Source organism: Heteronotia binoei, chromosome 20, assembly GCF_032191835.1.
Source record: "Heteronotia binoei isolate CCM8104 ecotype False Entrance Well chromosome 20, APGP_CSIRO_Hbin_v1, whole genome shotgun sequence".
NCBI lineage: Eukaryota > Metazoa > Chordata > Lepidosauria > Squamata > Gekkonidae > Heteronotia > Heteronotia binoei.
The window spans coordinates 32,640,877-32,782,870 of record NC_083242.1 but is presented as its reverse complement, the minus strand read 5'-3'; the positions used below and the strand labels follow the sequence as shown (position 1 = coordinate 32,782,870).

Here is a 141,994-nt window from a genome sequence, read left to right as displayed (position 1 = left end):
GTCTCAAGGGCTGACACTGGAAACCAAATGCTGGACCAGGTGGAACTTTTCGGGCTAATTTTATTCACCTCATTTACACCCCGCATTTCTCTTCAGGGGGGAACCAAAGGGGCTGACAACGTAAAGAACGTAACAGCCCAGTTGGAACAGACCCATGGTCCATCCAGTCCAGCCTCCTGTCTCACTCAATGTTCAACCTGTTCCTCGAGAGGGTCAACAACAGGGCAGAGAGGCCGAGGCCTTCCCCTGAGAAGGACATCAGAAGAGCCCTGCTGGATCAGACCAATGAGGGTCCATCTAGTCCAGCCTCCTGCCTCACACAGTGGCCACCTAGTTCCTCTGGAGGGCCAACCACAGGGCACAGAGGCCGAGGTCTTCCCCTGAGAAGAACATCAGAAGAGCCCTGCTGGATCAGACCAGTGAGGGTCCATCTAGTCCAGCCTCCTGTCTCACACAGTGGCCAACCAGTTCCTCTGGAGGGCCAACAACAGGGCAGAGAGGCCGAGGTCTTCCCCTGAGAAGAACATCAGAAGAGCCCTGCTGGATCAGACCAATGAGGGTCCATCTAGTCCAGCCTCCTGTCTCACCCAGGGGCCAACCAGTTCCTCTGGACTGTAGGGTCAACAACAAGGTATAGAACAGAGGCCAAGGCCTTCCCCAGATGTTGCTCTGGGATTCAGAGGATTAGTGCCTCCGAATGTGAGGTTCCCCTCAATCACCACGGTGAGACTGAAGTGTGCAACTGGCCCAACATCACCCCACGAGCTTCTGTGGCAAAGTGAGGATTCGAACCTGGGTCTCTCTGGTCTTACTCTGACACTTTAACTGCTATACAAGCTGGACGGGAGAGCCAGTTTGGTGTAGTGGTTAAGTGTGCGGGCTCTTATCTGGGAGAACCCAGATTGATTCCCCACTCCTCCACTTGCACCTGCTGGGATGGCCTTGGGTCAGCCATAGCTCTGGCAGAGGTTGTCCTTGAAAGGGCAGCTGCTGTGAGAGTCCTCTCAGCCTCACCCACCTCACAGGGTGTCTGTTGTGGGGGGAGGAAGGTAAAGGAGATTGTGAGCCGCTCTGAGACTCTTCGGAGTGGAAGGCAGGATATAAATCCAATATCTTCATCTACCTCACAGGGTGTCTGTTGTGGGGGAGGAAGGTAAAGGAGATTGTGAGCCGCTCTGAGACTCTTTGGAGTGGAGGGCGGGATATAAATCCAACATCTTCTTCTTCTTCTACACCAACGGGTGCTCTGTTAAGTTCAGCCCTGAACAGGCAAAAGTTCTGTTTGTTCCCCTTTTTAATACAAAGATCCCAACTCTAAGTGAGACAAGCCTGTTCTGTACCATAGAATGCAACCCCCCCACACGGATTTTTTTTTTAAATGACCATCAACTGAAAGTCAGACTTCTAGAGCAGAGGTGGCCAGTAGTAGCTCTCCAGATGTTTTTTTGCCTACAACTCTCGTCAGCCCCAGCCATTGGCCATGATGGCCATGCGGCTGATGGGAGTTGTAGGCAAAAACATCTGGAGAGCTACAGCTGGCCACCCCCCCCCCCCCGCTCTAGAGCAGCGGTCCCCAACCCCCCGTTCATGGACCAATTCCAGTCCGTGGCCCGTTAGTAACTGGCCATGAGTTGTGTAATTACTTCATTATATATGACAACGTAGTAATAATAAGACGAAGACACTGGATTTATGTCCTGCCCTCCACTTTGAATCTCAGAGCGGCTCACAATCTCCTTTACCTTCCCCCCCCCCACAACAGACACCTTGTGAGGTGGGTGGGGGCTGAAAGAGCTCTCCCAAAAGCTGCCCTTTCAAGGACAACTCTGCGAGAGCTACGGCTAACCCAAGGCCATCCCAGCAGCTGCAAGTGGAGGAGCGGGGAATCAAATCCCAGATAAGAGTCTGCACACTATACCACTACACCAAAATAAAGTGCACAATTGTATCATCCCAAAACCATGCCCCCCCTCCCGGTCTGTGGAAAAATTGTCTCCCACAAAACCGGTCCCTGGTGTCAAAAAGATTGGGGACCGCTGCTCTAGAAGGAAGGCCAAGTTTCCAAGCTTTAGCCCTGACTTTCTACCTTTCTGTGTGCGTGGAATCAAAGGGGGCATGCAAAGAGGAGTTCCCCCCCCACACACACCCCCTTTCGTCCAAAGCGGTACTGCCCTGTCAGATTGGGGGACCCCATTTTTCTGCTTTGACTAGAATCCCGCAGTCCTGTACCCAGGAAACCCCCAATCTCCGAAGCAAGACGGAAAGAGGTCAGAGGGGGGAAAATGCCAGGCCTTTGGAGGGAGGAAAATAACTATTTTTAAAAGGGGGTGGGGGGGAATCAACTAAACAACTTGGCTTTCTCCAATCCCCCACTGCCCCAGAAGGAGTCCCACGGTGGCAGGGATCTGGATGGAAAAAGCAGGGTGTGTTTGCAAAAAAATAAATTCCAATACAAATGGGGGTGAGAAGAGTTCTCCTCTCACCAGACCCAGTGCGGTTTTTCCAGCTTATCTCCAATGTTGCATTCCCTCTCCGCCCACCCCCAACTCTCCACCCAGCTGTAAAATAGGGCCGATCTCATTCCCATAATAGGATTGTAACTATGGGTGTCAGAAGGAGGGCGGGGGGGGTTAAAGAAATAACGTCGCTGGAACCCAAAGCAGGACCCAGCCTCTCACAACACGCACACCAACGTACACACCCCAATTGTGTTTATCAACAATCGGGGACGCGCAAGCGATTTTTGCCTTTTTCCGAAGACACCCACGCCTAGAGAAAAGTTCAGGCGAAACCGTCCTAGCAAGCCACAGAAACAGTCATAAATAAAAGACCCCAGAGGCTGACCCCCAAACAGGAGATAAAAAGAGAATAGGAGAAACCTAAATTAAAAATAATATCTATAATTATAGGAATATCATCACAACCTAAGTGTAAATTAAGCCTCTGCCAAGGGCCGGGTATCCCTTCCCCCTGGCATATGGTGTTTGGGACATTCTGGAACTCAAGGTTCTAGCCCTCAAGGAGAGATGGAGGGGAGAGAGAGAGAGGAACTCAAAGGCCCCATTTCTAGAGCCAGGGCTTTGGAAAAACAAGAATGGGAGGTGTACTTTTGACCCCCCCACACACAGAAAAACCCAAAACAAATTCCATTTTTCACCCACCTGGCCTAAGGTCAAGGTTTTTGGAGGGGGGGTGTTCAAGTTCAAAGGGGGGGGGGGGAAATCCTTCCACAGAGTCAAGGACCCCGCTTGGCTCGACCCCCTTTCTCTCCCCTCCCAAGTATTTGTTGCAAGACAAATAACAAGAAAGAAAGAACCTGCCATACTTTTGACACCAAACCAAGAAAGGGGAAAGGAAAGGAAAGCAAAGCCGCCACCCTCCCTCCCCCCGCGACTCACCTGATTTAAATCTTCGTCATTCAGCAGATGCGATTCTCTGGGCTTAAAGCAGTTCTGGCATTTGCTTTTGTTAAAGATATTGGCCTGGAATTTCCTGCACGGGTTATCTTTCGCAGACATGGCGTTGGTGCGGTTTATGCCCAGGAAGAGGAGGGGGAAAGGGGAGGAAGGGAGCGGGGGAAAAAAAAAAACCCAATCCGAGTCGATTTGCTGTCCCCAACTCCGGATTCCCCCCCCCCAAAAAAAAAACGTTAAGAGGCAAAGCGGAGCGACGCCGGGCTGCCTCTCCGCCGGCTCCCAGGGCGCATTTAAGGAGAGCAGAGGCAGCTTCGGGCTCCGGCCTGCAAAAGGCGACGGGGGGATGGGGAAGGAAAGCGAAGCGAAGCAAAGCAGTCTCTGCACCAAAATCCTTTTAGACCCGGCGGCGAGTCTCCAAGCCGGAGTCAGTCCACATTCGGATCCGGAGTGGGGGGAAGCAATAATCCAGAAAACGATGGCCAGGCTGGAAAGCGCCAACTGTCAGCCGGAGAGAGAGACCCCCCCCCCTCCGAAACAAAGCAGCAGGGGGGAGAAGCCCACCCCCCCGCCCGAAGCTCCACTCAAGGCACCGGGGCGTGCAGACCGGCCCAGCCGCTGCGCCGGATCCTGAGCCCGCCAGGCCGGGCCCTGCGCAAGAGGAGACCCCCGCGGGCCATGGCGCTTCAAAGCCACGCTTGCATGGGGAGCCGAGGGGAGGGGGCGAGCCGGCCCCTTTCCTCCCCCCCCTCCGAGCCCGAGGCGAAGCAACGCGAGGACGTTCTGCTGCCTCCTCCGGAGTCGCCTTCTTGCCAAGGGCCCGGGCCAAAAGGGGAGGGCGGAGGAAACGCAAAAAAAAAGGAAACGCCTTTAGCGCGCCTCTCCTGCTCTCCCTCCCCGCCTCCCCTTCATAAAGAAGAATGATTGCAATGGAGCAATTTTTGCATGCAAAGCCTCCAAGGCCCGGGCTGGCTTCTAGCTCTCCCCCCCCCGCCCCTTCCCTGGCTGCAGCCCAAAAAAATGTTTGCAAAAAAGGGACGAGGCGGCGATCCTCACGCGCTCGGCTGTTGGGGGGGGGGGGGGGAGCCGCAAGGGGTGGTTTTTTTTTTCTTCCCCTTTCCTAATTGACACGGCCCGAGAGCCAATGGCAGGCCGGGATTGGCTGGGTTTAAACAAAAGAATCGGCGGCCCAATCCGGAAGGAAAGGAGCAGGAGGTGGGAAGGAGGGGCTGGCGCGCGCCCTGGAGGACCGTGCGCGCCCCCGAGAGCCAGGGGAGGGCAGAAGGGGGGGAGTGGGCGGAGGGGAAGATTGGCACCGGCTGGAATGCACGGGTTGGGGTTGCCATTTGCATTGCACGTGATCAGCCTCGCCGTTTATTTTTCTTTTCTTTTTGCAAACTGGCCATTCCCAAGCCGAGCCTGGACTTGCCTCTTTTGCAGAAAATTTTGCCATTTTTAGTATAAATCATAAATATGGCAACTGTATTGTATATATCACAGGGGTGGACAAACTATGGCTCTTTCACACACATTGTGTGGCTCTTGAAGCCCCCGCCGCCCCCATCAGCAACCAGCACGGAGAAGGCATTTGCCGCTTTAAATTCATTTGCCAAGCCAGCTAGCGGCCTGGAGAACGAATTGAAAGTTGCTTTCTTCCCACCCCCCTCTCTCCTCCCTCCCCTTATCTATTTGTCTGTCTTCCTTCCTTGCAACTGCAAACAATCTAACATTTATTTTATGCGGCTCTTACATTAAGCAAGTTTGGTCACCTCTGGTATGTTATAGAGGAGAAATATTGTCATTTTTGTTATGAAAATTGCAACCCTCGGGTTCGCCGTCCAAATAAACGCTTGGGACTCTTTAGCTTGGAGAAACGTCGACTGCGGGGTGACATGATAGAGGTTTACAAGATAATGCATGGGATGGAGAAAGTAGAGAAAGAAGGACTTTTCTCCCTTTCTCACAATACAAGAACTCGTGGGCATTCGATGAAATTGCTGAGCAGACAGGTTAAAACGGATAAAAGGAAGTACTTCTTCACCCAAAGGGTGATTAATATGTGGAATTCACTGCCACAGGAGGTGGTGGCGGCCACAAGCATAGCTACCTTCAAGAGGGGTTTAGATAAAAATATGGAGCAGAGGTCCATCAGTGGCTATTAGCCACAGTGTGTGTGTATATATATATATAAAAATTTGCCACTGTGTGACACAGAGTGTTGGACTGGATGGGCCATTGGCCTGATCCAACATGGCTTCTCTTATGTTCTTAATAATCCCAGGCAGACCCCGACAGCAAACCCTTTGGAGTATCAGCTAAGAACCTTAGAATGGTTATAAGAATACATCTGGCAGGAAATCTCGAAGAGGACCACACAGGGATCCGGTTGGGAAGACTGACCCTTCTGGTCGCCTGTTGACCTCAAGGAACCCGGCTATGAGATCCAGTTTGTGGACTTGGTTGTTGTTGTTAGGTTTCTCAGTGCTTGTTTTATACAGACTGGATGGCCTGGCTTGTTTTTAACGGCTTGTTATGGTTTCCATATCCATAATGTACAATCTGATATTTTTACTTGTAAACTGCAAGAGAGGAAACATATAAATTCCATAAACAAATAAAGTAACTGTAGAGAAACTGATTCAGTTGCCTGTAAGGATTCATTGCTCTGACTGGAAAAATCCCCGTGTTCTAATAAACTGCGGTTTTTTTTGCTGCGTTAACTTCTTCTTTATTTATATCCCGCCCTATCCCTTACGCTAAATGTCTGGAATAGTTCATCAAATCGTAGAGCTGGAAGGGACCTCCAGGGTCATCTAGTCTGTGCAATGTGCAATGCAGGAAACAAAATCTTTGCAGTTTGGTGTAGTGGTGAAGGGTGCAGACTCTTATCTGGGAGAACTGGGGTTGATTCCCCACTCCTCCACCTGCAGCTGCTGGAATGGCCTTGGGTTAGCCGTAGCTCTTACAAAGTTGTCCCTGAAATGGCAGCTTCTGGGAGAGCTCTCTCAGCCCCACCCACCTCACAGGGTGTCTGTTGTGGGGGAGGAAGGGAAAGGCGATTATGAGCCACTCTGAGATTCAGAGTGGAGGGTGGGGTATAAATCCAATATCATCATCATAATCACAACCTTTTATTTATTTCCTTATATTGATGTTATACTTCTCCAAATTTTTGGTAGGGTTCCAGGTGCAAGTATTTCCATTCCTGTTCAGAAACCAAACGTTAAAAGTCAAGATTCTTATTACCCATGCACATGTTGAGAAGAGTGTCAAAGGCTGGACATTCTCTACACCCCCCCTGCCCCATAAGCAGTCCATTTCCCCCCCTATAATCAATTAGTCGATAAATTAATACTGGTTTGAGCCCCCTAACCTATCTCATGGGGTTGTTGTGAGGATAAAATGAAAGAAGGGGAAATGCTGTCAGCCCCTTGGGAACCCTGAGTAGATTAAGCAGAATAAAAAGGAATTCATTTCAGAGGCCTTCTTAACAAGGCTATTTAGACCCAAGATAGCCGTGTTGATCTGAAGTAGAACGAGTAGATTTGAGCCCAATAGCACCTCTTGAGACCAACAAGATTTTGGGGGTTAGAATCTTCAGATCTGATAAAGGGAGCATTGATTTCCTAATGCTCCTACCTCCAAAAATCTTTATTTCTAGGTGCTGACTAGACTCTGTGTGATGTCATCACCTCTGCGTGACGTCATCGGGCCGTGCACATACAAAGTGCGCTCGCGAAAAGTCAACCGGGGGGGGGGGGCGCGCGTTGGGGTTCTGCCTCAGGTGGCAGAACCTCACACGCCGGGCCTGCAGACCACTGGTCTTATCCGGGAGGGCTTTTCTGATGTGCTTCTCCGGGGAAGGCCTCAACCTCCATGCCAAATTGTTGGCCATCCAGAAAAATTGTCTAGCCACTGTGTGAGACAGGATGCTGGGCTAGATGGACCCTCACTGGTCTGACCCAGCAGGGCTCTTCTGATGTTCTTCTCAGGGGAAGGCCTCGGTCTCTCTGCCCTGTTGTTGGCCCTCCAGAGGAACTGGCTGGCCCCTGTGTGAGACAGGAAGCTGGACTAGATGGACCATCTCTGGCCTGATCCAGCAGGGCTTTTCTGATGTTCTTCTCAGGGGAAGGCCTTGGCCTCTGTTCCCTGTTGCTGGTCCTCCAGAACTGGTTGGCCCCTGTGTGAGGCAGGAGGCTGGACTAGATCGACCCTCACTGGTCTGATCCAGCAGAGCTCTTCTGATGTTCTTCTCAGGGGAAGGCCTTGGCCTCTGTTCCCTGTTGCTGGTCCTCCAGAACTGGTTGGCCACTGTGTGAGGCAGGAGGCTGGACTAGATGAACCCTCACTGGTTTGATCCAGCAGGGCTCTTCTGACTACGAAGGCCTCGGCCTGTCTGCCCTGTTGTTGGTCCTCCAGAGGAACTGGTTGGCCGCTGTGTGAGACGGGAGGCTGGACTAGATGGACCCTCATTGGTCTGATCCAGCAGGGTTCTTTTGAGGTTCCTTCAGGTGAGGGCTTCAGCATCTATCCCCCCTTTGTTGGACCTCCAGAGGAACTGTCAGCCCTGATCCTCCTTGGAATACCAGCAGCTGGGAGGACATGGGAAGGCTCTATTCAGCCACTCTCCGAATATTCTTCAGGCCCCCAGGAGGGGTCATTCACCAGAAGATGCCATGACTTCCAGGTGCAAGACATATACACACACACACACACACATGCAACTCACTGGAAGAGGCCAACTGCTGCTGTGCTGCCAATCACGCACCATGGCTCCGCTCCTGTGCCTCCCTCTGGGTCTTCAGCCTCCGGCCTGGCCAGGGCTCCAGAGGGATGAGGCTGGCGGCTTCAGGGCCTCCGCTTTGGCTTCAGACTGCAGGACCGAGGATGCGGCGTGCCAACATCAGCCTGAGGCTCCCCCTCTGAGAGCCAGTTTGGTGTAGGGGTTAACTGCACAAGGGAGCCTCGCCAGACAAGGCAGGGACTCTCAGACACAGAGAAGAAGACTGCAGATTTATACCCCGCCCTTCTCTCTGAATCAAAGTCTCAGAGCGGCTCACAATCTCCTTCCCCCACAACAGACACCCTGTGAGGTGGGTGGGGCTGAGAGAGCTCTGACAGAAACAGCCCTTTCAAGGACAACTCCTGCAAGAGAGCTATGGCTGACCCAAGGCCATGCCAGCAGGTGCAAGTGGAGGAGTGGGGAATCAAACCCGGTTCTCCCAGATAAGAGTCTGCACACTTAACCACTAGAAGAAGAAGACTGCAGATTTATACCCCGCCCTTCTCTATGAATCAGAGTCTCAGAGCGGCTTACAATCTCCTATATCTTCTCCCCTCGCAAAAGACATCCTGTGAGGAGGGTGGAACTGAGAGGGTTCTCATAGCAGCTGCCCTTTCAAGGACAACCTCTGCCAGAGCTCTGGCTGACCCAAGGCCATTCCAGCAGGTGCAAGTGGAGGAGTGAAAGTGGAGGAGTGGGGAATCAAACCCGGTTCTCCCAGATAAGAGAGCTCTGGCTGACCCAAGGCCATTCCAGTAGCTGCAAGTGGAGGAGTGGGGAATCAAACCCGGTTCTCCCAGATAAGAGAGCTCTGGCTGACCCTAGGCCATTCCAGCAGGTGCAAGTGGAGGAGTGGGGAATCAAACCCGGTTCTCCCAGATAAGAGAGCTCTGGCTGACCCAAGGCCATTCCAGCAGCTGCAAGTGGAGGAGTGGGGAATCAAACCCGGTTCTCCCAGATAAGAGAGCTCTGGCTGACCCAAGGCCATTCCAGCAGGTGCAAGTGGAGGAGTGGGGAATCATACCCGGTTCTTCCAGATAAGAGAGCTCTGGCTGACCCAAGGCCATTCCAGTAGCTGCAAGTGGAGGAGTGGGGAATCAAACCCGGTTCTCCCAGATAAGAGAGCTCAGGCTGACCCAAGGCCATTCCAGCAGGTGCAAGCGGAGGAGTGGGGAATCAAACCCGGTTCTCACAGATAAGGGTCTGCACACTTAACCACTACACCAAACTGTCTCTTTGGTCTTCTAGAAAACCGCTGGTCTTAATATTAGCTGATGCAAACTCTTCCGCTCTGCTAGTTTGTAACGGAGACTGTCCTAACAGCGGTTAAATAAATATTTGGAGCACTTGTGGTTTGTTTGTAGTTGGAAATGAGGCCTGTTGCCTCCGAGGCAGCTTCGGTCACCTCCCCCCTCGGCCTGGAGACACAAGTTGAAGCCCCTGTGCGGAAAGACAAAAGAAGAGGCAAAATTCCCCACACCCAGGCCTAAGGATGCCAGCCTCCAGGTGGGACCCGGGGATCCCCCAGAATTACATCTCATCTCCAGATTTCAGCGATCCATTCCCCTGGGGAAACGGGAGATCCTAGAGCGGAGGTGGTCAAACTTGCTTAATGTGAGAGCTACATAGAACAGATGTCAGATGTTTGAGAGCTGCAGGAAGGAAGGAAGGAAGGAAAGAGGGAAAGAAGGAGAGAAGGAAGGAAGGAAGGAAGGAAGGAAGGAAGGAAGGAAGGAAGGAAGGAAGGAAGGAAGGAAGGAAGGAAGGAGGGAAGGGGGGAGGGAAGGAGGGAGGGAAGGAAGGAAGGAGGGAAGGAAGGAAGGAAGGAAGGAAGGAAGGAAGGAAGGAAGGAAGGAAGGAAAGAAGGAAGGAAGGAAGGAAGGAAGGAAAGAGGGAAGAAAGGAGGGAAGGAAAGAAGGAAGGAAGGAGGGAAGGAAGGAAGGAAGGAAGGAAGGAGGGAAGGAAGGAAGGAAGGAAGGAGGGAGGGAAGGAAGGAAGGAGGGAAGGAAGAAAAGAGGGAAGGAAAGAAGGAGGGAAGGAAGGAACTACTGGTATTAAAGTTGTGAGCTAATGCAGAAATTATCATGCTCTGGGGCCATCTTTCCTGAGCTAAGACAAAAATGTGTGAGCTGGAGACTAAAAATCTGTGAGCTAGCTCACGCTAACTCAGCTTAGAAGTAACACAGTTTAGGATGTGTGTATGAGAGAGAGAGGGAGGGAGAGGGAGACTGGGCCAAGATTACTCACCAACATCCCATTGCAGAGTAGGGATTCAAACCTAGGATTCCTGGCTCCTATATCAGGCTGGCTATATAACTCAGGTCTGGTTTCTTCTTCTTCCCGATTTCCTCCCTTATCCCTTGGTTCTCCTCTCCTCCACATGATCCTCCCGACGCCAACCCTGTGAAGTAGGCTCAGCTGAAAGGTCACCTGGCAAAATTCCCTGGCAGGGTAGAAATTCGAACCCAACAGATCTGAGCCCTGGCCTGACCTTCTGTTGGCTCTCTTCGGGTTCCTGTAGTCAGGGCAACCCCACGGAGTCTTCCAAGCAGGCTAATTTGGACTTGGGGGTTGGACCGGATGACCCTGGAGGTCCCTTCCAACTGTGATTCTGTTTGGCAGAAGCTGATTGAGTCCGGGGAGATCATCGAAGTATAGAATCACAGAGTTGGAAAGGACCTCTAGGGTCATCTAGTCCAACCCCCTGCACAATGCAGGAAACTCACAAGTAGAATGCTTGAGTTGCCGTCTCCTGCTTGGGAAATATTTGGAGCTTTGGGGATGGAGACTGGGGAAAGTGAGGTTTGGAGAGGGCAGGGACCCAGCAGAGTATAAGGCCAGAGAGTCCACCCTCCAAAGCATCCCATTTCCCCAGGGGAATGGATCTCTGTCATCTGGAGATCAGCTGTGTTCCTAGGAGATCTCCAGCTACCACTTGGAGGATACCACAGGAGAAGGGGTTTCAGTGTAAAGTCAAAGCAGATAGAATACCGCTGAAAAACAATGAGTATACTACAGTCCTTATATATGATTTATCCTATATACAACTTTAAGAGCCCCGTGGCACAGAGTGGTAAAGCTGCAGTACTGCAGTCAGAGCCCTCTGCTCGCGACCTGAGTTGGATCCTGGCGAAAGCTGGGTTCAGGTAGCCGGCTTGAGGTTGACTCAGCCTTCCATCCTTCTGAGGTCGGTAAAATGAGTCCCCAGCTTGCTGGGGGGAAAGTGTAGATGACTGGGGAAGGCAACGGCAAACCAACCTGTAAAAAGTCTGCTGTGAAAACGTTGTGAAAGCAACGTCACCCCAGAGTCAGAAACGACTGGTGCTTGTACAGGGGACTCTCTCTCTCTCTCTCTCTCTCTCGGCTTGGCTTCGCGAACGAAGATTTAAGAAGGGTGCAATAGTCCACGTCTGCTGCAGGCTCGCTGGTGGCTTTTTATATACAACTATAAACCAGTGTATACAAGTATCTGCATCAATTTTCAGTTTCTTCCCTTCACAAAAATGTACAAATTATTAACAAACAACAATTAGTTCCAATACTTTCCAGTAGAAAGATTTTCAGAAATCCTTCCCCCAATGGAAAATATTTATATAACGAATTTTGATTAGTCAGATGTATCTTTAGTATTGAATTAGAATCTATAACCTCGGGGAAGTCTATATTGGAGGGAGGGGGGATTGAAAAGTCATATGGGTTAGTATTGAAGCAACGAAGGGAAATTAAGTTCTGTAACCATATGCTATCAATAAATTGGTTAAAACAAGAAATCCTTCCCCCAATAAACAAAGTTTATAATGCAGTCCATAACTTCTTGTGAAATTCTTTCAAATGGAGGGACCAGGAAATCTTCCAATGGAGAACCCAATGATTCCGTTTTAGCTTTGAACTTTGAGTTTGTGTAAGAAATCGTTGCAATCGGGTTCCATTTTAACAGCCTGATTAACTGAAGAAGACCAGCATTGAAACGTCTTGGAATCTAGAGGAGACGTCTTATGAAGGCTGCAAGAATTTCCTGGCCCCTCCATTGGAAAGAATTCCACAAGAAGTTATGGTCTGCATGATGAACTTTTGCTTACTAGAGGAAGGATTTCTAGAGATTATCAATCCCTCTATTGGAAAGTATTGGAACTAATTGTTGTTTGTTAATAATTTGTAAATTTCTCTGGAGGGAAGAAATTGGAAATTGATGTAGATATTTGTCTAAAGGTAAAGGTAGTCCCCTGAGCAAGCACCAGTCGTTTCCGACTCTGGGGTGACGTTGCTTTCACAAGGTTTTCACGGCAGACTTTTTACAGGGTGGTTTGCCCTTGCCTTCCCCAGTCCTCTACGCTTTCCCCCCAGCAAGCTGGAGACTCATTTGACCGACCTAAGAAGGATGGAAGGCTGAGTCAACCTCGAGTCGGCTACCTGAAAACCCAGCTTCCACCAGGGATCGAACTCAGGTCGTGAGCTTAAGGCTCCGACTGCAGTACTGCAGCTTTACCACTCTGCACCACGGGGCTCTTAGATATTTGTATACACTGGTTTAAAGTTGCATATAAGATAAATCATATATAACCACCTGGAGGACGGCAACTCTATTAGAAGCCATACTGGGCATGCAGCATTTCAGCTTTTGGGGCTGCAAATGATTAATTCCGGGTGGGTTCAGGATGCCGTTTGGTTTCCCCTCTCCCAGCCCTCGTCCTTCGCTCTCTGGAAGGCCAATTTGCATTTTATTCCTCGCGCCCGACCAACTCACAGCTTGTTTCCATCAGCTTCTGTCTGCCCCAGTTATCCAACGGCAATAATTGTCTTCCGCGGAAAAGAGGCCTCGGCCTTGGTGGTTCCGTCTCTGCAAGCGCAGGAACTGGCAGAGCGACAGGGCCTCCACGGCGGGTTTTGCAGAACCTGCTACGTGGCGTGGGATTATTGCACCTCTCCTCACAAACCAGCCCGGATTTGGGGGGCTTAAATTCCCTACAGTCAGAGAGGGATGAATGCTAGCTTGTGAGAGAGCAGGCAATCGAACAATGGGAGAATTGTGGCATATTTCCTTGGGTCGCCCTGACATATCTGGTCCAACAGGTTTCAGAGCGAAGCAAAAACCTGCAAGACCTGTTTCCCCAGATGCAGATGGGGAAGAAGAACAAGCTGTGGTAATCGAACAATGGGAGAATTGTGGCATATTTCCTTGGGTCGCCCTGACATATCTGGTCCAACAGGTTTCAGAGCGAAGCAAAAACCTGCAAGACCTGTTTCCCCAGATGCAGATGGGGAAGAAGAACAAGCTGTGGTACCAAACTGCTGATGCCATCCTCTGCGCTCTGAAAAGTAGCAATTCACTATCCGCCTGCAGTCTGAAGGACAGAGGGGGCAGTTGTCGGTATATGGAAGACAGGTAGAGTTGCCAAGTCCAATTCAAGAAATATCTGAGGACTTTGGGGGGTGGAGCCAGGAGACTTTGGGGGTGGAGCCAGGAGTAAGGTTATGCCAAACATAATTGAGTTCTGGCCATCACATTGAAAGGGGCTGCACACCTTTTAAATGCCTTCCCTCCATTGAAAATAATAAAGGAGCCCCTTCTTTGGGGGCTCATAGCATTAGACCTCCCTGGTCCAATCTTGTTGAAACTTGGGGGGCGTCTTGAGGAGATGCACTGGATGCTATGCTGAAAACTTGGTGCCTCTAGCTCAAAAAACAGCCCCCCCCAAAGCCCCAGATACTCGTGGATCAATGCTCCATTATACCCTATGGGAATCGGTCCCCATAGGGAATAACGGAGTCCCTCCCCTTCCCTTCTTTCTGATGACCCTCCCTGAAGCGGGAGGAGAGTCTCCAAACCAGGGGATCCCCTGCCTTCAGCTGGGGATTGGCAACCCTAGACAAGAGAGGCAGCAGAAAGAGGAATTGCCAACTTTGGGTTGAGATATTCCTTGAGATTTTGGAGATAAAACATGGGGAGAGGAAGGATTTTAGAGCAGGGTCTAATGTTGCAGAATCCACTTCCCAAAGCAGGCGTTTCCTCTGGGTGGAACTGATTTCTCTCATCTGGAGATCTGTTGTAATTCTGAGAGGGCCTACAGGTCCCACCTGGAGGCTGGCAACCCTAATTTCCAGGCCGTTGCCTGTAGCGGAGATGCCAGCCAGAATGACATCTCATCTCCAGATTAGAGAGATCAGATTTGGAGAAAACGGATGCTTTCGAGGGTAGATTCTGTGGGATTGTCCCCTACTGAGGCCCCAGTCCTCCCCAAGCTCCACCCCCAAATCTCCAGGAGTTTCTCAACCCGGATCTGGCAACCCGTAGGCCAAGCTTGCCTTTTTACTGCGCTGAGTCCTTCCCAACCCCAACTATCACTGAGTAAATTTGGCGCCACCTAGTGGCACACACTCACAGAAGCACACACTATTAGGGACAGGATTTGAATCCAGCAGCACTTGAAAAGATCAAAAAGATTTCTAGGGCATAAGCTTCCAGGAGTCCAGCCTTCCTTCGTCAGGTACGCAGATTGGCTCGCTTCCTTTGAGCGAGTCGCCTGGGCAAAACCTATCGGTCTGATCCCGCTTCGACGTTTTCTCGTATTTATACTTTGCTTCGCCTTTATTGGTTGAAGACCATCGATTGGAATGGCATGCGGAAGGTTCCAGATTCAGTCCGGGTCATCTCCAGTTGAAAGGACCGGGCAGCAGGTGAGAGGAAAGGCCTTGAAGCCGGAGAGCTACTTCCAATCTGAGTAGGCAACCTGGGGGCAGGGGATCCCCTGGTTTGGAGGCCCTCCCCCCGCTTCAGGGACATCAGAAAGTGGGGGTGGGAAAGTCTGAATGTCTGCTGCACACTCCATTATCCCCTATGGAGACCAGTTCCCCATAGAGTGTAATAGAGAATCAGTCCATGGGTATCTGGGGCGGGGGTGGGTAGCTGTTTTTTGAGATAGAAACACCAAATTTTCAGCATAGCGTCTGGTGCCTCTCCTTAACCTCCCCACACACCAAGCTTTAAAAAGGATTGCACCGGGGGGGGGGGTCAATTTTATGAGCCCCAAAAGAAGGTGCTGCTATCCTCCATTATTTCCAACGAAGGGAAGAAGAAGAAGAGATTGGATTTATATCCTGCCCTGTACTCTGAATCTCAGAGCGGTCACAATCTCCTTTCTCTTCCTCCACCGCAACAGACACCCTGTGACGTATGTGGGGCTGAGAGAGCTCTCCCAGAAGCTGCCCTTTCAAGGACAGCTCCGCCAGAGCTATGGCTGACCCAAGGCCATCCCAGCAGCTGCAAGTGGAGGAGTGGGGAATCAAAGCCGGTTCTCCCAGATAAGAGTCCATGCATTTAACCACTACTGCAAACTGTCATTTAAAAGGAGTGCGGACCCTTTAAATGTGAAGGTCAGAACTCCTTTCAGAGTTCAATCGTGCTTGTCACACCCTTGCTCCTGGCTCCACCCCCAAAGTCTCCAGGCTCCACCACCAAAGTCCCCAGATATTTCCTAAGTCAGACCTGGCAGCCCTCGGCCATATTGACCTTGACGGACCAATGGTCTGATTCAGTATAAGGCAGATCACACACACACACACACATTAAAAAAATATGGCAGAGTTAGATGGATCTAGCCCAGAAGTGATCAGCCAGAGCTCCCTGCCTTGTGGAAAATCGCTTGTCAGGGGTTTTCCATGCCCCACAACAAACCATACATTGGGGGCGGTTCTGTGCTGTGCGCATGGACAGGCCCAGTTTGAGAGAGGCGGGTGGTCTGCCGTGTTGGTCTCAAGCGGCAGAGCAACGTTTGGGTCCAGGTGCACCTTTAAGACCCCCAGAGTCTCAGCCTCCGGAGAGCCAGTTTGGTGTAGTGGTTAAGTGTGCAGACTCTTATCTGGGAGAACCGGGTTTGATTCCCCACTTCTTCCCTTGCAGCTGTTGGAATGGTCTTGGGTCAGCCAGAGCTCTCTTATCTGGGAGAACTGGGTTTGATTCCCCACTCCTCCACTTGCAGCTGCTGGAATGGCCTCGGGTCAGCCATAGCTCTAGGTTGTCCTTGAAAGGGCAGCTGCTGTGAGAGCCCTCTCCAGCCCCACTCACCTCACAGGGTGTCTGTTGTGGGGGAGGAAGGGAAAGGAGATTGTGAGCCGCTCTGAGACTCTGTCCTTGAAAGGGCAGCTGCTGTGAGAGCCCTCTCCAGCCCCACCCACCTCACAGGGTGTCTGTTGTGGGAGAGGAAGGGAAAGGAGATTGTAGGCCGCTCTGAGACTCTGTCCTTGAAAGGGCAGCTGCTGTGAGAGCCCTCTTCAGCCCCACCCACCTCACAGGGTGTCTGTTGTGGGGGGTGGGGAAGGTAAAGGAGATTGTGAGCCGCTCTGAGACTCTTTGGAGTGGAGGGCAGGATATAAATCCAATATCTTCATCTAGCTCAAAGGGTGTCTGTTGTGGGGGAGGAAGGTAAAGGAGATTGTGAGCCGCTCTGAGACTCTTCGGAGTGGAGGGCGGGATATAAACCCAATATCTTCATCATCATCATCATCATCATCATCGTCATCATCATCTTCTTCTTCTTCTTCTTAAGCCCTTCCATGACATGTGAAAACAGAGCTCTGCTCCAAACGGATCAGAGAGGGAACACTGGGGAAGGGGTGGTTTCTCTGCCTCCCCCCCCCCACAAAAAAAATCATTTTCCCAGTCAGAAATCACTTTGCCCACCCTCGCTGTTGGCCAGCTTATAAAACTCTCCAGTTCCATTCCTCTATCACACTGGTTGCCTCCCACCTTTGAATTTCATCCTGGAACTGTATTCAGAATCCGTCCCGGCTGTGTTTCACGCTCACTCTCACCTCTAAATCCATCCTTCCTGTTCTTTTTTCCTTTCAACAACGAGTTTTCTTTTTAAAAAGATCATGTCCACAATGATAGCTGGTGCGATGGAATGTTTAAGAGTGTTGGGCAAGTATCCGTGAGAACTGCGTTCGAATCCCCATTCAGTCATGGAAGCTCGTTGGGTGACCTAGGGTCACTCACACACACTCTCAGCCTAACCTCCCTCACAAGGTTGAGGATAGAAAGGAGGTGAGAAGGATGGAAACTAATTTGGGTCCCCAATGAGGAGAAAGGAAGAAATCTTTAATCTTGACAATGTTGGCGATAGCTTGTATGACAACTGCTAAAAATCGGAAAAGAGTCCCGTGGCACAGAGTGGTAAAGCTGCAGTACTGCAGTTGGAGCCCTCTGCTCACGACCTGAGTTTGATCCCAGTGGAAGCTGGATTCAGGTAGCCGGCTCGAGGTTGACTCAGCCTTCCATCCTTCTGAGGTCGGTAAAACGAGGACCCAGCTTGCTGGGGGGAAAGTGTAGATGACTGGGGAAGGCATAAGAACACAAGAGAAGCCATGTTGGATCAGGCCAATGGCCCATCCAGTCCAACACTCTGTGTCACATAAGAACATAAGAGAAGCCACGTTGGATCAGGCCAATGGCCCATCCAGTCCAACACTCTGTGTCACATAAGAACATAAGAGAAGCCATGTTAGATCAGGCCAGTGGCCCCTCCAGTCCAACACTCTGTGTCACAGAAGAACATAAGAGAAGCCATGTTGGATCAGGCCAATGGCCCATCCAGTCCAACACTCTGTGTCACATAAGAACATAAGAGAAGCCACGTTGGATCAGGCCAATGGCCCATCCAGTCCAACACTCTGTGTCATAAGAACATAAGAGAAGCCATGTTTGATCAGGCCAGTGGCCCATCCAGTCCAACACTCTGTCACATAAGAACATAAGAGAAGCCATGTTGGATCAGGCCAATGGCCCCTCCAGTCCAACACTCTGTGTCACAGAAGAACATAAGAGAAGCCATGTTGGATCAGGCCAATGGCCCATCCAGTCCAACACTCTGTGTCATAAGAACATAAGAGAAGCCACGTTGGATCAGGCCAATGGCCCATCCAGTCCAACACTCTGTCACATAAGAACATAAGAGAAGCCATGTTGGATCAGGCCAATGGCCCATCCAGTCCAACACTCTGTGTCACATAAGAACATAAGAGAAGCCACGTTGGATCAGGCCAATGGCCCATCCAGTCCAACACTCTGTGTCATAAGAACATAAGAGAAGCCATGTTGGATCAGGCCAATGGCCTATCCAGTCCAACACTCTGTCACATAAGAACATAAGAGAAGCCATGTTGGATCAGGCCAATGGCCCAACCAGTCCAACACTCGGTGTCACATAAGAACATAAGAGAAGCCACGTTGGATCAGGCCAATGGCCCATCCAGTCCAACACTCTGTGTCATAAGAACATAAGAGAAGCCATGTTGGATCAGGCCAGTGGCCCATCCAGTCCAACACTCTGTGTCACATAAGGACATAAGAGAAGCCATGTTGGATCAGACCAATGGCCCATCCAGTCCAATACTCTGTGTCACATAAGGACATAAGAGAAGCCCTGTTGGATCAGGCCAGTGGCCCCTCCAGTCCAGCACTCTGTGTCACATAAGAACATAAGAGAAGCCATGTTAGATCAGGCCAATGGCCCATCCAGTCCAACACTCCGTGTCACACAGTGGCCAAAAAAATTATTATTATATACACACACACACATATATACACTGAGGCTAATAGCCACTGATGGACCTCTGCTCCATATTTTTATCTAACCCCCTCTTGAAGCTGGCTATGCTTGTAGCCGCCACCACCTCCTGTGGCAGTGAATTCCACATGTTAATCACCGTTTGGGTGAAGAAGGACCTCCTTTTATCTGTTCTAACCCGACTGCTCAGCAATTTCATCTAATGCCCACGAGTTCTTGTGTTGTGAGAAAGGGAGAAAAGTTGCAATGGCAAAGCACCCCGTAAAAACATCTGCTGTGAAAACGTTGTGAAAGCAACATCGCCCCATAGTCGAAAACGACTGGTGCTTTACCTTTAAAAAAAAAAATCGGACCCCCCCCCCACACACACACCCATGATTGAAATGTGGTATGATAAGTTATGGGACCAGTATGTAATGGGGAAGACAATGCAGACCCCTTTCTTCGAAAATAATACTGATTTGGCTATAGATTATTATTTGCGTTTGGCCCCGGTTTTGGAATTCTTTGGGAATATTTCCTTTTTGCCTAATAGAATGAATTGTAGGCCATTTCTTAATTCTTAATACCTAGCATATTAGGTATTGGTTTTGTAAATTGTTTGTTATATGCATCCAATGCTCTAAATTGGATTCTTGTATGTTAGATTTATATTTTTATTATTTATTTCCCCTATGCTCCCTTTGTATTGGATTAGATTCAATAAAATAACACCTATTTTAAAAAAAGAAAAGAAAGATGAGGTATAAATTAAAGAAGCAACATTGGATTGCCATGGGCGCAAACGCTGACCTCTTTACAGCTAGAGGAAGGGCCGTTGCCGTAAAGGAAACGTTACTCATTTGCGGATTGGACAACCAGGAATTGCACACTTCTGTGGGAGGCCAAACAGACTTTGTCCTGCTTTATGGTTCTGTCCTCATATCCTGGTGCCCTTTGGAATACATGGGCCAGCTGCCATCGTCGGATAAGGTTTGCCACGTGCTGGAGATATTCTTCTGCCAACACCTCTCATCTGACTTGATCAAACACACGCTTATCTGGGGTGCTGTGGGAAGATCTGCAGGAAGCCTGGCCTGCCCAAAGACCTCCACACCATGCTGTTTTTATCCCTGAGATCAGAGAGTTCAGTGCCAAACAGCTGGTGGGGAGGCTGAGGAGGCAGCTTGCATTCAGCCTTTCCCTTCCACGGCCCCAGACATGTCTCTGGGGGTTCTTTTTCTAGCAGGAGCTTCTCTGCATGTTAGGCCACGCCCCCCTGATGCAGCCAATCCTCCCGGAGCTTACAGTAGGCGCTGCACTAAGAGCCCTCTAAGCTCTTCGAGGATTGGCTACATCAGGGGACGTGGCTTAATATGCAGAGCAGCTCCTGCTAGAAAAAGAACCGGGTGTAATGGTGGCCCTAGGAATGCAGGGCCCTGACCCGGATGGCCCCATCTCATCGGATCTCAGAAGCTAAGCAGGATCGACCCTGGTTTGTGTATCTGGATGGGAGAACACCAAGGAAGACCACGGTTGTAAATTGCAGAGGCAAGCGATAGCAAACCACCTCTGTTAGCCTCTTGCCCTGGTCTCATCAGATCTCAGAAGCTAAGGAGAGTTGGTCCTGGTTAGTACTTGGAGGGGAGACCACCAAGGAAGTCTATGCAGAGGCAGGCAAGGGCAAACCATCTCCAGTGTTGGTGCAGTGGTTAACCGCGCGGACTCTTATCTGGGAGAACCGGGTTTGCTTCCCCACTCCTGCACTTGCAGCTGCTGGAATGGCCTTGCGTCAGCCATAGCTCTCTTATCTGGGAGAACCGGGTTTGATTCCCCACTCCTCCACTTGCAGCTGCTGGAATGGCCTTGGGTCAGCCAGAGCTCTCTTTATCTGGGAGAACCGGGTTTGATTCCCCACTCCTCCCCTTGCAGCTGCTGGAATGGCCATGGGTCAGCCATAGCTCTCTTATCTGAACATATGAACATATGAAGCTGCCTTATACTGAATCAGACCCTTGGTCCATCAAAGTCAGTATTGTCTTCTCAGACGGACAGTGGCTCTCCACGGTCTCAAGCTGAGGTTTTTCACACCTATTTGCCTGGATCCTTTTTTGGAGATGCCAGGGATTGAACCTGGGACCTTCTGCTTCCCAAGCAGATGCTCTACCACTGAGCCAGCGTCCCTCCCCAAAACCGGGTTTGATTCCCTCCTCCTCCACTTGCAGCTGCTGGAAGGGCTTGGGTCAGCCAGAGCTCTCTTATCTGAGAGAACCGGGTTTGATTCCCCGCTCCTCCACTTGCAGCTGCTGGAATGGCCTTGGGTCAGCCAGAGCTCTCTTATCTGGGAGAACCGGGTTTGATTCCCCACTCCTCCATTTGCACCTGCTGGAATGGCCTTGGGTCAGCCAGAGCTCTCTTATCTGGGAGAACCGGGTTTGATTCCCCACTCCTCCACTTGCAGCTGCTGGAAGGCCCTGGGTCAGCCATAGCTCTCTTATCTGGGAGAACCGGGTTTGATTCCCCACTCCTCCACTTGCAGCTGCTGGAATGGCCTTGGGTCAGCCAGAGCTCTCTTATCTGGGAGAACCGGGTTTGATTCCCCACTCCTCCATTTGCACCTGCTGAAATGGCCTTGGGTCAGCCAGAGCTCTCTTATCTGGGAGAACCAGGTTTGATTCCCCGCTCCTCCACTTGCAGCTGCTGGAATGGCCTTGGGTCAGCCAGAGCTCTCTTATCTGGGAGAACCGGGTTTGATTCCCCGCTCCTCCACTTGCAGCTGCTGCTGGAATGGCCTTGGGTCAGCCATAGCTCTCTTATCTGGGAGAACCGGGTTTGATTCCCCGCTCCTCCACTTGCAGCTGGAATGGCCTTGGGTCAGCCAGAGCTCTCTTATGTGGGAGAACCGGGTTTGATTCCCCACTCCTCCACTTACAGCTGCTGGAATGGCCTTGGGTCAGCCAGAGCTCTCTTATCTGGGAGAACCGGGTTTGATTCCCCACTCCTCCACTTGCAGCTGCTAGAATGGCCTTGGGTCAGCCACAGCTCTCTTATCTGGGAGAACCGGGTTTGATTCCCCACTCCTCCACTTGCACCTGCTGGAATGGCCTTGGGTCAGCCACAGCTCTCTTATCTGGGAGAACCGGGTTTGATTCCCCACTCCTCCACTTGCAGCTGCTGGAATGGCCTTGGGTCAGCCACAGCTCTCTTATCTGGGAGAACCGGGTTTGATTCCCCACTCCTCCACTTGCAGCTGCTAGAATGGCCTTGGGTCAGCCACAGCTCTCTTATCTGGGAGAACCGGGTTTGATTCCCCACTCCTCCACTTGCACCTGCTGGAATGGCCTTGGGTCAGCCAGAGCTCTTACAGAGTTGTCCTTGAAAGGGCAGCTTCTGGGAGTGCCCTCTCAGCCCCACCCTCCTCACAGAGTTTCTGTTTTGCGTGGGGGAAGATAAAGGAGATTGTGAGCCACTCTGAGATTTGGAGTGGAGGGTGGGATATAAATCCAATATCATCATCATCTTCTTCTTCTTCTTCAACTTGTCTTTTGACTTGAAAAACCCTAGGGAGTCCCGAAGATCAGCTGCCACTAGACGGAACTTCCCATCACCAGTTCAACAAGAACAGCAACTCCCATGTTTTTGGAGGTCTCGTTCAGCCTCTTCCCACGCCTACAGATCACGCCCGACAGAGTGACCTGGCAGTGAAGCAGAGCAAATAGCTTTTGCAGAAGGCAAAGGTGTGTCTCGGTTTTCACAGCCTGCCTCCGGTCTTTCTACAGAGGACACCCGTTTCAGAATTCCGAATGAAGCAGGGAGATGCCTGCAGGATAGAATCAAAATTGTGCAGAATGGGGGTGGGGTGGGGGTGGCAGCCAGGCAGGGCTCCTGTTCCGAGCTGGAGCTCATTAGCATAACTCATCTGCACATGGCCACATGTCCCTGACTTCCCCGAAAGGTGGACTAAATTATATCAGCTCAGCATCTACCTGAGAATGCTTCTTGAATTAGAATTGTCACAATAAAACTTTTCTCCCCTCGTATTTTTTAAAGTTACTTTCTCCTACGTGGCCACAGCGGCAACGAGGAAGGTTTCCATCTGTCTGCTTTAGATGTTTTTGGACAGGCCTCATTTTGGGCAAGAGCCTCGTGGCGCAGAGTGTTAAAGCTGCAGTACTGCAGTCCTAAGCTCTGCTCACGACCTGAGTTCGATCCCCGGCAGAAGCTGGGTTTTCAGGTAGCCGGCTCGAGGTTGACTCAGCCTTCCATCCATCGGTGAAATGAGTCCCCAGCTTGCTGTGGGGGGGAAGTGTAGATGACTGGGGAAGGCAGTGGCAACCCACCCTGTAAAGTCTGCCGTGAAAACGTGAGAGTAACGTCACCCCAGAGTTGGAAACGACTGGTGCTTGCACAGGGGACCTTTCATTTCCTTTCCATTTTGGGCAGGAGCTCACAGGAGCAGACCTCCGGAACCTCTCAATTTTATTGTGCTCTGTCTTTCTTACTCCTCCCCCCAAAAAATACTTGCTTCTGGGCTCCATTGTTCAAACCCCATGTGAGAATTTTCATGAACACTAAGATTTGACAAACTTTCTAATATTTCCACCCCCCCCCCACACACACACACGCAAAGGGGAAATAACCAAAACATATAGCGCAGAGAGATGGAAATTTTCACAATGCCACTGTGCCAACCTAGGAGAACGTAATTTTAAAAGTTTGATGGGGAGTAGGGTTTGATTATGACAATTCCAATTCAAGAAGCATTTTAAGATCGACGCTGAGCTGATGTAATTTAGTCCACCTTCCGGTGCTGTCAGGGGTGTGTGCGGCAGATGCAAAGGAGTTGTGCTAATGAGCTCCTGCACCTCTTTTTTCTATGAAATGACCCGTGGTTTTGGTTATTTTCCCATTTTTTGTGAGGGGGGAATGATGAGAAAGTTTGTCACATCTTAGAGTTCAGCAAAATTCTCACCGGTGGGGTTGAACAATGCAGCCCAGAAGCAAGTATTTTTGGGGGAGGGGTGAGAAAGAAAGAGCACAATAAAATCGAGAGGTTCCAGAGCTCCGCTCCTGTGAGCCCCTCACCCAAATGAGGCCTACCCTGAAAGGGCTGAAGGAACCAGACCAGCTACTGCGAGTGACCTTTCCCTGTCATTGGCAGTGAATCACTCCGGATCCGGCCTGGCCTGCCTGAACTCCTGAGTTAATATTTACCTCGCCTGCGCAGCACTTTTGACGTGGCTTCCAGCCAGATTATAATTCTGTCCTCTGCTTCCCCACAGCTAAGCGACAAACCCCGCCCTCCACGCGGGGAGACCTGTAGCAAGAGGGAGGACTGGACCGGCCTGTTATCTCCCCGTGTGGCACATTTCCATGTGTGGTTCCAGAAAGTCTCCTGGGCTTTTGGCAAATGGCATTTGTGTGGGTCAATGAGAGAACAAGCCAGGAGCTGTGCAAGCTGCACGTTCAAGGAAGCCCTAAAGTGAATTGCTCGCACGTTAACGTGGAAAGAATGTTGTAAGCCGCTCTGAGCCTGCTTCGGCGGGGAGGGCGGGATATAAATAAAATGTATTATTATTATTATTATGTGGGGAAGAACCTGTCAGCACCCATCAGGTCCCAGGCGGAAAGAGTCCAGGGAAACATGACCAAGTTAATCCTTCCTCCGGCACCTCACACAGAGAGCCAGTTTGGTGTAGTGGTTAAGTGTGCGGACTCTTATCTGGGAGAACCGGGTTGGATTCCCCACTCCTTCATTTGCACCTGCTGGAATGGCCATGGGTCAGCCATAGCTCTGGCAGAGGTTGTCTTTGAAAGGGCAGCTGCTGTGAGAGCCCTCTCAGCCCCCCCACCACCTCACAGGGTGTCTGTTGTGGGGGAGAAGATATAGGAGATTGTAAGCCGCTCTGAGTCTCTGATTCAGAGGGAAGGGCAGGGTATAAATCTGCAGTCTTCTTCCTCTTCTTCTCAGCCCCACCCACCTCTAGGGTTGCCAATCCCCAGGTGGGGGCAGGGGATCCCCTGGTTTGGAGGCCCTCCCCCTGCTTCAGGGTCGTCAGAAAGCGGGAGGGGAAGGAAATGTCTGCTGGGAACTCTGTTATTCCCTATGGAGATTTATTTCCATAGAAAATCATGGAGAATTGATCCACGGGTATCTGGGGCTCTGGGGGAGCTGTTTTTTTGGGTAGAGGCACCAAATTTTCAGTATAGCATCTAGTGCCTCTCCCCAAAATACCCTCCAAGTTTCAAAACGATTGGACCAGGGGGTCCAATTCTATGAGCCCCAAAAGAAGGTGCCCCTATCCTTCATGATTTCCTATGCAAGGAAGGCATTGAAAAGGTGTGCCGTCCCTTTAAATGTGATGGCCAGAACTCCCTTTGGAGTTCAATTATGCTTGTCACAGCCTTGATCTTGGCTCCACCCCAATGTCTCCTGGCTCCACCCCCAAAGTCTCTTGGCTCCACCCCCAAAGTCCCCAGATGTTTCTTGAATTGGACTTGGCAACCCTACCCACGTCACAGGGTGTCTGTGACAGGGTGTCTGTTGTGAGAAAAGAAGATATAGAGGATTGTGAGCCACTCTGAGTCTTTGATTCAGAGAGAAGGGTGGGATATAAATCTGCAGTCTTCTTGAACATATATGAACATATGAAGCTGCTTTATACTGAATCAGACCCTTGGTCCATCAAAGTCAGTATTGTCTTCTCAGACTGGCAGCGGCTCTCCAGGGTCTCAAGCTGAGGATTTTCATGCCTACTTGCCTGGACTCCTTTTTGGAGATGGCAGGGATTGAACCTGGGACCTTCTGCTTACCGTCCCTCACCGTCCCTTCTTCTTCTTCTTCTTCCAGTGTAGCTATATATCCACAGTATTCCTCTTTTAGAATAGTGTATCAGAATAACGTTTTTTGTTTGGACTTATCCAAATAAGTGATATTAGCTGTTTAGCTCATTACATATTCTTAACCCATCTTCCACTATATTTTAATTTTTTTTTAATGGCAAACTTGAATTATGTTTATATGTATGCTGCATGTTTAAACTAAACCTCTGAGAAACTAATGCCCTCATTTTAACCCAGGGCTAACATTACAACAGACTCTTAATTATTGCACTTCACACCCAGGATATCTAATGACATAGCCATCAATTTGCTATTCCAATTTATATTGCCTTTGTTGTTGTTTCAGCCCAGTCCATGCAAACTAACAATCACCGGCCCTCAACTTGTGATTCTTTTAATCTGTTACAAAACATTTCCATGACTTTACACACTAATTCACTGCCCACTTTCTCTATATTGAGGACGGCTTGCCATTCCATCCTATTGTCTGATGAAGTGTGCTTCTAGCACACAAAAGCTTGCATTCTGAATAAAACTAAGATGGTCTTAAAGGTGCAATTCGACTCCAGCTTTGTTCTACTACTTCAGGCCAACACGGCTGCCCGTTTGGATCTATCCTTTGGAGAGAGATCGGCTCATGTTGCGTGAACTACTGGCCAGCTGGTGAAAGGCCTGGGAAACTGGCTCCATGCAGATGGGGGCGGGGAGACAGAAATGACAGTGCAAAGAAGCCGATGGGGGAGGGGACCCCCCCTGCATTTAAGCTACTTTGACGCTAGATGGCCTCTGAGATTGGAGAAAATTAAGGTAGTTCTTTTGAGAAATGGAAGCCCAGAGCTTCTTTGGTGTTAGCATACATCTTTGTGCCCTCACTAATCTATTTTATTTGCTTTATCCCCACCCCGCCTCACCCCAATGAAGGCCCAAAGTGGCTTACGTCGTTCTCCTCCGTTTGACCCTCACAACAACCCAGTGAGGTAGGTTAGGCTGGAAGTCTGTGACTGGCCCAAGTTCACCCAACGAGCGTCCATGGAATGAGTGGGGATTCGAACCTGGATTTCCCAGCCCGCACTCCAACATTTTCACTGCTACTAGCGTATATACCTTATTCCCTTCATGTATCAGCTGCGATTTTCGAAACACACACAAACACACACACAAATGGATGTGTCAATAAAAACTTGAATCTATTAGACAAAAGCTCAGAATATGAAACTCTTGCAAACTGAAGGCAAAGCAAAACTGTGGCGGCAGCTGCTGCCAAAAGAACATTTTAAAAAAATCAGCCCTGCCAGTTGGAAGCCTTGCGGGAGAAAACGCCCATCTGGCCCTGGCCGCATTCTAAAAACGTTTGGCGAGTGCCAGGAAAGGTGCCTACGCTGGGGACCCCATTTTAGGGTCGCCGAGTCCCCTGTGGTACCTATTGTACTCCAGAGTTTTCCCTTCCAAATTGCTAGAGTGTCCGGGAAAACCGTAGAGTTTCCCCAGGAACACCTAGAGTGGCCAACACGCGACGTCGCCGGCGCAATGATGTCACTTGTAGGTGATGTCGTTGTGCTGGCGACGTCAGGGGAGGTGCCCCCCGCTGGCCCAGTGTGGGCCGATGGGTTGGGAACCTCCTGGGTGGCAGCCGTACCGATTTACAGTGCCATAAAGGAACAACATCGCGGCCTCTAAACAACCTGAAGGAGTGACGCAAAGGGGTGTGGTTTTTTTTGTGGTGGGACGCCCATCCCAGAATCCCCCTGTCCATACGAACAGTCCCTCTCTCTTGCCTCAGCAAAACACTGATTTGTGCAAACGCTGACCCTTTGATTGGCGGGTCTTATTCGTAAGGCACAGCGCAAGTCGTCTGTGCCCGGGGCCGCATGGTGAATCCCGGCACGGCGACCGTGTCCAAGTCAGACTCCGTGAATCCTGGAGGGGGCCGGAAGGAAAACCTCTGGAACAAGCCCACGAAGAAGAGGAAGAGCTCCATCTTGGCCAGACTCTCGCCCAGGCAGTTCCGCCGGCCTGCAACAATCCCCCAGCCCCAGCAGGGGGTTAGAAGAAGAAGAAGAAGACGGCAGATTTATACCCTGCCCCTCTCTCTGAATCAGAGACTCAGAGCAGCTTACTGTACAATCTCCTTTACCTTCCTCCCCCACAACAGACACCCTATGAGGAGGGTGGGGCTGAGAGAGCTCTCCCAGAAGCTGCCCTTTCAAGGACAGAGTCTCAGAGCGGCTCACGATCTCCTTTATCTTCCCCCCCCACAACAGACACCCTGTGAGGAGGGTGGGGCTGAGAGAGCTCTCCCAGAAGCTGCCCTCTCAAGGACAGAGTCTCCGAGCGGCTCACAATCTCCTTTATCTTCCTCCCCCACAACAGACACCCTGTGAGGAGGGTGGGGCTGAGAGAGCTCTCCCAGAAGCTGCCCTTTCAAGGACAGAGTCTCCGAGCGGCTCACAATCTCCTTTATCTTCCTCCCCCACAACAGACACCCTGTGAGGAGGGTGGGGCTGAGAGAGCTCTCCCGGAAGCTGCCCTCTCAAGGACAGAGTCTCAGAGCAGCTCACGATCTCCTTTATCTTCCTCCCCCACAACAGACACCCTGTGAGGAGGGTGGGGCTGAGAGAGCTCTCCTAGAAGCTGCCCTTTCAAGGACAGAGTCTCAGAGCGGCTCACAATCTCCTTTATCTTCCTCCCCCACAACCGACACCCTGTGAGGAGGGTGGGGCTGAGAGAGCTCTTACAGCAGCTGCCCTTTCAAGGACAACCTCTGTCAGAGCTATGGCTGACCCAAGGCCATTCCAGCAGCTGCAAGCGGAGGAGTGGGGAATCAAACCCGGTTCTCCCAGATAAGAGTCCGCGCACTTAACCACTACACCAAACTGGGGAAAAAAACAGTTTCATGGGCAACAAAAGCAAGAGCCAAAGAACCCGCTGGATTTATCCCTCGGTTTGTAATCTGCCTTGAACCTCAGTGGAAATCAATGCATCAGCGGTTGTCACAGAGGTGGTGTATCAGCTAAGACAAATCTGCTGTGATTCCTAGGCCTACCAACCTCCTGGTGGGTAGAAAATAAGCCGTGAAGCTCCATGCCACAAAACAGCTTTTCAGTCTGTTATAACTGGTGCAAAATTCTTTATAGCCAGGTTCCAAAATATGGACATAATCAGGGCTTTCTTTTTTTTGTAGCAGGAACTCCTTTGCATATTAGGCCATGCCCCCCCTGATGTAGCCAATTCTCCTGGAGCTTAGCGTAGGCCCTGTACGAAGAGCCCTGTAAGCTCCAGGGGGATTGGCTGCATCAGGAGTGTGTGGCTTAATATGCAAAGGAGTTTCTGCTACAAAAAAAGCCATAATGCTCGTAACAGTTTTCCGTACACAAATCCAATTTGCTCACGGGTATGAAGGACACTGAGATCCAGCGACTTGTATTAGAAAACACAGCCCGTAAAACTTCAAAATTAATGAATGTTGAGGTCCTGGTGTGATGGATTCCACAGATGTATTAAACATCCATTTCGACAGGTGAAACCGGGATGCAGGCCCTCTTTCGCTGGCCGCTTTCCCCAAGCTCACCTTCCAAGCAACTTCATCATTCACAATCATGCGTCCTCTATTGTCTTCTTGGTTCTTTGATATGTACGGTGTCCTCCATACCTGTGAGCAGGCCTTGAATTCAGCAGGAGCTCACAGGACCTTTCTGAGGGTTCCCCCTCCTCCTCCCCACCTACCTTGTCCATTGAATAGCAGGTGCAGCTGCATAACAATCCCTGGATTAGGAAAGCGGGCAGCCAGCCAGCCAGCCACCAGGGGCTTTGCCAGGCCCCAGCAGCCCTCATTAACCCCTGGAGAAGCCTACATCACCCTTTCTCCACTTCTTATGTGATCTTGGGCAGCGGGTGGCTTGCTGGCCTTTTGACTGTGGAGGGGGGCAGCCAAGGAGAGTCCCAGGTGAGCGAGGCCTGCTTGGGCTGGCTGGCTCTCTAGCCAGCCCAAGCAGGCCTCACTCACCTGGGGCCCTCCTTTCTTGCATCGGGGTTGCTTTTGGCTGGGGGTGGAGCGGCATATGCTAATGAGTTATGCTAATGAGCTCCACCACCTATTTTTCGGCAAAACGACCCCTGCCCGTGAACAAATTGGATTTGTGTATGAAAAACTGTTACAGGCATGATGTCCGTATTTTAAAACTTGAGCATAAAGAATTTTGCACCAGTTATAACAGACTGAAGGGGCGTATTGTGGCACGGAGCTTATTTTCTACGCTCCAATCGGTGTGACTCTTTTGGGATGGCTGAACCTCCAGGAGGGGGGGGGGAGGAGCTAGAAATCACCTTAAATTGTAACTGATCTCCAGACAACCGAGCTCAGTTCCCCTGGAGAAAACGGTTGCTTTAGAGCAGGGGTGGCCAAACTTTGGCTCTTTCACACATATTGTGCGGCTCCTGAAGCCCCCACCGCCCCATCGGCTGTCTTGGAGACTGCATTTAAAGTTAAAGTTGCTTTCTTTCCACCTCCCACCCTCCCCCATCTACTTGTTGCCTTCCTTCCTTCCTGTCTTGCAGCTCTCAAACATCTGATGTTCGCGTCTGGCAGCTCTCAAACATCTGACATTTATTCTATGTGCCTCTTGCGTTAAGCAAGCTCGGCCCCCTGCTTTAGAGGGTGGGTTCTGCGACATGATCTCTGCTGAGGTTTCCGCCCCCCCCCCCCGACCCCACGCTCTCAAAGCTCTCTAGGGACTTTCCAGCCCTGATCTGGCAACCGTAGTGCTTCAAGAGATTCTGGATTCAAATCTCACGGTTTTCTCAAACTCACTGGCTGGTCTTCAAGAAGCTTTTCTCTCTCTCTCTCTCTCTCTCTTCCCTGGCAGGACAGGGAGGTGAGGGTTGGCTTAGACCTTACGGGGCTGTCATTGGGTGCGTGAACAGGTAGCATGTGAGTTATTTCGAATGCAGAAAGTGTTACGTTTCCCAGCTATTTTAAAAATTCATTTTGTTAAATCAAAAAGCTTTCTACCCTGCCTGGGGGGGGAGGGTTCAAAGCAGCTTACAAGAATGCTACTACTGCACATTCCCAAAATCTGAGAATGGTTTAGGTCAGGGCTGGCCCAGGCAGACTCGCTGTCCGCTGCCCCATGCCCCTGGGGGCCCTAGGCACGCACGCACACCCCAAACCGGGCCTCCACCGCCCCCCCTTTCCTTCTGCGGTGCCGTGCTCCACTGCCGCTGTCCCCCCCCCCCCCCGCACACTCAGAGGTGCACCGCTAGAATCAGCCCTACCCACTTTGATGCAGCCTGGGGATATCAGCGTTCTCTCTTAAGAGAGCGATGAAAGAGGCTTCGCTCCCCTTCCTTTCCGGAACCGGAAGTGAGAGGGGAGCGAAGCCTCATTGAGCGCTTTCTTAAGAGAGAATGCTCGGATGCCCAGGCTGTGTTGAAGTCGGAAGGGCCAATTTTAGCAGTGCTCCTCTGAGCATGGGACGGGGTGAGGGAAGGGAGGAGATGGCAGGACGGCAATGACGGCGATGGCGTGAGGGGGGTGTAGGGAAATTAGGCATTTGTCTTGGGTATGGGGAGGTGGGGAGAGCCCAATTCTGCACCCCCCCTCCTGGCACCCTAGCCAAATGCCTAATTTGCCTAGTAGGCGAGCCGGCCCTGGTTTGGGCCTTACCCAGCTTTCCTTTCAGGATTTTGGTCCCACATCTCAGGCTTGCCAGAGCGCGAGCTGGGCCTGATTCTGTTGCATACAGTGTACCTTACTTCTGCAAAGGAGAGACTGTTAAGCGGGGCTCGAAACAAACAAACAAATAGCCCTTCTACTAAGCCCACGTTGTTTCTGTGCGTTTTAGGGTTCATGAGCCCTTAAGCGTAAAAAAATGGGTAAAGTGAATTATGTCTGGAACTTTCTATGCTCTTTGGACACCAAATAATAACCTCTCTGACTCACGGCTGCTTCCTTTGTAATAGCTGCAGGGAGATATTTTCAGGGTTTTCGGAGCACGAGAAGCGTGAGGTTGACCCGGAAAACCCACCAATGGGAATCTTCGGTGGGCGGAGCTGGGAGATCAGGTGGGCGGAGCTTGGATCTTTCTTTCTTTTTTTTTGTAGGACATAACAAGCTGTTTCTATTTTACTTTTGCGAATCTCTCGCACAAGCTCTCATTTTTAATAGGCGCTTTCATTTCACCAATTTAAAAGAAAATTTGTTTTTTAAAGAATTCTTGGCTAGGACGACCCAGCGACTCGGGTGGAATCTACTCGCCCTTCCCTAAGAGATGCCCCTCTCTCATGCCACAGGGAGAATTCTGGTTACCTGTCGAAAACGGAAGAAAAGCTTCTCTCTTCACAAAGTTGCCATCCGCGTCCAAAAAATGGTTGGGGTTAAACTGGTCGGGAGTCTCCCACTGAGTTTTGTCTAAGAGCACCGAGGTGAGCAAAGGGATCACCATCGTCCCCTTAAGATGCAAAAAGAGAGACGTCAGCGACAGACCGGGATGGGAAAACCCGATAAAGCTTGACTATGAAATGTCCCTGCCCAGGAATTAAGATCCGAAGGAGAGGCCCTCCAGGCTGCTCCACACAAGACAGGGCCTTTTCAGTGGCAGGCCCATGATACTGGAAAAACCTCCCCTGAAGGTATGCCTGCCTTTCCCTCCCACCGCGGGTCCCGCCTCATACCTTGGGGATAAAATAGCCACCGAAGTGCGTGTCCACGGCGGTGCGACGTGGAATATGCGGAAGGAGAGTGATAAACCGGAGCACCTCGTGGATCACAGCGTTGGAATAGGGCAGACGCTTCTTGTCGTCGAAGGTCGGCAGGCGCCCCGATCCCAGCACTGTCTTGATTTCCTCTTGGACTTTGCCTGCAACAGCAAAAAGAGATTTCCTCCCTCCTGTCCGACTGTACAATCTTTGCAAGGCCTGCTATTAGCACAGGAACTTCCTAAGGAAGCGGGGGCAAGTGTGCAAAAGTTGGCCAGAACCCCTCTTTCTTGTTCTCACTCATCCTCTTCTCTGCCACACTCACCCTCTCTTAGCCTTCAGGCAATGTTTCCCGGTATCTGGGGAAATGTAGTCCTCGAGGTATCTATCATAAAAGAAAATCCCAGTGGCTACCTTCAAGACTAACATCATTTATTTCAACTTGAGGTTTCATGAGTCACAGCTTGCCTCCTCCAGCAACATGGAAATCAAATCGACAGTCCCCCAACTCGGGAATCCAGAAGTCGGATCCTTAGTCCCAGGCCTTGAATTCAGCAGGAGCTCACAGGAGCACAGCTCCTGAACCTTTCTGAGGGCTCCCCCTCTTCCTCCCCACCTACTTTGTCCACTGAATAGCAGGTGCAGCTGCGTAACAATCCCTGGATTAGGAGATTGGGCAGACAGCCCGCCACCAGGGGCTTTGACAGGCCCCAGCAGCCCTCATTAACCCCTGGAGAAGCCCACGTCACCCTTTCTCCACTTCTTATGTGATTTTGGGCAGCGGGTGGCTTGCTGGCCTTTTGACTGTGGAGGGGGGCAGCCAAGGAGAGTCCCAGGTGAGTGAGGCCTGCTTGGGCTGGCTGGATCGCTAGCCAGCCCAAGCAGGCCTCACTCACCTGGGGCCCTCCTTTCTTGCATCGGGTTAGGTGCAGCTGCATAACAATCCCTGGATTAGGAGATCGGGCAGCCAGCCAGCCACCAGGGGCTTTACCACGCCTCCAGCAGCCCTCATTAACCCCTGGAGAAGCCCTCGCCACCCTTTTGCCACTTATGTGATATTCGGTAGCAAGTGGCTTGCTGGCCTGGATCTCTAGCCAGGCTTCGCTCACCTGAGGCTCTCCTCTCTTGCATCAGGTTGCTTTTGGCTGGTGGGGGGGGGGCAGCATACGACAAAGAGTTATGCTAATGAGCTCCAATGAGCTATTTTTCTACCAAACAAATACTGCAATAAATGTTGTGAGTCTTGAAGGTGCCCGCTGGACTTCTGTTTTCCTTTGTGACAATCAGGGAGGGATTAACAATTACCGTAAATCCAATATCATCCTCATTGTCATCATCATCATCATCATCTTCTCCTCCTCCTTCGCCTCACATTATTGTTTTTTTCCAGTGGCTCTTCTCTTTTCATAACTTGACCAAATTTGACATAATTTGACAGCCTTGTTTTAGTTGTTTAGCAAGAGCCTGGCCTTGATTTGATCCATAACTCACTAATAAGTCTTTTTAACAGATCATTGCCGCTCTGACCTGGATAGGCCAGGCTAATCCGATCCTGTCAGATCTTGGAAGGTAAGCAGGGTCGGCCTTGTCTAGCATTCGGAAGGGTGACCTCTGAGGCGGAAGCAGGCAGGGGCCAACCACCTCTGAAACGTCTCTTGCTTTAGAAACAACTCTAGCTTGCCACCTAGTGGTGCATAACGAAAAAGGAGCTAGAACTTCTGGCTGCCAGACAATCTTAGGCTAACCTGGCTATAGTACGCACAATGCCATACGATAATTATCTGCCCCTAAGCATTTCTCCCCTGCTCTAATGAAGCTGATTCTATTTTGTACCGTGCACCTCTGCAAAATGACCACGACCTTCAAAATAACCACGGACAGGCCTTGAATTCAGCAGGATCTCACAGGGGCGCAGCTCCTGAACCTTTCTGAGGCTCCCCCTCCTCCTCCCCACCTCCCTTGTCCATTGAATAGGAGGTGCAGCTGCATAACAATCCCTGGATTAGGAGAGCCGGCAGCTTTGCCACACCCCAGCAGCCCTCATTAACCCTTAGAGAAGCCCGCACCACCTTTTCTCTGCTTCTTATGTGATTCTGAGTGGCGGGTGGCTTGCTGGCCTTTTGACTGTGTGGGGGGGGAGGGGCGGTGTCCAAGGAGAGCCCCAGGTGAGCAAGGCCTGCTTGGGCTGGCTGGATCTCTAGCCAGCCCAAGCAGGGCTCGCTTGCCTGGGGCTCTCCATTCTTGTGTCAGGTTGCTTTTGGCTGGTGGAGGGGGGGGGCGGCATATGCTAATAAGTTATGCTCCACCACCTATTTTTCTGCAAAATGACCCCTAACTACGGATGGTTATAATCCAAAATACCACAGCATCAAATGTGATGAACTAACTTGGCCACTTACGTTGAATCTCGGGATGCTTCATCAGCAGCAACACGGCCCACTGCAGCGTGGTGGCTGTCGTCTCAGTCCCAGCCATGACGAGGTCGAGCACCGATGCCAGGATGTTTGCATCGTCGAACACACTCGTGGCTTTGTTCATCTCCTTTGGATGAGAAGTGTCTGCGTGAACCTTGGGGGCTTGCAAGCAGGCGGGACACTGACAGGTCCAGCCTCAAGGAGCAGCAGCCAGACCCTTTCCTGGAGCCAGCTTCCATTTTGCAACGGGAGGTGGGGGTGGAGAATCCAGAAGAATTATGCTCCGCTCGTCCCTCCAAGCACCCCTCCCACTATCCAGAATCCAGGAGAGGCCAAGCTCTTGAAGCCTCCACTGCCCTGCTGGCCAACTTGGAGAAGGCATTTGAAGTTAAAGTTTTCCTTCCACCTCTCCCTCCCTCCCACTTCTATTTGCTTTCCTTCCTTCCTTCCTTCCTTCCTTCCTTCCTTCCTTCCTTCCTTCCTTCCTTCCTTCCTTCCTTCCTTCCTTCCTTCCTTCCTTTTCTCAAACATCTGAAGTCCATGTCTTGTGGCTCTCAGACATCCTTCCTTCCTTCCTTCCTTCCTTCCTTTTCTCAAACATCTGAAGTCCATGTCTTGTGGCTCTCAGACATCCTTCCTTCCTTCCTTCCTTCCTTTTCTCAAACATCTGAAGTCCATGTCTTGTGGCTCTCAGACTTCCTTCCTTCCTTCCTTTTCTCAAACATCTGAAGTCCATGTCTTGTGGCTCTCAGACATCCTTCCTTCCTTCCTTCCTTCCTTCCTTCCTTCCTTCCTTCCTTCCTTCCTTCCTTCCTTTTCTCAAACATCTGCAGTCCATGTCTTGTGGCTCTCAGACTTCCTTCCTTCCTTCCTTCCTTCCTTCCTTCCTTCCTTCCTTCCTTCCTTCCTTCCTTCCTTCCTTCCTTCCTTCCTTCCCTTCCTTCCTTCCTTCCTTCCTTCCTTCCTTCTCTCAAACATCTGAAGTCCATGTCTTGTGGCTCTCAGACTTCTGACGTTTCCTCCAGGTGGCTCTTACATTAAGCAAGTTTGGCTACCCCTGGTTCAGATGCCCTGGATATATTACAGTAGCCTTTTCAATCAATCAGTTACCTTTACTGGCTTGATAACCAACATAACAAGGAACCAATCCATCCATCTACAGTAACCTTTTCTCACTCCTTTTAGGCCTGTTCCAGTTCTGCTAATATAACTGCTGTTGGATGGACAGGATCGGGGAGAAGCAAAAAAAAGGTCAAGGTAGTCCCCTGTGCAAGCACCAGTTGTTTCTGACTCTTGGGTGACGTCACATCTTGACATTTTCACGGCAGACATTCTATGGGGTGGTTTGCCATTGCCTTCCCCAGTCATCTACAGTTTCCCCCCAGCAAGCGGGGGACTCATTTGACCGACCTTGGGAGGGTGGAAGGCTGAGCCAACCTTGAGCTGGCTACCTGAACCCAGCTTCTGCCAGGATCGAACTCAGGTTGTGAGAAGACTTGGACTTGGAGAGAGGGCTTGGACGGGGCTGCGACAGGGAGTCTCATGGACATCAGCAGAACCTACAGGCGCTCCCATACAAAATTAAAACAGGAGAATTCCGTTTCGGAATTGGGATCGCCATCAAAGCTCGTTGTGTTGAACTGCTTTCCCCCCTTTAAGAGCAGCAGTTACACAATTCCTTTCAAAAAGGAAGATGGCCCTGCTGGTTTGCAGTAGAAGAGCTAGATTCAAATCCAGCAGCGCCGTAAGAGATCAACAAGGTTTCCGGCTGTGAGTCAAAGCTCCCTTCGTCAGATAAGAGTAGGAATGGGGATCCCAGAGTCCTTCTATCCTGACTCCCTTCCTTGCAGCCCTCCCCCTCCCACCTGATTGGGATATATGAGGGCACAGGGATCTCCATTCCGATCTGATGAAGAGAGCTTTGAAAACTCCTCCTCTGAAAATCTTGGTCTCTGAGGGGCTGCTGGAGTCGAATCGCGCTGGTCTGCTATGGCGATTGCTACCAGTTTTTGATTTCTTCTAGAAAGAGCACGAGATGAAGCATTATTCTCTCCCAGAGCCCAGGCGAAAGAAGGCTTTCTTGCTAGTGAATCGAGACTTTTTTTCACCCCACCTTTCCACTCTGTACGGCCCACGGGGCTGTTTACGGAATCCATCAAAAACATGACACATTAGGCACGCTCAACCACAGCTGGTGGGCAGATGTTTCCAATCTCCTCTCCGCTGGCCTCATGGCCTTCCCACCACTAACAGCTGCACTGCTGCTTTCTCCACGGGGCGGGGTCCCCATGGATAAAAATACCTCCTTCCAGAAATGAGTTTCAATTGCCACATTTGGCAACCAGATACGATCAGGGTTTATTCTGGGGAGGGAGCTTTTTCCACTGTCCAGGAGGTAAAGAAAGACCCTGACAACTTCCTCTCCTCCTTCTTACAGACAGTTCTTAGAATCAACTACTGATCTTTTTTTTAAATCTACTTAGCAAACCCCATAAGGATAATTTGAGGGCGGTGTAGCATTTGGGGAACTGTTTTGCTTTGGTGTTATCAGAAGAGCCCCGTGGCACAGAGTGTTAAAGCTGCAGTACTGCAGTCTTAAGCTCTGCTCACGACCTGAGTTCGATCACTGGCGGAAGCTGGGTTTTCAGGTAGCCGGCTCGAGGTTGACTCAGCCTTCCATTATTTATTTATTTATTTATTTGTAATTTATATCCCGCCCTTCCCACTAGGTGGCTCAGGGCAACTTACAACATATAAAAACTAACATAAAATATAAAATTAAGCATAAAAAGTTAACATTTCATAATTTATGTAGTTAAAATCTAGACATTTGTTATATACGTAAACCTTAAAATCATACAGCGGTCTTACAGCTACACTCAGTTCAAGTTCAGTGCCGGTTAGTTGTGAGCCAGCTGGAAGAGGGCTGTCTTGCAGGCCCTGCGGAATTGGGCAAGGTCCCACAGGGCCCTTACCTCTTCCGGCAGCTGCTTCCACCAGGATGAAACCATTACGGAGAAGGCCCTGTCCCTTGTAGCTTTCAAACGGGCTTCCTTTGGCCCGGGGACAACCAGGAGGTTTTGAGTTCCCGATCTCAGTGCTCTCTGGGGAACGTGTGGGAAGAGACGGTCCCTCAAGTAGGCAGGTCCTAGGCCATATAGGGCTTTAAAGGTAATAACCAGCACCTTGTACCGAACTCGGTAAAGTATTGGCAGCCAGTGCAGAGCCCGAAGTCCCGGCTGAATGTGCTCCCATCTTGGGAGCCCCAATAACAACCGGGCGGTAGTGTTCTGCACCAGCTGCAACTTCCGGGTTTGGCACAGGGGCAGCCCCATGTAGAGGGCATTGCAGTAGTCCAACCTCGAGGTGACCGTTGCATGGATCACCGTTGCTAGATCGTCGCGCTCCAGGAAGGGAGCCAGCTGCCTTGCCTGCCTAAGATGGAAAAATGCGAGGTCGGTCAAATGAGAACTCAGCTTGCTGGGGGGAAAGTGTTGATGACTGGGGAAGGCAAACCACCCCATAAAAAGTCTGCCATGAAAACGTTGTGAAAGCAACGTCACCCCAGAGTCGGAAACGACTGGTGCTTGCACGGGGGACCTTTCCTTTCCCTATCAGGGGTAGAATTCTAGCAGGAGCTCCTTTGCATATTAGGCCACACACCTCTGATGTAGCCAATCCTCCGTAGAATTTTTTTTTGGAAGCTCTTGGAAGATTGGCTACATCGGGGGGGTGTGGCCTAATATGCAAAGGAGCTCCTGCTAGAATTCCACCCCTGGCCCTTATCAATTTATCCACCACCAGTCCTGCCAAGTAGGTTAAAAGAAAATAAAAATTACTTCTTGCTGCCTAAAGAGCAAAGCGTCGGTGTAGCTCCGTAAGTTGTTTGCGTTGATCGTTTCTTTGCTAGCCTCGATGTGCTTCCTTAGAATGACGCACACCTCTTCGACTTTCTCCAAGATCAGCTTGTGGGGCTTGAGGAAGAATCCCAGGAATGGGTAGAAGTTGAACAGCTGTGAAAGAAACACACGTCTCCACAATATAAAGAAAGTGGATCTTGTTTGTCTCTAAGGTGTTACTGGACTGGAATCTAGCTAATAGATAATAGAATCATAGAGCTGGAAGGGACCTCCAGGGTCATCTAGTCTGACCCCCTCCACAATGCAGGGAATTCACAAATACCTCCCCCCCCCCACAAGTCCAGTGATCCCTGATTTATGCTCTGAAGATGGCAAAAAAATCAATACAGATGGTTGCAGGGGGTAGCCGTGGTGATCTACCGTAGAAGAGCAGGAATCGAGTCCAGCAGCACTTCAGAGACCAAAATCTTTGAGGTGTGAGCTTTCGAGAGTCAAAGACCCTTCCTCAGACCAAGATTTTCAGTTTCAGTTTATATCCCGCCCTTCCCACCGAAGCGGCTCAGGGCGGCTCACAACATAAGATCTAACATTTTGGTTTTAAAAATACATCGACTTACAACAATTAAAACAGTAAAATAATAAAACAAATAAAAAAGCAATCTGTCAGAATACTACACTACAACCTTCTATAAAGTTTCCAATGCCGGTTAGTTATAGGCCAGCTGGAAGAGGACTGTCTTACAGGCCCTGCGGAACTGGCCAAGGTCCCGCAGGGCCCTCACCTCTTCCGGCAGCTGGTTCCACCAGTAAGGAGCCGTTACCGAAAAGGCCCTGTCCCTGGTGGATTTCAGACGGGCCTCCTTTGGCCCGGGGATAACAAGCAGATTTTGAGAGCCCGATCTCAGTACTCTCTGGGGAACATGTGGGGAGAGACGGTCCCTAAGGTAGGCAGGTCCTAGGCCATATAGGGCTTTAAAGATAATAACCAGCACCTTGTACCGGACTTGGTATATTACTGGCAGCCAGTGCAGATCCCGGAGCCCTGGCCAGACGTGCTCCCATCTTGGGAGCCCTAACAACAGCCGGGCAGCGGCGTTCTGCACTAACTGCAACTTCCGGGTTCGGCACAGGGGCAGCCCCATGTAGAGGGCATTACAGTAGTCCAACCTCGAGGTGACCGTTGCATGAATCACCGTTTTCAGGTTATAAGCTTTTGTATCTAATGAAGGAAGCTCTGACTCTCAAAAGTTTATACTCCAAAAATCTTGTTTGTCTCTAAGGTGCTACTGAACTGGAATCTAGCTAATCGATAATAGAATCATAGAGCTGGAAGGGACCTCCAGGGTCATCTAGTCTGACCCCCTCCACAATGCAGGAAAGTCACAAATACCTCCCCCCCCCCACACACACACATCCAGTGACCCCTGCTTTATGCCCAGAAGGTGGCAAGAAAACCTCCAGGATCCCTGGCCAAAGCGGCCTGGAGAAAACTACAGCCTGACCCCAAAGGGGCAATCAGCATTTCCCTGGGCGTGTAAGAAGGGGCCGCAAGAACTAAGCACTGAGGCCGCCTATCCTGTGCTCCTTCCTGTGATCTGCCTCAGCTCACAGAATCAGCATTGCTGTCAAATGGCTGTCTGGTTTCTGCTTGGAAACCTCCAAAGAAGGGGAGCCCATGACCAGCGTTCCCTCTCAGCTGAGTTAGCGTGAGATTAGGGTTGCCAATCCCCAGGTGGGGGCAGGGGATCCCCCGGTTTGGAGGCCCTCCCCCCGCTTCAGGGTCATCAGAAAGCGGGGGGAGGGGAGGGAAATGTCTGCTGGGAACTCTGTTATTCCTTATGGAGATTTATTCCCATAGAAAATCATGGAGAATTGATCTGCGGATATCCGGGGCTCTGGGGGGGCTGTTTTTTGGGGGTAGAGGCACCAAATTTTCAGTATAGCATCTAGTGCCTCTCCCCAAAATACCCCCCCAAGTTTCAAAAAGATTGGACCAGGGGGGTCCAATTCTATGAGCCCCCCAAAAAGGTGCCCCTATCCTTCATTATTTCCTATGGAAGGAAGGAATTGAAAAGATGTGCCGTCCCTTTAAATGTGATGGCCAGAACTCCCTTTGGAGTTCAATTATGCTTGTCACAGCCTTGATTTTGGCTCCACCCCTGGCTCCACCCCCAAAGTCTCCTGGCTCCACCCCCAAAGACCCCAGATATTTCTTAAATTGGACTTGGCAACCCTATGTGAGCTAGCTCATAGATTTTTAGCCTCCAGCTCACACGCTTTTGTCTTAGCTCAGGAAAAACGGCCCCAGAGCAAACTAATTTATGCAGCAGCTCACAACTTTAATGCCAGGAGCTCACAAAGTAGAATTTTTGCTCACAAGACCCTGCAGCTTAGAGGGAACATTGCCCATGACCTCCGGAGGAAGCCTTGAACCTGCCAGGAATTTCTTCCTAATGTTCAGTGGAAAATTCCTTCCATTTAATTTCAGATCTGACCTTCTGTGGCAGCAGAAAACAACTCCACACCTTCTTCTACATGACAGCCCTTCAAGCACTTGATGAAGATGTGCAAGTAATTACTTAAAGCCGAATGGCATGATCTGTCAGGAACAATACTCCCCCTAAGCTGTGGAGTCTTGTGAGCAAAAATTCTACCTTGTGAGCTACTGGCATTAAAGCTGTGAGCTACTGCATACATTAGCTTGCTCTGCGGCTATCTTGAGACAAAAATGTGTGAGCTGCAGGCTAAAAAACTGCGAGCTAGCTCACACTGACTCAGCTTAGAGGGAAGACTGGTCAGGAAGTTTCTGAGAGTTCGTCTCAGTGAAATGAATTTTCACACAGACATATATCCCAATAGATTGCGCCTTCCATCTTTATCAAAACTTCAGGGCCAATTCCACATTTGAGAAGAGCCCTGTACAGAGAGTCTCCAGCAACCCCCCCCGCCCCCTACTGTGCCCCCCTTCTTGCCTGCTGCCCACATACCACCACTTGCTCACACATCCTTCTCCTAAAGGTCAAGGGAGTCCCCTGTGCAAGCAAGAGTCAATTCCGACTCTGGGATGACATTGCTTTCACAACGTTTTCACGGCAGACGTTTTACGGGGTGGTTTGCCATTGCCATTCCCAGTCATCTACGCTTCCCCCCCCTCCCCCAAGCAAACTGGGGACTCATTTTACCGACCTCGGAAGGATGGAAGGCTGAGTCAACCTCGAGCCGGCTACCTGAACCCAGCTTCTGCCAGGATCGAACTCAGGTCATGAGCAGAGAGCTTGGTCTGCAGCACTGCAGCTTTACCACTCTGCGCCACGGGGCTCTTATATCTTCTCCCCCCACACGCAATCTATCCCACCACCTGCAGCCACAGCTGCCCACACTGCTTCCTCGCCCTGTTCCTGATGAAGCCAGAGGGTGAGTGCAGCTAGGATGGCCGATGCCATGACCCCCAAAAGCGCTGATGTCCCATGCACCACCCACATGCCCTTCTCCAACATGCACTTGGGAGCGCAGGTCACACAGCCATCTCAAGCAAGAAGAAGACTGCATATTTATACCCCACCCTTCTCTCTGAATCAGAGCCTCAGAGCGGCTTACAATCTCCTATATCTTCTCCCCCAACAACAGACACCCTATGAGGTGGGTGGGGCTGAGAAGGCTTTCAAGGACAACCTCTGCCAGAGCTATGGCTGCTGCAAGGCCATCCCAGCAGCAGCAAGTGGAGGAGGGGGGAATCAAACCCGGTTCTCCCAGATAAGAGAGCTCTGGCTGACCAAAGGCCATTCCAGCAGCTGCAAGTGGAGGAGTGGGGAATCAAACCCAGTTCTCCCAGATAAGAGAGCTCTGGCTGACACAAGGCCATTCCAGCAGCTGCAAGGGGAGGAGTGGGGAATCAAACCCGGTTCTCCCAGATAAGAGAGCTCTGGCTGACCCAAGGCCATTCCAGCAGCTGCAAGGGGAGGAGTGGGGAATCAAACCCGGTTCTCCCAGATAAGAGAGCTATGACTGACCCAAGGCCGTTCCAACAGTTGCAAGCGGAGGAGGGGGGAATCAAACACGGTTCTCCCAGATAAGAGAGCTCTGGCTGACCCAAGGCCATTCCAGCAGCTGCAAGTGGAGGAGTGGGGAATCAAACCCGGTTCTCCCAGATAAGAGAGCTATGGCTGTCCCAAGGCCATTCCAGCAGCTGCAAGTGGAGGAGTGGGGAATCAAACCCGGTTCTCCCAGATAAGAGAGCTCTGGCTGACCCAAGGCCATTCCAGCAGGTGCAAGTGGAGGAGGGGGGAATCAAATCCGGTTCTTCCAGATAAGAGAGCTCTGGCTGACCCAAGGCCATTCCAGCAGGTGCAAGTGGAGGAGGGGGGAATCAAACCTGGTTCTTCCAGATAAGAGAGCTCGGCTGACCGAAGGCCATTCCAGCAGGTGCAAGTGGAGGAGGGGGGAATCAAACCCGGTTCTTCCAGATAAGAGAGCTCTGGCTGACCCAAGGCCATTCCAGCAGCTGCAAGTGGAGGAGTGGGGAATCAAACCCAGTTCTCCCAGATAAGAGAGCTATGACTGACCCAAGGCCATTCCAACAGTTGCAAGCGGAGGAGGGGGGAATCAAACCCGGTTCTCCCAGATAAGAGAGCTCTGGCTGACCCAAGGCCATTCCAGCAGGTGCAAGTGGAGGAGGGGGGAATCAAACCCAGTTCTCCCAGATAAGAGAGCTCTGGCTGACCCAAGGCCATTCCAGCAGGTGCAAGCGGAGGAGTGGGGAATCAAACCCGGTTCTCCCAGATAAGAGAGCTCTGGCTGACCCAAGGCCATTCCAGCAGGTGCAAGTGGAGGAGTGGGGAATCAAACCCAGTTCTCCCAGAAAAGAGAGCTATGACTGACCCAAGGCCATTCCAACAGTTGCAAGCGGAGGAGGGGGGAATCAAACCCGGTTCTCCCAGATAAGAGAGCTCTGGCTGACCCAAGGCCATTCCAGCAGGTGCAAGTGGAGGAGGGGGGAATCAAACCCGGTTCTCCCAGATAAGAGAGCTCTGGCTGACCCAAGGCCATTCCAGCAGGTGCAAGTGGAGGAGTGGGGAATCAAACCCAGTTCTCCCAGATAAGAGAGCTATGACTGACCCAAGGCCATTCCAACAGTTGCAAGCGGAGGAGGGGGGAATCAAACCCGGTTCTCCCAGATAAGAGAGCTCTGGCTGACCCAAGGCCATTCCAGCAGGTGCAAGTGGAGGAGTGGGGAATCAAACCAGGTTCTCCCAGATAAGAGAGCTCTGGCTGACCCAAGGCCATTCCAGCAGGTGCAAGTGGAGGAGTGGGGAATCAAACCCGGTTCTCCCAGATAAGAGACCTCTGGCTGACCCAAGGCCATTCCAGCAGGTGCAGGTGGAAGAGTGGGGAATCAAACCCGGTTCTCCCAGAAAGAGAGCTCTGGCTGACCCAAGGCCATTCCAGCAGGTGCAGGTGGAAGAGTGGGGAATCAAACCCGGTTCTCCCAGAAAGAGAGCTCTGGCTGACCCAAGGCCATTCCAGCAGGTGCAGGTGGAGGAGTGGGGAATCAAACCCGGTTCTCCCAGATAAGAGAGCTCTGGCTGACCCAAGGCCATTCCAGCAGGTGCAAGTGGAGGAGGGGGGAATCAAACCCGGTTCTCCCAGATAAGAGAGCTCTGGCTGACCCAAGGCCATTCCAGCAGGTGCAAGTGGAGGAGTGGGGAATCAAACCCGGTTCTCCCAGATAAGAGAGCTCTGGCTGACCCAAGGCCATTCCAGCAGCTGCAAGGGGAGGAGGGGGGAATCAAACCCGGTTCTCCCAGATAAGAGAGCTCTGGCTGACCCAAGGCCATTCCAGCAGGTGCAAGTGGAGGAGTGGGGAATCAAACCCGGTTCTCCCAGATAAGAGAGCTCTGGCTGACCCAAGGCCATTCCAGCAGGTGCAAGTGGAGGAGGGGGGAATCAAACCTGGTTCTCCCAGATAAGAGAGCTCTGGCTGACCCAAGGCCATCCCAGCAGCTGCAAGTGGAGGAGTGGGGAATCAAACCCGGTTCTTCCAGATAAGAGAGCTATGGCTGACCCAAGGCCATCCCAGCAGCTGCAAGTGGAGGAGTGGGGAATCAAACCTGGTTCTCCCAGATAAGAGAGCTCTGGCTGACCCAAGGCCATCCCAGCAGCTGCAAATGGAGGAGTGGGGAATCCAACCCGGTTCTCCCAGATAAGAGAGCTATGGCTGACCTAAGGCCATTTCAGCAGCTGCAAGTGGAGGAGTGGGGAATCAAACCCGGTTCTCCCAGATAAGAGAGCTCTGGCTGACCCAAGGCCATTCCAGCAGCTGCAAGCGGAGGAGTGGGGAATCAAACCCGGTTCTCCCAGATAAGAGAGCTCTGGCTGACCCAAGGCCATTCCAGCAGGTGCAAGTGGAGGAGTGGGGAATCAAACCCAGTTCTCCCAGAAAAGAGAGCTATGACTGACCCAAGGCCATTCCAACAGTTGCAAGCGGAGGAGGGGGGAATCAAACCCGGTTCTCCCAGATAAGAGAGCTCTGGCTGACCCAAGGCCATTCCAGCAGGTGCAAGTGGAGGAGGGGGGAATCAAACCCGGTTCTCCCAGATAAGAGAGCTCTGGCTGACCCAAGGCCATTCCAGCAGGTGCAAGTGGAGGAGTGGGGAATCAAACCCAGTTCTCCCAGATAAGAGAGCTATGACTGACCCAAGGCCATTCCAACAGTTGCAAGCGGAGGAGGGGGGAATCAAACCCGGTTCTCCCAGATAAGAGAGCTCTGGCTGACCCAAGGCCATTCCAGCAGGTGCAAGTGGAGGAGTGGGGAATCAAACCCGGTTCTCCCAGATAAGAGACCTCTGGCTGACCCAAGGCCATTCCAGCAGGTGCAGGTGGAAGAGTGGGGAATCAAACCCGGTTCTCCCAGAAAGAGAGCTCTGGCTGATCCAAGGCCATTCCAGCAGGTGCAGGTGGAAGAGTGGGGAATCAAACCCGGTTCTCCCAGAAAGAGAGCTCTGGCTGACCCAAGGCCATTCCAGCAGGTGCAGGTGGAGGAGTGGGGAATCAAACCCGGTTCTCCCAGATAAGAGAGCTCTGGCTGACCCAAGGCCATTCCAGCAGGTGCAAGTGGAGGAGGGGGGAATCAAACCCGGTTCTCCCAGATAAGAGAGCTCTGGCTGACCCAAGGCCATTCCAGCAGGTGCAAGTGGAGGAGTGGGGAATCAAACCCAGTTCTCCCAGATAAGAGAGCTCTGGCTGACCCAAGGCCATTCCAGCAGCTGCAAGGGGAGGAGGGGGGAATCAAACCCGGTTCTCCCAGATAAGAGAGCTCTGGCTGACCCAAGGCCATTCCAGCAGGTGTAAGTGGAGGAGTGGGGAATCAAACCCGGTTCTCCCAGATAAGAGAGCTCTGGCTGACCCAAGGCCATTCCAGCAGGTGCAAGTGGAGGAGGGGGGAATCAAACCTGGTTCTCCCAGATAAGAGAGCTCTGGCTGACCCAAGGCCATCCCAGCAGCTGCAAGTGGAGGCGTGGGGAATCAAACCCGGTTCTTCCAGATAAGAGAGCTATGGCTGACCCAAGGCCATCCCAGCAGCTGCAAGTGGAGGAGTGGGGAATCAAACCTGGTTCTCCCAGATAAGTGAGCTCTGGCTGACCCAAGGCCATCCCAGCAGCTGCAAATGGAGGAGTGGGGAATCCAACCCGGTTCTCCCAGATAAGAGAGCTATGGCTGACCTAAGGCCATTTCAGCAGCTGCAAGTGGAGGAGTGGGGAATCAAACCCGGTTCTCCCAGATAAGAGAGCTCTGGCTGACCCAAGGCCATTCCAGCAGCTGCAAGCGGAGGAGTGGGGAATCAAACCCGGTTCTCCCAGATAAGAGAGCTATGGCTGACCTAAGGCCATTCCAGCAGCTGCAAGCGGAGGAGTGGGGAATCCAACCCGGTTCTCCCAGATAAGAGAGCTCTGGCTGACCCAAGGCCATTCCAGCAGGTGCAAGTGGAGGAGTGGGGAATCAAACCCGGTTCTCCCAGATAAGAGAGCTCTGGCTGACCCAAGGCCATTCCAGCAGCTGCAAGTGGAGGAGGGGGGAATCAAACCCGGTTCTCCCAGATAAGAGAGCTATGGCTGACCCAAGGCCATTCCAGCAGGTGCAAGTGGAGGAGTAGGGAATCAAACCCGGTTCTCCCAGATAAGAGAGCTATGGCTGACCCAAGGCCATTCCAGCAGGTGCAAGTGGAGGAGTGGGGAATCAAACCCGGTTCTCCCAGATAAGAGAGCTCTGGCTGACCCAAGGCCATTCCAGCAGGTGCAAGTGGAGGAGTGGGGAATCAAACTCGGTTCTCACGGATGAGAGAGCTCTGGCTGACCCAAGGCCATTCCAGCAGCTGCAAGTGGAGGAGTGGGGAATCAAACCTGGTTCTCCCAGATAAGAGAGCTCTGGCTGACCCAAGGCCATTCCAGCAGCTGCAAGTGGAGGAGTGGGGAATCAAACCCGGTTCTCCCAGATAAGAGAGCTCTGGCTGACCCAAGGCCATTCCCGCAGCTGCAAGTGGAGGAGTGGGGAATCAAGCCCGGTTCTCCCAGATAAGAGAGCTCTGGCTGACCCAAGGCCATTCCAGCAGCTGCAAGTGGAGGAGTGGGGAATCAAACCCAGTTCTCCCAGATAAGAGAGCTATGGCTGACCCAAGGCCATTCCCGCAGCTGCAAGTGTAGGAGTGGGGAATCAAACCCGGTTCTCCCAGGTAAGAGAGCTCTGGCTGACCCAAGGCCATTCCAGCAGCTGCAAGTGGAGGAGTGGGGAATCAAACCCGGTTCTCCCAGGTAAGAGAGCTATGGCTGACCCAAGGCCATTCCAGCAGCTGCAAGTGGAGGAGTGGGGAATCAAACCCGGTTCTCCCAGATAAGAGAGCTATGGCTGACCCAAGGCCATTCCAGCAGCTGCAAGTGGAGGAGTGGGGAATCAATCTGGTTCTCCCAGATAAGAGAGCTATGACTGACCCAAGGCCGTTCCAACAGTTGCAAGCGGAGGAGTGGAGAATCAAACCCGGTTCTCCCAGATAAGAGAGCTGTGGCTGACCCAAGGCCATTCCAGCAGCTGCAAGTGGAGGAGTGGGGAATCAAACCCGGTTCTCCCAGAAAGAGAGCTATGACTGACCCAAGGCCGTTCCAACAGTTGCAAGTGGAGGAGTGGGGAATCAAACCCGGTTCTCCCAGATAAGAGAGCTCTGGCTGACCCAAGGCCATTCCAGCAGCTGCAAGTGGAGGAGTGGGGAATCCAAGCTGGTTCTCCCAGATAAGAGAGCTCTGGCTGACCCAAGGCCATTCCAGCAGCTGCAAGTGGAGGAGTGGGGAATCAAACCCGGTTCTCCCAGATAAGAGAGCTCTGGCTGACCCAAGGCCATTCCAGCAGCTGCAAGTGGAGGAGTGGGGAATCAAACCCGGTTCTCCCAGATAAGAGAGCTCTGGCTGACCCAAGGCCATTCCAGCAGCTGCAAGTGGAGGAGTGGGGAATCCAAGCTGGTTCTCCCAGATAAGAGAGCTCTGGCTGACCCAAGGCCATTCCAGCAGCTGCAAGTGGAGGAGTGGGGAATCAAACCCGGTTCTCCCAGATAAGAGAGATATGGCTGACCCAAGGCCATTCCAGCAGCTGCAAGAGGAGGAGGGGGGAATCAAACCCGGTTCTCCCAGATAAGAGAGCTCTGGCTGACCCAAGGCAGGTTGTGACAAGCAGAATTAAACTCCAATGGGAGTTCCGGCCATCACATTTAACCCTAGCCGCTCCGAGCTGACTTCAGGTGTAGCAGGGTATCAATCAACAGAAATAAATAAATAAATAAATAAAACAAAGGGACCGACCGCACATCTTTTAAATGCCTTCCCTCCATTGGAAATAATATGGGATTGGGGCACCTTCTTTCGGGGCTCATAGAATTGGACCCCTTGGTCCAATCTTTCTGAAACTTGGGTATTAATTTGAGGAGAGGCACTGGAAGCTATGCTGCAAATCTGGCGCCTGTACTTTAAAAAACAGACCCCCCCCCTCCCGGGGCCTGGATACCTGCAGATCAATTCTCTATTACATCATATGGGAATTGGTCTGCATAGGGAATAATGGAGTGCCCAGCAGACATTTCTCTCCACCCCCCTACCACGCTTTCTGATGACCCTGAGGCAGGGGGAGGGCCTCCAAACCGGGGGATCCCCGGCCCCTACCTGGCGATTGGCAACCCTACAACTGCCCCATGTTCTGGTATAGTGATGCAGTTCATGGACACAGTCATTGTTCCCACAGGGCCCGCACAGGGGGACGTGTGTTTAGATTGAGAACTCCTTCCAGCTGTCTCAAAAGGACACAATTCGAAGGTGACGTTTTGGAAAGGAGGGCTCAAGAAATCCCCCCCACCTCCGGTGAGGAAGTGGCCTCTGTTTCTTCGAAGAATCTCCAGGGAAACGAAGGGAGACTTCCAGACTTGTCTAGACACAGACTATAAATGTGAATTAAACGTACAATTAAGGAGCATTAAGGGTGCAGGGGAAGCAACGAAATGGCCTTTTAAAGGGGCGGGGGAGGCGACATAACAAAAGGGAGGGAAATAGAGACAGTCCACCCTCCTAGCATATAAAGAAATGGAATTCAGTCTTCCGCATGTTAGACCATCATTTTTTAAGGGCTGCGCTCATTACAAATCAATTACAGCTGGCCGACCCGGAAGCCTAACGCTTCCCAGCATAATAAACTTTGTTGGTTCTGATATTCCAGTAATCTACGAGCTCTGCAGAGGCAGATGGTAATGAACTGCAAGCAAATAAATGCAGACTCACTGCTCATATAACAGTGTTACTCCGGGATTTATGTAGACCAGAAGAAGAAGAAGACCGTAGATTTATACCCCACCCTTCTCTCTGAATCAGAGTCTCAGAGCAGCTTACAATCTCCTTTATCTTCCTCCCCCACAAGAGACACCCTGTGAGGTGGGTGGGGCTGGAGAGGGCTCTCACAGCAGCTGCCCTTTCAAGGACAACTCCTGTGATAGCTACAGCTGACCCAAGGCCATTCCAGCAGCTGCAAGTGGAGGAGTGGGGAATCAAACCCGGTTCTCCCAGATAAGAGAGCTATGGCTGTCCCAAGGCCATTCCAGAAGCTGCAAGTGGAGGAAGGGGGAATCAAACCCAGTTCTCCCAGATAAGAGAGCTCTGGCTAACCCAAGGCCATTCCAGCAGGTGCAAGTGGAGGAGTGGGGAATCAAACCCGGTTCTCCCAGATAAGAGAGCTATGGCTGACCCAAGGCCATTCCAGCAGGTGCAAGCGGAGGAGTGGGGAATCAAACCCGGTTCTCCCAGATAAGAGAGCTATGGCTGACCCAAGGCCATTCCAGCAGGTGCAAGCGGAGGAGTGGGGAATCAAACCCGGTTCTCCCAGATAAGAGAGCTATGGCTAACCCAAGGCCATTCCAGCAGGTGCAAGTGGAGGAGTGGGGAATCAAACCCGGTTCTCCCAGGTGAGAGAGCTATGGCTGACCCAAGGCCATTCCAGAAGCTGCAAGTGGAGGAGGGGGGAATCAAACCCGGTTCTCCCAGATAAGAGAGCTCTGGCTGACCCAAGGCCATTCCCGCAGCTGCAAGTGTAGGAGTGGGGAATCAAACCCGGTTCTCCCAGGTAAGAGAGCTCTGGCTGACCCAAGGCCATTCCAGCAGCTGCAAGTGGAGGAGTGGGGAATCAAACCCGGTTCTCCCAGGTAAGAGAGCTATGGCTGACCCAAGGCCATTCCAGCAGCTGCAAGTGGAGGAGTGGGGAATCAAACCCGGTTCTCCCAGATAAGAGAGCTATGGCTGACCCAAGGCCATTCCAGCAGCTGCAAGTGGAGGAGTGGGGAATCAATCTGGTTCTCCCAGATAAGAGAGCTATGACTGACCCAAGGCCGTTCCAACAGTTGCAAGCGGAGGAGTGGAGAATCAAACCCGGTTCTCCCAGATAAGAGAGCTGTGGCTGACCCAAGGCCATTCCAGCAGCTGCAAGTGGAGGAGTGGGGAATCAAACCCGGTTCTCCCAGAAAGAGAGCTATGACTGACCCAAGGCCGTTCCAACAGTTGCAAGTGGAGGAGTGGGGAATCAAACCCGGTTCTCCCAGATAAGAGAGCTCTGGCTGACCCAAGGCCATTCCAGCAGCTGCAAGTGGAGGAGTGGGGAATCCAAGCTGGTTCTCCCAGATAAGAGAGCTCTGGCTGACCCAAGGCCATTCCAGCAGCTGCAAGTGGAGGAGTGGGGAATCAAACCCGGTTCTCCCAGATAAGAGAGCTCTGGCTGACCCAAGGCCATTCCAGCAGCTGCAAGTGGAGGAGTGGGGAATCAAACCCGGTTCTCCCAGATAAGAGAGCTCTGGCTGACCCAAGGCCATTCCAGCAGCTGCAAGTGGAGGAGTGGGGAATCCAAGCTGGTTCTCCCAGATAAGAGAGCTCTGGCTGACCCAAGGCCATTCCAGCAGCTGCAAGTGGAGGAGTGGGGAATCAAACCCGGTTCTCCCAGATAAGAGAGATATGGCTGACCCAAGGCCATTCCAGCAGCTGCAAGAGGAGGAGGGGGGAATCAAACCCGGTTCTCCCAGATAAGAGAGCTCTGGCTGACCCAAGGCAGGTTGTGACAAGCAGAATTAAACTCCAATGGGAGTTCCGGCCATCACATTTAACCCTAGCCGCTCCGAGCTGACTTCAGGTGTAGCAGGGTATCAATCAACAGAAATAAATAAATAAATAAATAAAACAAAGGGACCGACCGCACATCTTTTAAATGCCTTCCCTCCATTGGAAATAATATGGGATTGGGGCACCTTCTTTCGGGGCTCATAGAATTGGACCCCTTGGTCCAATCTTTCTGAAACTTGGGTATTAATTTGAGGAGAGGCACTGGAAGCTATGCTGCAAATCTGGCGCCTGTACTTTAAAAAACAGACCCCCCCCCTCCCGGGGCCTGGATACCTGCAGATCAATTCTCTATTACATCATATGGGAATTGGTCTGCATAGGGAATAATGGAGTGCCCAGCAGACATTTCTCTCCACCCCCCTACCACGCTTTCTGATGACCCTGAGGCAGGGGGAGGGCCTCCAAACCGGGGGATCCCCGGCCCCTACCTGGCGATTGGCAACCCTACAACTGCCCCATGTTCTGGTATAGTGATGCAGTTCATGGACACAGTCATTGTTCCCACAGGGCCCGCACAGGGGGACGTGTGTTTAGATTGAGAACTCCTTCCAGCTGTCTCAAAAGGACACAATTCGAAGGTGACGTTTTGGAAAGGAGGGCTCAAGAAATCCCCCCCACCTCCGGTGAGGAAGTGGCCTCTGTTTCTTCGAAGAATCTCCAGGGAAACGAAGGGAGACTTCCAGACTTGTCTAGACACAGACTATAAATGTGAATTAAACGTACAATTAAGGAGCATTAAGGGTGCAGGGGAAGCAACGAAATGGCCTTTTAAAGGGGCGGGGGAGGCGACATAACAAAAGGGAGGGAAATAGAGACAGTCCACCCTCCTAGCATATAAAGAAATGGAATTCAGTCTTCCGCATGTTAGACCATCATTTTTTAAGGGCTGCGCTCATTACAAATCAATTACAGCTGGCCGACCCGGAAGCCTAACGCTTCCCAGCATAATAAACTTTGTTGGTTCTGATATTCCAGTAATCTACGAGCTCTGCAGAGGCAGATGGTAATGAACTGCAAGCAAATAAATGCAGACTCACTGCTCATATAACAGTGTTACTCCGGGATTTATGTAGACCAGAAGAAGAAGAAGACCGTAGATTTATACCCCACCCTTCTCTCTGAATCAGAGTCTCAGAGCAGCTTACAATCTCCTTTATCTTCCTCCCCCACAAGAGACACCCTGTGAGGTGGGTGGGGCTGGAGAGGGCTCTCACAGCAGCTGCCCTTTCAAGGACAACTCCTGTGATAGCTACAGCTGACCCAAGGCCATTCCAGCAGCTGCAAGTGGAGGAGTGGGGAATCAAACCCGGTTCTCCCAGATAAGAGAGCTATGGCTGTCCCAAGGCCATTCCAGAAGCTGCAAGTGGAGGAAGGGGGAATCAAACCCAGTTCTCCCAGATAAGAGAGCTCTGGCTAACCCAAGGCCATTCCAGCAGGTGCAAGTGGAGGAGTGGGGAATCAAACCCGGTTCTCCCAGATAAGAGAGCTATGGCTGACCCAAGGCCATTCCAGCAGGTGCAAGCGGAGGAGTGGGGAATCAAACCCGGTTCTCCCAGATAAGAGAGCTATGGCTGACCCAAGGCCATTCCAGCAGGTGCAAGCGGAGGAGTGGGGAATCAAACCCGGTTCTCCCAGATAAGAGAGCTATGGCTAACCCAAGGCCATTCCAGCAGGTGCAAGTGGAGGAGTGGGGAATCAAACCCGGTTCTCCCAGGTGAGAGAGCTATGGCTGACCCAAGGCCATTCCAGCAGGTGCAAGCGGAGGAGTGGGGAATCAAACCCGGTTCTCCCAGATAAGAGAGCTATGGCTGTCCCAAGGCCATTCCAGAAGCTGCAAGTGGAGGAAGGGGGAATCAAACCTGGTTCTCCCAGATAAGAGAGCTCTGGCTGACCCAAGGCCATTCCAGCAGCTGCAAGTGGAGGAGTGGGGAATCAAACCCAGTTCTCCCAGATAAGAGAGCTATGGCTGTCCCAAGGCCATTCCAGAAGCTGCAAGTGGAGGAAGGGGGAATCAAACCTGGTTCTCCCAGATAAGAGAGCTGTGGCTGACCCAAGGCCATTCCAGCAGCTGTAAGTGGAGGAGTGGGGAATCAAACCTGGTTCTCCCAGATAAGAGAGCTCTGGCTGACCCAAGGCCATTCCAGAAGCTGCAAGTGGAGGAGGGGGGAATCAAACCCGGTTCTCCCAGATAAGAGAGCTATGGCTGACCCAAGGCCATTCCAGCAGCTGCAAGTGGAGGAGTGGGGAATCAAACCCGGTTCTCCCAGATAAGAGAGCTCTGGCTGACCCAAGGCCATTCCAGCAGCTGCAAGTGGAGGAGTGGGGAATCAAACCCGGTTCTCCCAGATAAGAGAGCTCTGGCTGACCCAAGGCCATTCCAGCAGGTGCAAGTGGAGGAGTGGGGAATCAAACCCGGTTCTCCCAGATAAGAGTCTGCGCACTTGACCACTACACCAAACTGAGCAGAACAATCTTGCAAAGCACGGGATGGATCCAACTTCCCATTACGGGAGGAAGGTCTGCTTTGTGTGGCTTTTCTCCACTGGGCCAAATTTAAATTTTGAGATCAGAGAGCATTTGCCATCTGTGTGCGGGTCGGATGTTGACAACCGCAAGCCCTGTAAAGTACCGGAGTAACTGGAGGCCATCTTATTGGTTCCTTTAGCTGTTTCTATCCCACATCATTCTCCCCTCCTCCATTTTATCCTCACAACAAACGCCAGCCCTGAGATCAGGCAAAAGAGTTTCCATGACCGAGGGTGGGGATTTGAAACTGGGTCTCCAAAGGTGCCCACAAGACTAGTCTAATTTTAACCACAACAAAATGTTGTCGTTGTTTTTTTAAAAAAACAGAAACACACAGGAGCGCGGTTCCGGCTGGCTTGGTGTCAGGGGGTGTGGCCTACTATGCAAATGAGTTCCTGCCGGTCTTTTTCTACAGAAAAGCCCTGTGTGAAACAAGGGTGACATCAAGGGTGTGGCCTAATATGCAAATGAGTTCATGTCGGTCTTTCTCTACAGAAAAGCCCTGTGTGAAACAAGGGTGACGTTGAGGGTGTGGCCTAATATGCAAATGAGTTCCTGCCGTGCTTTTTCTGCATAAAAAGCTCTGAAAATGGCCATTTGATTTCAACGGCTGGCTGAAGACACACACATCCAGAAACACTGAAAACTTTACACCAGATTATAACAATGAAGATTTATGGGTGACTGCAGTTACCACGCAAAGGGATCTGTAGCTTACTTTATATGCTTACATCAAACCACACAATATAGGAGATAACACCTGGAAAAAAATTAGAAACCCAGTAGTACCTTTAACTCCCACTCTGTTCTACTCTGCTTCTGACCAACACGGCTGCCCACCTGGATCTAACACCTGGAAAGGTACGTATTATTGACCACTGAGGTCATCTGACATGTTCATCAACTTTGAATGGGAAATTATGTAAAGCTGGTTCTGACCCTTAATGCAGCCTGATATTCATGCCCTATGTTTTTAATTTTACTATCGTGTACACCAGGAGGGTCAATCATGTGGCCTGAGGGCCGGATCAGGCCCCCAGAGGGCTCCTATCAGGCCCGCGAGCAACTCACTGTCATCTGCTTCCTTCTCTCTCTCTCTTGCTTCCTTCTGTGTCACAACTTGCTTTGCCAGGCTTGCTCAATCACACAGGAGCCATAGAGCAAAGCCTCTATTTTCTCCGTTGGCTGACCAGCGCATGAAGCAACTTATGTAGAAAACCTCGCAATGCCCAGCCATTTCATGTTTTCCCCTGGGTCTTGGGCTCAAAGCACTGACCATGAGATTTCTGTAATGAATGTCAATAAATCAAAAGTAGATTTGCAATACATATACCTGAACAACACCCTGAACAGCATACTCAAGATTGGTACAGCACAGACATTGTCTCCAGTTTTTGATGCAATTATTCAGAGCAAGGGGTGTCAATGATCAGAAACTGTTAAGTAAAATAATGCAAGAGTGCTAATTGTTTAAGCATATTTCACTTTCAGTTTTTAAAAAATCTTTAATTGTCTGTGTCCTTTATAAAGTCTATCTCTCCGCTACCTGGCATACATTTTATGACACACATGGCCTGGCTCAACAAGGTCTCATTTATGACAGACCCGGCCATCATAACAAATGAGTTCGACACCCCTGGTGTACTTGTTGTCCAGTCGCACAGTCGAGTCCGACTCTTTGCGCCCCCCTGGACAAAGTCACGCCAGGCCCTCCTGTCTTCCACCATCCTCCGAAGTCTGCTCAAATTCGTGTTAGTTACATCAGTAACACTGTCCAGCCATCTCCTCTTTTGCCGTCCCCTTCTTCTTTTGCCTTCTGTCTTTCTCAGCATCAGGGTCTTCTCCAGGGAGTGCTCCCTTCTCGTTGGGTGGCCAAAGTCTTTGAGCTTCAGCTTCAGCATCTCACCTTCCAGGGAACAGTCTGGGTTGATTTCCCTCAGGACTGACTGATTGGATCTTCTTGCAGTCCAAGGGACTCTCAAGAGTCTTCTCCAGTGAGTTCTCCCTTCTCATTGGGTGGCCAAAGTATTTGAGCTTCAGCTTCAGCATCTGACCTTCCAGGGAACAGTCAGGGTTGATTTCCCTCAGGACTGACTGATTGGATCTTCTTGCAGTCCAAGGGACTCTCAAGAGTCTTCTCCAGGGACTGCTCCCTTCTCACTGGGTGGCCAAAGTCTTTGAGCTTCAGCTTCAGCATCTGACCTTCCAGGGAACAGTCTGGGTTGATTTCCCTCAGGTCTGACTGATTGGATCTTCTTGCAGTCCAAGGGACTCTCAAGAGTCTTCTCCAGTGAGTGCTCTCTTCTCATTTGGTGGCCAAAGTATTTGAACTTCAGCTTCAGCATCTCACCTTCCAGGGAACAGTCAGGGTTGATTTCCCTCAGGACTGACTGATTGCATCTTCTTGCAGTCCAAGGGACTCTCAAGAGTCTTCTCCAGGGACTGCTCCCTTCTCATTGGGTGGCCAAAGTCTTTGAGCTTCAGCTTCAGCATCTGACCTTCCAGGGAACAGTCAGGGTTGATTTCCCTTAGGACTGACTGATTGGATCTTCTTGCAGTCCAAGGGACTCTCAAGAGTCTTCTCCAGGGACTGCTCCCTTCTAATTGGGTGGCCAAAGTCTTTGAGCTTCAGCTTCAGCATCTGACCTTCCAGGGAACAGTCAGGGTTGATTTCCCTCAAGACTGACTGATTGGATCTTCTTGCAGTCCAAGGGACTCTCTCCGTGGTGTACACCATATAATAAATATTTATTTTGATATTATTTTATCTGCTGTAGTTTGACCCTCATAGCGTTCCCCCAGATCTTAGTCCGACGCTAACCACAACAAAGGGAGCTTTGACTCTTGAAAGCTGATGCCCTGAAAATCTTGGGTTTCTAAGGGGCTCTTGGACCTGAACCAGTTACAGTGAAGCCCGGCTCTCTCTCCCCTTCGCCAAAACGGCAGCCAAGATGTCGAGTTTCCAAACCCCACCCTCGGTAGACACAAATAGCAGAAGGATCTTTCCCTTTCCCCGTCGAAATATACAGACGAGCCTACTCACGTGTAAGTACGGGGAGCCCAGCAGGATCATTACTTCATCAATTAGCCTGAGCAGAGTGACGAAAGTCGGGTCGGCGTAATCAAACCTGTCCCCGAACAGCATGGTGAAGGTGATGTTTGTGGGAGCCGTGTTAAAGGACCTTAACTTAAAAGGTTCGCCTGGAAAAGAAGAAGGAATCGGATGCGAATGCAGGAGGCGATTTGGGTAAGTGGGTGGCTGCCAATGTTCCCTCTAAGCCAGGGGTCCTCAAACTACGGCCCTCGGGCCAGATGCGGCCCGCTGAGGACGTTTATGTGGCCCGCCGGGTTATGGCAAAATCAGACCGGAAGTGACGTTTGACCTAAACTCGCGTTAGCAATGCACACTTCCGGCACTGGGCTGAGGCGGCAGAGACAGAGTGTGAGGCGATACCGAGGTGAGGTGAGTTCCCAGGCTGTGGTGTGTGGTGTGGGGAAGGGAGAGAGATGCAGAAGACGGAGAACTGACGGCCCGCGGCCTTGTACAGTAACGGCAGCCATCACAACAGTCCGGCCCTCCAACACTCTGAGGGACAGTGAACTGGCCCCCTATTTAAAAAGTTTGAGGACCCCTGCTCTAAGCTGTGGGTGGAGTCTTGTGAGCAGGGATTCTACTTTGTGAGCTACTGGCGTTAAAGTTGTAAGCGACTGCATACATTAGTTTGCTCTGGGGCCATTTTTCCTGAGCCAAGACAAAAGCATGTGAGCCAGAAGCTAAAAAACTGAGCTGGCTCACACTGACTCAGTTTAGAGGGAACACTGGGGGCTGCCTCAGCAGAAGGGACTTGTAGGACACACCTCACCTTTAAAGGACTTGACCAGCTCAAGGAGGTAACGGAGCTCCTCCAGGATCCGTCCCTCTAGCGGTTTCTTCCCCATCCCGAGGTCCCGCAGGCTTGACATGGTGAATCGACGTGTTGTTCTCCACAGTTCCCCAGAAGAGAAGAACACACCTGAGGATGACATCGCTATAAATCAGCCTTCATTCAAAGGCAGCATTGATTGCTGTCCATCATCCGGGCTTTGTCTTGACTACTGCATTTTCTTCTACACAGGGCTGCCCTTGAAGACTGCACGGTCGGTTCAAAAGGCAGAAGCCAGGTTACCGCTAATGGTGGGCTGGGCCTTAAGGTTGCTAACTCTGGATTAATTAAATGCTTATAATGTTTAATGTAATTTTATCCATTTGTATAATTCAACCCTGAACCATGTTGTTAGCCGCCCTGAGCCTGCTCCGGCGGGGAGGGCGGGATACAAATAAAATTTGTTGTTGTTGTTGTTGTTGGATTAGGAAATTCCTGGAGATTTGGGAGTGGAGCCTCAGGAGGGCAGGGTTTTGGGACTGGCCGGATCTCTGTTGGTAAAATGCACTAGAGTTCCCCACTCCAAAGCAGCCATTTCTTCCCCAGGGGAGCTGATCGCTGTCATCTGTGTGGGCAAGCAATCCAGCTTGCTACCAGTTGAGTACCAGATCTGTTTCAGGGTCCTAGTTTTGACATTTCAAGCCTTATGTGGCCTGGGACCAACGTATCTATGGGACTGCCTCTCCCTATATGTGCCCCAAAGATCGTTACGATCCAACTCACACCTACTGACCATCCCTGGCCCGAAGGACATCTGACTTGCCTCAACCAGGGGCAGGGCCTTTTCGGCCTTGGCCTCGGCCTGGTGGAATCAGTTCCCTACAGAGATCTGAGCTCTTACTGAGTTACTACCTTTTCGTAGGGCCTGTAAAACGGAGCTATTCCTCCGGGCCTCTGGATGAGGCAGCGGGCGTCCTATCCCATCGGCTGGCCTTCTTTGCGGTGATACCATCTCTGCTGTGATACCATCTTACCATTCTCAATTAATGTATTTAGGCCTCCAGTATGTCATAAAATGTGCCCAACTGAGCCGCCATCTATAATTTGCTTATAATTTGCTTATAGTTTATTGTACTGTTTTATACTGTTCTGGTTTTAATTGTAAGCAGGGCTTTTTTTGTAGCGGGAACTCCTTTGCATATTAGGCCGCACCCCCTGATGTAGCCAATCCTCCTAGAGCTTACAGGGCTCTTAGTACAGGGCCTACTGTAAGCTGCAGGAGGATTGGCTACATCAGGGAGGTGGGGTCCAATATGCAAAGGAGTTCCTGTTACAAAAAAAGCCCTGGTTGCAAGTTTTAACTGTCATTTTATTATGTTGTTATCTGCCCTGAGCATCCAGTGCCTCCCCCCAAAATACCCCCCATGTTTCAAAAGGAGTGGACCAGGGGATCCAGTTCTATGAGCCCCCAAAGAAGGTGCCCCTATCCTGCCTAGGCGGGGAGAGCGGGGGATATATATATAAATAAATAAATAAAATAATAATAATAATAATTATTATTATTTCCTATGGAAGGAAGGCATTTAAAAAGGTGTGCGGTCCCTTTAAATGTGATGGGCAGAACTCCCTTCTGAGTTCAATTATCCTTGTCACACCTTTGTTCCTGGCTCCACCCCCAAAGTCTCCTTGCTCCACCCCAATGTCTCCTGACTCCACCCCCAAAGTCCCAGATATTTCTTGAATTAAGAACATAAGAACATAAGAGAAGCCATGTTGGATCAGGCCAACGGCCCATCAAGTCCAACACTCTGTGTCACAGAGTGGCAAAAAATGTTATATACACACATACACTGTGGCTAATAGCCACTGATGGACCTCTGCTCCATATTTTTATCTAAACCCCTCTTGAAGGTGGCTATACTTGTGGCCGCCACCACCTCCTGTGGCAGTGAATTCCACATGTTAATCACCCTTTGGGTGAAGAAGTACTTCCTTTTATCCGTTTTAACCTGTCTGCTCAGCAATTTCATCGAATGCCCACGAGTTCTTGTATTGTGAGAAAGGGAGAAAAGTACTTCTTTCTCTACTTTCTCCATTCCATGCATTATCTTGTAAACCTCTATCATGTCACCCCGCAGTCGACGTTTCTCCAAGCTAAAGAGTCCCAAGCGTTTCAACCTTTCTTCATAGGGAAAGTGCTCCAGCCCTTTAATCATTCTAGTTGCCCTTCTCTGCACCTTCTCTAAAGCTATAATATCCTTTTTGAGGTGCGGCGACCAGAACTGCACACAGTACTCCAAATGAGACCGCACCATCGATTTATACAGGGGCATTATGATACTGGCTGATTTGTTTTCAATTCCCTTCCTAATAATTCCCAGCATGGCATTGGCTTTTTTTATTGCAAACGCACACTGTCTTGACACTTTCAGTGAGTTATATTGGACTTGGCAACCCTACCCAGAACCCTCTCGGAGGAGTTTCCCTCAAGATACCGCTCTCAGTCCAAAGACAGGTTTAAGGAACAAGCCAAAAAATTGCTGGCTTTAATGCCACCCAAATTCTATCGCAGGAAACGGCCGCTTTCCCTTGCTTTGCCGCTACGGCCCAATGGAATGCAGAAAGAATATTCCGAACAGGCTGTCCCACGCGCTATTACCGTTTCCATGCTGGATCCGATAAAATATCGGGACAGGAGGCCTGTCCACAAACTCGTCGGCGTTGCTCAGAAGCGCTTCTTTGACTGCCTTGTAGCCCGTCAGCACCACGGCCTTCTGGAAACCCAAATGGACTGTGAAGACTGGGCCGTATTTTTCAGAAAGCTAGAAGAGAAACAAGAGTTTAATGACAAACGTTGGAAATGTAAAAAAGCACGAAGGTTCTTTCTACCATATGTGGTGGAGTTGTGAAAGAGCTAAAATGTTTTGGCAGATGATTCAGCAAGAGATTTCTAAGATCTTGGGATATGAGTTTAACAAAGTTGCAGAGACTTTTCTGTTGGGATAACAAATGGAAACATTTCCAAAAGAAGATAGAACTTTAATCTGGTACTTGATCTCAGCCGCTAGGACATTGTATGCGCAGCTGTGGAAGCAAGAAAAAATACCAAGAAATGGGATTGGATTATAAAAGTTACGACATGGAGTGAAATGGACAAATTAACAAGAATATTAAGAGACTATGATTTAGAAGTTTTTAAGACGGAGTGAAAAAAGTTTAGAAGTAGAAAAAGAGTGGAAAATAAAAGGACATTGGACAATTTTTGATAATGATTAAGTTTTAAAAAGAAGAAGAATATAAATTTTTGTTTTAATAGTTAAGGGTACCTTTAAATATTTGCTTTTTAAGTAAATAATGCCGGCGGGGGTCAAGTAACGGGGGGGAGGGGTGGGTAGAAAGTAATATATGGGGTAGATAAAAAAAGTTTTTAAAGATGTAAGATATAGATTTATTACCATATGTTACCAATAAAATTGTTTTAACAGGAAAAAAAAGAAGAAGAGTTTAATGACAAATGAGCGAAATGACATCCCGCTATGACCTGGGTAGCCCAAACTTGTCAGATCGTAGAAGCTAAGCAGAGTCAGCTCTTGCAAATACTTGGATGCGGGGCTTTTTTTGTAGCAAGAACTCCTTTGCATGTTAGGCCACACGCCCCTGATGTAGCCAATCCTCCTGGAGCTTGCAGTAGGCCCTGTGCTAAGAGCCCTGTAAGCTCTTGGAGGATTGGCTATATCAGAGGGGTGTGGCCAAATATGCAAAGGAGTTCCTGCTACAAAAATAGCCCTGCTTGGATGGGAGACCTCCTTGGAATACCAGCAGTCGGGAGGAGCGGGCAGGCTTTATTCTAAATATCCTCCATGACCCCGGCGAGGTTCAGTCACCAGAAATCACTATGACTCCCAGGAGCACACACACATGCATGTACACACAATACAACACACACACATACAAAGAGAAGTGGCATTCTATTGGTAGGATGAAGGGAACCTGGGGTCAAGACCCCACTCAGCTATGAAACAACCAGGGTGATCATGGACCAGCCAAGCCTACTTTGCAGGGTTGTTGTGAGGATAAAGGGAAGGATGGGAGAACATCTGGGAAGAAAGGTGGGCTAAAAAAAAGAGCTCCTTTGCATATTAGGCCACATACCCCTGATGTAGCCAGTTTGGTGTGTGGAGAGCCAGTTTGGTGTAGTGGTTAAGTATGCGGACTCTTATCTGGGAGAACCGGGTTTGATTCCCCACTCCTCCACTTGCACCTGCTGGAATGGCCTTGGGTCAGCCATAGCCCTGGCAGAGGTTGTCCTTGAAAGGGCAGCTGCTGTGAGAGCCCTCTCAGCCCCACCCACCTCACAGGGTGTCTGTTGTGGGGGAGGAAGGTAAAGGAGATTGTGAGCTGCTCTGGGACTCTTCGGAGTGGAGGGCGGGATATAAATCCAATATCATCATCATCATGAGGGATGGATCTGACATAAATGAAACCTTGCTGGGCCGGGCCCTGTGTGTCATAAAATGAAATGCCAGGTAGCAGAGATAAAAACTTTATAAAGGACACAAACACAAAGAGTTTTAAAAAACTTAAAATAAACCATGCTTAAAACATTAGCACTCACTGGTCTTAAAGGCGCTTTCTCTGGTATCTCTACTGTGTGATGCAAGGAACTGGGCAAAGGAAGCTCTGGCTCTTTCCTTCCTTTGCAAGGCAACAAAGAGGGGGAGGAGCCTCAGCCAATAGAAGGAAGAGAGGCTTGGCTCAGTAGCTCTGCCGTGTGACTGAGAGAGCCTGGCAAAGCAAGCTCTCCCTCTCCCCTTCCTCCCCAAGGAAGGAGCCTCAGCCAATGGAGAAAATAGAGGCTTTGCTCTGTAGCTCCTGTGCAGTTGAGCGAGCCTTGCAAAGCAAGCTGTGATGCAGAAGGAAGCAAGAGAGAGGGAGAAGGAAGATGACAGCAGTTGCTTGGGGGCCTGATTCAGCCCCTGGGCCTCATGTTTGACACCATTGACCTAGGGGATAATTTTCTACCATGGGGAGAAAGGTGAGGTAGGAATGAAGTAAATAAATAACTCAGGTGCTACTGGACCCACATTTAAAGAGATTTAAGATTTTGGTCTGCTGGACTTCTGATATAGTACCCGAGAATTTTAAAAATCACATCTGAACTTGGGAAGCATCTAAGCAGTGAAAAGATGATGATGATGATATTGGATTTATATCCCGCCCTCTACTCCAAAGAGTCTCAGAGCGGCTCACAATCTCCTTTTCCTTCCTCCCCCACAACAGACACCCTGTGAGGTGGGTGGGGCTGGAGAGGGCTCTCCCAGAAGCTGCCCTATCAAGGACAACCTCTGCCAGAGCTGTGGCTGACCCAAGGCCATTCCAGCAGCTGCAAGTGGAGGAGTGGGGAATCAAACCTGGTTCTCCCAGATAAGAGAGCTCTGGCTGACCCAAGGCCATTCCAGCAGCTGCAAGTGGAGGAGTGGGGAATCAAACCTGGTTCTCCCAGATAAGAGAGCTCTGGCGGACCCAAGGCCATTCCAGCAGCTGCAAGTGGAGGAGTGGGGAATCAAACCTGGTTCTCCCAGATAAGAGAGCTCTGGCTGACCCAAGGCCATTCCAGCAGCTGCAAGTGGAGGAGTGGGGAATCAAACCCGGTTCTCCCAGATAAGAGAGCGATGGCTGACCCAAGGCCATTCCAGCAGCTGCAAGTGGAGGAGTGGGGAATCAAACCTGGTTCTCCCAGATAAGAGAGCTCTGGCTGACCCAAGGCCATTCCAGCAGCTGCAAGTGGAGGAGTGGGGAATCAAACCTGGTTCTCCCAGATAAGAGAGCTCTGGCTGACCCAAGGCCATTCCAGCAGCTGCAAGTGGAGGAGTGGGGAATCAAACCTGGTTCTCCCAGATAAGAGAGCTCTGGCTGACCCAAGGCCATTCCAGCAGCTGCAAGTGGAGGAGTGGGGAATCAAACCCGGTTCTCCCAGATAAGAGAGCGATGGCTGACCCAAGGCCATTCCAGCAGCTGCAAGTGAAGGAGTGGGGAATCAAACCCGGTTCTCCCAGATAAGAGAGCGATGGCTGACCCAAGGCCATTCCAGCAGCTGCAAGTGGAGGAGTGGGGAATCAAATCCGGTTCTCTCCCAGATAAGAGAGCTCTGGCTGACCCAAGGCCATTCCAGCAGCTGCAAGTGGAGGAGTGGGGAATCAAACCCGGTTCTTCCAGATAAGAGAGCTCTGGCTGACCCAAGGCCATTCCAGCAGCTGCAAGTGGAGGAGTGGGGAATCAAACCCGGTTCTCCCAGATAAGAGAGCTCTGGCTGACCCAAGGCCATTCCAGCAGCTGCAAGTGGAGGAGTGGGGAATCAAACCCGGTTCTCCCAGATAAGAGAGCTCTGGCTGACCCAAGGCCATTCCAGCAGCTGCAAGTGGAGGAGTGGGGAATCAAACCCGGTTCTCCCAGATAAGAGAGCTCTGGCTGACCCAAGGCCATTCCAGCAGCTGCAAGTGGAGGAGTGGGGAATCAAACCGGGTTCTCCCAGATAAGAGAGCTCTGGCTGACCCAAGGCCATTCCAGCAGGTGCAAGTGGAGGAGTGGGGAATCAAACCCGGTTCTCCCAGATAAGAGAGCTCTGGCTGACCCAAGGCCATTCCAGCAGCTGCAAGTGGAGGAGTGGGGAATCAAACCCGGTTCTTCCAGATAAGAGAGCTCTGGCTGACCCAGGCCATGCTAGCAGGTGCAAGTGGAGGAGTGGGGAATCAAACCCGGTTCTCCCAGATAAGAGAGCTCGGCTGACCCAAGGCCATTCCAGCAACTGCAAGTGCAGGAGTGGGGAATCAAACCCGGTTCTCCCAGATAAGAGAGCTATGGCTGACCCAAGGCCATTCCAGCAGGTGCAAGTGGAGGAGAGGGGAATCAAACCCCGTTCTCCCAGATAAGAGAGCTGTGGCTGACCCAAGGCCATTCCAGCAGCTGCAAGTGGAGGAGTGGGGAATCAAACCCAGTTCTCCCATATAAGAGAGCTGTGGCTGACCCAAGGCCATTGCAGCAGCTGCAAGGGGAGGAGTGGGGAATCAAACCCGGTTCTCCCAGATAAGAGAGCTCTGGCTGACCCAAGGCCATTCCAGCAGCTGCAAGTGGAGGAGTGGGGAATCAAACCCGGTTCTTCCAGATAAGAGAGCTCTGGCTGACCCAGGCCATGCTAGCAGGTGCGAGTGGAGGAGTGGGGAATCAAACCCGGTTCTCCCAGATAAGAGAGCTCGGCTGACCCAAGGCCATTCCAGCAACTGCAAGTGCAGGAGTGGGGAATCAAACCCGGTTCTCCCAGATAAGAGAGCTATGGCTGACCCAAGGCCATTCCAGCAGGTGCAAGTGGAGGAGAGGGGAATCAAACCCGGTTCTCCCAGATAAGAGAGCTGTGGCTGACCCAAGGCCATTCCAGCAGCTGCAAGTGGAGGAGTGGGGAATCAAACCCAGTTCTCCCAGATAAGAGAGCTGTGGCTGACCCAAGGCCATTGCAGCAGCTGCAAGTGGAGGAGTGGGGAATCAAACCCGGTTCTCCCAGATAAGAGAGCTCTGGCTGACCCAAGGCCATGCTAGCAGGTGCAAGTGGAGGAGTGGGGAATCAAACCCGGTTCTTCGTGATAAGAGTCCGCACACTTAACCACTACACCAAACTGGCTCTCCAAAAGCTTTGAAAGGAAGTCAAAACAGGGGGTGGGGAGTCTTACCTTCATAAATGATTTATCTTGCCGCTTAATATTTATCAGGTGGAGATTACCAATGAGTGGGAGCGGAGGAGGGCCAGGAGGCAGGTTCCGAGAGGGTCTTCTGGAGCTCCTCAGATACAAGAGCAGGGCGAAGACCGCCAAGCCAAGGAGCACGAGCGTCTCGTACGGGCTGAGGAGGGCCAACCCCGAAGAAGCCATGTCCTGCTGGAGTCTGCAGCCGCTGGTTGAAAATGACAGAGAAGTCCGACCCTTGCGCTGTGGGAAAAAGCAATGCGCATTGGTTTGATTTATTAGTTTTGCCGCTCCCAACTCTACACCGCGGTCATCTTCTCTGTTCCCCCGGACATACCCACAGCTCCTCGAATAGAAACGGATTTGGCTGCAAGGGCTTCGGAGAGTCTCAATTTTTTTTAAAATTATGTTGCAACTAAGTGGAGAAAGGAAAATGCATCCCTGGTGATGATCCGGCCAAACCAAACAGTTTCCTCATCTTCCAACACAGGCAATTCTGTTTACTCCTCGCTATTATCCTTTGATGGTGAAGAGACACGCTAAAGAGGAGGTCAATTGCTTTTGTTCCACATATCAAGCCCTTTTATAAAGGGAGTGGGGAGGAGAGAAGATTTATTGACATATGGAGGTAACTAACTTGTCAAGTTGAATCCTGACATGACGGAGATGTCAGTTGGGAGGGCTGATGCCTTAGAGGACATAACCTTCCCGATTTTCGTCAGAGCCAAATTTATCATTGCTGTACTGGACTCAGTCAAGGAGTTGACAATCCGCATCGGAGAAGCCAGGAAAGCAAAACAGCCAGAAATGCATTTCTCCACATCTTCCTTTGGTTTATAAATTCAAATATTTGGACGCAGTCAACCCGGCCATGCTGATCCATGCTGCAGTAACTGTGAGACTAGATTACTGCGACATGCTGTACATGGGGCTACCCTTGAAGACTGTGTAGGAATGTCAGCTGATGCCAATCGCTGCGGGTCAGCTGCTGGATGAAAGCAGTACAAATACGCCTGTTTTGCAAACATCTGACGAAAACCAAGAGACTAATCTGACTAAAACCAAGAGTTTATGAGGCATGACATAAATCCTCAGCCAATAAACGGAACACATAAAGAAAAGGCAATAGGTAAAAGAAGATACATATAACCTACAAGCAGTTTAAAAAGACCATAAAGACAGATAGCAAATGAGTACACAGAGATAAAATCCCTCCCCTTCCCCAACCATTTGCCTCCAGCCTGATCAGTTTAAAGCTAAAGTCCACTGAAGTCTACTGCAGACAACACCCAAACATCACAGGGAGATTTCTGATTCACATGAGGCATTTGTGCATGTCTAAGAACTACCACATGGCATGTTTTGTTTACTATTGATAAAGAAAATACTGATAAAGAAAAGAGCCCTGTGGCGCAGAGTGGTAAAGCTGCAGTACTGCAGCCCTAAGCTCTGCTCACGGCCTGAGTTCGATCCCACCGGAAGCTGGTTTCAGGTAGCCGGCTCGAGGTTCATTCAGCCTTCCATCCTTCCGAGGTGGGTCAAATGAGTCCCCAGCTTGCTGGGGGGAAAGTGTAGATGACTGGGGAAGGCAATGGCAAACCACCCCGTCAAAAGTCTGTCGTGAAAATGTTGTGAAAGCAACGTCATCCCAGTCGAAAACGACTGGTGATTGCACAGGGGACCTTTCCTTTCCCTAAGAAGTACCACATGGCATGTTTTGTTGGTAACTGCAGTCTCAGGAATCGATCTCAGGGATTCTTCAATAATTTCATGTCTTTGTAGCCCATGGCAATTGTACTGGGAATGAGGCTTTTAGAACTTGTTGGCCACGGAGTTCTGATTGGAGAAGGGTCATGGCACAGTGGCAGCCCACCTGCTTGGCATGAAGATGCCCTGGTCTCACCATATCTCAGAAGCTAAGCAGGGCCGACCCTGGCACGTACTTGGAAAGGAGACCTCCAAAGGAATACCAGGTCCGGGATGCAGAGGCAGGCATATCAAGCCTCCTCTCTGAAAAACGTCCATGCCCCTGTAGGGGTTACCGGAGGTCACACTGACCTCTAGGCATTTAAGCGTGCAAGCACACACACAAACAGACAACACTTTTTTAAAAACTTTGAGAAATGCAAAGAAATTTTGAAGAAGAAGATATTGGATTGATATTCCGCCCTCTACTCCGAATTTCAGAGTCTCAGAGCGTTTATAATCTCCTTTATTTTCCTTCCCCACAACAGACACCCTGTGAGGTGCATGGGGCTGAGAGAGCTTTCACAGCAGCTGCCTTTCAAGGACAACTCCTACGAGAGCTATGGCTGACCCAAGGCCCTTCCAGCAGCTGCAAGTGGAGGAGTGGGGAATCAGACCCGGTTCTCCCAGATAAGAGAGCTCTGGCTGACCCGAGGCCATTCCAGCAGCTGCAAGTGGAGGAGGGGGAAATCAAACCCGGTTCTCCCAGATAAGAGAGCTCTGGCTGACCTGAGGCCATTCCAGCAGCTGCAAGTGGAGGAGTGGGGAATCAAACCTGGTTCTCCCAGATAAGAGTCCGCACACTTCACCACTACACCAAACTGGGTCTCAGCACCTGTATCTTGATGGACTGAAAGCTGCCAGTCACTGAGAAGGAAAGTGATGCACACACTGGTGTAAAATTGTACTTTGGTGCACAAGAGTTCAGAATCTAGGACTGGATTTTCAGGTCCACTGCAAAACACTCTACTATAGCGGTCCCCAACCTTTTTGGCACCAGGGACCAGTTTTGTAGAAGACAATTTTTCCACGGACTGGGGTGGGGGATGGTTTCGGGATGATACAATTGTACACTTTATTTCTATTAGCTTGGTGTGCTGATTAAGTGCGCAGACTCTTATCTTGGAGAACCGGGTTTGATTCCCCACTCCTCCACTTGCAGGTGCCAGAATGGCCTTGGATTAGCCTTAGCTCTCGTAGGAGTTGTCCTTGAAAGGGCAGCTTCTTGGGAGAGCTGTCTCAGCCCCAACCACTTCACAGGGGGTCTGTTGTGGAGGAGGAAGATAAAAGAGATTGTGAGCCACTCTGACATTCAGAATAGAGGGCAGGATATAAATCCAATGTCATTGTCGTCTTATTATTATTAAAAAGATAAAAAGGTAAAGGTAGTCCCCCGTGCAAGCACCAGTCGTTTCAGACACTGGGGTGACGTTGCTTTCACAATGTTTTCACGGCAGACTTTTTATGGGGTGGTTTGCCATTGCCTTCCCCAGTCATCTACGCTTTCCCCCCAGCAAGCTGGGTACTCATTTTACCAACTTCGGAAGGATGGAAGGCTGAGCCAACCTTGAGCCAGCTACCTGAAACAGCTTCCACTGGGATCGAACTCCGGTCGTGAGCAGAAGGCTCCGACTGCAGTACTGCAGCTTTACCACTCTGTGCCGCAGGGCTCGACTTATTATTATTATTACTACTATTACTCTCGGGTTATTAAAACAGCTCATGGGAGTAACAGCAAGTTAAAAATTAAAACGGGGCAGGGGGGTAAAGTTTTACCTCAAAAGCGATGACCCTTGTGGAAAATTAACCCATGAGGATGGGCGGCAGAGCTGGGCTATTGCTAGAGGAGCAGAATGGCTGGCATAGTAGAGTGAGCCCGGCATGGGGAGTGGGGACCAGTTTGTCTCGAGCAAGCGGCACTGCCGGCTAGATCTAAGCAAGCCCGATGAAACGCCCTGCAGGTGCTTGGCCCAGAACCAGCTGTCAGTGGCACCGACCCAGGAGGAGTTGCCAGGATCCTTTCCCTGTGCTAGCTGATTGGCTTGGTGAAAGAACGGGTCAGGGTTCGTTTGGACCATAAGCCCCCTCCACCCTACTGTCCGACTTGGAGAAGACATTTGTCTCTTTGAATCACTTCCAAACCAAGCTGCCCAGCAGCTTAGAGAATGCATTTAAAGTTAAAGTTGCAGTCTTTCCACTTCTTCCTCCTCATCTATTTGCCTTCCTTCCTCCCTTCTTCCTCCCTCCCTTCTTCCTCCCTCCCTCCCTCCCTCCCTTCCTTCCTCCTTTCCTTCCTCCCTCCCTCCCTCTCTTCCTCCCTCCGTCTCTCCCTCCCTTCCTTCCCTCCTTGCTTCCTTCCTTCCTTCCTTGTTTCTGTCTTGTGGTTCTCAAACATCTGACATTCATGTCTTGCGGCTTTCAGACATCTGACATTTACTCTATGTGGCCCTTACGTTTAGCAAGTTGGGCCACCCTTGTGCTAGAATGCATAAGCTTGAACCCGTTGCATTTCTCCCCCTTGCTGAGCGGCCCTGGGCCTCACAGGCAGGCAGCGAATTTGTCCCATGCTGGCTCTAAGTTTGCAAACCTAAGATTGCATACCTAAGAAAAGTTGGACGGAAATGTTATTTTCCCCCCAAACATTTCTGAAATTCAGTTCCATTTCGTTGCCTTTGGGAATCAAGAAGTAATCAGAACCCCATGTGAAATGAGAGTTCGCCAGAACAACAGATTTTGTTTTCTGAATATTCATCGGGGACATTTCACACATGTTCGTAGTAGGACTTGGCAAATTCTCCTCCTCTCGGTTTGAAAGGTCTCATCTGCCAACAAAAAGGTCAATCCCGCCTTATAAAATGGGTCCCAGAGATCTGGGGATCTGCGTTCTGCAGCCCTTTATGATAAGCTGCTTGGATGGGAGACTATCCTTGAAATACCAAATTTAGAGGAGAGGAAGATGGAGGAGGAGGGGAGGTGGAAAGAAGCAACTTTAACTTGAAATGCATTCTCCAAGCCACCAGCTGGCTTGGAGAAGTGATTTAAAAAGAGAAATGCCTTCTCCAAACTGGGAAGTCTGTTGGCTTGAGATCCAAGGTGTGATGCAAAACAGGGCAGGACAAAACCGAGGAGGCTGAAGCTAAGGCCGCCAGGGGAATGGGGGCAGGAAGGCTTCCGTAGGGGGGCGGGGAGAGATATAGCAGACCAAGGGATGGTTTTGGTTCTCTGTGCTCACCTGATGCTTAAGAGTAGGGCTCCCCAAACTTTTTGAGCCCATGGGCACATCTGGAATGTTGGGTACCACCCAAAATGGCTGCTGCAGTAGGGGGAGCCAAATGTAAGAGAAGCCCTGTTGGATCAGGCCAATGGCCCATCCATTCTGTGTCACACAGTGGCCAAAAAACCCAGGTGCCATCAGGAGGTCCATCAGTGGGGCTAGGACACTAGAAGCCCTCCCACTGTTGCCCCCCAAACACCAAGAATACAGAGCATCACTGCCCCAGGCAGAGAGTTCCATCTACACCTTGCGGCTAATAGCCACTGATGGACCTCTGCTCCATATGTTGATCCAATCCCCTCTTGAAGCCGTCTATGCTTGTAGCTGCCGCCGCCTCCTGTGGCAGTGAATTTCATGTGTTAATCACCCTTTGGCTGCCACTGGAGCTGCAGCTGAATGCAATAGCTCCTTCCACACTCTGCCTATAAAGAAAGAAAGCTTGAGAGAGAAATGGAACCACATCCCTTCTATGAAAAGCCCAAGGACTTATCCAGGGCTTCTATTGTAGCAGGAACTCCTTTGCATATTAGGCCACACACCCCGGATGTAGCCAATCCTCCAAGAGCTTACAGTAGGTCCTGTACTAAGAGCCGTGGAAGCTCTTGGAGGATTGGCTACATCAGGGGTGTGTGGCCTAATATGCAAAGGAGTTCCTGCGACAATAAAAGGCCATGGAAAATCCTTTCATTTGAATAAAGGCAGCCGATACCAAGCACACACTGCCTTACGCTTTCTGAAAATCCTGGAAGAAAGTATGGGAGGGCTCCATGGTGCTCAATGGCACCACATTGAGGAACTCTGCCCTAGAAGATCCTGTAGTGCTAGAACAGGAGTGGCCAAGCTGTGCCTCAGGAGCCACGTGTGGCCCTTTTACACATATTGTGTGGCTCTCAAAGCCCCCACCACCCTACTGTCCGACTTGGAGAAGACATTTGTCTCTTTCAATCACTTCCAAACCAAACAGCCCAGCAGCTTAGAGAATGCATTTAAAGTTAAAGTTGCATTCTTTCCACTTCTTCCTCCTCATCTATTTGCCTTCCTTCCTTCCTTCCTTCCTTCCTTCCTTCCTTCCTTCCTTCCTTCCTTCCTTCCTTCCTTCCTTGTTTCTGTCTTGTGGTTCTCAAACATCTGACATTCATGTCTTGCGGCTTTCAGACATCTGACATTTACTCTATGTGGCTCTTTTTTTACGTTAAGCAAGTTTGGCCCCCCCTGTGCTAGAATTCGTAAGCTTGAACCCCTCGCATTTCTCTCCCTTGCTGAGCAGCCCTGGGCCTCACAGGAAAGCAGCGAATTCATCCCACGCTGGCTCTAAGTTTGCAAACCCAAAACACAAGCAACCCATGAAAGTTTGCATACCTAAGAAAAGTTGGACAGAAATGTTGTTTTCCCCCCAAACATTTCTGAAATTCAGTTCCATTTCGTTGCCTTTGGGAATCAAGAAGTAATCAGAACCCCATGTGAAACGAGAGTTCGCCAGAACAACAGATTTTGTTTTCTGAATATTCATCGGGGACATTTCACACATGTTCGTAGTAGGACTCGGCAAATTCTCCTCTCGGTTTGGAAGGTCTCATATGCCAACAAAAAGGTCAATCCCGCCTTATAAAATGGATCCCAGAAATCTGGGGATCTGCGTTCTGCAGCCCTTTATGATAAGCTGCTTGGGACTGCAAAAATAAAGCAGTTAAGAAAGACCTAACCTGTATTTATTTATTTTTATTTATATTTATTTATATTAAGATTTATACCCTGCCCTTCTCACCTAAGTGTCTCAGGGCGGCTTATAACATGCCTTAATAACCCGAGAGGACTGAACGGCTTTTCCTTCTCCCTCTGATGTATGACCCAGGCAAGCCCGATCTCGTCAGATCTCAGAAGGTAAGCAGGGTCGATTCTGAAATACCAAATTTAGAGGAGAGGAACAGGCTTTCAGCCACCCCTACAGTTTGCCAACACACAAAAATAGAATATAGTAGAATAGAATATCGTGGAAGATGGGTTTAGTCTATATAATGAGATAAACAACCAATATTCCTTATTTAAGTTTGACACTTTCGCTCTATCTTTATCTCTCATAATGAGATAAACAACCAATATTCCTTATTTAAGTTTGACACTTTCGCTCCTACTTTGTTCTTTTGCTTCAGACCAGCACAACTGTCCACTTTGACAAATCGTGACTTTGCCACAATGCCCCCCCCCCCATAGCCCTCTTCCATCCAAGGTCTGCTAAGTTTCTTTTAAAAGGAATCTCATCTGTGACCTTTTGATCAGGCACTGATTCTCCAGATGAGAAAATTGACTGTGTCGCTACTTTCCGGAGTTTGCTGCCTAAACTCATTTACTAATGATGAAGCTTAGAGTCCCACAATGAAGAATGAAATAACAACAAATAATGTGGAAAAGATAACGAAAGAATCCTGAAAATACTTCACAATTCAACAACATATATTCAAGGGGAAATTCAGCACTGTTACAATACAATTCATTACACCTCTACAAAAGTTCATTCTATTCTACAAAAATTCATATAACACTAACATAATGTGCAAAGACAGAATTAAAGTTCATAAAAAGACTCTCCGCTCGTGTATGTCAGTTTCTTGACTGGGAAGTCCCGTCTTGCCAAAAGACCCCGTGTCACGTGCTTATGGTCCAAACGAACCTTGACCCGTTCTTTCACCAAGCCAATCAGCTAGCACAGGGAAAGGTTCCTGGCAACTCCTCCTAGGTCGGTGCGACTGACAGCTGGTTCTGGGCCATGCACCTGCGGGGCGTTTCATAGGGCTTGCTTAGATCTAGCCGGCAGTGCCACTTGCTCAAGACAAACTGGTCCCCACTCCCCATGCCGGACTCCCTCGACTATGCCAGCCATTCTGCTCCTCTAGCAATAGCCCAGCTCTGCCGCCCATCCTCATCGGTTAATTTTCCACAAGGGTCATCGCTTTTGAGGTAAAACTTTACTCCCCTGCCCCGTTTTAATTTTTAACTTGCTGTTACTCCCACGAGCTGTTTTAATAGAAGCCGCTCCCATGAAGTGCCTTAATAACCCGAGAGGACTGAACGGCTTTTCCTTCTCCCTCTGATGAAAAAGGCCGGGTGGGCGGTGGCAATCCACTTGGACAGACCCCAAACGAGACCCGTCCCTCTCTTGACCCGCCTTGTTGTCACCGAGGTTGGCTATCGATTCACTTTTTATTGACCCTTCTTAACTGGGGCTAAGATCAATCCCAGCAGAAGCTGGTTCAGGTAGCTGGCTCGAGGTTGACTCACCTTCCATCCTTCCAAGGTCGGTAAAATGACTACCCAGCTTGCTGGGGGGGAAGTGTAGATGACTGGGGAAGGAAATGGCCAACCACCCCGTAAAAAGTCTGCCGTGAAAACGTCGTGAAGCAGCGTCACCCCAGAGTCAAAAATGACTGGTGCTTGCACGGGGGACTACCTTTACCTTTTTATCTTTTTAATAATAATAAGATGACAATGACATTGGATTTATATCCTGCCCTCTACTCCGAATGTCAGAGTGGCTCACAATCTCTGTTATCTTCCTCCCCCACAACAGACACCATGTGAGGTGGGTGGGGCTGAGAGAGTTCTCCCATGAAGCTGCCCTTTCAAGGACAACTCCTACGAGAGCTAAGGCTAACCCAAGGCCATTCCTGCAGCTGCAAGCGGAGGAGTCGGGAATCAAACCCGGTTCTCCAAGATAAGAGTCTGCGCACTTAACCACCACACCAAGCTAATAGAAATATAGTGCACAATTGTATCATCCCGAAACCATCCCCAACCCCAGTCTGTAGAAAAATTGTCTTCTACAAAACTGGTCCCTGGTGCCAAAAAGGCTGGAGACCGCTGTAGTAGAGTGTTTTGCAGTGGACCTGAAAATCCAGTCCTAGATTCCGAACTCTTGTGCACCAAAGCACAGTTTTACACATGTGTGTGCATCACTTTCCTTCTTAGTGACTGGCAGCTTTCAGTCCATCAAGATGCAGGTGCTGAGACCCAGTTTGGTGTAGTGGTGAAGTGTGCTGACTCTTATCTGGGAGAACCAGGTTTGATTCCCCACTCCTCCGCTTGCAGCTGCTGGAATGGCCTTGGGTCAGCTATAGCTCTCTTATCTGGGAGAACCGGGTTTGATTCCCCCCTCCTCCGCTTGCAGCTGCTGGAATGGCCTTGGGTCAGCCATAGCTCTTGTAGGAGTTGTCCTTGAAAAGGCAGCTGCTGTAAGAGCTCTCTCAGCTCCACCCAGCTCACAGGGTGTCTGTTGTGGGGAAGGAAAATAAAGGAGATTGTGATCGCTCTGAGACTCTGAAATTCGGAGTGGAGGGTGGGATATCAATCCAATATCTTCTTCTTCTTCAAAATTTATCTTTGCATTTCTCAGTTTTTAAAAAAGTGTTGTGTGTTTGTGTGTGTGCGTGCACGCTTGCATGCCTAGAGGTCAGTGTGACCTCCGGTAACCCCTACAGGGGCCTGGACGTTTTTCAGAGAGGAGGCTTGATATGCCTGCCTCTGCATCCCGGACCTGGTATTCCTTCGGAGGTCTCCTTCCCAAGTACGTGCCAGGGTTGGCCCTGCTTAGCTTCTGAGATATGGTGAGACCAGGGCATCTTCATGCCAAGCAGGTGGGCTACCGCTGTGCCGTGACCCTTCTCCAATCAGAACTCTGTGGTCAACAGGTTCCAAAAGCCTCATTCCAAGTACAATTGCCATGGGCTACAAAGACATGAAATTATTGCAGAATTCCTGAGATGGATTCCCGAGACTGCAGTTACCAAGAAAACATGCCATGTGGTAGTTCTTAGAAATGCACAAATGCGTGATGTGAATCAGAAATCTCCCTGTGATGTTTGGGTGTTGTCTGCAGTAGACTTTAGTGGACTTAAGCTTTAAACTGATCAGGCTGGAGGCAAATGGTTGGGGAAGGGGAGGGATTTTATCTCTGTGTACTCATTTGCTATCTGTCTTTATGGTCTTTTTAAACTGCTTGTAGGTCATATGTATCTTCCCTTACCTACTGCCTTTTCTTTATGTGTTCCCTTTAATGACTGAGGATTTATGTCATGCCTCATGAACTCTTGGTTTTAGTCAGATTAGTCCCTTGGTTTTAGTCAGAGAGCCGGTTTGGAGTAATGGTTAAGTGTGCGGACTCTTATCTGGGAGAACCGGGTTTGATTCCCCACTCCTCCACTTGCACCTGCAAGCATGGCCTTGGGTCAGCCATAGCTCTGGCAGAGGTTGTCCTTGAAAGGGCAGCTGCTGTGAGAGCCCTCTCCAGCCCCACCCGCCTCACAGGGTGCCTGTTGTGGGGGAGGAAGGTAAAGGAGATGGTGAGCCGCTCTGAGACTCTTCAGAGTGGAGGGCGGGATATAAATCCAATATCTTCATTTACCTCACATGGTGTCTGTTGTGGGGGAGGAAGGGAAAGGAGATTGTGAGCCGCTTTGAGACTCTTCGGAGTGGAGGGCGGGATAGAAATCCAATATCTTCTTCATCTTTTTCAGATGTTTGCAAAATAGGTGTATTTGTACTGCTTTCATCCAGCAGCTGAATCAGAGACTCAGAAGGGCTCACAATCTCCTATATCTTCTCCCCTCACAACAGACACCCTGTGGGGTGGGTGGGGCTGAGAAGAAGGGGAAGAAGACTGCAGATTTATACACTGCCCTTCTCTCTGAATCAGTCTCAGAGTGGCTCACAATCTCCTTTATCTCCTTCCCCCACAACAGACACCCTGTGAGGCAGTTGGGGTTGAGAGAGCTCTGACAGAAACTGCCTTTTCAAGGACAGCTCTCCCAGAGCTACAGCTGACCCAGGGCCATTCCATCAGCTGCAAGTGGAGGAGTGGAGAATCAAACCCGGTTCTCCCAGATAAGAGAGCTATGGCTGACCCAAGGCCATCCCAGCAGCTGCAAGTGGAGGGTTGGCCCTGCTTAGCTTCTGAGATATGGTGAGACCAGGGCATCTTCATGCCAAGCAGGTGGGCTACCGCTGTGCCGTGACCCTTCTCCAATCAGAACTCTGTGGTCAACAGGTTCCAAAAGCCTCATTCCAAGAAACCCGGTTCTCCCAGATAAGAGAGCTATGGCTGACCCAAGGCCATCCCAGCAGCTGCAAGTGGAGGAGGGGGGAATCACCCCTGTTCTCCCAGATAAGAGTCCGCGCACTTCACCACTGGCTCTGGTGATAGGTCCAATCTCCAAGCCCACCAGACACCACCCCAGTCTGGGACAAATGTTGAAAACTCCCACTGAGGTGAATTTTGAGGGCTGCGCCCCTCTGCCTGGCTGTAGCAGAGGGACAGGCGCCTCAGAGAGCCCTGAAGCACCTACGCTTTCCACTGTCCTCCTTCCCTCTTCCTCTAACTCTTAACTCCCTCTCTGCCTAACTGCCTCCTGCCAAGTAAAAAGAGCTGGGTGTGAGCTGGGGGTAGATATCCATTCTGCTCCCATAGAGCAGAATGGGAGCTCTCTTGTTGGCAGCCACATCTGTCTGTCAAGCTTTGGAGGGTCACTGTAGGTGCTTCCAAGACTGCAGAAGTCCATATCCCCTCCCAAACGCCTTGACTGTCAGCTCCCCCCAGAAGTTCAAGGAATCACATCACCCGTTCCGACAGGCCTCACGAACCGGCCATGTTTGTGACAAAATTAGGTTTGTGGCAAGGTTCATGCCCGTTCCTTGTGCGTACTAAAAACGAGTCGGGAGATAGACGGCGGCGCTGTAAAGCTTGATCTCAGCTCAGCAGCACTGGATCTTGGATGGGAGACCACCAAGGAAGGCTCTGCAGAGGAAGGCATTAGCAAACCACCTCTGCTTCTCGCCTGCTTGGAAAGGCCCTTGCCGGGATCGACGTAAGTCAGTTTAGACTTGGCATCTCTTACATGTGTAACTCTTGTGTATCTAGCAGCTTTAGGGAAGACCACTAGCAGAGGAAGAGGAAGGAGGAGGAGGAGGAGTTGTTTTTTATACCCTGCTCTTCACTTCCTGAAGGAGTCCCAGAGCAGTAGTGGCATACTGTATTATGGAAGGGTCTTCAAACCAGCTAGAGCAGACCCCAACCTTTTTGGCAACAGGGACCTGATTTGTGGAAGGCAATTTTTCCATGGACCACACGTGTGTGTGTGTGATGGTTTCGGGATGATACTTTATACCTATTAGTTTGGTGTGGTGGTTAAGTGCGTGGACTCTTATCTGGAAGAACCAGGTTTGATTGCCCACTCCTCCACTTGCAGCTGCTGGAATGGCCTTGGGTCAGCCATAGCTCTCGTAGGAGTCGTCCTTGAAAGGGCAGCTTCTGGGGAGAGCTCTCTCAGCTCCACCTACCTCACAGGGTGTCTTCTTCTTCTTTGTTGTTCAGTTGCACAGTCAAGTCTGACTCTTTGCAAACCCATGGACAAAGTCAAGCCAGGCCCTCCTGTCTTCCACCATCCTAAGAAGTCTGCTCAAATTCATGTTTGTTACATCAGTAACGCTGTCCAGTCATCTCATCTTTAGCCGTCCCCTTCTTCTTTTGCCTTCTGTCTTTCCCAGCATCAGGGTCTTCTCCAGGGACTGCTCCCTTCTCATTGGGTGGCCAAAGTCTTTGAGCTTCAGCTTCAGCATCTGACCTTCCAGGGAACAGTCTGATTGATTTTCCTTAGGACGGACTGATTGGATCTTCTTGCAGTCCAAGGGACTCTCAAGAGTCTTCTCCAGGGAGTGCTCCCTTCTCATTGGGTGGCCAAAGTCTTTGAGCTTCAGCTTCAGCATCTGACCTTCCAGGGAACAGTCAGGGTTGATTTCCCTTAGGACTGACTGATTGGATCTTCTTGCAGTCCGAGGGACTCTCAAGAGTCTTCTCCAGCACCACAGCTCAAAAGCATCTATTCTTCTGCGCTCAGCCTTCCTTATGGTCCAGCTCTCACAGCCAAACATTACTACTGGGAATACCATTGCCTTGACTATACGGACTTTTGTTGGCAGGGTGATGTCTCTACTTTTTATTATACTGTCCAGGTTCGCCATAGCTGTCCTCCCAAGGAGCAAACGTCTTTTAATTTCATGGCTACAGTCACCATCTGCAGTGATCTTGGATCCCAGAAATGTGAAGTCTGTCACTACTTCCATGTCTTCCCTTTCTATTTGCCAAGGTGTGATGGGGCCGGATGCCATGATCTTAGTTTTTTTGATGTTGAGTTTCAAGCCTACTTTTGCGCTCTCCTCTTTCACCCTCAACAAGAGGTACTTTAGGTCCTCCTCACTTTCTGCCATTAGAGTGGTGTCATCTGCGTATCTGAGGGCGTTGATGTTTCACCTGGCAATCTTAGTTTCAGCTTCTGCTTCATCCAGGCCAGCATTCCGCATGATGTACTCTGTATTATTACTACATTGTAATATATAATGAAATAATGATACAACTCACAGCCCAGTTGCTAACAGGCCACGGACTGGTACCCGTCCGCGGCCCGGGGGGGTTGGGGACCCGAGCTAGAACATCACAGCATAGAACAGCCTGATCTCATCAGCTCTCAGAAGCTAAGTCGGGTTGGTACTTGGATGGGGGATGTTGCCTCTGCAGAGGAAGGTGATGGCCAATCACCTCTGCTTCTCCCTTGCCTTGAAAGTCCTTTGCTAGGGTTACTGTAAGTCCGTTGCTGCTTGATGGCCCTTGGGTATGCATAAAGGAGGGGGTGAACGAGGCAGGGCTCCACACTTGGCTACAATACCCTCCAAAATACATAGCCTAGTCTCAGAGATGGAGTGAATTCCATTTCCACAGCTGTATTACGTACAATAAAGCCGGTTTGGTGTAGTGGTTAAGTGTGCAGACTCTTATCTGGGAGAACCGGGTTTGATTCCCCACTCCTCCACTTGCACCTGCTGGAATGGCCTTGGGTCAGCAATAGCTCTGGCAGAGGTTGTCCTTGAAAGGGCAGCTGCTGTGAGAGCCCTCTGAGCCCCACCAACCTCACAGGGTGTCTGTTGTGGGGGAGGAAGGTAAAGGAGATTGTGAGCCGCTCTGAGACTCTTCGGAGTGGAGGGCGGGATATAAATCCAATATCTTCTTCTTCTTTTAAAGGACTGAATAGATCACAGTTTGCAGCTGTCAGCAAAAGAGCAGAGCATCCACCCCCCACTCCCGAAATAAAAGAAATGGCTGCAATTCTCCCCAGAATCAGTAGGTGTCGCTGCCACATTGCAACTTCAACAATCCAGAAGTTATACGGAGAAGAAAAAAGGAAAGGTACCCTGTGCAAGCACCAGTTGCTTCCGACACTGGGTTGATGTCGCTTTCACGTTTTCACGGCAGACTTTTTTACGGGGTGGTTTGCCATTGCCTTCCCCAGTCATCTACGCTTCCCCCCCCCCCCCAGCAAGCTGGGTCCTCATTTGACCCACCTCGGAAGGATGGAAGGCTGAGTCAACCTCGAGCCGGCTACCTGAAAACCCAGCTACTGCCGGGGATCGAACTCAGGTCGTGAGCAGAGCTTAGGATTGCAGGACTGCAGCTTTACCACTCTGCACCACGGGGCTCTTTTATACGGAGAAAGAATGTCCTATATACCAGGGGTGACCAAACCTGAAAGTAGAAAGTAGAGAACGTAGAGAAAGAGGTACTTTTCTCCCTTTCTCACAATACAAGAACTCGTGGCCATTCGATGAAATTGCTGAGCAGTCGGATTAAAACGGATAAAAGGAGGTCCTTCTTCACTCAAAGGGTGATTAACATGTGGAATTCACTGCCACAGGAGGTGGTGGCAGCCACAAGCATAGCCAGCTTCAAGAGGGGTTTAGATAAAAATATGGAGCAGAGGTCCATCAGGGGCTATTAGCCACAATGTGTGTGTATATATAAAAAAATTTTTGCCACTGTGTGACACAGAGTGTTGGACTGGATGGGCCATTGGCCTGATCTAACATGGCTTCTCTTATGTTCTTACTTAATGTAAGAGCCACATAGAATAAACGTCAGATGTTTGAGAGCCTCAAGATATGAATGTCAGATGTTTGAAGGAAGGAAGGGAGAGAGGGAGGGGTGGAAAGAAAGCAACTTTAAATGCATTCTCCAAGGCACCAGCTGGCTTGGCTTGGAGAAGTGATTTAAACAGACAAATGCCTTCTCCACGCTGGCCAACGGGGTAGTGGAGGCTTGAAGAGCCACACAATAAGTGTGAAAGAGCCACACGTGGCTCCCGAGTTGAATTTTGGCCATCCCTGCTATATTCTATAGCTACCAGCTCCGGATTGGGAAGTACCTAGAAATTTTGGGGGTGGAGGCTGGGGAGGGCATGGTTTGAAAAGAAGAGGGACCTCAGCAGGGGCAATGCCATAGAGTCCAGCCTCTAAAACAACTGTTTTCTCCAGGGGAACTGACCTCTGTCATCTGCAGACCAGCTGTAATACCAGATCTCCAGGCCTGACCTGGAAATTGGCAGCCCTATTATATAGAGAGGCTCCGAGCTGCTTTTTGTGAATAGCAATGTTCCCTCTAAGCTGAGTTAGTGTGAGATAGCTCACAGTTTTTCAGCCTCTGGCTCACACCTTTTTTGTCTCAGCTCAGAAAGGATGACCGCAGAGCAAACTAAATTTGCAGTCGCTCACAACTTGAATGCCAGTAGCTCACGAAGTAGAATTGTTGCTCACAAGACTCCACAGCTTAGAGGGAACGCTGGTGAGCAGTATCTCCCACCCCTTGGTAAGCAACCTATCTTGTCCCACAATGCTTTGGTTTCACAGAACCGGACTGGGATGGGTCCAGTGCTCTTCTGCATGTTTGGTACCTCTGCTCTAACCAGTGTGTTATGTACCATCAAGTCGCTTCTGACTTATGGCCTTCAAAACGTCCTCGTTAATAGCCTGGCTCAGGTCTTGTCGACCGAGTGTCAAGCACTGTATAATTACCCTCTATTACAGTATCCAGATTTTAGACTTATTACTAACCCTGAAGTAAATGAAGGCACATCCAAGTAGCAACCCCCTCCTTTCTTCTTTCGCTTTTACTAACAGATGCAGGAATGTCCTCTTTGAAGATAAGACCTCCTGGGACTCGTTCTCAGGCTCAGCCAGGCCTGAACCCAGGAAGTGCTAGTCGCAATATAGATAAGGGACCCAGCGTGTGAATTTCATACGTGAAGGTAGTATTGTTTATAGAATCTTTGATGTGCCATCTTAAAGCATGTATTCTAATGTTACAAAGTATCAGTTCCAATCTCCAGCTCGAATGAGCCACAGGGATTATCAATAAACCTAACTTTGTTTCAAAATCCAAGGACTGGTTATTTTGAAATCTCATGCTTGACACCGAGGGCCACAGCTTCTGTGATGGAGTTCATCCATCTACGGTCAGGTCTTCCTCTTTTCCTTCTGCCTCCATCTTTTCCTAGCATCACTGTCTTTTCCAGGGACTTGTGTTCTCATAATGTGACTACAGGACTTCTCACCATGTGACCAAAGATACCCTTGGTTGAGTCATTTTAGCTTCTAGGGCAGGGGTGTCAAACTCATTTGTTATGAGGGCCGGATCTGACATAAATGAGACCTTGTCAGGACGGGCCGTGTGCGTCGTAAAATGTAATGCCAGGTAGCGGAGATATAAACTTTATAAAGGACACAGACAAACACAAAAGATTTTTTAAAAAGCTTAAAACATGCTTAAAAGATTAGCACTCATTGGTCTTAAAGGTGCTTTCCTTGTATCTCTCCCGTGTGATCCAGGGAACTGGGCAAAGGAAGCTCTGTCTTTCCTCCCCCAGGGGAACAGAAGGGGGAGGAGCCTCAGCCAATAGAAGGAAGAGAAACTTAGCTCAGTAGCTCTGCTGTGCGATTGAGAGAACCTGGCACAGCAAGCTATTTCTCCCCTCTTCCTCCCCAAGGGAAAATCCTCAGCCAATGGAGAAAATAGAGGTTTGCTCTGTAGCTCCTGTGCGATTGAGCAAGCCTTGCTGTGATGCAGAAGGAAGCAAGAGAGAGGGAGAAGGAAGCAGATGACAGCCAGTTGCTTGGGGGCCTGATTTGGCCCCTGGGCCACATATTTGACACCATGTTCTAGGGAGAATGCAGGCTTGATTTGATCTAGAACCCACTTATTTGTCTTTTTGCTGGTCCACAGCATGAGAGAGGATTAACTGGAACAAAAATCAACCCAGAAATGGTCCCTCGACGCCAGGACCTTGGAAAACAACGAATCCAGAGGAACGCAGCTCTTAGCAGTACGGCCCATGAGCAGATGAAAGAAGAAGAAGCCAACGTCTTGGGCTATAAGGTTTCCTCTCCCACACAGCATTTCAAGAAGTTTGGGAACTCACAACTTAAATTGCGCTGGAATCGAAACAATCCCGCAGAGCTGTAAGTAGTCCAGATTGAATACAGTTTGGCTAAAAGAAGCACTGAGTCTCTAGTTTCTGAGTGATGGGAACTGAATGCTAGAAAGATTATGTTCGCATCTCCCAAAGTATTGGCTCACTGAGGTATTCGTTATTATGTTCTTGAAACGGGGCAATCAGAGAGCATTTTGGAAAAGAGGGCTGTGAGTTACGTATAAATGTCAGAATCTGTCCCAAAGCTACCTCCCGTCGCGGTCTTTTGGGCGTCCCTCAGGCTTTTCCTCGTCTTGTATCTCCACAATACAGAATTCCAAGTTTTTGATCCGTGTGCCAGCTCACCAGTATATTCTGGAGAAAGAGGACGGGGGGAAAACAACACATGGAAAGTATATCCCCTTAAGACCACCCGCGCTGCCAACTTCTTTTGCTCCAGCGTTGTTCTGTTTCAAAAAACTGCCCCTCGTCTCTGAACTTCAGAATCCCACAAAACGCAGACCATGTGCCAGGATGCGTCACAGTGGTTAAAGTGTTCCGCTAGGTCGGTTTTTAAAATCTGTGCTCGCCATGAAAAACTTGGTGATCTCAAGCCAGGCATGCTGTCTACCTCCCAGGGTTGTTGTGAAGATAAAAAGAAGCAGCTGTTGTGAGTTGGAGTGCCTTTGCCCAGCTTGGTCTGATGTACCAACTATGCCCATTTCTGATCCAGCCACAGTGATACCTTAGTTATACCCAGGGCTTTTTTTGTAGCAGGAACTCCTTTGCATTTAAGGCCACACCCCCTGATGTAGCCAATCCTCCAAGAGCTTACAGGGCTCTTAGTACAGGGCCTACTGTAAGCTCTTGGAGGATCGGCTACATCAGGGGATGTGGCCTAATGTGAAGAGGAGTTCCTGCTACAAAAAAAAGCCCTGAGTATACCTAGACCAGACTACTGCAATGTGCTCCACTTGGGGCTACCCTTGAAGAGTATTCCAAAGCTGCAGCTAATACTGAATGCTATTGCTAGATGGCTTTTCTTTAGCATTACCTGGAAAATCCAAGATAAATTCAGTACCTTCTAAAGGAGTTGAAATAAATGGTTGTATTCCTGTTCTGTCTGCATGATTATTATTATTTAAAAAAAAAAAACTGCTCAGGGACAGCTGAAATAATATTCCAATGAAATGAAAAGAGAGCAAAACCTTAATTTTTAAATGAACCCACTGGCTTGAACATGTTTTATATCTCAGCCAATTTCTGGAAACAATAGCTAAAATAAATGCAGTTTCTGTGGCATATATAACTTTCAGAACCCTAATTTTTGTTAAAGTCATGCAAACTATAATATAATGCAGAGTCCAACTTCATTTCTTATTACCGCCCAGATGGTAACTTTTCACCTCAGTTTTGATTTAAATACCACATAGACTTGAAATCTAAACAGTTCTTTGGGAAACCAAAGCCAATGTCTTTCATAACTTCAACCAACTAATAATATTTTTCCTGGTGTCTTGCATGCTAATTTGCTTAGCTTACATATACCGCCCCCCCCCCAATTAATTAGACTTCATTTTTAATTTGTTCTGGAAACTCTCATTCGTTCTGGAAGCTGAGAGCCAGTTTGGTGTAGTGGTTAAGTGTGCGGACTCATATCTAGGAGAAAAAGAATGGCCAATTTATACCCCACCCTTCTCTCTGAATCAGAGACTCAGAGCAGCTTACACTCTCCTTTATCTTCTCCCCCCACAACAGACATCCTGTGAGGTGGGTGGGGCTGAGAGAGCTCTAGCAGAAGCTGCCCTTTCAAGGACAACTCCTGTGAGAGCTCTGGCTGACCCAAGGCCATTCCAGCAGCTGCAAGTGGAGGCGTGGGGAATCAAACCTGGTTCTCCCAGATAAGAAAGCTCTGGCTGACCCAAGGCCATTCCAGCAGCTGCAGGTGAAAGAGTGGGGAATCAAACCCAGTTCTCCCAGATAAGAGAGCTATGGCTGACCCAAGGCCAATCCAGCAGCTGCAAGTGGAGGAGTGGGGAATCAAACCCGGTTCTCCAAGGTAAGAGAGCTCTGGTTCACCCAAGGCCTTTCCAGAAGCTGCAAGTGGAGGAATGGGGAATCAAACCCGGTTCTCCCAGATAAGAGAGCTCTTGCTGACCCAAGGCCATTCCAGCAGCTGAAAGCGGAGGAATGGGGAATCAAACCCTAGATAAGAGAGTGGAGGAATGGGGAATCAAACTCCTAGATAAGAGAGCTCTGGCTGACCCACTCTCCTTTATCTTCTCCCTCCACAACAGACATCCTGTGAGGTGGGTGGGGCTGAGAGAGCTCTAGCAGAAGCTGCCCTTTCAAGGACAACTCCTGCAAGAGCTCTGGCTGACCCAAGGCCATTCCAGCAGCTGCAAGTGGAGGCGTGGGGAATCAAACCCGGTTCTCCCAGATAAGAGAGCTCTGGCTGACCCAAGGCCATTCCAGCAGCTGCAGGTGAAAGAGTGGGGAATCAAACCCAGTTCTCCCAGATAAGAGAGCTATGGCTGACCCAAGGCCATCCCAGCAGCTGAAAGCGGAGGAATGGGGAATCAAACCCTAGATAAGAGAGCGGAGGAATGGGGAATCAAACTCCTAGATAAGAGAGCTCTGGCTGACCCAAGCCCATTCCAGCAGCTGCAAGTGGAGGAATGGGGAATCAAACCCGGTTCTCCCAGATAAGAGAGCTCTGGCTGACCCAAGGCCATCCCAGCAGCTGCAAGTGGAGGAGTGGGGAATCAAACCTGGTTCTCCTAGATAAGAGAGCTATGGCTGACCCAAGGCCATTCCAGCAGCTGCAGGTGGAGGAGTGGGGAATCAAACCCGGTTCTCCCAGATAAGAGAGCTCTGGCTGACCCAAGGCCTTTCCAGCAGCTGCAAGTGGAGGAATGGGGAATCAAACCCGGTTCTCCTAGATAAGAGAGCTCTGGCTGACCCAAGGCCTTTCCAGCAGCTGCAAGTGGAGGAATGCGGAATCAAACCCGGTTCTCCCAGATAAGAGAGCTATGGCTGACCCAAGGCCATTCCAGCAGCTGCAGGTGGAGGAGTGGGGAATCAAACCCGGTTCTCCCAGATAAGAGAGCTCTGGCTGACCCAAGGCCTTTCCAGCAGCTGCAAGTGGAGAAGGGGGGAATCAAACCCGGTTCTCCCAGATAAGAGAGCTCTTGTTGACCCAAGGCCATTCCAGCAGCTGCAAGTGGAGAAGGGGGGAATCAAACCCGGTTCTCCCAGATAAGAGAGCTCTGGCTGACCCAAGACCATTCCAGCAGCTGCAGGTGGAGGAGTGGGGAATCAAACCCGGTTCTCCCAGATAAGAGTCCGCCCCCTTAACCACCGCACCGAATTGGCTCCTCCTCCCAAAAGAGGAATTACAAGCCATGAATCTGCCAATGGTGAGGGTCAACTGTAGGGAGCTGTGTTAGTCTAACGGAGCAAAAATTGCTTATATTTATTAGATCATAAAGCTTTTGCGGACCAGAGCCGAAAAGCTTTGTAACAGCCAGGAGAGCCGCTCAATAATTACCTGCAAGCAAACAACACTTTTCATGATTTATAGCAACCCCAGAGAATTTTCAAGGACAGAGACATTCAGAAGTAGTTTGCCACCGCTTGACTCTGCACAGCAAACCGGGGTTCCCGCGGTGCTCTCCAATCCCAGTACGAACTAGGGATGACCCTGCGCAGCTGCTGAAAACTATGAGATTGGGCTACCGTAGGCAATCCAGATCAGGGCGAAAGAGATACAGAGGCGGCTGGCCGTTTCCTGCCTCTGCGTAGCAACCCTGGACTTCCCTGGTGGTCTCCCATCCTGGTACTCACCAAAAGCCACCCCTGATTAGCTTCCAAGAACTGACCAGATTGGGCTAACCTAGGCTATCTAGGTTAGAGTATGTGACGAACAGAGATCTGCTTCTGCCTCCCTCTGCGTAGCAACCCTAGGCTTTCCGGGTGGTCTCCCATCCGAGTAGGAACCACAGGTGACCTTGCTTAGTTTCTGAGATCTGATGAGATGGGACCATCCAGGCTGAGGCTATGGGGAAAAGATCCCCACACAATGAAGAAGATAGAAGAAGATATTGGATTTATATCCCGCCCTCCACTCCGAAGAGTCTCAGAGCGGCTCACAATCTCCTTTCCCTTCCTCCCCCACAACAGACCCCCTGTGAGGTAAATGAAGATATTGGATTTATATCCCGCCCTCCACTCCGAAGAGTCTCAGAGCGGCTCACAATCTCCTTTCCCTTCCTCCCCCACAACAGACCCCCTGTGAGGTAAATGAAGATATTGGATTTATATCCCGCCCTCCACTCCGAAGAGTCTCAGAGCGGCTCACAATCTCCTTTACCTTCCTCCCCCACAACAGACACCCTGTGAGGTAGATGAAGATATTGGATTTATATCCCGCCCTCCACTCCGAAGAGTCTCAGAGCGGCTCACAATCTCCTTTCCCTTCCTCCCCCACAACAGACCCCCTGTGAGGTAAATGAAGATATTGGATTTATATCCCGCCCTCCACTCCGAAGAGTCTCAGAGCGGCTCACAATCTCCTTTACCTTCCTCCCCCACAACAGACACCCTGTGAGGTAGATGAAGATACTGGATATATATCCCGCCCTCCACTCCGAAGAGTCTTAGAGCAGCTCACAATCTCCTTTCCCTTCCTCCCCAACAACAGATACACTGTGAGGTGGGTGGGGCTGGAGAGGGCTCTCACAGCAGCCGCCCTTTCAAGGACAACCTCTGCCAGAGCTCTGGCTGACCCAAGGCCATTCCAGCAGGTGCAAGTGGAGGAGTGGGGAATCAAACCCGGTGCTCCCAGATAAGACTCCGCACACTTCACCACTACACCAAACTGGCTCTCCTGACAATAACAACCAAGGATGCTAGCCCTTCTGGAGTACATGCCACTGGGATGGCCTTTTCCCAAAGCACGGTCTTCCTTCCGCATTTTGCAGGAGACAAAAATGAGGGGTCAAGATCCCTTGCCATGTTAATGCTGTGTTTTATCACTGGTCCGTTCCGAAAAAACTTGCTAGGCTGCTGGGAAAACGAAAGCATTTGGGCCCTTTAACGGTTTTCTGGCTCTCAAGGTCATGTCTATCTGTTAGGAGTGTTCTGCTAACGAATTTCAGAGCATGAGAATGTCTGCTTTGTAACGTTTCTAGGTTTCAAACTTATCTCGCGCCAGAAAGCTCGGCGCACGTGTAACGGCTAACCGCTTCCATATATAGTCATGCACCTACAACCCACCTTAATTTCATCGCTGGCTTTCCTATCCAGTACTATCCTGTCATAATAATCATAATAAAATGGAAGAAGATGAAGAAGAAGATATCGGATTTATATCCCGTCCTCCACTCCTAAGAGTCTCAGAGCGGCTCACAATCTCCTTTCCCTTCCTCCCCCACAACAGACACCCTGTGAGGTGGGTGGGGCTGGAGAGGGCTCTCACAGCAGCTGCCCTTTCAAGGACAGAGTCTCAGAGCGGCTCACAATCTCCTTTCCCTTCCTCCCCCACAACAGACACTCTGTGAGGTGGGTGGGGCTGGAGAGGGCTCTCACAGCAGCTGCCCTTTCAAGGACAGAGTCTCAGAGCGGCTCACAATCTCCTTTCCCTTCCTCCCCCACAACAGACACCCTGTGAGGTGGGTGGGGCTGGAGAGGGCTCTCACAGCAGCTGCCCTTTCAAGGAGAGTCTCAGAGCGGCTCACAATCTCCTTTCCCTTCCTCCCCCACAACAGACACCCTGTGAGGTGGGTGGGGCTGGAGAGGGCTCTCACAGCAGCTGCCCTTTCAAGGAGAGTCTCAGAGCGGCTCACAATCTCCTTTCCCTTCCTCCCCCACAACAGACACCCTGTGAGGTGGGTGGGGCTGGAGAGGGCTCTCACAGCAGCTGCCCTTTCAAGGAGAGTCTCAGAGCGGCTCACAATCTCCTTTCCCTTCCTCCCCCACAACAGACACCCTGTGAGGTGGGTGGGGCTGGAGAGGGCTCTCACAGCAGCTGCCCTTTCAAGGACAACCTCTGCCAGAGCTACGGCTGACCCAAGGCCATTCCAGCAGGTGCAAGTGGAGGAGTGAGGAATCAAACCCGGTTCTCCCAGATAAGAGAGCTCTGGCTGACCCAAGGCCATTCCAGCAGGTGCAAGTGGAGGAGTGAGGAATCAAACCCGGTTCTCCCAGATAAGAGAGCTCTGGCTGACCCAAAGCCATTCCAGCAGGTGCAAGTGGAGGAGTGGGAAATCAAACCCGGTTCTCCCAGATAAGAGCCTGCACACTTAACCACTACACCAAACTGGCTCTCACCAAAATGGAGAGTCATTATTGAAGATAGTCGTAGACCTGACATTAGGGTATGGTTTAAGTTGTAAGCCGCCCTGAGCCACTCGTGGGAAGGGCGGGATATAAGTTACCAAATAAATAAAATAAAAATAAAATAAATAAGTGCGGTTCTCAGAGGACCGGAAGCAATCGAGAGACTCCCTGCGGACGGCAGAGCCTAGCTCAGGTAAACAAAAGGCCACGTCTCTGTTTTTAGAAGCTGGGGTAGTCAAAAGCCATGCCCGAAAGCATGGCACCTTGCGAGGAAGGCTTACGTTCCTTACCGTCGTCCCAGACCATACGGCTGATGTCTAAATAAGAGCCCCGTGGTGCAGAGTGGTAAAGCTGCAGTACTGCAGTCCAAGCTCTCTGCTCATGACCTGAGTTTGATACCGGCGGAAGCTGGGTTCAGGTAGCCGGCTCGAGGATGACTCAGCCTTCCATCCTTCCTAGGTCGGTAAAATTAGTACCCAGCATGCTGCGGGGGGGTGGGGGGAAGCGGAGATAACTGGGGAAGGCAATGGCAAAAAGTTTGCTGTGGAAACGTCATGATGCAACGTTACCCTAGAGTCGGAAATGACTGGTGCTTGCACAGGAGACTACCTTTACCTTTATACTTGGCTTTTCTCCAGTACGTTTCTCCTCACTGCTAAAGTACTGCATCCTTTTTCAGACTGGCCCTTTTAAAAAAATTTAACAAGGCAAATCACCCAGCAACCGGGATTCCTAGAAAGGTGGCGCATTTCACCCCGCAAGAGCGGCTTTTTCTACAATGACCTTTGTGTGTTCTGACATAAAAGCTGCTATTTGCATCTCCGTGATTCCCCCTCCCAAAACTGAGAATACGCCCACACAGCTTTTGTTTCAGCTACTTGCTGCGGTAGACAGAAATAGACCGAAACAACTGGTGGCGAGAATCTGCTGCCCACCTCTGCCAAGGGGAAGCCGAGATTCGCCTTGCTTCAAGTTGGCAAAGCGCCTTTTGTCAGGTCTTTGAGCTCAAAGCTCATACCCTGGAAATCTTTGCTGGTCATTAAGCTGCTGCTGAAATTCAAATCTTTCTCTTCTATGCCTTGACCTGGATAGCCCAGGAAAGCCCGATCTTGTCAGATCTCGGACGCTAAGCAGGGCTGACCCTGGTATAAGTAGTTGGACGGCAGTCCTGCAAAACAGCGGTGGCCAAACTGCGGTTCAGGAACCACATGTGGCTCTTTCATGTATGGTGTATAACTCTCAAAGTCCCCATCGCCCCATCGGCTGGCTTGGAGAAGGCATTTAAAGTTAAAGCTGCTTTCTTTCCGCCTTCCTTCCTTCCGGCTCTCAAACATCTGACGTTCATGTCTTGCAAAAGAAGAGTCAAGTTGCACCTTTAAGACCAACTTAAGAACATAAGAGAAGCCATGTTGGATCAGGCCAATGGCCCCTCCAGTCCAACACTCTGTGTCACGTAAGAACATAAGAGAAGCCATGTTGGATCAGGCCAATGGCCCCTCCAGTCCAACACTCTGTGTCACATAAGAACATAAGAGAAGCCCTGTTGGATCAGGCCAATGGCCCATCCAGTCCAACACTCTGTGTCACATAAGAACATAAGAGAAGCCATGTTGGATCAGGCCAATGGCCCCTCCAGTCCAACACTCTGTGTCACATAAGAACATAAGAGAAGCCCTGTTGGATCAGGCCAATGGCCCATCCAGTCCAACACTCTGTGTCACATAAGAACATAAGAGAAGCCATGTTGGATCAGGCCAATGGCCCCTCCAGTCCAACACTCTGTGTCACATAAGAACATAAGAGAAGCCCTGTTGGATCAGGCCAATGGCCCATCCAGTCCAACACTCTGTGTCACATAAGAACATAAGAGAAGCCATGTTGGATCAGGCCAATGGGCCCTCCAGTCCAACACTCTGTGTCACATAAAAGAAGCCATGTTGGATCAGGCCAATGGCCCATCCAGTCCAACACTCTGGGTCACACAGTGGCCAAAAAAGAAAGGAGGTTCACAAGTGGGGCTAGAAGCCCTTCCACTTTGCCCCCCTGCCCCCCGCAAGCACCAAGAATACAGAGCATCACTGCCCCAGACAGTTCCAATAATATGCTGTGGCTAATAGCTGCTGATGGACCTCTGCTCCATATTTTTATCCAATCCCCTCTTGAAGCTGGCTATGCTTGTAGCCGCCGTCACCTTCACCTCCTGTGGCAGTGAATTCCACATGTTAATCACCCTTTGGGTGAAAAACTTCCTTTTATCCGTTCTAACCCAACTGCTCAGAAATTTCATTGAATGCCCACGAGTTCTTGCATTGTGAGAAAGGGAGAAAAGTACTTCTTTCTCTGATTTCTCCATCCCATGCATAATCATTCTAGTTGCCCTTTTCTGGACTTTTTCCAATGCTAAAAGGATATTATAGCATTGGGAAAAGTCCAGAAAAGGGCAACTAGAATGATTAAAGATTTGGAAACTTTCCCTATGAAGAAAGGTTAATGCTTGGGGCTCTTTAGCATGAAGAAACGTCAACAGCGGGGTGACATGATAGAGGTTTACAAGATTTTATCCATATTTTTATCCAATCCCCTCTTGAAGCTGGCTATGCTTGTAGCCGCCGTCACCTTCACCTCCTGTGGCAGGGAGAAAAGTTCTTCTTTCTCTACTTTCTCCATCCCATGCATAATCTTGTAAACCTCTATCATGTCACCTCGCAGTCGACGTTTCTCCAAGCTAAAGAGCCCCAAGCGTTTTAACCTTTCTTCATAGGGAAAGTGTTCCAAACCTTTAATCATTCTAGTTGCCCTTTTCTGGGCTTCTTCCAATGCTATAATATCCTTTTTGAGGCGCGGTGACCAGAATTGTACACAGTATTCCAAATGAGACCTCACCATTGATTTATACAGGGCCATTATGATACTGGCTGATTTGTTTTCAATTCCCTTCCTAATAATTCCCAGTATGGCGTTGGCCTTTTTTATTGCAATCGCACACTGTCTTGACATTTTCAGTGAGTTATCTACAACGACCCCAAGATCTCTTATTAAGCAAGTTTTGACACCCCTGGTATTCTTGGTGCTGGGGGGGGTGGGGAAACAGTGGGAAGGATTCTGGAGTTTTGGCCCTGCTGGTGGTCCTCCTGATGGCCCCTGCTTTTGGCCACTGTTTGACACAGGGTGTTGGACTGGAGGGGCCACTAGCCTGATGTAACTTGGCTTCTCTTATGTTCTTATGTCTGGGGCAGTAATGCCCAGAATTCCTGGTGCTTAGGGAGCGACAGTGGGAGGGCTTCTGGAGTTCTGGCCACAGTGGTGGACCTCCTGATGTCATGTGGGTTTTGGCCACTGTGTGACACAGTGTTGGACTGGATGGGCCACTGGCATGATCCAACATGGCTTCTGTTATGTTCTTATGTCTGGGGCAGTGATGCTCTGTATTCTTTGTGCTTGGGGGGGCAACACTGGGAGGGCTTCTAGTGTCTTGGCTCCACTGATGGACTTCCTGATGGCACCTGGGTTTTTTGGCCACTTTGTGACATAGAGTGTTGGACTGGATGGGCCATTGGTCTCATCCAACATGGCTTCTCTTATGTTCTTAAGTGACACAGAGTGTTGGACTGGATGGGCCATTGGCCTCATCCAACATGGCTTCTCTTATGTTCTTCTGTGACACAGAGTGTTGGACTGGATGGGCCATTGGCCTGATCCAACATGGCTTCTCTTATGTTCTTCTGTGACACAGAGTGTTGGACTGGATGGGCCATTGGCCTGATCCAACATGGCTTCTCTTATGTTCTTATGTGACACAGAGTGTTGGACTGGATGGGCCGTTGGCCTGATCCAACATGGCTTCTCTTATGTTCTTATGTGACACAGAGTGTTGGACTGGATGGGCCACTGGCATGATCCAACATGGCTTCTGTTATGTTCTTATGTCTGGAGCAGTGATACTCTGTATTCTTGGTGCTTGGGGGGGACAACACTGGGAGGGCTTCTAGTGTCTTGGCTCCACTGATAGACCTCCTGATGGCACCTGGGTTTTTTGGCCACTGTGTGACACAGAGTGTTGGACTGGATGGGCCATTGGTCTGATCCAACATGGCTTCTCTTATGTTCTTATGTCTGTGGCCAGTCTTCATTGTGCTTGAGGGGCAACAGTGGGAGGGCTTCTGGAGTTCTAGCCCTGCTGGTGGACCTCCTAATGGCCCATGGGCTTTGGCCACTGTGTGACAGAGTGTTGGACTGGATCAGCCATTGTCCTGATCCAGCACAGCTTCTCTTATTTCCTTGTTGTTTTAGAACATGCCTGCTAAGGTTTGCGAAACAGAAACTGTGTCTGATAAAGTGCTTTGTCACCTTCTTTACACTTAAGCGAACGGCAACAGGCCGGGCTCTTTTCAAGTGTGCACGCAACCCATCCAACATTTCTCCCCCCCCTAAATTAAAAACGACAAGTCCATTTCTTCAGCAATCTTACCGAATTAGAAGTCTGAAAGAAAAATGAGGATGGACGTCACGGAACTCGTGCAATAAAGGCCATTTCAATTAAAGGGTAGATTGCGACATCAGAGCTGAGTTTCTCCCCCCCACCCCCCCAGCAATTAGCACTGTCATCAGAGACGGATCTCCAGCTCCGAACAATCTTGAGCAATTAATTTTTTCTCTCTCTCTGCATTCTCTGCAAGAAAGCCCTGACTCCAGCAGTCTCGGAGGATATGAATCGTCCCGGGCAGACAGACACAATGCAGATTAACTCAGCTGGAAGACAATTAGACTGGCAAACGAAGATTTAATGTGGCACCTGCGGAAACGGTACGCTTTGCCTCAGATGAGCTTTACTAATATGGCGGACCGGTTTTGAAAGGCACAGGTCAGCTCAGTTGAAGTGGCGTTCAGAAAAGCAGCAGAAAGACCGAGATCGTCGTGATGCTCATGGTTGTCATGAAAGCCATTCTGGCTTTCTTCCACCTCAGTGGGACAAAAGGCCCTTCAGATAGGGCTGCTAAGCCCCCGGATCGGGCGGGGGTTCTCCCACCTGGGAGGTTCCTAACCTGCCGGCCCACATTTCACTGGTGGGGGGAACATCCCCCAACATAAACGGCGCGATGATGTCACCCACGAGTGAAGTCATCGTGCCAGCGATGTCACGTGCCGGCTGCTCTAGGCATTTCTGGGAAACTTTTCCCGGACGATCTCGCATTTTGGGAGGGAAAACTCTAGGGTACCATAGAGTTTTTACCTCCCAAAATGCTAAAGTGTCCGGGAAAACCATAGAGTTTCCCCAGAAATGCCTAGAGTGGCCAGTGCGTGATGTTGCTAGCGTGATGACGTCATCATGCCCGCGCGCGTCGGGGGACTTGGCCACCCTACCTTCAGAAGAGGGAGCGCGGGGAGGACCAAATTGGAAACAGTGGCTCCATTGTAAGACGGCCCTTAGCTTGGAACCTCCCAATGCTCTGGGATTGGCTGCACAGAAGCCATTTTGTGGCGGGCTGCGACCAGCAAGTGGCGGCCATTTTGTGGCGGAGCTCGCTATCAAGAGCGCCTCTTGCCATGAACTTAGTTTCAGAACTATTCTTGTGCTCGTATGTAACCTCACTGGGTCCGGCTTGGCTTATCTGTATTGTATTCTTGCATGTTTGACCTGTTATGTCTGCACCTTACAAAGTGACCATTTCTGCCCTGGGAAAGAGAATGCGAAGGTACCAAGGTCATCCTCTGTTATCTGACTCTCAGTGAATGCGCTTTCGTTTCTTTCTCACTGATGCTGATAGGAATGCTCGGGGGGGGGGGGGCGGGGATGGAGGGGATTATAATTGATAGATTTTGGTGCTTGGCATTTTGAATGTATAATGGATGGACCCGAGCATTTAACTGAGGGGAACTGAGGTCTCGAGTCTCAGTTTCAGCAAGAGAAATGTTGTATCTGCCATAATCATACAATAAACGTACTCATCTAAATTACTCGCCTCTCCCCATATGAGCCCCCCTTCCCGGACCCTGAGGTCAGCTGCACAACATCTTCTTGGCCTAGGGACGCCTGACTGGCTTCGACAAGGACCAGGGCCTTTTTGGTTTGGGCCCCCACCTGGTGGAATAAGCTCCTGCTGGAGATCTGAGCCCTGCGGGACTTATCTTTCACCAGGCTTTCAATTGATCCAGTGGGTGTCCCCTGAAGTCATCGCTTCCCCCAGCACCTTACCATCTAGGTGCTGAAGTTACGTCGGATACTATTTGGCTAATTCTGCGATTCTGTAATTTGACAGATTTTGTAATTATGACATTGCCTAGTCCGGGTGTGATTTCTTTAATGTTTCTGTAAGGCTTTTAATGTTGTAAGTCGCCCAAAACCCGCTTGTGGGATAGGGCGAGGTATAAATTGGGAAATTAAATTAAATCCTGAGCCGTGTCTATTGATTAAGCCTGTGCAGAGCTTGACACCCACTGCCTGTTTTCAAATCCAAAAGTGCTCAGAGGGCTCAAGAAAGTTGGGGACCCCCCCGGTTCAGATTTGTAAGAGGAAAGGAAAGGAAAGGTCCCCTGTGCAAGCAGCAGCTGTTTCTGACTCTGGGGTGACGTTGCTTTCACAACGTTTTCATGGCAGACTTTTGACGGGGTGGTTTGCCATTGCCTTCCCCAGTCCTCTACACTTCCCCTCCAGCAAGCTGGGGACTCATTTGACCGACCTCAGAAGGATGGAAGGCTGAGTCAACCTCAAGCCGGCTACCTGAAAACCCAGCTTCCACCGGGGATCGAACTCAGGTCGTGAGCAGAGCTTAGGACTGCAGTACTGCAGCTTTAACACTCTGTGCCACGGGGCTCTATTATACAGAGGAAAGGAAAGGTCCCCTGTGCAAGCACCAGTCGTTTCCGACTCTGGGGTGACGTTGCTTTCACAACGTTTTCACGGCAGACTTTTTACGGGGTGGTTTGCCATTGCCCTTCCCAGTCCCCTACACTGTCCCCCCAGCAATTTGGGTACACATTTGACTGACCTCGGAAGGAGGGAAGGCTGAGTCAACTTCGAGCCGGCTACCTGAAAACCCAGCTTCCACCGGGGATCGAACTCAGGTCGTGAGCAGAGCTTAGGACTGCAGTACTGCAGCTTTAACACTCTGTGCCACGGGGCTCTATTATACAGAGGAAAGGAAAGGTCCCCTGTGCAAGCACCAGTCGTTTCTGACTCTGGGGTGACGTTGCTTTCACAACGTTTTCACGGCAGACTTTTTACGGGGTGGTTTGCCATTGCCTTCCCCAGTCCTCTACACTTTCCCCCCAGCAATTTGGGTACACATTTGACTGACCTCAGAAGGATGGAAGGCTGAGTTCAACCTCGAGCCGGCTACCTGAAAACCCAGCTTCCACCGGGGATCGAACTCAGGTCGTGAGCAGAGCTTAGGACTGCAGTACTGCAGCTTTAACACTCTGTGCCACGGGGCTCTATTATACAGAGGAAAGGAAAGGTCCCCTGTGCAAGCACCAGTCGTTTCTGACTCTGGGGTGACGTTGCTTTCACAACGTTTTCACGACAGACTTTTTACGGGGTGGTTTGCCATTGCCTTCCCCAGTCCTCTACACTTTCCCCCCAGCAATTTGGGTACACATTTGGACATATGAAGCTGCCTTATACTGATTCAGACCCTTGGTCCATCAAAGTCAGTATTGTCTTCACAGACTGGCAGCGGCTGACCTCATTTGACTGACCTCAGAAGGATGGAAGGCTGAGTTCAACCTCGAGCCGGCTACCTGAAAACCCAGCTTCCACCGCCGATCGAACTCGGGTCGTGAGCAGAGCTTAAGACTGCAGTACTGCAGCTTTAACACTCTGCACCATGGGGCACACAAAGCAGGTAACTGGAGGAGTCCCCATATCTCCCCCCACGACCGATCAGAGGGTTTTATAGCTTCAATGGAACACGAGAAGCCTACTTTTGCACAGAGGCGCCTATAGCTGCTCTAGAGCTGGCCGGGGGGGGGGGGGGGGGGGCAGGAATCTCAGCTGGTTCACCCCACAATCCCTCCCTATCCACGATGGCTGTAGGCTAGATTGAGATCTGTCCTCCTAGAATGGAAGACTTCCAGCCGCTGAGGGCAGGGCGGCCGCGAGCAGAACAGATTCTACAGGATCCAACCCACAACTTACTGTTCTAGTGGAAAGTGTGTAGGCTGGAATGTTTTGCTGCTATCTTTGGAATCAGCTCCCTCGGAACCAAACGCAGCACAGGCTCCCGAGAAAGGAGGCCAACGTTTGAGCCATGGAGACCCCACGTGACTTTTCTGGCAGCGTCAGAAGGCGTTTGCTTCAGCGACCGAAATGCCGAGGGGCAGGTGGTACACGGCATGGGAGAGGGAGAGAGTCAATTAGTTCAGAAGGCGTGTCAGAGGGATTTCACGTGCTCGGCTTTGCCGAATTTGTACTTAGGCGGGTGCCAGAGTATTGAATTCCATTGGCGTTACTACGCTAGCACGGCACATATTGGATCGCTTAAGCGTTTGGCTCCCGGACCCGAGTTGTCTTATAGGGAATGCAATACGTTAGCGACTTTCAGAACTGCTAATCTCTTCCATGTTTTTTTCCGAGGCTCCTAAGGAGACTCAGTCCGGCGAAGGTTGCTGAAAACCCCAGACAGAGGCTACAATTGAAACAACAACAAAACGCTTGGAGAAATCTGGGTAATTAGAGCTGGTTGGAGACAACCGGTCAAATTAGCACCTCTGGCTCTGGAACAATTAGTACTTTCATTTTCTGTCCCTCAAAGCCCGCAGAGATTCAACTTCTTGACGACTCCAACGGCATCCCTGACAAAGTTACGCCAAAGTGAGATTTACTCAACTGGAAAATAATGCTCAGGCTCAATACGACTCCGGATCCACCAGAACGTCCTTTTATTGATCACGTCATGTGGAAGAGCCCACCATGCTGCTTGTCTGTCCTTGTGTGACGTAGCTAACTGTTTAAAAAAATAGCACTTTTCAGACACAAAGGCAGGCAGACCCAAACTCACAGCCTCTAGGCTTTCAAGGCAGACAGACAATATAGAATGAGTGATGAAACCAGCGGCAAGATGACTGAAGGAGACGTGTGCAAGAAGACAGATTGTCTTGGTTTGGTTTAAAGGCATCCTTGAGGCTGGGTGGGGGGAAAAAAGGACCTCCTTATGAGCAGATGCAGACATTCATAATCATAGTTACATGGGCAGTGTTAAAAGGACAGTTCCAAAAAGAAGAGCAAGCGGATTCTTGTTAGAGTCCACAGGATGCTGTCCGCTGAAATTTGCTGTAATTGCTTCCCTACTTTTGAAGCGCTGACTAATTTTGCTTCCAAGAGTTCCTTTTTGTATAAAAGCTACGGATTCTATACAGCTCTGCTATTGTGATGCGGGGGGTGGTGGTGGTGGAATGGATCTAGAAAGGCTCTTTTAAGATGCCGTGTTTTCATGACAACAACTGGAGAACGTTCCGGATGCGCTCGCGTTTCTCAAGGAGGCTGGGGTCCTCAGTTCCGGAAGCGTCGTACTCTTTCACGAGGGCTTCCGCTTTCTGCACAGTTATGGTCCGCGCGCTCCCTTGAAGCCCCTCGAGGTATCGCAGCAAAATGGAAAAATATTCCTTGGGCACCTTTAAGACAAAAGAAGGAGAAACTGAAAGGGTCTTGATGGACTGCGCGTCAGTATTCTTGGCCTGTTTCGGACTGAGACAGTGGTGGCGTTGACTTGGGGGGGGGGCACATTTTACAGCAACCCCTTTTCCCCGTTGAACAAGAAATTCTGTAGAGTCTGTACCCCACTGGAGAGAAAGAGCATGGTATGTACTCTGTACGTTCTCAAGGATGGCCAATCTAAGGAGGCTAAAAAGGAACATGTCTTTGACACTCAAAAGCTTATCCGCTGGAACGCTCATGGGTCTCTAAATTATTCATTATTTATTTATTAGATTTATGAGTTGCCTAATAGCCACGGCTGTGGGCCTCTAAGCAATGTACAGTGCCATAAAAACAATAAAACCGTAACATCAAAATCATAACAAATATTATTTTAAAACCAAGTGGTGAAATCTGCAGTTCCCTCCTCCTACTTATGAACATATGAAGCTGCCTTATACTGAATCAGACCCCTGGTCCATCAAAGTCAGTATTGTCTACTCAGACTGGCAGCGGATCTCCAGCTGCGGTTTTTCACACCTTTTTGCCTGGACCCTTTTTTGGAGATGCCAGGGATTGAACCTGGGACCTTCTGCTTCCCAAGCAGATGCTCTACCACTGAGCCACCATCCCTCCCTCATATATGAAGCTGCCTTATACTGAATCAGACCCTCGGTCCATCAAAGTCAGTATTGTCTACTCAGACTGGCAGCGGCTCTCCAGGGTTTCAAGCTGAGGTTTTTAACACCTATTTGCCTGGAGCCTTTTTTGGAGATGCCAGGGATTGAACCTGGGACCTTCTGCTTCCCAAGCAGATGCTCTACCACTGAGCCACCATCCCTCCCTCATATATGAAGCTGCCTTATACTGAATCAGACCCTCGGTCCATCAAAGTCAGTATTGTCTACTCAGACCGGCAGCGGCTCTCCAGGGTTTCAAGCTATTTGCCTGGACCCTTTTTTGGAGATGCCAGGGATTGAACCTGGGACCTTCTGCTTCCCAAGCAGATGCTCAACCACTGAGCCACCGTCCTCTCCCTTACTTCTGGCCTGTGGGTGCCTCGTGGACGTGGGGGAGAGGAATTGGATCAGTCAGAAGGGCGGGGAGCAAGGGAAGGGGGCCAGTTGTGATGTGGACTCCTGCTGCCCTCGACCAAATCGAGGAACATCTCTGCCTTGCAGGCCCTGCAGAGTTGCATACGATCCCGCAGGGCCCTAGTGTTATTTGGCAGAGAGTTCCACCAGGCTGGGGCCAGGACCGAAAAGGCCCTGGCCCTGGATGGCCGTTTATCTCTAGGGCTGGGGATCACCAGCAAGTTGTTATCTGAGGAACGCAGCGCTCTCCTGGGGGCATCCCGGAGGAGGTGGCCGTGCTACTGGATCTGGAACAGATTGTTCTGCTACAGACCAACACGACTCCACTCGGAAGCTACAGTGAAACAGCTATCAGTTTGTTGTTTTGCACAGAGAGATAAGACGGTATGTGCACATCCACAATGTCCGGAAGTACATCCCATTTCAGGCAGTTCTTCCTCTGACAGTGGCCAACGTGCGAGAGGAGTAACAAACCTCTGAATAGCACTGGCATTGCAGTGGAGGGGCTGTGGCTGGGTGGTAGAGCCTCTGCTTTGCGCGCAGAAGGTCTCAAGTTCAATCCCCGGACACTCCATTTGAAACGATCAGGTATTACATGATATGGAAGGCCTCTAGCTGAGAGCCACTGCTGGTGAGAATCAGCAAGGCTAATATTGACGGACCAACTGCCTGACTCAGTAGGGGTTGGGGGGGGGTGTGGCTCAGTGGTAGAGCATCTGCTTGGGAAGCAGAAGGTCCCAGGTTCAATCCCTAGCATCTCCAAAAAAGGGTCCAGGCAAAGAGGTGTGAAAAACCTCTGCTTGAGACCCTGGAGAGCCGCTGCCAGTCTGAGAAGACAATACTGGCTTTGATGGACTGAGGGTCCGATTCAGTATAAGGCAGCTTCATATGTCCATATGTCCAGTAGGAAGCTGCCATGTCGGTTCCCAGGGATACTTTGGTGCAACTGAGTGGAGTCCAGGGGGCCGGGGGGGGGATTGGGGTCATCTCTTGACACCAAAAGAAAAAAACAAGGGAGGCCTCTCTTTCTGCAGCTCAATAAATGTCATTTGTTGCTGCTGCTGTTGTTATTATTATTTTATTGATATTCCGTCCATTCCACCATTGAGGGCCCAGAGTGGAGCACATCATAAGTAGCAATAAAATCAGAATAATATCACAATAAAAACCAGTTACAATATTTAGTAAAAGTACAACGGGATGATCAAGCGAGATGATAGAACAGAATAGTATAGCGGGATGGTACTTCTGAATAGCACAGCAGAATAGGACAGTAATACAGTAAGGGAGGCCAACCGATCTAATGGATAGATACCCGTCGCCTCATCCAAAAGCCTAGCAGAATAGCTCCGTTTTACAGGCCCTACGAAAGGCTAACAAGCCAGGTAGGGCCCGGATCTCCATAGGGAGCTGATTCCACCAGGTTGGGGCCAGCACCAAGAAGGTTCTGGCCCTGGTAGAGGCAAGACGGGCATCTCTTGGGTCGGGGACAGTAAGAAGATCTTGGGAGGCCAAGCGAAGCGACCTCCGGGGCATATATGGGAAGAGACGGTCCCGCAGATATGTTGGTCCCAGGCCGCGCGAGGCTTTGAATATCAAAACTAATACCTTGAATCAGAGATAGAAGATAGGAAATTGGCAGCTAAAGGAAAGCTTGCTGCCTTACATTTCACTGGGCTGACTAAACGGACACCCTTAATTTCTTCTGCGTACCACACAGATGCTCTACCACTGAGCCACAGTCGCTCATCTTTGGCTTCTGCTCCGAAGAGGAAAGAAAACATTGTGACGTACCTTGTCTTTATCGTACATGTGCAAAAGAAGCCACGTTTGCCTGGTTTTCTGAAACTTCCATTCTTTGGGGTTTTCAGACCAGCTGCGAAGGCAAAGTTTGAACGAAAGTTACAAATCAACCCAGTTTTGTAAGACCACACCAACAGCTTTAACTTCTACAGTGTCACTTTTAACAAGCCCTCCACGGGAGGATTAAGTTTGCTTCCAAAGGTTTTCAGAGTCTTCAGCCTGTTGAATGAAAGTTTAATACGGTCAAAGACCAATCAATTAAATACAAATAAGATACAGTCAGGCAATACTATAATGGGAATAAAACATACACAGTATAAAATATAATTAGGCAATACTATAATGAGAATAAAACATAGACAGTATAAAATATAATTTCCTCCCCAAAAACACTGATTAAATTCCAGAACCAAGTCATTCAGTTGGGTATTTCCAGTTTGGTGTAGTGGTTAAGTGTGTGGACTCTTATCTGGGAGAACCGGGTTTGATTCCCCACTCCTCCACTTGCACCTGCTGGAATGGCCTTGGGTCAGCCATAGCTCTGGCAGAGGTTGTCCTTGAAAGGGCAGTTGCTGTGAAAGCCCTCTCCAGCCCCACCCACCTCACAGGGTGTCTGTTGTGGGGGAGGAAGGTAAAGGAGATTGTGAGCCGCTCTGAGACTCTTCGGAGTGGAGGGCGGGATATAAATCCAATATCTTCTTAGGAATTGCTTCCGGAGACTTATAGCTCGCGAAGCTATAAGATACAGTCAGGCAATACTATAATGGGAATAAAACATACACAGTATAAAATGGCACTCTGTCAAATTCCAAGAGTCCCCAGTTGCAACACAGTGGCCTCAGCACATCTTGGGCCCTCGAAGAAAGCCACATCCCACTCCCACCTCCGCATAGTTGCCAAGCCATCCATGTGGCATGAACATGTGGGCAGGATGTGTCCACAAGTATACTCCCTCCCAAGGGATCACAAGTTAACGCCAGTTGCTAGAAATGTACCGCAAGGAAAACATGCCGCCGCCTTCTTATGTGGTTCAACTTTCAGTGCAACGAGATCCATTACTATTTTTGTCTTTGTTTTATTAACAGGAAAACCCCCAGTGTTAAACTTGATGGTGGAATGGCCACATTGGGGGTGGGAGAATGGTCCCCCATTGACGAATGGGGACAACAGGAGCTTACGAGGTCACCAAAACCTCTTCTTTGAACCGAGTGTTAAGCCAAAAAAAAGACCCACAGAAAGTTATGGGGAGATGCCGGTGGGCAGGATGGAACAGAACCTTGGGTCTTTCAGAATTGTCGCCAGAAGATGCAATGCAGATAACTGTGCTAAGAAGAAAATTGCACAGGTTGCACTGGAGCGAAAACCCACTGTTCTGTTGGAATTCCTGCTAGCTGCCACCAAAATGGACTGGTTGAGAGTTATGGGCACAGTACCCATCCCTTAGGAGCCCCGTGTCCCAGAGTTGTAAGCTGCAGAATTGCAGTCCAAGCTCTGCTCTGAGTTCAATCCCGGCGGGAGCTGGGTTCAGGTAGCCGGCTCAAGGTTGACTCAGCCTTCCATCCTTCCAAGGTCAGTCAAATGAGTACCCAGCTTTGGGGGGGGGGGGGGAAGGGTAGATGACTGGGGAAGGCAATCGCAAACCACCCTGTCAAAAGTCTGCCGTGAAAATGTCGTGATGCGACGTCACCCCAGAGTCGGAAACGACTGATGCTTGCACAGGAGGCTACCTTCATTACTTTTACCCTTGGATGGAACCTGAGATCTCTTTTCTGCACCCGACATGACCATCTTCCTCCGGCTTTCTTCCCAAAGGCTATTACAAATTACAGACCACAACACTCATCAGCGTCTCTCCCTTCCCGCGTTTATTCCTGCGCTCCTTTAACATCCGACCTCTAAAAAGAGTTCTGGCAAAGCGGACCGCTCGATCAAAACGGCGTGATACTTCTGCCAGCAGCGATAAAAAGGACTGTCGTATTGCTTTCAGATTTTTTGGAGTCAATGACCGACCAGCAATTTATTGCCTGCCTCTGAGCAACAACAGGGGAAGAGGCTCCACCATGTTGCGTGAGTATGTTAAACACATTTAATACAGTAATTAAGACGGCACAAAGGACGCGTTCCCCTGGAATTGAATCCAACGAAGACGGAGGTCCTGTATCTAAGTCGTGGCGGTCTGGGAGCAGAGGTCTCACTACTGACCTTCGATGGAGCGCCACTTATGTTGGCGCCCACGGTTAAAAGCTTAGGGGTATTCATGGACTCCTTTTTAACAACGGAGCTTCATCTTACAGGCCCTGCGGAACTGTGCGAGCTCTTGCGGGGCCCTAATCTCTTTAGGGAGCTCGTTCCACCAGCATGGGGCTACGACAGAAAAGGCCCTGGCTCTAGATGTCATGAGCCTGGCCTCTTTAAGGCCAGGGATTGAGAGCAGATGTTGTGACCCTGACCGAAGTGCTCTCCAGGAAACGTGGGGAAAGGTTTTTAACCTTTTTAACAACGGAGGCCCAGGTGGCAGCCACTGCCAAATCAGCCTTTTCTCATCTTCAGCTGATAAGGCAGCTGGTCCTCTACCTCGAACGTAACGACTTGGCGAGAGTGATCCATGGCACGGTCACCTCGAGGCTGGATTACTGCCATGCCCTCTACATGGGGCTGCCCTCGTCTCAAACCCGGAAGCTTTAACTAGTGCAGAATGCTGCAGCCAGGCTGTTAATGGGCCTCCCCTTGCGGGAGCACATTCAACCTGTGCTGAAAAGCGCTGTGCTGGCTGCCCATTGCATACTGGGTTCGTTTCAAGGTGCTGGCTCTTACCTTTAAAGCCCTATATGGCCAGGGACTTGCATGCCTTAGGGATAGGGTTGCCAAGTCCAATTCAAGAAATATCTGGGAACTTTGGGGGTGGAGCCAGGAGACTTTGGGGGTGGAGCCAGGAGACATTAGGGGCAGAGCCAGGAGCAAGGGTGTGACAAGCATAAATGAACTCCAAGGGAGTTCTGGCCATCACATTTAAAGGGACAGGACACCGTTTCAATTCCTTCCATAGAAAATAATGAAGGATAGGGGCACCTTCTTTTGGGGCTCATAGAATTGGATCCCCTGGTCCAATCTTTTTGAAACTTGGGGGGTATTTTGGGGAGAGGCACTAGATGCTATACTGAAAATCGGGTGTCTCTACCCCAAAAAACAGCCCCCCCCCCAGAGCCCCAGATACCCGCTGATCAATTCTCCATGATTTTTTATGGGAATAAATCTCCATAGAGAATAATAGAGTTCTCAGCAGACATTTCCCTCCCCTCCCCCCGCTTTCTGACAACCCTGAAGCGGGGGGAGGGCCTTCAAACCGGGGGGGGGGTCCCCTGCCCCCACCTGGGGATTGGCAACCCTACTTAGGGACCACCTTTCCCCATGTTTCCTGGAGAGCACTTCGGTCAGGGTCACAACATCTGCTCTCCAGCCCTGACCTTAAAGAGGCCAGGCTCGTGACATCTAGAGCCTGGGCCTTTTCTGTCGTAGCCCCATGCTGGTGGAACGAGCTCCCTGAGGAGATTAGGGAGCTCGCACAGTTCCGCAGGGCCTGTAAGATGGTGTTCTTCCACCAGTCTTTTGTAAACTAAGCTCATAGGCTACAACGGACTCCGAAACAACTGGACCACCTCTAGCATGAACCTAAGACTGGTCTTTCTATAGAACACGCAGCTGGAACAACAGAATTATAGCACTTGAAATGGTTTGTTTGCTATGTTTTTATATCTTAACGTAATTTTATTTCCGTGTTATCTTCATCAACATGTAAGCCGCCCTGAGCCTCTTTTCACGGGGAGGGCGGGATAGAAATCAAATCAATAAAATTTTGTGTACAAGGCAGATCTAACGTTCCATTCGTCCCTCGGCTCGGTAACACGGACGCTCATAAACCCAGTGGAGGTCTGCGAGAGAGCTAATATATAGTTCAAAGAATGTCAAGCCTGACACATCAAAAGAGACCTCAGATTAGATCTATGGTGCCCCCGCAGCTACGAACAGTGAACGCACAGCACAATCACAAATTCTGGCCAGAAGGGTTTTACGGGAACTGCCATGGTATCCTCTCTGCGTATTTTAAAATCCAGTTTCCTTTTCGAGTGTCAAAGGTCCCTGCAATCATCAGAAAACTGGTTAACGGGGGCTGCATTTCTCTCCAGAAGCTTGAAGAATAAAACGGGCAAAGATCTATCATCAGCGCTGAGGGCACCACCACAGAGAAAGCAAGCAAGCGCACAAAATACAATACAAAGAACGCATTTTCAGTATCCTGAGGCCTATGGCACCAGCGGAGTTCGCACACATAGTGGGTTGTTAGCTCAGCTAAGGAATATGGGGAGACGACAATTCTCATTGCAAAAGCAAAATAAAATCCGCTCACTGGGCCTGCAGAAAGCCCCTGTGAGCACTGCCCTAAAATCGGCGCTTGCATCACTGCAACCCTCACGTCACTGTGAACCTTTGCATTTTAATTTTCTTCAGTTGCACCCCACCTTTCTTTCCAATGGAAACCCAAAGAGCCTTACGGCAGGTCTCCTCTCCTCTGTTTTATCCTTCCAACAGCTCCATGAGGTGGGCTAGGCTGAGAATGTGTACCTGGCCGATGATTCAAGGGCAGGGTGGGAATTCGAATCTGGGTCTCCCAAAAGACTCCATAAGAATGTAAGAGAAGCCATGCTGGATCAGGCCAATGGCCCATCCAGTCCAACACTCTGTGTCACATAAGAACATAAGAGAAGCCATGTTGGATCAGGCCAATGGCCCATCCAGTCCAACACTCTGTGTCACATAAGAATATAAGAGAAGCCATGTTGGATCAGGCCAATGTCCCATCCAGTCCAACACTCTGTGTCGCAGAAGAACATAAGAGAAGCCATGTTGGATCAGGCCAGTGGCCCATCCAGTCCAACACTCTGTGTCACATAAGAACGTAAGAGAAGCCATGTTGGATCAGGCCAATGGCCCCTCCAGTCCAACACTCTGTGTCACATAAGAACATAAGAGAAGCCCTGTTGGATCAGGCCAATGGCCCATCCAGTCCAACACTCTGTGTCACAGAATAACATAAGAGAAGCCATGTTGGATCCGGCCAATGGCCCATCCAGTCCAACACTCTGTGTCACAGAAGAACGTAAGAGAAGCCATGTTGGATCAGGCCAGTGGCCCATTCAGTCCAACACTCTGTGTCACACAGTAGTCAAAACACCCCAGGTGCTATCAGGAGGTCCATCAGTGGGTCAGGACACCAGAAGCCCTCTCACTGTTGCCCCGCCCCCCCCCCGCCAAGCACCAAGAATACAGAGCATCACTTGCCCCAGTTCCAACGATAGGCTGTGGCTAACAGCCACTGATGGACCTCTGCTCCATATGCTTATCCAATCCCCTCTTGAAGCTGGCTATGCTTGCAGCCACCACCACCTCCTGTGACACTCCAAAAACTACACCACAGTACTGGCTCGTTCATTTCATTCTGATGCAGATGACCAGAACAAAGGTGAACATCACAATGACTGTAATTTTGACCCCTGGCAGCACTCTCGTGGGTTGACTGTGGGTGGTGGTGGATGAAACATTCTATTTCTTCTCTTCCCCACCACAAGACACCAGCCACTGTCTTATTTACGATGGAATATCATACTCAAAGCTGTGTTTGAAGCCACGGGGTGTTCGTCCTCCACAACTTCACCATCCTGGTAAAAACACGACAAAGGTCGATTTTAAAAAGTGGGAGGGACAGATGGACTGGGATTGGACCCGTAGGCCCTCTCTGACCTCCATGCGTTAAACAGAGTTTGCCAACGTGTTGTCTGGGGGTACCATGGTATCTGCCAATACCTCCTCTGGTGACTGCTGAGCTTTTCAGAAAGTGGGCAGGGTCACTGTAGGGCAGGGCTTCTTTTCCCCATTCAAATGGAAGGTTTTTTCCTTAATGGGTGGAATAGCAGCAGCATCCGCTGGAAGACCAAGAGGACTGGTAAGGATGCCGGCTTGTGGGTTCCTTCCCCCTTCGGGCTTTTTATTTTAGCCACTCCCCCTCTTTCTCCCTTCCTTCCAGTTTGGTGTAGTGGTTAAGTGCTTGGACTCTTATCTGGGAGAACCGGGTTTGAGTCCCCACTCCTCCACTTGCACCTGCTGGAATGGCCTTGGGTCAGCCATAGCTTTCATAGGAGTTGTCCTTGAAAGGGCAGCTGCTGTAAGAGCTCTCTCATCCCCACCCACCTCACAGGGTGTCTGTTGTGGGGGGAGAAGATATAGGAGATTATAAGCCGCTCTGAGTCTCTGATTCAGAGAGAAGGGTGGGGTATAAATCTGCAATTCGTCATCTTCTTTCCCCCAGACTTTCTTTTTCTTTTTATTTCCCTTCTACAAAACAGGCCTTTTTTTTTGTAGCAGGAACTCCTTTGCATATTGGGCCACACACCCGATACAGCCAATCCTCCAAAAGCTTACAGGGCTCTTCGTACAGGGCCTACTGTAAGCTCCAGGAGGATTGGCTACATCTGGGGTCTAATATGCAAAGGAGTTCCTGCTACCAAAAAAGCCCTGAGACTTGCTGTAAAGGCACCTGCCCATTGCCAGGGCTTTTGTTGCAGCAGGAGCTCCTTTGCATATTAGGCCACACCCTCCCTGATGTAGCCAATCCTCCAAGAGCTTACAGGGCTCTTAGTTCAGGGCCTCCTGTAAGCTCCAGGAGGATTGGCTGCATCAGGGGCGTGTGGCCTAATATGCAAAGGAATTCCTGCTACCAAAAAAGCCCTGCAAGTTTTGCAAAGTGAGGAGAGACGTATTGCTCAGCCACCCCTGGCACCCATTCTGGGTTTGGCCCCACCTCTTGTGGTGGGCATTTTGGGGATGGCACTCTGCCAGTTCAGTGTCGTGGTTAAGAGAGGGAGACTCTAATCTGGACCACCGGGTTTGATTCCCCACTCCTCCACGTGAAGCCAGCGAGGTGACCTTGCGTCAGTCACAGGTCTCAGAGCTCTCTCGGCCCCACCCACCTCACAGGGTGTCTGTTGCGGGGAGAGGAAAGGAAGGCGATTGTAAGCTGCACTGAGACTCCGAGTGAAGGGCAGGATATAAATCCAGCTCTTCTTCACAAAGCTCCAAAGGTGCCCACAGCCTCAAGAAGGTTGGAGGACACCCACATCTGAACCCCAGGGGAGCCCTGCCAGATCTGACCAGCAGCCCATCGAGTCCAGTGTCCTGTTTCACGCAGCGGCTGAGCAGTTGCCCTGGAGGGCCAACAACAGGGCACAGAAACCAAATCCTTCCTCAGATGTTGCCTCCTGGCTCTTGCTCAGGGGCTTGCTGCCTCTACATATGGAGGTTCGCTTTAGTTACCACGCCGATACGCCATCTAAACTGTGGAGTCTTCTGGGCAAAAATTCTGCTTCGTGAGCTACTGGCATTAAAGTTGTGAGCTGCTGCATAAATCTGACTGCTTTTGGGGCCATTTTTTCCTGAGCTAAGACAAAAATGTGCAAGTTGGAAGCTAAAAAACTGAGCTCGGTCACACTAGCTCAGAGCCAGTTTGGTGTAGTGGTTAAGTGCGCGGACTCTTATCTGGGAGAACCGGGTTTGATTCCCCACTCCTCCACTTGCACCTGCTGGAATGGCCTTGGGTCAGCCATAACTCTGGCAGAGGTTGTTCTTGAAAGGGCAGCTGCTGTGAGAGCCCTCTCCAGCCCCACCCACCTCACAGGGTGTCTGTTTTGGGGGAGGAAGGGAAAGGAGATTGTGAGCCGCTCTGAGACTCTGATTCAGAGAGAAGGACGGGGTACAAATCTACAGTCTTCTTCTTCTCAGCCTCACCGACCTCAGAGTTGTGGTGGAGGGGGAAGGTAAAGGAGATTGTGACCGTTCTGAGACTCTGAGATTCAGAGTATAGGGTGGGATATAAATCCAAATCCAATATCTTCTTAGAGGGAACACTTGTCACCACAGCTAGATGGCCACATGTGTGTGTGTGTGTATGTATATAATTTTTTTTTGGCCACTGTGTGACACAGAATGTTGGACTGGATGGGCCATTGGCCAGATTCCACAAGGCTTCTCTTATGTTCTTATGTGACACAGAGTGTTGGACTGGATGGGCCATTGGCCTGATCCAATGTGGCTTCTCTTATGTTCTTCTGTGACACAGAGTGTTGGGCTGGATGCGCCATTCGCCTGATCCAACATGGCTTCTCTTACGTTCTTATGTGACACAGAGTGTTGGGCTGGATGCGCCATTGGCCTGATCCAACATGGCTTCTTTTATGTTCTTCTGTGACACAGAGTGTTGGACTGGATGGGCCATTGGCCTGATCCAACATGGCTTCTTTTATGTTCTTCTGTGACACAGAGTGTTGGACTGGATGGGCCATTGGCCTGATCCAACATGGCTTCTCTTATGTTCTTCTGTGACACAGAGTGTTGGACTGGATGCGCCATTGGCCTGATCCAACACGGCTTCTCTTATGTTCTTCTGTGACACAGAGTGTTGGACTGGAGGGGCCACTGGCCTGATCCAACATGGCTTCTCTTATGTTCTTATGTGACACAGAGTGCTGGACTGGATGGGCCACTGGCCTGATCCAACATGGCTTCTCTTATGTTCTTCTGTGACACAGAGTGTTGGGCTGGATGGGCCATTGGCCTGATCCAACATGGCTTCTCTTATGTTCTTCTGTGACAGAGTGTTGGACTGGAGGGCCGTTGGCCTGATCCAACATGGCTTCTCTTATGTTCTTCTGTGACACAGAGTGTTGGACTGAAGGGGCCATTGGCCTGATCCAACATGGCTTCTCTTACGTTCTTATGTTCAAGATGAACCAAAAGAATGCAGGGCTGACCTATCCACCCAGAAGAAGAGAAAAGTGTAAATGAGCCCCCATTTGCCAGGGTCAACCCTGTACCCACTGCATTCTGACATCCAGAGCAGACAGCACAGACCTTGCCCCCCCCCTCGCAATGATCTCTACACAGTTAAGAAACTCATCTGCAAAGAGCTCTTATTGTTTTGCTTCATAGTGGAACATGCTGTATCCCAGATGTGCTTATCGACATGTCCAGATGTCCGTATTATCTTAACACTTCATTCTGGCCAGCGTGGTGGTGGTGTGTGTGTGTGTGTGTGTGTGTGTGTGTGTGTGTGTGGAGGAAGGTCGGCCCTGATGGTGCAACACCACAATGCCTAAGAAGAAAGCCACCGGTTTCGCCCGGCCTCCCACGAAGCGCATCGTGGGGGGTGGCAGCAGAAGGGGAAAAGCAGGGCCCCCCGACCGCTGGCGCGAGCATGAAGTCGAGCATGCGGGAGCATTTACAAACAGGGCGGTTAATCTTTCTCATTTGTGCATTTTTTAAAATGATCATCGGGGCGGGGGGGGGGAGGAATGGGTAGAGTAACATCTCATTTTCTTCTTCTTCCCCCGCAATACCACAATGGCACAAACTGTCTGATACTGGCATTAGAAGCATTCTTGGTGGAGAGCGGAGCTGAGCTTGGCTGAAAGCCGATAGCTTATTTTGGATGTTTCTAATGGATTAGCTGGTTTCTGGCTGGTTTCGTTCTCTTTCGTCCGAGTCTCTCCCCACCCCTCCCTCCCTTTCTCCCTGGCCTTGTTTGAGCTTTGAGAGGAGAAGGAATCTTAGAAAGGAAAGAAGAATATCCTCATTAATACCTTCCCCCCCCACCCCCAATCTTGCTGAATTCACATATTTCGCATCTGGGAGGGGCTCTACGTTTTCAGATGCCACACAGCTCCTCATCTACTCCCTCCAAGGGAGATTTTCAGCTTAGCTGCACTATTTTCTTTTTAAGAAGAAGATATTGGATGTATATCCTGCCCTATACTCTGAATCTCAGAGAGGTCACAATCTCCATTACCTCCCATAACATTGTGCCCTGCTGAGGTCCCACCCCTCCCCTCCCCAAACTCTGTCCTCTCCAGGCTCCACCCTCCAAATCTCCAGATATTTTAATGGCCCGCAAATGATCAACTTCCCAGTGCAGTATTAGACAAAACTGATGTTGAAGCTTTGTACACTGTTTCAATCAACAAATGCTTTATACACAAGATTATACTTTCCTGAATTGTATTTTTGTTGACTGTTAAGACTCCCCTGTCCAGGTGACGATGCACTGTTACGTGAGTTTAAACTAAATTGAAACGTATTTATTGTTTATATTCCTTTAGTGTGTGAGCAAACAATGGTTGTTACCCTTATGCATAGTATGCTTTCCTTTCCTTGTTTTTCTTAATAAGAGCCAGTTTGGTGTAGTGGTTAAGTGTGCGGACTCTTATCTGGGAGAACCGGGTTTGATTCCCCACTTGCAGCTGCTGGAATGGCCTTGGGTCAGCCAGAGCTCTGGCAGAGGTTGTCCTTGAAAGGGCAGCTGCTGTGAGAGCCCTCTCCAGTCCCACCCACCTCACAGGGTGTCAGTTGTGGGGGAGGAAGGTAAAGGAGATTGTGAGCTGCTCTGAGACTCTTCGGAGTGGAGGGCGGGATATAAATCCAATATCTTCATCTACTTCACAGGGTGTCTGTTGTGGGGTAGGAAGGGAAAGGAAGTTGTGAGCCTCTCTGAGACACTTCGGAGTGGAGGGCGGGATATAAATCTAATATCTTCTTCTACCTCACAGGTTGTCTGTTGTGGGGAAGGAAGGTAAAGGAGATTGTGAGCTGCTCTGAGACTCTTCGGAGTGGAGGGCGGGATATAAATCCAATATCTCCATCTACCTCACAGGGTGTCAGTTGTGGGGGAGGAAGGTAAAGGAGATTGTGAGCTGCTCTGAGACTCTTCGGAGTGGAGGGCGGGATATAAATCCAATATCTTCTTCATCTTCTAAATAAAATTGTTTGTGCAGTCCTACTAAAGACAAATGGTAGAAGAAGTGACTGTATTAAAGTTCCTCCTGCATTTTCTAAAGAAAAATTTTAACTCTGGCGTTGGGAAATCCGTGATGATGCCCCTAAACTAACTGATTAACAACCACATTCTACTGTTTTAAATTTAAATTTTTTTTTCTTGTCAACAAGAGTCATTGCTTTCCTAGAGTAAGGATCCACTAGTATTATTTCACTCAGCTGAGCTGTAACTGAGTAAAGTTTTGCATTTCCCAGGAGTCAGTCAGGACTGTTAATCCTTTACAAGATACAGATTTGTATAACAAGGAAACATTAGTAAAATCCCCCCAGGTCAGCAAATTCTTTCTGGGGAATAAAAAAAGCAAACCCCCCCCCACTATCCTTATTTTATGCATCTGATTTGCCAGCATGGTTTTTGCACCCACGCATGCACACGCTGAGTTAGTAATGAAAAAGCTCTTTCATGAAAACTGTCGAAGAAAAGGATCAGATCTGAGAATACGCTAGCATGAATGAAGAGACAAAGATCCCTCTTTTTTTTCAAAGTTTGAACCCCGTGGCACATTTCGTCCGCAGGTCTACAAAAGTTTATACCCAGGGGTGGAATTCTAGCCGGAGCTCCTTTGCATATTAGGCCACACACCCCTGATGCAGCCAATCCTCCAAGAGTTTACAAGGCTCTTTTTTTTTGTAAGCTCTCGGAGGATCGGCTACAATGAGGGGTGTGTGGCCTAATATGCAAAGGAGCTCCTGCTAGAATTCCACCCCTGCTTATACCCAGAATTAAACTTGTTAGTCTTAAAGTTGCCACTGCACTCAAACTCTGTTCTACTATTGCTTCAGACCAACATAGCTACCCACCTGAATCCCTCTTTATTTCAGTTACGAAACAGATGGACGGCAGCTCAGTTTGGCCATTCTGCTAAAGCCGCAGTTCAATACAGGGGTCCCCAACACCGTCGCAATGTTCACCACAATAAAATGGCTGCTTTGAGGTCTACGTCAAAACGCTGGGAAATTCCACCACCCTTCAGGAGGTTCCGAGCCTGTAGCTCAGATCTCTGGCTGAGTGGAAATGCCTCTGCTTTGTATACAGAATGTCCCAGGTTCAACCCCTGGCTTCTCCAGTTAAAACGACCAGGTGACAGGTGCTGTGAAAAGACCTCTGCCTGAGACCCTGGAGAGTGGCTGCCGCCTAGACCTTTGTAGACTAATGACAGACCAAGACGGACCTTGACAGAAGAAAGGCCTGGCTCGAGATAAGGTAGCTTCATTTAGGAAGGGGCCATGGCTCTGTGGCAGAGCATCTACTCAGCACAAAGATGGTCCCCGGTTCAATCTCCACCATCCCCAGTTAAAAGGATTTAGGTTGTGGGTAATATGAAAGATCTCCACTTGTAGGGTTGCCAGGTCTGACTCCAGAAACATCTGGGGTCTTCCGGGGTGGAGCCGGGAGCAAGGGTGTGAGAAGCACAACTGAACTTCAAAGGAAGTTCTGGCCATCACATTGAAAGGGACCGTGCTCCTTTTAAATGCCTTCCCTCCATTCGAATAATGAAGGATAGGGGCATCTTCTTTTGGCCTTGGGTTAGCCATAGCTCTCATAGGAGTTGTCCTTGAAAGGGCAGCTTCTGTCACAGCCCTCTCAGCCCCACCCACCTCACAGGGTGTCTGTTGTGGGGAAAGGAGATAAAGGAGATTGTGAGCCGCTCTGAGATTGATTCAGAGAGAAGGGCGGGGTATAAATCTGCGGTCTTCCTCCTCCTCCTCCTAGAACTGGACCCCCCAATCCAATCTTTTTGAAACTTGGGTGTTGTTTTTTTTTAGGAGAGACACTGGATGCTATGCTAAAAATTTGGTGCCTATACCTCAAAAAACAGCCCCCCCAGCACCCCAGATCAATTCTCCATTATACCCTATGGGAATCGCTCTCCGTAGGGAATAATGCCAGCAGACATTTCCCTCTCCCCCCCCCCTTGCTTTCTGATGACCCTGAAGCGGGGGAAGGACCTCCAAACCAGGGGATCCCCTGCCCCCACCCGGGGACTGACAGCCCTCCCACCTGAGCCCCTGGAGAGATACGGACAGACCAAGGATACGGCTGTGGAGAAGGAACCTTCAACTAGGGAATGGGCGTGGCTCAGTAGCAGAGCACCAGCTTTGCAGACAGAAGGTCCCAGGTTCAATCCCTGGCATCTCAAGTTAAAAAGACCAGTTTGTAGGTAATAAGAAAGACCTCCACCTAAGACCCTGGAGGGCCGGGTGCCAGTCAGAGAACACGCATATCCACAAACTATGTATCGGTGACTAAACACAGTCAGATGCTGACTCATTCTGCAACACTCAGAACATTTTTTAAGTTTTAACAGAAGACTCTCTTTTCCCACACACGGGAACTTCACGGCCGGTTTGCCGAGCTGTTTCAGAGCTCCTTGCAATTACAACATACCCTGAAGCATAATGAATTGCTGGGAAAGTCCACTTGCGTCAGGCTTTATTTTGCTGGACATGAGAACCATTACGAAGGGAAGTATTTAATACGATCCCTCCCCTCAAAAGTCAGGCTTTGCAAAATCAGACTGCTGTTTTACAGGAAAAGGATTGGGCAGAGAAACATGAGCTTTGTGCTAAAATATTTAACACCTGTTACCGTACTTTTGTGCGCCAGCGGAAGTGCTCACAGCAGGCTTCGGGAGCCTCAAAGTTAATTCGACTTTCCAGCTGCTGTGTTTTATCTCGGAACGTTTGGGGTTAGGGAGACCCACGGACTGCACGGATTGAAGAAGACGACAATGAAGGAGGAAAGGAAGTACTTACTATTAACTGCGCTGTTTTTTGTTTTTTTATACTGTCGGTAGCTAGACCTTACGGAGCTCTTCAAAAGGCTTAGCTCAAGGGCTCTAGGGAGTTTCAGCTTACAGGCATCCTTGGTTCAAAAGGGATCAAGACTCTGTGTTCAAGGCCTGGGAGGGAGCTGTTTGGGAGGCAAACTTAGGGATTAGAATCCGGAGAAGCTTTTGGTTGTGGTTTTCTTCGTTAACTCAAACCGACGGCGCTCACAGCGGCGAAAGGTCCCCGGTCTGACTTGCGCCTGGCCTCGTGAATGTATTTTTGTTATCTGGCACACACAAAATCGACACCCGCTCACGGTCCTGCTCTGATTTGAGTGAAGAAGAAGAAGATGACGACTGCAGATTTATACCCCGCCCTTCTCCCTGGATTGGCTGATTGATTCGTTTTATTTTAGTAGGTTTATATCCCGCCTTTTCCCATAAACGGGCTGAAAGCGGATCACGATATATAATAAGAACAATAAAAAAACCTACATCAAAGTTAAAACACCATATTAAAATTAAACAGTAAAAACAATAAATAAAATGCACGACCGGCGGACAGGGCACAGCGTATCCTAGTTGTAGGCCCACCTTAAACAATGGCCATAACAATTGGATAGCACTGTAATAAGGCACAATGTCACCACAAGGGAAGCCAAATGATGGAATAATAGAACGCCCGCTGCCTCAACCATAAGCCCGGCGGAACAGCTCCGTCTTGCAGGCCCTACGAAATGGCAGTAGTTCGGGTAGGGCCCGGATCTCCACAGGGAGCTGATTCCACCTGGCAGGGGCCAGGGCTGAAAAGAGACTCAGAGTGGCTCACAATCTCCTATATCTTCTCCCCCCGCAACAGACACCCTGTGAGTTAGGTAGAGCTAAGAGGGCTCTCACAGCAGCTGCCCTTTCAAGGACAACTCCTACGAAAGCTATGGCTGACCCAAAGCCATTCCAGCAGGTGCAAATGGAGGAGTGGGGAATCAAACCCGGTTCTCCCAGATAAGAGAGCTATGGCTGACCCAAGGCCATTCCAGCAGGTGCAAATGGAGGAGTGGGGAATCAAACCCGGTTCTCCCAGATAAGAGAGCTATGGCTGACCCAAGGCCATTCCAGCAGGTGCAAGTGGAGGAGTGGGGAATCAAACCCGGTTCTCCCAGATAAGAGAGCTCTGGCTGACCCAAGGGCATTCCAGCAGGTGCAAGTGGAGGAGTGGGGAATCAAACCCGGTTCTCCCAGATAAGAGAGCTATGGCTGACCCAAGGCCATTCCAGCAGGTGCAAGTGGAGGAGTGGGGAATCAAACCCGGTTCTCCCAGATAAGAGAGCTCTGGCTGACCCAAGGCCATTCCAGCAGGTGCAAGTGGAGGAGTGTGGAATCAAACCCGGTTCTCCCAGATAAGAGAGCTCTGGCTGACCCAAGGCCATTCCAGCAGGTGCAAGTGGAGGAGTGTGGAATCAAACCCGGTTCTCCCAGATAAGAGAGCTCTGGCTGACCCAAGGCCATTCCAGCAGGTGCAAGTGGAGGAGTGGGGAATCCAACCCGGTTCTCCCAGATAAGAGAGCTCTGGCTGACTCAAGGCCATTCCAGCAGGTGCAAGTGGAGGAGGGGGGAATCAAACCCGGTTCTCCCAGATAAGAGAGCTATGGCTGACCCAAGGCCATTCCAGCAGGTGCAAGTGGAGGAGTGGGGAATCAAACCCGGTTCTCCCAGATAAGAGAGCTATGGCTGACCCAAGGCCATTCCAGCAGGTGCAAGTGGAGGAGGGGGGAATCAAACCCGGTTCTCCCAGATAAGAGAGCTATGGCTGACCCAAGGCCATTCCAGCAGGTGCAAGTGGAGGAGTGGGGAATCAAACCCGGTTCTCCCAGATAAGAGAGCTATGGCTGACCCAAGGCCATTCCAGCAGGTGCAAGTGGAGGAGTGTGGAATCAAACCCGGTTCTCCCAGATAAGAGAGCTCTGGCTGACCCAAGGCCATTCCAGCAGGTGCAAGTGGAGGAGTGTGGAATCAAACCCGGTTCTCCCAGATAAGAGAGCTCTGGCTGACCCAAGGCCATTCCAGCAGGTGCAAGTGGAGGAGTGTGGAATCAAACCCGGTTCTCCCAGATAAGAGAGCTCTGGCTGACCCAAGGCCATTCCAGCAGGTGCAAGTGGAGGAGTGGGGAATCCAACCCGGTTCTCCCAGATAAGAGAGCTCTGGCTGACTCAAGGCCATTCCAGCAGGTGCAAGTGGAGGAGGGGGGAATCAAACCCGGTTCTCCCAGATAAGAGAGCTATGGCTGACCCAAGGCCATTCCAGCAGGTGCAAGTGGAGGAGTGGGGAATCAAACCCGGTTCTCCCAGATAAGAGAGCTATGGCTGACCCAAGGCCATTCCAGCAGGTGCAAGTGGAGGAGGGGGGAATCAAACCCGGTTCTCCCAGATAAGAGAGCTATGGCTGACCCAAGGCCATTCCAGCAGGTGCAAGTGGAGGAGTGGGGAATCAAACCCGGTTCTCCCAGATAAGAGAGCTATGGCTGACCCAAGGCCATTCCAGCAGGTGCAAGTGGAGGAGGGGGGAATCAAACCCGGTTCTCCCAGATAAGAGAGCTCTGGCTGACCCAAGGCCATTCCAGCAGGTGCAAGTGGAGGAGTGGGGAATCAAACTCGGTTCTCCCAGATAAGAGTCCACGCACTTCACCACTACATCAAACTGGCTCTCCTTTCTGTGCTCTGTTCCTTTCCAATCATGCCGAGAGCGCACTTATATCCTGCCAAAAAAATCTGCAAACACATCCACCGACCCTTTGGGGAAGGCGGCAGCGCCAGGGAGATCTGTAGCATGCCCTCACGCCCAGCAGGGCTGCTAAAGCAGGGAAACGTCTCCTGTCTATTCCCCCCCTCCCCTCCTCTCCCAGCTGTTCTCTCGCTCAGAAGGTGCTGTGCATGACCACTGGCCCTGGGAGCACGTGCCTGGCTGGAGGGAGCAGCTGATTCTCTTCCATGACCTCAGAAGGCAGAGGGACGAGACGCTCAGCACCATCTGCAGGGGGGTCAGACAGGGCCGCTCTAATGCATTTTTGAAACCATAACGTATTTTAAAATCTCGTTTTCATGTTTTGGATGGTTTGCTGCCTGTTAGTAAGCCCAGCTAACCCCGGGACCAGCAGGTGATCTAAACAGAGGGCCAGGAGCGTTTTTATTAGTATTATTATTGACACTGTTTCAGTCTCCCGCATGCCTCCCCCCCGCCCCGCCTAAAGGCCGCTTTTGAACTGAAAGATGTAGGTAAATATTGTGACAGCCTAGCTTCACGCAGGCCCCGTTGGCAGGGGATCGGGGGCCCCAAACATCAATCGCTCCGCGTCTTTGGCATCTTGTGAAAAGGGCGGTCTTGAATTGTTACTTTAAGGCCCATAAAAATGAGGTGGGTGTTTGGGGGTGGTCAGTGGGAAGGGGAGAGCCTGCGGCAGCTGCTATGCCAAGGGGAGGGGGCTGTGACTCAGAGGGGAGGTGCCAGCTTCAACTCTTGGTATCACCAGTTAAAAGGAGCAGGAAGAGAGATGTGAAAGGCCCCAACTTGAGACCCCGGAGAGCCGCTGCCAGTCTGAGTAGACAAGACTGACCTTGATGGACTGAGGGTCTGATTTCAGTACAAGGCGGCTTTATGGAAAGCAGGGTGGCTCAGTGATAGAACATCTGCTCGGCATACAGAAGGTCCCTGGTTCAGTCCCCAGTATCTTCAGTCAAAGGGATCAGGTTGGATGGGAAAGACCTCAGCTGAGACCCTGGAGAGCTGCTGCCAGTCTGAGTAGGCAATACTGGACTTTGAAGAAGAAGATATTGGATTTATACCCCGCCCTCCACTCCAAATCTCAGAGCGGCTCACAGTCTCCTTTATCTTCCTCCCCCAAAACAAACACCCTGTGAGGTAGGTGGGGCTGAGAGAGCTCTCCCCAGAAGCTGCCCTTTCAAGGACAACTCCCGCGATAGCTAAGGCTGACCCAAGGCCATTGCAGCAGCTGCAAGTGGAGGAGTGGGGAATCAAACCCGGTTCTCCCAGATAAGAGAGCTATGGCTGACCCAAGGCCATCCCAGCAGCTGCAAGTGGAGGAGTGGGGAATCAAACCCGGCTCTCCCAGATAAGAGAGCTCTGGCTGACCCCAAGGCCATTCCAGCAGCTGCAAGTGGAGGAGTGGGGAATCAAACCCGGCTCTCCCAGATAAGAGAGCTATGGCTGACCCAAGGCCATGCTAGCAGGTGCAAGTGGAGGAGTGGGGGAATCAAACCCGGTTCTCCCAGATAAGAGAGCTCTGGCTGACCCAAGGCCATTCCAGCAGCTGCAAGTGGAGGAGTGGGGAATCAAACCCGGCTCTCCCAGATAAGAGAGCTCTGGCTGACCCAAGGCCATTCCAGCAGCTGCAAGTGGAGGAGTGGGGAATCAAACCCGGCTCTCCCAGATAAGAGAGCTCTGGCTGACCCAAGGCCATTCCAGCAGCTGCAAGTGGAGGAGTGGGGAATCAAACCCGGCTCTCCCAGATAAGAGAGCTCTGGCTGACCCAAGGCCATTCCAGCAGCTGCAAGTGGAGGAGTGGGGAATCAAACCCGGCTCTCCCAGATAAGAGAGCTATGGCTGACCCAAGGCCATTCCAGCAGCTGCAAGTGGAGGAGTGGGGAATCAAACCCGGCACTCCCAGATAAGAGAGCTCTGGCTGACCCAAGGCCATTCCAGCAGCTGCAGGTGGAGGAGTGGGGAATCAAACCCGGCTCTCCCAGATAAGAGAGCTATGGCTGACCCAAGGCCATTCCAGCAGGTGCAAGTGGAGGAGTGGGGGAATCAAACCCGGTTCTCCCAGATAAGAGAGCTCTGGCTGACCCAAGGCCATTCCAGCAGCTGCAAGTGGAGGAGTGGGGAATCAAACCCGGCTCTCCCAGATAAGAGAGCTCTGGCTGACCCAAGGCCATTCCAGCAGCTGCAAGTGGAGGAGTGGGGGAATCAAACCCGGTTCTCCCAGATAAGAGAGCTCTGGCTGACCCAAGGCCATTCCAGCAGCTGCAAGTGGAGGAGTGGGGAATCAAACCCGGTTCTCCCAGATAAGAGAGCTATGGCTGACCCAAGGCCATTCCAGCAGCTGCAAGTGGAGGAGTGGGGAATCAAACCCGGTTCTCCCAGATAACAGAGCTAAGGCTGACCCAAGGCCATTCCAGCAGCTGCAAGTGGAGGAGTGGGGAATCAAACCCGGCTCTCCCAGATAAGAGTCTGCACACTTAACTACTACACCAGACATGTGTATTCACCTGTTTGCACTTCCGGTTTGTTGTGTGCGGTTACGAAAATCTGAACGGCTAGTGAGTTTTAAGGTGCAAAGGCTTGTGTAGTTTCCCCCACAATGGGGGCTTCTTCCTCCAGCAGAGGAAAGGGGGAAGGAACTGTTGGACCTAAGCACCTCAGCAACTCGGAAAGCAACAACAACGCTGGCATTTGGGTCTATTTTGCAAATAGAAGGGTGGATCCACCGGCACTCCACGTAGCCTTCCACCACTCTAAGGAGACTTCTGCCAATTTAAGTGGAAGTGCCACTTAAACCGGCAGAAGTCCTCTTGGATTGGCGGAAGTTGGAGGAAAGCTCCTTAGGCTGGTGAAAGACTTCAAGCGTTGCTCCGTTGAGAGAGAAGTAGGAACCACCCCCCAAATACTGAATCCGAGATAGAAAAACATCTCTAAGACCTGCACAGAGCAGCAGATTTAATGCACATGCTAGTTTCGAATACGAATGTTCTGACGAGATCAGCGCCTAAAGTAAACCTTCCTCGATTGCAAACGTAGTAAAAAAAAAAAAAATAATAATAATAATAAAAAGGCCAGTTTATAAGACGCTCCCTGGAGGGAATCTTGAATTAAGAAAGGTCAGCAAAACCAGAAGAGATTATGTTCTCAGCGGCAGAGAAAACAGTCTGTGAGGGTCCTGAAATTTCAATAGAAGCGGATTGTTGGATGCACCTGCTGAGCCTCGGTCAGCTTTACATAATTAAGTCCAGATTTTTCTCCACGTGCGCCTGCTGCAGCCCGTTGTATAAACCCATGTGCCCCCCCCCTTTTAAAAACACAGTATATTATATAAATGAAACTAAACAATTGTTAGGTAAGTTTCCATGACTCAAGCCAGTAAGGGGAAAAAAACAAACAACCGGAGAGAGCAAACAACATGACTGCTGGGACAAGACAAGTGTTCCCTCTAAGCGGAGTTAGTGTGAGCTGCCTCACAGGTTTTTTGGCCTCCAGCTCTCACATTTTTGCCTTAGAGCAGGAAAAATGACCCCAGGGGGGACGAGTTTTTTGCAGTAGCTCACAACTTTAATGCCAATAGCTCATGAAGCAGAATTTTTGCTCGCAAGACGGATAAAAGGACGTACTTCTTCACCAACACGTGGAATTCACTGCCATAGGAGGTGGAGGTGGCTGCAAGCACAGCCAGCTGCAAGAGGAGACTGGATAAACATCTGGAGCAGAGGTCCATCAGTGGCTGTTAGCCACAGCCTATTGTAGGAACTCTGTCTGGGGCAGTGATGCTCTGTATTCTTGGTGCTTGTGGGGAGGGCAGCAGTGTGAGGACTTCTAGTGTCCTGGTCCCACTTATGGACCTCCTGATGGCACCTGGCGGTTTTGTTTTTTTTTTGCCACTGTGTGACACAGAGTGTTGGACTGGATAGGCCACTGGCCTGATCCAACATGGTTTCTCTTCTGTTCTTATAAGACTCCACAGCTCAGAGGGAGGATTGGACAGGACCGCCCACCCCCCATGCCAAAAAAGAAGCTCCTTACAGACTTGAACGTGTGTTCCTCACAATTCACATTTGTGTCACCTTTCCTGGCAGTGGTTATCAATCCTTTTTGGATATGAGATTCAGTTTAAAAGCCTCGGTGACAACATGCGATCTACTCAGCCCTGAGTACATTACAGGAAGTCATCTGATGATGATACGGGATTTATACCCTACCCTATACTCTGAATCTCAAAGTCTCAGAGCAGCTCACAATCTCCTTTCCCTTCCTCCCCCACAACAGACACCCTGTAAGGCAGGTGGGGCTGAGAGGGCTCTCGCAGCAGCTGCCCTTTCAAGGACAACCTCTGCCAGAGCTGTGGCTGAGCCAAGGCCATTGCAGCAGGTGCAAGTGGTGGAGTGGGGAATCAAACCCGGTTCTCCCAGATAAGAGAGCTATGGCTGACGCAAGGCCATTCCAGCAGCTGCAAGTGGAGGAATGGGGAATCAAACCCGGTTCTCCCAGATGAGAGAGCTCTGGCTGACCCAAGGCCATGCTAGCAGGTGCAAGTGGAGGAGTGGGGAATCAAACCCGGTTCTCCCAGATAAGAGAGCTATGGCTGACGCAAGGCCATTCCAGCAGGTGCAAATGGAGGAGTGGGGAATCAAACCCGGTTCTCCCAGATAAGAGAGCTCTGGCTGACCCAGGGCCATTCCAGCAGCTGCAAGTGGAGGAATGGGGAATCAAACCCGGTTCTCCCAGATGAGAGAGCTCTGGCTGACCCAAGGCCATGCTAGCAGGTGCAAGTGGAGGAATGGGGAATCAAACCCGGTTCTCCCAGATGAGAGAGCTCTGGCTGACCCAAGGCCATGCTAGCAGGTGCAAGTGGAGGAGTGGGGAATCAAACCCGGTTCTCCCAGATGAGAGAGCTCTGGCTGACCCAAGGCCATGCTAGCAGGTGCAAGTGGAGGAATGGGGAATCAAACCCGGTTCTCCCAGATGAGAGAGCTCTGGCTGACCCAAGGCCATTCCAGCAGGTGCAAGTGGAGGAGTGGGGAATCAAACCCGGTTCTCCCAGATAAGAGTCCGCGCACTTAACCACTACACCAAACTGCAGCTGGGTGAGTGCAGCCACAAAACGGGAGTGCGGTGAGGAATCCTATCAAAAGCTCCACATGAATGAAGGCAGGACCGCTTCTAGGAACTGTTTAGAGCAGGGGTCCCCAACGTGGTGCCCTCCAACACCTTTCCTGATGCCCACAAAGTGTATTTAGAAAGTGGGGGAGGGGGGGATTTTGCCCAGCAAGGCTTCTGATCGGCCACTGGAGATTTGATTGGTTGTGCAGATTTTTAGGCAACGCTGTTCTAGCAGCAGCTGCCACTACAGGACAAGGATGTCCGATATGCAAATGATGGTAGGATGTGTGGCAGCCATTTTGTGCCGGGCTCCGCCTCCTGGGGCAGACATTTTGTGCCTGGCCCCACCTCCTGTGGCAGCCATTTTGCAGCTGCGCTCACCAAGCGGCATCGGATGCTTCCAACGGTCCCCACAGGCTCAAACACGTGGGGGACACCTGACCCAGAGGACAAAACACGTATGCAAATACCATCTAGCAAAAAGAGGTAGGGCACCACGCAACTGAGCTTACCAAATCACTCAAATAAAGGATATTGGCTATTTATCTCATTACATATACTTAAGCCGTTTTCATTTTACGTATTCTTGTATGTTTTCTAACGGCAGACTAGAACGATGTTTATAATGTAGCGATTGATGTTGATAAGTAATTAGGTGGACTACAACTAGGAAATACATGTCCTTTGTGATCACCTCGATTTATAGAAACACCAATTGGCAGAGGACTTTATTTTTACGGCTATCCAGACCAAATGGCCAAGCCACACCGGTTTACCATGTGATCAGTTTGCATACTTAAATCAACAAGCTGCTTGCATTTCAGCCCACAATACCCGATCCCCTCGTCCGATGAAGTGTGCTTAGAGAGCACGCGAAAGCTTACGTTCTGAATAAAACTTGGTCTTAAAGGTGCCACTTGACTCCTGCTTTGTTCTGCTGCTTCAGAGCAACACGGCTGCCCGCTTGGATGCATCTAACAGATCACCCTTTTGTTACTGTTTTTAACAATGCATCGTCTGGGCTTTTTTTTGTAGAAAAAGCCCAGCAGGAACTCAATTGTATATTATGGCCACGCACCCCTGACATCAAGCCAGCCAGACTGTGTTCCTGTGCGTTCCTGACCCCAAAAAGCCCTGGCCATTATTACTGCTAATGACAGGTTTAGTGTTGTTCGGAGCTCTCGTGCAACACGGGTAAAGCGATTTCCTTAAAAACAAGGTGGCGTCCTTTTAGACACAACACAAGCGTGATTAACGTGTGTCCCTTTTTCGGCGAGTATTCACACCCTTCCAATTACAAGGCATTTCCCACCACTGGAAGTCATTTCAAGGCGTTTCCTTCGCTAAGGAAACATGTCAGGAGTATCCTGTTGAAGTGATGACTGCTTTCCTGTTTAATGCTAGCGAGCGGGATACTCCCACGAGTTGCTCCGTCCCCGAAGGCTTGCAGCTTAAATGACTAAAGGAATACTTGTACTACAAACTCCAAATAGGACCAGCGGCTCTTACCCAGCCGCCTCCCAAGTAGGGTTGCCAAGTCCAATTCAAGAAATATCTGGGGACTTTGGGGTGGAGCCAGGAGACTTTGGGGGTGGAGCCAGGAACAAGGGTGCGACAAGCATAATTGAACTCCAAGGGAGTTCTGGCCATCACATTTAAAGGGACAGCACACCTCCTTCCATAGGAAATAATGAAGGATAGGGGTACCTTTATGGGGGCTCATAAAATTGACCCCCTAGTCCAATCATTTCAGAACTTGGGGGGTATTTTGGGGAGAGGCACTAGATGCTATACTGAAAAATTTGGTGCCTCTACCTCAAAAAAAAGCCCCCCAGAGCCCCCGATACCCGCAGATCAATTCCCTATTATTCCTACGGAATCATTCTCCATAGGGAATAATAGATGGGGGTGGGCTTCCCCGCTAGCCAGCTGGCTGGGGGCGGGGGGAAGCCTGTAAAACCAGGGGATCCCCGCTGGGACCTGGGGATTGGGAAGCCTACTCCCAAGAGAACCTTTGGACTGGACTGACGGAGACCCCTAGCCTCCGCTGGAGTCCTCTGCAGGCTCATCAATTTTGATGATGGAGCCTAGGGAAGGGAGAGAGCTCAGAAGAATATAATGCCATAAAGGGACTGCCTTTCCCCATACGCACCCCGCAGGTCATTGTGGTCTGCTACCCAACACCTCCTGACCACCCCGGCCCGAAGGACATCTGTTTTGCCTCAACCAGGACCAGGGCCTTCACAGCTCTGGCCCCTGCCTGGTGGAATCAGCGCCCTATGGAGATCCGGGCCCTACCGGAACTACTGTCATTTCGTAAGGCCTGTAAGATGGAGCTGTTCCACTGGGCCTTTGGCTGAGGCAGCGGGCATCCTATTCCAGCAACTATTTCATCAGCTGGCCTCCCTTGTTGGGACATCACGCTTTACAGCAGGGGTGGGGAACCTCTATCCCGAGGACCAAACGGAGCCATGTGGCAGCCTCTCTGGGGCCTGGCTGGCCAGCGAGGATCGTGGGGCCCAGCCGTGCTGTGTAGCAGCCTCCCCAGGGCCAGGTAGGGATCACAGGGCCCAGATGTACTGTGCGGCAGCCTCCCTGGGGCCTGGCTGGCCGGCCAGAATTGCTGCAGGGCCTGGAAAGGTTACTGTCCCCGTTCAGTTTGCACTTGATTATCCCAGAGGGTGTGGCCTAATGTGCTAATATTAGGGATTGTGGTCTAATATGCTACTGAGTTCCTGCTGGGCTTTTTCATTTGCTTAGGGTGGCGGGCCGGGAGTGTGTGTGTGGGCCAGATTAGGCTCTCCCCGCATGACTTCAAAGAGAAAAACAATTGTCTGCATTAATTTGTTGGCCTGAATCGTTCTCCCTCGGCAGAGCACTGTTTTTTTAAGTTGATAATTTTTAATGGCCCGCAAATGATGTTATAAATATCCATATGGCCCTTGGCAGAAAAAGGGTTTCCCACCTCTGCTTTACAGACTATGGTGCTAGCCTACTTATTAGCACCATCCTTCGTTTGGGGCCGAAAACTGCTGTGTCCTGTGAGATGTGCCCTTCCAGCCTGAAGATGCACCTATCTGTTTTATTGTCCTGTTGTTTGATTTGCTAATTTTATTGTATTGTTTTGAATTTAAACGGTAGGTTTTTATTGTTGTTCAGTTCATGTGATCCTCCCTGAGCATGTTATGGGAAAGGGCAGAATATAAGCCTACTAAGAAGGAAGGAAGGAAGGAAGGAAGGAAGGAAGGAAGGAAGGAAGGAAGGAAGGAAGGAAGGAAGGAAGGAAGGGAGGGAGGGAGGGAGGGAGGGAGGGAGGGAGGGAGAGAGAAAGAGAGAAAGAGAGAAAGAGAGAAAGAAAGAAAGGAGGGAGGGAGGGAGGGAGGGAGGGAGAGAGAGAGAGAGAAGAGAGAGAGAGAGAGAGAGAAAGAAAGAAAGAAAGAAAGAAAGAAAGAAAGAAAGAAAGAAGGGAGGGAGGGAGGGAGGGAGGGAGGGAGGGAGGGAGAAAGAAAGAAAGAAAGAAAGAAAGAAAGAAAGAAAGAAAGAAAGAAAGAAAGAAAGAAAGAAAGAAAGAAAGAAAGAAAGAAAGAAAGAAAGAAAGGAGGGAGAGAGAAAGAGAGAAAGAGAGAAAGAGAGAAAGAAAGAAAGGAGGGAGGGAGGGAGGGAGAGAGAGAGAGAGAGAGAGAGAGAAAGAAAGAAAGAAAGAAAGAAAGAAAGAAAGAAAGAAAGAAAGAAAGAAAGAAAGAAAGAAAGAAAGAAAGAAAGAAGAAGGGAGGGAGGGAGGGAGGGAGGGAGGGAGGGAGGGAGAGAGAAAGAAAGAAAGAAGAAGAAAGAAAGAAAGAAAGAAAGAAAGAAAGAAAGAAAGAAGAAGAAAGAAGGAAGGAAGGAAGGAAGGAAGGAAGGAAGGAAGGAAGGAAGGAAGAAAGAAAGAAAGAAAGAAAGAAAGAAAGAAAGAAAGAAAGAAAGAAAGAAAGAAAGAAAGAAAGAAAGAAAGAAAGAAAGAAAGAAAGAAAGAAAGAAAGAAAGAAAGAAAGAAAGAAAGAAAGAAAGAAAAGTCTACCCTCCAAGGCAACTATTTTCTCCAGGGGAACCGATCTCTTGTCACCTGGAAATCAATTTTAACCCCCAGAGATCTTCAGGTCCTACGTGGAAACTGGCAATATTATACCTTCTGAGGGAATATCTTCCAAAAATCTGCCCAAAACAGATTAAAAATCTACCTGGTTTCATTTTTCTAAAATCTGTGTTTTAGTTCAATGTTTAAGAATATTGTTGCTTCTCTGGGTCTGAATGGCCTGCAGACTCTTCAAGCTTACAGCGCCAGAGAAAGTTAATTTGGTACAGGGCTGCGCAATCAAGTTTGAGATGGATGTATATCAACGCCGGATCAAATGAATGCCCCAAAGTCCTCTGTTCTGAGCAGATGTTCTTTTCTGTCCCTCCCTCATTGGTAGCAAAGGGAACTCAGGTCATGGGGGTGACTTTGTAAAAAAGAGGGGTGCTGGACAGAAATGAAGGGTTATCTGTTGCAGAAAGAACGAAGGGCAAGATTTGAATCCAGTAGCACAATTAAGAAGAAGAGTTGGTTTTTATACCTGGCTTTTTGCAAAGCGAAGGAGTCTCAGCGTGGCTTACAATCGACTTTCCTTCCTCTCCGTACAACGGACACCCTGCGAGGGAGGTGGGGCTGAGAGAGCTCTAAGAGAGCTGTGACTGACCCAAGGTCACCTGGCAGGCTTCATATGGAGGAGGAATGCGGAATCAAACCCAGTTCTCCAGATTAGAGAGTCCCCTGCTCTTAACCACCACCCCACACTGGCTCTTAAACGCCAACCAGGTTTTCAGCATATGAGCTTTCCAGAGTCGAGGCTCCCTGCGCGAGACACAAGCTTGACTCGTGGAACTGGAGAGCCAGCATCGTCACAGTGGCTAAGAGTGTAGGACTATCTGGGATCACTCTGCCGTGGAAACCTGCCGGCCAGCCACACATTCTCAGCCTAATCTACCTTGCAGGGTTATTGTGAGGGTAAAATGGAGGAGCCGAGAACAACGTAAGCTGTTTCGTAAGCTGGTGTAGTGGTTACGTGTGAAAATATGAAGCTGCCTTATACTGAATCAGACCCTTGGTCCATCAAAGTCAGTATTGTCTACTGAGGCTGGCAGCGGCTCTCCAGGGTCCCAAGCTGAGGTTTTCAACGCCTCTTTGCCTGGACCCTTTTTGGAGATGCCAGGGATTGAACCTGGGACCTTCTGCTTCCCAAGCAGATGCTCTACCACTGAGCTACCATCCCTCCCCAAACTCTCATCTGGGAGAATCGGGTTTGATTCCCCACTTCTCCACTTGCACCTGCTGGAATGGCCTTGGGACAGTCATAGCTCTCTTATCTGGGAGAACCAGGTTTGATTCCCCACTCCTCCACTTGCACCTGCTGGAATGGCCTTGGGTCAGCCAGAGCTCTCTTATCTGGGAGAACCAGGTTTGATTCCCCACTCCTCCACTTGCAGTTGCTGGAATGGCCTTGGGTCAGTCACTGCTCTCTTATCTGGAAGAACCAGGTTTGATTCCCCACTCCTCCACTTGCAGCTGCTGGAATGGCCTTGAGTCAGTCATAGCTCTTTTATCTGGGAGAACCAGGTTTGATTCCCCACTCCTCCACTTGCAGCTGCTGGAATAGCCTTGGGTCAGTCATAGCTCTCACAGGAGTTGTCCTTGAAAGGGTAGTTTCTGTGAGAGCTCTCTCAGCCCCAGGATATGTGGGTGGGTGGGGGGAATGTAAAGGAGATTGCGACTGCTCTAAGACTCTGTGATTCAGAGTATAGGGAGTGATATAAATCCAATATCCTCTTCATCATCTACTGGGGAGAAAGGCAGGAGCTACATAAAGTAAGCTAATAAAATAAATATACCCCAAAAATCTTGTTGGTCTCTGAAGCACCAGTGGACTTGAATTTTGGCCTTCTGCTGCCGACAAACATAGCTACTTTCCCGCTGCAAAGAGATATGAAATCTCCCCCAGATGACAGCAGGATATAAGAGTGCTGCCTCTGAATGGGGAGGTTCCATTTCGCTGGTCCCTGCTGACAGCTGTGGCAAGCTCTCTGCACCGCGAACTCCCCCCATTCAAGCCCCCACGATGCTCAGCTGCCCCAACACGCGGTGCCATCGAATCCCATCTGTTGTCTCTATGTTGTGACAGCAAGCGGCACCCCACCAAGAGCTGGCTTGACATCAGACAGAGTATGGCTTTGCCCAAAGGTGGAATTTATGGCATTTAAGTCTGCGGTTTGTGCAGGTGTCCTTCAGCAAGGCCGTTGCCGGGCTTCTCAGCAGGATGCTGTTTCTACTGTTGAGAGTTGCATGGGAACAGCATGCTGCCAAGCCCAGGTTCAAAGGTGACTGGATCCCAGATCACGACTAACTCTCTCCTGGTGCGATCCTACACGGCCGCTCAAGCCCAATTGGGCAGGCTTTGACCCGACTCACTTCCCCAGGAGTCCACAACGGTGCCTGTCTTTCTGGCTCTCATCGAGTGTCTGTAGAATGTGGGTGTGGCCAGATGGGTCTTCTTCCAGCAAGGGATCTGGCTGGCCAATGAAAATTTGATTGTGCAGATTTGTTAAAAGATTGATTTGGCTGCGGTTGCTATCTCAGCACAAAGACCGAAGGCAAGTTGCAGAAGCCATTTTGCGGAAACCATTTTGTGGAAGCCATTTTGTGGCTGGTTCCGCCTCCTGCGGCACCAATTTTGTGGCACCCAGTTTTGGCCTGCACCCGTATCAGAATTTTGAAGATGCCTGCAAGTTCAAAAAGACTGGGGGCTCTTGAAATGCACGGTCACATTGTCGTGCTCCGTATGAAGCTCTTGGGAGCCAGTTTGGTGTAGTGGTTAAGAAGAAGAAGATGATGATTTTGGATTTATATTCCGCCCTATACTCTGAATCTCAGAGTCTCAGAGCAGTCATAATCTCCTTTACCTTCCCCTCCCCCACAACAGACACCCTGTGAGATGGGTGGGGCTGAGAGTGCTTTTACAGCAGCTGCCCTTTCAAGAACAGCTTCTATGAAAGCTATGGCTGACCCAAGGCCATCTCAGCAGGTGCGCGGACTCTTATCTGGAAGAACCGGGTTTGATTCCCCACTCCTCCTCTTGCAGCTGCTGGAATGGCCTTGGGTCAGCCATAGCTCTCTTATCTGGGAGAACCAGGTTTGAATCCCCACTCCTCCTCTTGCAGCTGCTGGGATGGCCTTGGGTCAGTTAGAGCTCTCTTATCTGGAAGAACTGGATTTGAATCCCCACTCCTCCTCTTGCACCTGCTGGAATGGCCTTGGGTCAGCCATACCTCTCTTATCTGGAGAACCAGGTTTGAATCCCCACTCCTCCTCTTGCAGCTGCTGGGATGGCCTTGGGTCAGCCAGAGCTCTCTTATCTGGAAGAACCGGGTTTGAATCCCCACTCATCCTCTTGCAGCTGCTGGAATGGCCTTGGGTCAGCCAGAGCTCTCTTATCTGGAAGAACCGGGTTTGAATCCCCACTCCTCCTCTTGCAGCTGCTGGAATGGCCTTGGATCAGCTAGAGCTCTCATAGGAGTTGTCCTTGAAAGGGTAGCTGCTGTAAGTGTTCTCTCAGTCCCACCACCTCACAGGGTGCCTGTTGTAGGGGGGGGGGGGAGTAAAGGGATTGTGAGCAGCTCTTGAGACTCTCAGAGTATAGGGCAGGATATAAATCCAATATCATCATCATCTTCTTCTCCTCCTCCACATAAACTTCCCAAGGGCCGTTGGGTTTTTCACAAGAAGCTCCCTTATACTGAATCAGTTCACTTGACCCACCAAGGCCGATCTAATCTACTCGGATTAGTGGCTCTTTCACATCACTGCCTGCCGGCTCCATTCACCTGGAGATGCTACCTGGGATCGAACTGGGAACCTCCCGCACACAAAACAGAAGGCTCCACCACTGCCTCTCTGCACACCACGTTGCCTTCAGGCTCCCCCCCCCTCCCCCCAGCTTGCTATATTCTTTCCACCCTCACCATGGATCCAGCCTTAAGTTGCATTTGCTTCTCTCATATTCTGATATTTCTTTCCACTTAATACACACTCACTCGCCCGAGGTTCATTGAGTAGAAAAAGAGGTGCCGGAGGTCATTAGCACAACTCACCGGAAGGTGGACTAAATTAAATCAGCTCAGCATCTACCTTACTGAATTCTGAATTATAAGTGTCATAATAAAACCTGACTCTCATCATACTGTTTAAATTACTTTCTACTATGCGGCCACAATGGCAGGATGAAGGTTTCCATCTGTCTGCTTTATATGTTTTGGCTCTTTCCCCATTTTTTTGTGGGGGGAAATATTAAGGAGTTTGTCAAATCTTAAAGAGTTCAGCAAAATTCTCACGTGGGTTTGAACAATGGAGCCCAGAAGCAATTTAAGGGGGGGGGGAGTGGTAAGTAAGAAAGAGCGTAATAAAATTTAGAGGTTCCAGAGCTCTGCTCCTGTAACGCCCGCACTTGCCTTATTTTAATGCGAGAACCTGGAAATCTAACAGATACGTTTTGAACCTTGTTGGTCCTCTATGAATGTGTTGTAAAGATCGGGTTCCAGTGATAAATAAGCCTCCAAACTGAAGAAAGACGGATGAAGCGGCTTGATATCTAGAACAGACGTCTTTGGGAGGGTTTCCTTTAACCCCATGAACTAAATGCTGGGACATGGATCTTCCTTTATGACCGGAAAGTTTCGTTGAACTGTTTTTGAACTGTTTTGTGGGAATATCCTTTTGAAGCATGTTCTTGTACATTTGAAGTTCTATGTGCAAGCCTGGTCAGAACACCACTGACCTTCACATTACACTGTTTTGTCATTTAAAATGTATGGTGTCTCTTTAGCGTTTTTTTTTTAATTTACACAATTATTTTAACGTGCAGCATTCAAAAACCAATCGCAAGAGCGTGCGGTTCATTCCTCCGCTCTTCCAACTTACGGGCCACGGTTTCCAATCACCTCCCCCAACAAACATTCAAGAATACATTTTGAGCAGATGGCTGGGTAACCTGCCCGAGCGCAGTACAAAACTAGAATCCCAGCCGCTCCACATCTCAAGCGTGCTGCAGTCGCTCTGTTACGAAAGTTATGCAACAGAAGATATGCCTGTGTCCCATCCCATCCCCCACCCCACCCCTCAGTGTGGAATGCTATCTATTTCGTCCCCTCCACCCTGAAACGTTATAAGTAAACCATTCAGACTGTCTGGGTATTTTGGTCTTAAGCACTGCCGGAGATAGAAAACTGGCAGTCTCCCAACTGGGGAACCTATCATTTGTAACATGTTTGGTTCTTTCAAGTGGAGACCGGGTCTCTCTTTGGAAAGAAAGTGGATAAACATTATCCTTCATGTTTATCTGGGTCCTGTAGTTTGCTTTCGCTAGCTATGGAAGCTTTCTTCTTTTCTAAACACGGTCTTCTGCTTGTTGCTGTTCGGCCCAGGAATTTTAAGCCCTGGACTAATTACGGTAAATAACCTTTTTTTTGAAGCCTGGAACCGCTCACTTGGCCCAGAGTATAATTATAAAACCCCAGGCGTGCAAATGCAAGTCTTTGTTCTTCGCAAACTTTTGGTCTAAAGAAGCAATTTTGCAGAGAGTTCTTTTGATATCGTCCAAACGTCACGGTAAATACTGTGCCTCACATCGTTCGAAGCCGTCTGCCTCCAAGTCACTTAGCAGAATTTCCTTGTACTGGGAAGGCATGAGGATCCGTCTCCAATAAATCAACTTATTATATGCAACAGAAGTAACTGCTTAACAGTCCCGGGGATATTTAAAGATGCAATGCAAGATTCTTGGTTTATGACTCTCTTGTGTGTGTTTGCTCAATATTTCTAGAGCGGGATTTCCGATCGCTCTTAGCACTTCTGGGTAAATTTTTCCTCTGGGATTTATAGTGCAATCCTGAACGGGGATAACACTTTCTACGTCTTCGAGGTGGTGTGGGGGGATTAATTCTACCTGGGGAAGCAAGATTTGAGCTATTGGGCTAGAATCTTGCTCTTTTAATTGCAGGTCCACACAGCTACCCACCCTGAAATGATCTGCATAGGATGGTACTGTTAGTATTGCCACTGATTTGGGAGAACACCCTGCCCCACATCTCCTGCAATTCCCCTGCTATGCAAAGCCCATGTAAAACTTCACACGGATTAGGACTGGGGAACTTAGATTCCCCACTCTTCCCCAAGGAACACTGGAGAAAACTTGCACCATTCGCTCATCCTTGCCTACCCCACAAGGTTGCTGGGAGGAAAACTGAAAGACAGAAGAACCGTGGATGCAGTCCCGAGCTCCTTGGAGGGTGATAAAAACCAGGGGCAGCTAAACTTGCTTGATGTAAGAGCCACACAGAATAAACGTCGAATGTTTGAGAGCCGCAAGACGTGAATATCAGACAGAGGGAGGGAGGCAAATAGATGGGGAAGGGAGGGAGAGGCAGAAAGAAAGCAACTTTAACTTTAAATGCACTCTCCAACCGCTGGCTGGCTTGGCACAGTGATTTAAAGAGACAAATGCCTTCTCCAAGCCAGCCAATAGGGTGGTGGAGCTTCAGGAGCCACACGATATGTGTGAAAGAGTCACATGTGGCTCCCAAGCTGCAGCTTGGCCACCCCTGATAAAAATGGGATAGACAGAGAGATGTTAGGAAGGTTAAAACGCACAAACACAACAGAACCAAGAAGGAGCGACAACAAAAGCATAGCATGGGGATGCCAAACAAAACAGAAAAGCGTTCACCTGACTTGCCAAGGGAGACAGATGATTCTCCCTGGGGAAGGAGCGACAAAGTTTTGGTGCCATGACAGAAAAGCCCCTTTTTTCGGTTGCCGCCCATCTAGCCTCAGGAAACCCCAAGTGGATTTTACATTAGAAATATGACAGTTCCCAGTGGACTTTCATCACACAAGATGGGCCCGGCCCACTGTTAAACCAGCTCTGAAATGTTGAAAGGACCCCCAAACCAGCAAAAGGGATTTATCAAAGGTACCTTTTCTGTGCCCCGAGAAACAGCATCACAAACAGCGTACTTCCGCAAGTTGTAGAAAGGTTCTTAAAATGTCTGTAACTTGTTGCTTTTACAACCAGCCCTGTTCAAATCTGGCTGATTCACTCCCCTTACCAGGTAGATTTTCCATGTCAAATCTCAGATGGGAGGGAGAAAATACCTGAATTCTACGCAGCACTGAATTTTCAGGCAATACAGCAGAAGAGCGCTGTTAAGAAACATACCTTGATTATAAAAGCACTCCCGCCACCATGTAATAGTCCAGAAACAAACATAAAACCTTGTGCTTCAACTGACCAGCTGAGAGAACAAATCAGACTCCGAAAGATTACTGCCAGGAAACCAGTCCCACTGAAAGAACTAGAATTGAGCATGCTTCGGTTTGGGTCTGGAGAGCCAGTTTGGTGTAGTGGTTAAGTGTGTGGACTCTTATCTGGGAGAACTGGGTTTGATTCCCCCCTCCTCCACTTGCAGCCGCTGGAATGGCCTTGGGTCAGCCAGAGCTCTCTTATCTGGGAGAACCGGGTTTGATTCCCCACTCCTCCACTTGCAGCTGCTGGAATGGCCTTGGGTCAGCCAGAGCTCTCTTATCTGGGAGAACCGGGTTTGATTCCCCACTCCTCCTCTTGCAGCTGCTGGAGTGGCCTTGGGTCAGCCATAGCCCTTGCAGGAGTTGTCCTTGAAAGAGCAACTTCTGTGAGAGCTCTCTCAGCCCCACCCACCTCACAGGGTGTCTGTTGTGAGGGGAGTAGGAGATTATAAACTGCTCTGAGTTTCTCTGCTCTGAGGCTAAATCTGCAGCCTTCTTCTTCTTCTTCTTAAAGTAACTAGTTCTTAAATGGATGACTGAGTGCCTAACCCAGGGGCCCCCAAACATTTTTGAGCTCAGTGGAACCCTTGTGATTCTCTGACTGATGGGTGGGTGGAACTACAAAATGGCTGCCATGAAATGCCAGGAGGAGGAAGAGGAGAAGGAGAAGATGACAACATTGGATTTGTATCCCACCCTCCACTCTGAATCTCCTTTACCTTCCTCTCCCTGTGAGGTGGGTGGGGCTGAGAGAACTCTCCCAAAAGCTGCCCTTTCAAGGACAACTCCCTCGAGAGCTCTGGCTGACCCAAGGCCATTCCAGCAGCTGCAAGTGGAGGAGAGGGGAATCAAACCCGGTTCTCCAGATAAGAGAGCTATGGCTAACCCAAGGCCATTCCAGCAGCTGCAAGTGGAGGAGTGGGGAATCAAACCCGGTTCTCCCAGATAAGAGAGCTATGGCTGACCCAAGGCCATTCCAGCAGCTGCAAGTGGAGGAGTGGGGAATCAAACCCGGTTCTCCCAGATAAGAGAGCTATGGCTGACCCAAGGCCATTCCAGCAGCTGCAAGTGGAGGAGTGGGGAATCAAACCCGGTTCTCCCAGATAAGAGTCCGCACACTTCACCACTACACCAAACTGGCTCTCGTGAGGTTGTGCATAACTTCAACGATAACACTTCAACATTTCAGGCAGAAGTTCTGTTTAACAGGATACCCTTTTAAAAACAAAGTTATTGTTTAAAAAGAGCTCCTCGCTTAAACACAGTTTACTTGAAGATCCCTGTGTCGTGGTGGGCAGCTGCCACCAAAACAACTTAAAAAAAAATATTCTCAGTTAATCAGATCGCCCGTGACTATGAACGCTTGGTGTGTGCTGACGGGCTGGCTCCGTGATTCGCATGGGTACCACGTTAGAGACCCCTGGTCTAGCCAGATATGAGCATCTCCATCTCTTCTCATGCTCTTCAGGCGTGACCAATGAGGATCCCAGCTAGGACTGGGGAACACGCCTGTCTTGTTAGAGCCCTGGTCTGTTCGGGGCTCTTGAGCTTTGCCAGGCGACAAAACTGACCTCATCAAATACTCCAGCGCCAGTTCAGATCCTGAAGGTTTTTTAATTTCTTCTTTCTTGGAGACGACCCCAGCCTCTCGCATCAATTTCTTCTGCTCCTTCTTTCGCTCTTTCTTCAGCTTCCTTTCCAACGTTCTCTTCTCCTCGGGAGTCAGTTCCTGGTTCATTTCCCCTTCCTTCTCTTCCTCCTCCTCCTCCTCCTCTCCCTGAAAAACAAAGTAAGAAAATTCAAAATCATTATCAGAGAAAAAAACAGGACTTTTTTGTAGCAGTAACTCTTTTGCACAATAGGCTACACCAGGGATGGAATTCTAGCAGGAGCTCCCTTGCATATTAGGCCAAACCCCCCTGATGTAGCCAATCCTCCAAGAGCTTACAAGGCTCTTTTTTGTAAGCTCCAGGAGGACTGGCTACATCAGGAGTGTGTGGTCCAAAATGCAAAAGAGGTCCTGTTAGAATTCCACCCCTGGGCCACACACCCCTGATGTAGCCAATCCTCCTGGAGCTTACAATAGGCCCTGTAGCAAGAGCCTTGTAAGCTCCAGGAGGACTGGCTACATCAGCGGTGTGTGGCCTAATATGCATAGGAGCTCCTGCTAGAATTCCTTACAGGGCTCTTCTCACAGGGCCTACTGTAAGCTCCAGGAGGACTGGCTACATCAGCGGTGTGTGGCCTAACATGCAAAGGAGTCCGTGCTACAAGAAAAAAGCTCTGGAAAAAAACTTATAGTCTGATTGGTGGGGGGGTCCATGCAGAGAGACAACCAGTAAGGGCGGGGACTTCAGAATAGGAGCTAGGCACAAAAATGCGTTTGTCCCCAAACCACATCCCCAAAGACAGGAGGTGAGGCTGGGCACATACTTTTCCCCATGCAATGTTGCCATTGAGATTCATATTCTCTCTCTCTGTCTCTCTCGTGGTGCCAAGTCAAGGCAGACCTATGGTGGCCCGCTTAGGTTTTCAAGACAAGATACATTCAGGGGTGGTTTGCCGTTGCCTATCCCTGCAGAGCAACCCTGGATTGCCTTCGGGGGTGGGGGGTGGCGTCTCCCGTCCAGGGACTAAGCGGGGCCAACTGAGATCTGATAAGACTGAGCTAGCCAGGGACATCCACATCAGGACAGGTATATATTTATTTCAATATATTTCTAAACCACTAACGTTCAAACCATTTTAAGTAAAAGGCACTTAATTTTTTTTTTTTTTTTGCACAAAGACAAATCCGGACACTGCAGCCAACAACCGGTGTGGTGTGTGGCGCAGGAGAATCCCCTTCTTTGCTTGGCGCCAGTCACATGCTCTCAGCCTAGCCTACCTCGCAGAGCTGTTGGGAGGATACAAATGGAGGACGGACTGCCGCCAGCCACTTTGAGTCCCCATTGGGGAGCACGGCGGAGGATAAATGAAGTAAATAAATAAAAAGCTGACTCCATGAGTCTCCAGTGGGGTGACACCTTTATTTTCAAATGCTTAGAACACGGGGGCGGGGGGGGGGGTCAAACTCATTGAAGATAGATATTGGATTTATATCCCGCCCTATACTCTGAATCTCAGAGTGGACACAATCTCCTTTACCTCCCCCCCCCACCGCACAACAGACACCCTGTGAGGTGGGTGGGGCTGAGAGGGCTCTCACAGCAGTTGCCCTTTCAAGGACAGAGGCTCAGAGCGGATCACAATCTCCTTTACCTTCCTCCCCCACAACAGACACCCTGTGATGTGGGTGGGGCTGACAGGGCTCTCACAGCAGTTGTCCTTTCAAGGACAGAGTCTCAGAGCGGCTCACAATCTCCTTTACCTCCCCCCCCCCCACAACAGACACCCTGTGAGGTGGGTGGGGCTGAGAGGGCTCTCACAGCAGTTGCCCTTTCAAGGACAGAGTCTCAGAACGGCTCACAATCTCCTTTCCCTTCCTCCCCCACAACAGGCACCCTGTGAGGTGGGTGGGGCTGGAGAGGGCTCTCACAGCAGCTGCCCTTTCAAGGACAGAGTCTCAGAGCGGCCTACAATCTCCTTTTCCTTCCTCCCCCACAACAGGCACCCTGTGAGGTGGGTGGGGCTGGAGAGGGCTCTCACAGCAGCTGCCCTTTCAAGGACAGAGGCTCAGAGCGGCTCACAATCTCCTTTCCCTTCCTCCCTCACAACAGACACCCTGTGAGGTGGGTGGGGCTGAGAGGGCTCTCACAGCAGTTGCCCTTTCAAGGACAGAGTCTCAGAGCGGCTCACAATCTCCTTTCCCTTCCTCCCCCACAACAGACACCCTGTGAGGTGGGTGGGGCTGAGAGGGCTCTCACAGCAGCTGCCCTTTCAAGGACAGAGTCTCAGAGCGGCTCACAATCTCCTTTCCCTTCCTCCCTCACAACAGACACCCCGTGAGGTGGGTGGGGCTGAGAGGGCTCTCACAGCAGCTGCCCTTTCAAGGACAGAGTCTCAGAGCGGCTCACAATCTCCTTTCCCTTCTTCCCCCACAACAGACACCCTGTGAGGTGGGTGGGGCGGAGAGGGCTCTCCCAGCAGCTGCCCTTTCAAGGACAACCTCTGCCAGAGCTAAGGCTGACCCAAGGCTATTCCAGCAGGTGCAAGTGGAGGAGTGGGGAATCAAACGTGGTTCTCCCAGGTAAGAGTCCACGCACTTAACCCCTACCCCAAACTGGCTGTGGTTTAGAAGGGTGGGTCTGACATAATCGAGACCTTGTCGGGCTGAGCCCTGTGTGTCATAAAATGTAATGCCAGGAAACAGACAAACACAATTAAAGATTGTTTTAAAACTTAAAATAAAACATGCCTGAAACATTAGCATTCTTGCAATATTTTGTTTATTTAACATTCTCAGACAACTGATGACAATTCTTGCTCTGAGGAGCCTCAGCCAATAAATGAAAGGGAGGCCTGGCTCAGTAGCTCTGCTGTGTGATTGAGAGATCTTGGCAAACCAAGCTCTCCCCACCCACCCTCCAAACGAGAAGCCTCAGTCAACGGACAAAATAGAGGCTTTGCTTCATAGATTCTGTGTGATTGAGCAAGCCTGACAAAGCAAACTGTGATACAGAAGGAAGCAAAAGAGAGGGAGAAAGAAGCAGATAGCCAGTTGCTCGAGGGCCTGATAGGACCCCTCTGAGAGCCTGATCCGGCCCTGGGGCTGCATGTTTGACACCCCAGCTTAACACATCTTAGGTATACAGCTAAAGTTGCAAGGTGGCCTTAGATGTCGTATTTAAGAGCTTTGGCTGGACTTCTCACACAGTGTCATCCCGCACCCCGCGTCCTTATCGCAGCTGAAACCGCTGGACACAAACAGGAAAAACGAGAAGGCCCTCATTCCTTACACACAACCAAACAGGTATTTCAGATAAGACGCCAGGTGACTCATTCTTGGCCCTGGCGAGACGTTCACCCACTTTCTTGTAGCTAATTGCTCCCACTGCCTTCACTCGCGCTCAGGTATGAAAACCAGACAGACTTGAAAATGGCGGGGAAGGGGAAGGAAGGCCAAAACATGAAATTAAGAACTTGAGAGAGGGCCAAGAACACAGCATTAAAAACCATCACTTGGTTCTTGTTGTCTGAATCGGCCACGGAGTCAGTCTGGTTTAGGGTTGCCGGACCTCGTTGTGGAGGTCCCACCACTCCATCACCAATCAGCTGGTCTGCAGGGGAAACTTCCCTCAAAAATGAGGAGTGACACTCTTGGTATTTGGGCAAAAACTCTATGGTAGAAGCCAGATTTGCCATAGAGTTTTCACCCAAATACCAGAACATCACCCCAACATGATGACATCACTTCCAGGTTGTGGGGCAGTGACGTAGGCACATCTTTGCACATTGGCTGGGCCTGCTCTCTGCTCCCGGTAAGCCCTCCTCCCCATCCTCCACCGGTTACCAGGCAACTGTAGTCTGGTTATAGTATCAGAGTAGGATCCGGGAGACTCAGGTTTGAATCCCTTCACTGCCATGGAAAGAAGAATTAGAATTGCAGATTTATACCCTGCCCTTCTCTCTGAATCAGAGACTCAGAACGGCTTACAATTTCCTATATCTTCTCCCCCCACAACAGACACCCTGTGAGGTGGGTGGGGCTGAGAGGACTCTCACAGAAGCTGCCCTTTCAAGGACAACCTCTGCCAGAGCTATGGCTGACCCAAGGCCATGCTAGCAGGTGCAAATGGAGGAGTGGGGAATCAAACCAGGTTCTCCCAGATAAGAGTCCACACACTTAACCACTACACCAAACTGGCTCTGGTAGATGAAGATATTGGATTTATATCCTGCCCTCCACTCCAAAGAGTCTCAGAGCGGCTCACAATATCCTTTACCTTCCTCCCCCACAACAGACACCCTGTGAGGTGGGTGGGGCTGAGAGGACTCTCACAGAAGCTGCCCTTTTCAAGGACAACCTCTGCCAGAGCTATGGCTGACCCAAGGCCATTCCAGCAGCTGCAAGTGAAGGGGTGGGGGAATCCCAGATAACTACTACACCAAGTGCGCAGTGAACTACTACACCAAGCTGAATCTCTCTCACCAAACTCACTGGGTGACCCTGGGCGTGTCACACGCTCTCAGCCTAACCTCCCTTCCAGGGTTGCGAGGCTGAAATGGAGACGGAATATATTGCAAAACCCTTGGGGGTCCCCAACTGGAGAGAAAAACAGAGTACACTCAAAACCAGAGTACACGGAATCAGATTGCTGGTCTCTCAGGCAGAGGTCTTCTGCATCATTTAATGGGAGACGCCGGGAACTGAACCTGGGGCCTTCTGCATGCCAAACAGATGCTCTGCCACTGAGCCACGGCCCCTCCCACACAGGTATACATAGCCAATTAAATAAAATAACACAACCCAGAGAGCAAGTATCAGGTCAATGCCGCTCTCTGTACTTAAACCAGAGTGGCACTACAGGCTTTCTGGCAAACAAGGTCGCTTGTAAACCTTGAAAACATGGCCTGCATATTTTTTTTTTATAGACAGGTTGTTTTACACCTGAGGCCAAGAACAACTGGAATCTTGGACAGAGGTTGGAAAGCTGACTGTCTTTATATAATTAGCAGCTGCTTAGGGAATACTTATTGAAACCACAATGTGTGGTAGAGGCAATGAGAGAGAGGGGGGGGGAGACAGACAGAGAGAGAGAGGGAGAGACAGACAGACAGACAGAGACAGAGAGAGGGAGAGACAGACAGAGAGAGAGGGTGAGAAGAGAGAGACAGACAGACAAAGGCAGAGAGAGGGAGAGGGAGAGAGAGACAGACAGAGAGAGGGTGAGAAGAGAGAGACAGACAGAGAAAGAGAGAAAGACAGAGAGAGGGTGAGAAGAGAGAGACAGACAGACAAAGGCAGAGAGAGGGAGAGGGAGAGAGAGACAGACAGAGAGAGGGTGAGAAGAGAGAGACAGACAGAAAGAGGCAGAGAGAGAGAGAGACTGAAAGAGAAGGGTAATGAGAGCACAAAAAGCAGCTGTCGCTGAACTGTTTGTTAAAGATTATCGCAACAGCTTGACACCCTCAACTTAATCTTCTTTGTAGAAGAACCTAATGAATTGTTTATTTTTATTATTATCACTTTGTCCTGGAACAGCCAGGCTTTTGAATTCAGCGGCCTGTGCTCCGTCAGGAGAACCTTTCCGATAACAGCGGCCTTCCCTGCCGGCCTCAGAAGGAACAATGCACGCTTATCTCCCTAACTTCCCCCTCCACTCCTTCACATTCCTCAAGTTATCAAAAAAAAAATCTCTTTATTTCCTCCGGGTGTTGTTTTCTTTCTTTCCGAGCACACATCCCCGCAGCTAGGCCCCAGCGGAAAATGACATGGTATGGAGAAAGTAGAGAAAGGAGTACTTTTCTCCCTTTCTCACAATACAAGAACTCGTGGGCATTTGATGAAATTGCTGAGCAGACAGGTTAAAACGGATAAAAGGAAGTACTTCTTCACCCAAAGGGTGATAAACATGTGGAA

At 50.2% G+C, this 141,994-nt stretch overlaps 3 protein-coding genes across 5 annotated transcripts in view; all 3 read right to left on the bottom strand.

Moving 5' to 3' along the window:
- Positions 1-3,834, bottom strand: part of MPRIP (myosin phosphatase Rho interacting protein) — a 209,017-nt gene extending 205,183 nt beyond the window's left edge. For 2 of the 3 annotated variants that reach the window (XM_060260932.1, XM_060260933.1), the window contains exon 1: positions 3,399-3,565. In XM_060260932.1, coding sequence (XP_060116915.1) covers positions 3,399-3,518 — 120 coding nt within the window. In that variant the 5' untranslated portion in view covers positions 3,519-3,565. Of the gene's footprint in view, positions 1-3,398 lie in introns of all 3 variants that reach the window. The other variant, XM_060260931.1, reaches the window with a different exon arrangement.
- A 22,914-nt stretch (positions 3,835-26,748) lies between these two features.
- Positions 26,749-65,589, bottom strand: LOC132588194 (cytochrome P450 2W1). Its single transcript, XM_060260540.1, has 9 exons — positions 65,341-65,589; positions 60,279-60,441; positions 57,620-57,769; positions 56,800-56,957; positions 38,527-38,700; positions 34,673-34,814; positions 32,250-32,434; positions 31,885-32,026; positions 26,749-27,593 (listed from the first exon to the last, which is right to left on the bottom strand). Exons 1-9 carry the CDS (start codon positions 65,536-65,538, stop codon positions 27,406-27,408), a joined length of 1,500 nt encoding a protein of 499 aa, XP_060116523.1. The 5' UTR covers positions 65,539-65,589; the 3' UTR covers positions 26,749-27,405.
- Positions 65,590-97,843: 32,254 nt separating this feature from the next.
- C20H7orf50 (chromosome 20 C7orf50 homolog) overlaps positions 97,844-141,994 on the bottom strand; it is a 237,553-nt gene continuing 193,402 nt past the window's right edge. Inside the window, exons 3-5 of the mRNA XM_060260539.1 lie at positions 136,044-136,249; positions 101,509-101,590; positions 97,844-98,598 (exon numbers count right to left, since the gene is read on the bottom strand). Coding sequence (XP_060116522.1) covers positions 98,416-98,598; positions 101,509-101,590; positions 136,044-136,249 — 471 coding nt within the window. The 3' untranslated portion in view covers positions 97,844-98,415. The remainder of the gene's footprint in view (positions 98,599-101,508; positions 101,591-136,043; positions 136,250-141,994) is intronic.

Bases quoted from the DNA above. Each gene is read 5' to 3' on its own strand.
- LOC132588194 (XM_060260540.1), bottom strand. From the start codon at position 65,538: ATGGCTTCTTCGGGGTTGGCCCTCCTCAGCCCGTACGAGACGCTCGTG. The intron at 57,770-60,278 runs GTAATAGCGCGT...TGTCATCCTCAG, and splicing joins TCGGATCCAGCATGGAAACG to GTGTGTTCTTCTCTTCTGGG. The intron at 32,027-32,249 runs GTATGAGGCGGG...TTGCATCTTAAG, and splicing joins GTGGCTATTTTATCCCCAAG to GGGACGATGGTGATCCCTTT.